General features: G+C 32.1%; 5 protein-coding genes, 1 long non-coding RNA gene and 1 pseudogene across 15 annotated transcripts; 2 read left to right on the top strand and 5 right to left on the bottom strand.

Moving 5' to 3' along the window:
• Nucleotides 1-3,688: 3,688 nt before the first annotated feature.
• On the bottom strand, nucleotides 3,689-7,325 carry LOC115695762 (uncharacterized). 6 transcript variants are annotated; one of them, XM_061117565.1, is made up of 5 exons: nucleotides 5,805-7,325; nucleotides 5,507-5,666; nucleotides 5,079-5,123; nucleotides 4,458-4,597; nucleotides 3,689-3,977 (listed from the first exon to the last, which is right to left on the bottom strand). In XM_061117565.1, the coding sequence occupies exon 1, from the start codon at nucleotides 7,247-7,249 to the stop codon at nucleotides 6,326-6,328; it is 924 nt and encodes a 307-aa protein (XP_060973548.1). In that variant the 5' UTR covers nucleotides 7,250-7,325; the 3' UTR covers nucleotides 3,689-3,977; nucleotides 4,458-4,597; nucleotides 5,079-5,123; nucleotides 5,507-5,666; nucleotides 5,805-6,325. The 6 variants fall into 6 exon arrangements, with proteins under 6 accessions (XP_060973548.1, XP_060973552.1, XP_060973550.1 ...); XM_061117569.1 differs by having other exon boundaries at nucleotides 3,690-3,977; nucleotides 4,458-4,543; XM_061117567.1 differs by lacking the exon at nucleotides 4,458-4,597 and having other exon boundaries at nucleotides 3,691-3,977.
• Nucleotides 7,326-9,739: 2,414 nt separating this feature from the next.
• On the bottom strand, nucleotides 9,740-10,672 carry LOC115696270 (uncharacterized; annotated as a pseudogene).
• Nucleotides 10,673-27,188: 16,516 nt separating this feature from the next.
• LOC133039394 (uncharacterized) lies at nucleotides 27,189-32,596 on the top strand. Its single transcript, XM_061118283.1, has 2 exons — nucleotides 27,189-28,464; nucleotides 28,656-32,596. Exons 1-2 carry the CDS (start codon nucleotides 27,189-27,191, stop codon nucleotides 32,594-32,596), a joined length of 5,217 nt encoding a protein of 1,738 aa, XP_060974266.1.
• A 21,655-nt stretch (nucleotides 32,597-54,251) lies between these two features.
• LOC133039393 (uncharacterized) lies at nucleotides 54,252-55,296 on the top strand. Its single transcript, XM_061118282.1, has 2 exons — nucleotides 54,252-54,886; nucleotides 54,963-55,296. The coding sequence occupies exons 1-2, from the start codon at nucleotides 54,300-54,302 to the stop codon at nucleotides 55,294-55,296; spliced, it is 921 nt and encodes a 306-aa protein (XP_060974265.1). The 5' UTR covers nucleotides 54,252-54,299.
• A 16,354-nt stretch (nucleotides 55,297-71,650) lies between these two features.
• LOC133038917 (uncharacterized) lies at nucleotides 71,651-74,352 on the bottom strand. 2 transcript variants are annotated; one of them, XR_009688510.1, is made up of 3 exons: nucleotides 74,231-74,352; nucleotides 72,055-72,359; nucleotides 71,651-71,964 (listed from the first exon to the last, which is right to left on the bottom strand). XR_009688510.1 is itself a non-coding variant. In XM_061117563.1 (2 exons), the coding sequence occupies exons 1-2, from the start codon at nucleotides 72,196-72,198 to the stop codon at nucleotides 71,701-71,703; spliced, it is 408 nt and encodes a 135-aa protein (XP_060973546.1). In that variant the 5' UTR covers nucleotides 72,199-72,968; the 3' UTR covers nucleotides 71,651-71,700. The 2 variants fall into 2 exon arrangements, 1 of the variants encoding a protein (XP_060973546.1); XM_061117563.1 differs by lacking the exon at nucleotides 74,231-74,352 and having other exon boundaries at nucleotides 72,055-72,968.
• A 5,946-nt stretch (nucleotides 74,353-80,298) lies between these two features.
• On the bottom strand, nucleotides 80,299-83,316 carry LOC133038916 (uncharacterized). 4 transcript variants are annotated; one of them, XR_009688509.1, is made up of 3 exons: nucleotides 83,116-83,309; nucleotides 80,849-82,135; nucleotides 80,299-80,753 (listed from the first exon to the last, which is right to left on the bottom strand). It is a non-coding gene; the product is annotated as an uncharacterized LOC133038916 (long non-coding RNA). The 4 variants fall into 4 exon arrangements; XR_009688508.1 differs by having other exon boundaries at nucleotides 80,849-82,126; nucleotides 83,116-83,308; XR_009688507.1 differs by having other exon boundaries at nucleotides 80,299-80,757; nucleotides 80,849-83,316.
• A 29,792-nt stretch (nucleotides 83,317-113,108) lies between these two features.
• LOC115695757 (uncharacterized) lies at nucleotides 113,109-139,352 on the bottom strand. The gene is made up of 3 exons (XM_061118419.1): nucleotides 138,114-139,352; nucleotides 122,320-122,474; nucleotides 113,109-114,236 (listed from the first exon to the last, which is right to left on the bottom strand). The coding sequence occupies exon 3, from the start codon at nucleotides 114,206-114,208 to the stop codon at nucleotides 113,264-113,266; it is 945 nt and encodes a 314-aa protein (XP_060974402.1). The 5' UTR covers nucleotides 114,209-114,236; nucleotides 122,320-122,474; nucleotides 138,114-139,352; the 3' UTR covers nucleotides 113,109-113,263.
• Nucleotides 139,353-144,179: the final 4,827 nt, after the last annotated feature.

The following is a 144,179-nucleotide window of genomic DNA, read 5'->3' as shown; positions in this document are numbered from 1 at the left end:
CCGGGTTCAGGTTTCGATCCGGGTCCGGGTTCGAGTTCGGGTCCGGGTCCGGGTCCAAGTCCGGGTCCGAGTTCGAGTCCGGGTTTGGGTTCGGGTCTAGTCCGAGTCCAGGTCCGGGTTCGGGTCCCGGGTCCGGGTCCCTCCAGGTCTCAGGTTCGGGTCTGGGTCCCGGGTCTGGGACCAAGTCCCGGGTTCGGGTCTGGGTCTGGGTCGCGTCCCAGTTTCGGGTCTCGGGTTTCGGGTCCGGGTCCTAGTCCAGGTTTGGGTCTGGGTCCCGAGTTTGGGTCTGGGTCCCGAATCTGGGTTTGGGTTTCGGGTTCCAGGACTAGGGTCCGGGTCCGGGTCTAGGTCCCGGGTCTCGGGTTCGGGTCCTGGGTCCGGGTTCGGGTCCCGGTTCTGGGTCCCGGTCCGGGTCTAGGTCTGGGCCCGGGTCTTGAGTCCCGGATCCAGGTTCCGGGTCTCGGTTCTCGGTCCGGGGCTGGGTCTGAGTCCCGGTTTAGGCTGGGTCTGAGTCCAAGTCCCAAGGGATCCGAGTATGGGGTCTGAGCTTGAATTAAGTTTTTTTTTTTAAATAAATTGAAATCGGGTCGGATCAAATCCGATCGAGAAAAAAATTAGGCGGGGCGGAGCGGATCTGATCCAAGATCCAATAAGTATCCGAATATTTCGGATCAGATGTGATCCGTCGAATCGGAGCTCCAACCCACTCCAACTAAATGGATCTTTTTGACATACCTATTTGACAACTACCCCGCGTTGTTAACAGTCCACTCATTGCCTCAGGTGGGTAGGAAACCACTTCGGTACTTTAAAATGTTGAATGATGCGCCTGATTTTACTGAATTAGTTAAAAAGAGCTGGGAAGAATCAGTGTCAAGGACTTCTATGTACTATCTTGTTACAAAATTAAAAAGATTGAAACTTGTCCTTGAAGAACTGAACAGGGCTGGTTTTAATGAATTGCACTCGAAAAGTGTAAAGGCCTTGCATCAATTGAAGGAGTGTATGGAGGAACTCAAAAAGGATTTACTTAATGTGGAATAAATTCAGAAAGAAGCAGTAGCTAGGGGAATATATGTTAAAGCAAGTAGATTATACAAGTCTTTTCTTTTCCAAGTATCTAAAGTATAATGGTTTCAAGAAGGAGATAAAAACACAACTTTTTTTCCTTGCTAGCATTTGAGATAGGCAGCTTCAAAACAGAACAGAATATATTCAGTTAAAACAGAAAATGGGCAGTGGAAAAAAGCCCAGGTCCAGATGAAATGAAAAAAGTTGTTTTTGCTATCCCGAGAAGCACCTATTTTCTAGAGTGTCCCGTATACATCGGCCGACCAATGTGGCTAGTTGCATATAGATTAGTTGTGCATACTACTCGAATGAATAAACAACTTATTTGATAGGAGACTACCTATTTTTTTATTATTTGAAATAAATGTATAGTTAATTATGAATGATATTAATTAGTCATTGCTTGAAAAAAAAAAAAAAGAAAGGTGATATCATAACTATAAAATTACGGTTTTTAGAAAGAAAAAGGCCCTCATGACTTGCATGCGCCTGGTTAGTTTCCCCTAAGTTACTTTGAAGCTTCAGTAAAGTTGCTGATAATGGAGGCCTTCCCTGCCAAAGCTTATACTAGAGAATGAAATTCTCTGATCGAGTAGAACACGATCCACACCCAGAGATTTGTTTCGAAGCACTTGTCGCAGGTGTTTGGGTTTCTCGGCCCCGCGATCTCGCTTTGTGGAAGAAGGTCACTGCCTTCCATTGAACTCCTCATAGAGTAGACTTCAAACCCAATGTGAATCTAAGTGGTAAAGCTCCCATACACATACACTTATATTTGTTCTTTTTTTAAAACATAAAAATAAAAAACTGTATATGTAAGTTTGTTGGATTGCACTCTTGGTTTGAATCTGTTTTTGAGTTTTGTGACATAGTTTTTTTGATTTACGACCAATATATTATTGTTCATTATCTATTTTCTGTGTTAATTATTTTTCAGTTATATCAATGATATTGATTATTGATAATTAATTTTTTTTATCTTAATGATTTTGATCCTACTTCTATTTGCACCCATGACATTGGTTATTGAGAATAATGAAAATTGATTATTATATGCTAAAGCATACGTTATTAATTGATCACGATCACATTATTATCTTTTTATTTGCCATGATATTATAATCTTCACTATGCCAAGCATCCTCATTTTGTTTGGAAAATTTGGTTTAATATGCTTAAATGTAAAATATATTGTTGTAATATACCACCAAATTAGAAATAGTATATATATACTTTTAATATTTTTTTCTTCCAAAAATATCCTTACATTTCAAAAAATTTTATCTCTCTCACTCTAGCGTTAACCCCGACCCAAAACCCCTACCGTCGAACACACAAACCCAGAACCCCGGTTGCAAGGTCTCAACGTCATCTTCTCTCATGGCCTCTCTCGTGTTTTGCATTTTTTCTTCTAGTTTACTAGTTTTTTTACGATATTTTGCGATATTTAGCAATGTATTTGCAATGATAGAACAAATATGAGGTTAGGGATGAAGTTTAGCGATGATTTGCGATATTTATCGATGTGTTTCGTGATGTGTTTCGTGATGTTGTGGATTTGAGACATTTAGCATGTTTCATGATTTCGTGATGTTTTACGACATTTAGCGATATTTTGCGACATCGTCAAAAATCAGAAAAAAATTGCAGAAAACAAGCGAGTTGAGAACTCATAGATTTTGGGGCTTTGAGTTTCATGATTTCTCTTTGTAGTTTCGCGATATCCTCTTCAATTTTGTCTGTTTCATCTTCGAAGTGGGTTTTGCCAGAGGTGGTGCGGTGATCGTGAGTTTGGTCTGGGTCTGGTTCGGTATGGTTTTGTGGTCGTGGGTATTGATTGAGTTTGGTGAGAGTTAGAGAGGGAGAGAGGGCCAAGAGAAAGAGAGAAGGTAAGAAGAGGGTATTTTGAGATTTAATTAATTTTAGAGTATTAAATTTTTATGTATTTTAATGTTGCATATTAAAAGACCATGTACAATTTTTAAACAAAAATTGTCAAATTTCCTTTTTGTTTTATTATTTGAAGGCATTATTTGAAAATATCATCTTCAACTCATTTAATGTGAGATTTGAGAGTTGTTTAACTGCATTACAAGCATTTAGATTATGCTGATTGTAAATTAAAATTAAGAAATCGGAATACTTCTTTTGAAGAAATAAAAGAAATGATAGAAACTGATTGTATATGGACATGTATTTGTTACACAATTTTTGTAAATGTATTACTTGTAAATTTTATTGTAATGTTAATTTTTTAAATTAAGTATTTAAAACTTTATTTAATCATAATGTCTATATAAGTTACATTTCCTTGTAAAAAAAAAATAAAAAAATATATAATTCCACTTTTTAGAAATATTTTTTTCTCGTTTAAAAAAATAAGAATTATATTAAAATAATTATTTAATTTAGGGTGTGTTTGGAAAGCCACAATGTAATTGAATTTGTGTATAATTAGAGGTAATTACACAATTTGGCATGTTTGTCTGACTATGTAATTACACTCTAACTGTGTAATTGGAAGTAATTGAGGGGTTCCAATTACACTCTCTAATGACCATGAGAATTGGATGTAATTACACTATGTAATTACTAAAAACTTTCCATATTAAACATTAGCTACAAAAAAATATTTCCCATGTAATTCCACTCGGCACCGTCGAATCACTAAGGCCGACTTTCGTCCCTGCTCGACGGGTGGGTCTTGCAGTCAAGCTCCCTTCTGCCTTTGCACTCGAGGGCCAATCTCCGTCTGGCCCGAGGAAACCTTTGCACGCCTCCGTTACCTTTTGGGAGGCCTACGCCCCATAGAAACTGTCTACCTGAGACTGTCCCTCCGTAAGTCCTGACACAAGGTTAGAATTCTAGCTCTTCCAGAGTGGTATCTCACTGATGGCTCGGTCTAACTATTTTGCCAAACAAGATATTAGGAATTCATATGTAATTACCATCTCATATCCAAACACACCTTGCATTTTAAGATATAGTGTAATTACTAAACTGTGTAATTATCACCCTAGTAATTACCCTACCTAGTAATTACACACTTACTTTCAAACACACTTTTAAAAAAAAATTAATTTATATTAATTATTATTATTATAAAATTAATATTAATTAAAAACAGTATTTAATTATTTTTGGTGACATTTTTCCAAATGATACAAAAAAGTACTTGGAGACATTTGTAGTTTTTACTCACATGGTATATTTTACATTTTTTTTTACAAATGTTACTAAAGCAAATATAAATGCAACTAAAAGTACCTAAAAGTGATATTTTCAAATAAATCCATGTACCTAAAAATGTCATAAATTCTTATTACAAATCATCAAACAGGTGACGTGCATAATTATCAGAGTGAAGGAAGACAAAACGGAAGTACCAATCGATGAAAATAGGTTGAGAAATTTCTATTGCATGACCTAGAATCTGCTCTCAAGTCCCTCCTTGAAATTTTCTTCCAGTCTCCTAAATTACATGATTACCAATTGATTAATGATGATGATGCTTATGATGATGTACCTGATCCCAACAAATCTATATCAGACCATTGATAAAATTCAATGTTACCCAATCAAAATATGTAATTTTTTGAATTATAATTAACTCTACAAACCTCAAATTCCATTTGACTTTAAATTAAGTTTAAGTTTCATCAACATTTATTACTCAACTCTATATTTCTCTCTTTCTCTCTCCCACACCCACACACAAACACAAATTATATCCAAATATAGAAACTGTGAATAAAGTGAGATGATTTGGTGGTTGGTTGGTTGGTTGAATTAGTATTAAAAATTGTATTAACTAATCAAATTGAATCACTAATTAACTAAGCAAACAGATATCAAAAGTAAAAAAAAAAAAAATTGAGTCTTTATTCAAAAGAAAATCTCAAAATTATCACCGAAATCCTAAAATTAACCAACAGAATTTTAAAAACAAAAACGAAATCAACCACTTCCATTAATTTCCAAATAAAGAGACAAAAACAAGAACTGACCTGTTGGTTTCATGGGAAGAAAAGGGCAATACAGTAATTCCAAGTCTGAGTCAGATGAAAAAAGTTCAGGAAGGAACGATAGTACAATGAAATCAATAATGAAATTAAGCCAATAATGTTATCAGATTCATACCAACCAACGAATAGAACAATAATAGATTTGATTAACAAATTGACTACAAATATTTTTTCAATTAATTATAAAGAAAAATGAGGAAATAAGAAAAGGTTAAGAATTCAAAATAAGATGAAATTAGAATTTGAATTAATCAACAACAACAAGAAGAAGACAATATACCTGTGTAGAAGAAGAAGAAGAAGAAGAAGAAGAAAAAGGGATTAGAAAAAAAAAAGTGCAGAACGATTATGACAATACAGAGATATGAGAGATAGAGATAGATCTAGCTAGATCTAGAAATAGAACTTACCGGAGCTCGATCGCCGGAGAGGCCGTCGGTCATGTGCTCGGACGGAGGGTGGAGGTGCTGGGTTGGAGATAAGAGAGAGTGACTTGTGGCTGTGAGTCTAAAATAGAGGGCCGGTTTTGTGTTTTATTTTCTTTATTTACAGTATTAGGCACGACAGTATCTGGAACAAATATTGAAAAATCTCTCTCTTCAAACGGTTAAATTTCGCGCCAGATTAGAGTATAGACATTCTAAATAATTATTTAATTATTTTTAAGATAAAATAAATTTTTTCCGGAACGACTTTGATAAATCGTACCTGATACTATTACTATCAAGAACGAAATTTTTGTTGTTCTTGTTGCTGTCGTGCCTGAAACCCGTATTTGTTGTAATTGTAATCTTGCCTTAATGCCTCATTAAATGTATAAGTGAAATTTTAGTTGAGGTGGCAAAATTTCATTGGCTGAAATTTTATGTTGTTACGCTAGTTTATCCTTAGTTATTCCTATCTTTCTTTTTCCATTTTTCTGTTATCGTGGTGTAGTGCTTTGTTTTCTACTGCAATCATTGGATTTGGAGCCGTTATGCTTCTCTGTCCTATAAATGAAATGCCTGCCCTTTGTTCTAATTGAGCTGAGTAGTATCTGCCATTGTCTTTCTTCACTTACCCTACACTTTACAATATCATATATTACGAAAAATGAAAGAAAGGAAATTTAACGCACAATAACACTAGCTAGAATGCTTTAATATAATTCCTCATCACATATAAATTATTCATATATATATATACCTATATAGGACAGATACTAGCTAGCTAGCTAGGGAGTAGAGTAGTTAAAATTTGAAAAATTTAAAAGTATCATGTGCAACTGAAACCACAAAGGTCACAACAGGAGCTATAAAAAGATTAGGATCATGCCATAGAAAAATAGCAATGATACCATAAAAGGCTCCAAAAATAAAAGAATGACCAATATTCCGAATTATCAAAATAGGATACGGTAATGGGAGGCTCCCAAGAAGAATCGCAATCCATAGAGCTGCGAAAGACATGCCTATAAACATAATAAGAGGCTTTGTTTTTTTCAAGTCATAGATTTCAGGATGACTAAAATGTAACATCATAAGACCAATCAAAAGTGTAACAGCAATGCCTAACATAAACTTAGGCCATTCTTGATTTATAAAACTTGCCCTAGTTGCTGCTTCTTCTTCCTCCTTCTTTCCATTTCCATCTAAATCTTTTGCCATTGTGCAACTGTGATGATCACAATTAAAGTTCTTTATACCTGTTGTATCTGAAAAAATACAAGGAGAAGAAGAAGAGGAAGAAGTTGAAGGTTGGCCCATTTCGGAGTCGACGGAAGAAACACTCGATTCGCCATCAAAGATCTTTAACCTGTTGGAGAAAGGACGGAAGTAGGGTATATAATTTGATAAAGACCTTAAGAAAGACCTTGACGATGAGGATGTGGTGGCTGGCTCGGTCTCCGGCGGCGGCGGTGGATAAGTAGTTGATTGGACAGAGGAGGGAATTACTCCGAGCTCATGAATGGCAATTACCTGATCTGCTGGATTACGATCATTATAATGAACAACGTTTTGTTGTTGCTCCGGCGTTGACTCTAAGGTCTGGTTGACTTTGCGCTGTCTGTTGATGAAGGTGCCGGATAAAAACAACCAGATTGGTTCGATAACTTTGGCATACAAATTAGGATTTGTTGTGTTAATATTATTATTATCGTACTCCGCCTCCATAGTCGCCGCCTGTTCCCTCAGCTGATCTCCTCTCTTTGATCTTTGCCAAAATCCTACAATGAAGAACCAAAACCAGTCTTTGATTATATATATGATATCTATATGGGAGGACCGATTAAGTGTGCCAAATATAAATAAGAGATGAAGAAATCAACCAATGTTTGACCGAACAGTCGTGTTGCAATTGTTTTTGTTTTTATTTTTTTATTTTTTTATTTTTTTTTTACAAGAAAATGTAACTTATTATTATTTTCTCATACATTTTTATATACTAGTAAAAAACTACGTGCGAGGCACGTATACTAAATTTTATGTTAGGTATTTTTTATTTTATTTAAAATTGATACAATTAAAAATTAAAGAAAAATATTATTAGTTATTAAGTGAGATTATTATTATGTATATTTAAATAATATAATCTATAATTTTGACAATTAAAAGTAAATACTGGATGCAATATATTAGTGTTTAAGAAAACTTGATAATTTAATGTTCAAAAACTTAAGGAAACACAAATTAAATGTGTGTAAGATAAAAAAAAATTAAAAATCAATCTCTAAATTGTTGATAATTGAAGATAACATCTGTCTAAAAATTGTAGATAAGAAAAATAATCATACTCATGGGTGGATTCTAATCTTCCTTTGTTTCGACAGAGATAATAGAGTAATTTTTGTTTAATAGCCACAAGTATATATATCAACAGATCTTCTAATGTCTCTCTCTCAAATTGTTTAATAGCCACAAGTATATATATATATATATATAAATATATATATATATATATATATAAACTATGCTACATTAATAAGAAACAAAGAAAAAGAACCAAGGGGGATTCAAACAACATAGTAGATCAACTTGACGGAGGTGGTGGTGGAAGGTTATTATGAGGGGGAGGAATTAATCCCTGAGGCATATGAGGAGGGCTTTGTTGGGGCGGTGGCGGTAGCTGCCAATTCGGCTGTTGGCCTCCCATGGGATGGAGCTGTTGTTGGACCCAAGCTTTCTAGCACGATCCGTGAGTGAATATATGCCAATACATTTTTTGCAAGGTCGAATCGATCGAATAATTACATTGCACTGCCGAACCACGCTAGTATATATATAAATATATAAACATCCTCCAGAACAAGATTGCTCACTAATCAAAAACTCAAAACTGATTACCCACAATAGAGACCAAGTAGAATTCATTAATAGAGGTAGATCACTAATCTAAACTTTAAAGTGTAAGATAATAAACAAAAATTGTATGATTAGTTTTCCAACAATGTATGATTAGTTTCCCAACTAAAAATAGTAATGAAAAATGTAAAGGCTTTCGACAATATGATAAAACAAAAGCAATTCTTTGTACAAGTAGGAAGTTATAGATGTGACAGATTGTTGGGTTCTAAACAGGGTATCAGTATAAGCTTAATAAGCAATTTCAAACTAACTTATGCTTTATTTTGTGATTGTTAAATAAACCCTATTAAGTGTAAGAAAATTAAATACCATATTGAGCGTACACAAAGTATACTGTCCCTCAGCATTCATACCTCCTTTGAAGAGCCTGCGCCTTTGAAATCGGTACAACAGTCAAAGATTCCAGTCCTTGCTTTGGATCATACGATCGTGCTTTCACCAAACCTGGATCTATAATATACTTAATTCCAGGAATAGTTACGGACGTCTTAGCAATATTCGTAGCAAGTATCACCTAAGACAAATGAATAGGTATAATGTCATCTATCATCAACCCTAACAATTACTCGAAAAAATAAGGTATAGATTTATTATTTTAGAAGTATAGTAAGCCATATGTGATTGGGTTGCACAAAAGTGAATTTCAGCAAACATCAGTAGATTTAAGATGCCAACATAAAATTTTGCAAAAATCAAATTGACATGAAGATTTTCCAGTCACTCTTCTATGTATAAATTTAAGGATATCAGAGTTTCAGAGTGAATACAACCACAGTGAGGTTCATCTTTGTATTAAGTACCTTGCGATATTCGGTTGGAGTTGTTGCGAAAACTCGCATCTGCTGTTCTGATGGAAGAATTCGAGAATTTTTCATTGCAAGTGCATCAAACGACAATCCAATCGCTGCGAGTCGGTAACACCACTGAACTCAGTGTCAATGATAGAGCTTTGAATCTTGAAGGCCAAGGTTGCAGATGATCAGATTACCTTCTCTTCTCATCATGGAAAGCCTAATTCCTAAGCATAACATATACCACAAATGATAGCATACTCTCTGAGTTGAAAAATCCATTAATTCAACAACTACCAAATACTTCTAGCGAAGGAACATAGGAAAATGAGATTGTCCTGATTACAGATACTATCCACTGAAAGTTTTCTAAAGGAACTGATGAGATCTTCATCAACACTCCAATCATAGTTGTCTAATCCCAACGAACCAACCCATTAAGCTTGCTATCAAAAGATTCATTCAACATTTGAAATTTAAGTTTTTCTTTTCCTTACCAAAATGACAGAATGCAACTCATGAAAAAGAAGAATTGTATATACATATCTGTATGACTATATATATATTATATATATAGAAACAGAGAAACACACAAAAAGATTCAATTTTAACATTTTCAATATCAATTAGAACTGACCCAAAATTTCATCTCTATCAATAAATCGTTTGAGCATTTCCTTCTCTCCCAAAACCAAACAATCATTCTCCTTCCCAAACCATTCATACCTTCATTTCGCAACATAATCATACACAGAATCCCTAATTGTAGTCGGAAAAACCCTAAAACCACTCAAAGCAGAGTAAGGAAAAGGCAAGTAAGAAACCACTCTAAGAGCAGCATTAGAGCCTTGATGAAACACACCAGGACCTTCCACGAAGAGAAATCGACGAAGAACATCGTCTCGATTGAGTCCACATAGGCTCAAATAGGGCTGGGCTGTCTCAGATTGAAGGCAACAAAACTTGATTTTTCTGTGTTTGTCTAATTTGATTACCCATTTCACTCCTTGATGGCAGAGGTGGCAGACTCCGTCGTAAACCACCACACGAGGTTGAAGGAGAATTGGGTTGACGATCGAAGAAGGAGAAGAAGGAGAAATAATGGGTTGGTTGTAATGGGATTTTGAAGAAAATGAAGAAGTGGGTTTTGATGGGTTTCTTGGAATAAGCCATTTGGGGAAGAATTTGGTTTGGATCATCGTTTTCTAATCTGATGGGAGGTCTATCGGAAGAACACAAGGAAAGAAGAAATGGTGAATTTGACACTTTACAATTTTCTTAGGGTTTTTATTGATTGGTTATATTTTTCTTTTTCTTAGGGTTAACGGATGAGTATCAAATCCCTGGTTGTTTTCTTTTTAAATGGGTTGTGATTCTCGAATATTTAGCATCAAATATCAGTTCAAATATTAATGAGATTTGTTTTATTATTATTTTATTATATATAAATAATATTTTATTATTTTATTAAATAAAAATAAAAAGTCATCCATCAATTTCTCATAAACCAAGAATTTCAGTTATATAGATACACTTTATATAGAATAGATAATTAATTTTTTTTTTCAATTTTTTTTATAATATATATGATAATAATTATTGATTATTATATATAGTGATATTGGCTATTTTTATTTTTATGTTTACAATTATAATAAACATACCAATAATATAAAATATTTTATATATGTGTTTATTTTATTTTCTATTAATTTTTTTTTTTGAAATTTTCACTGCTATTATAGATTATAATCGTTTACAATAACAGAGAAAATGAGACTGGGAATAACACCCGTCCAACAGACATTTTCATCCAACTCCAAAGCATATTTTGCCAAGCCATGAGCAGCATGGTTAGTATTTCTCTTGACATGAGAAACAATAACTCCGGAGAAAGAGGATAAAAGACAACGAACATCTATAATTAAGTCACTAAAACTTGATAAATCTATAGATGTAGAGTTTAGAGCTGAAGAAACTCTAAGAGCATCGGTTTCAATATGTGTGATTGGAATTAGCTGTAGTTGTATAGCCCAATTAATGCTGTGAAAAAGTGTTTTAGCCTCCATTTCATCTGATCGAAAACATCCTTGAACCAGCTTTGATAAAGCAGCTATAACTTTTCCTTGATGATTTCGCACAATTGCACCTATTCCCAATACTTTATTCACTGAATTTACAGCTGCATCAACATTTAATTTCATTCCTAATAGGTCTGGTGGTCTCCATGTTGCACCAAAATTATGTTGTGCAGGCAGTGAAGCATTTGCAGTGTGCTGATTATTTGCATTGGATGAACTGATTTGAAGAGAAGGATGCTTGTTACCATCTGTAGCTCGCTTGTATTTGTCCAGGTAGTTGCTGGCAAATGTTAGAGTTAGTAGACCATCTCTTTTTTTTTCCACCATGTAGGACCTTATTTCTTTCACTCCAAATGGCCCACATTATGCAAATTATCAACTCAAAATCTAGTTTAGGATATAGATTGGATAAGTGGATAAGGTAGTCACCATTATACATGTTTTGGGCATTGTGATACTCTACGGGACGTAAACAAAGCATGTCCAATAGATTCCCAAGCATTAGTACACATAGAACAAGAAGCTGAAGTTGTCACTTTCCTCTTATGCAGTGCAACAGCCACTGGTAATGCATTTTGCATCACTTTCCATGCGAAAATTTTTATCTTGGATGGCAAGTTGAGTTGCCAAATTTTTTTCCACCAAGCTGAGTGTGTGTTAGAGACTGATGTTGTCATGCTTTCCTCAATATTACATGCTAAATGGAAACCAGAATTTACAGTATAAATGCCGGTAGCTGTATGGTGCCAGATCAGTCGGTCTCGAGTTGAAAAAAACCTCAGAGGAATTGAAACTATTTTCTCAATATTAATAGACTTGAAATACTGATGTAGAAGTGTGAGATTCCACTCCCTTGTTTCTGTGATGAGACCTGCAACCGAGAGTGATGGGGTCCATTATATGATATTGGCTTGAAGCTATAATGGCCAAGAATCCATTTATCTATACCAGCTAGAACATTGTGGCCATTTCTAATTTTAAATCGAAGCCCTTTAAGCAGTAGCTCTCTACCCCAATGTATACCTTGCCAAGTCATGGAAGGTGAGTGTCCAAGGCTAGCTTCTAAAAAAGAATTATTGGAGAAGTAACGATGCTTCAACAACCTGCTTAGTAGCGAGTTAGGCATCTCATAAATTCTCCATGCCTGTTTAGCAAGTAGTGCCTGATTGAAATGGACAAAAGAACGAAAGCCCATGCCACCTTCAAACTTCGATTTACAAAGCAATTTCTATCTTTTCCAATGAATCTTTGAACCATCCTTATTTGCCCCCCACCAAAAATTTGCCATCATAGACTCCAATTGGTTGCAAAAAGTAATCGGTAATCGGAAACAACTCATAGCATATGTGGGTATTGATTGGACAACTGCCTTCAAGAGCACCTCTTTTCCTCCAATTGAAAATAGCTTCTCATTCCAAGCATGGAGTTTTTGCCATATTCTCTCTTTAACCTCACTAAACATCTCTTTTTTGTCGCGACCCACATAAGCTGGAAGGCCAAGGTAACGTTCATGACATTCGGCAATAGGCATTCCCAAAACATTCGGCAATTGGTTTATTTTATCACTCTATGTGTGTTATGTTTATTTTTTAGTAATTTTTTTAGAAAATAAATAATATATATATATAAAAAAAATGTTTATCTTTATCTTTTTCTTTGTTTATTGTGTCATGTTTATTTTTTCTAATTAAACAATTCTTGGAATTTATAAAGTTATGTTTGTTTATTTATTTTTTGATGTAAGAATTGTACTTCAATAGAAAATTCGTTCACTAACTCACTTAAAAATAATCAATATATAGAAACAATAGAAAGAAAACGAGTAAGAACATCCTTCCGTGTGGTGATCGCCTTCGCTCTGTGTTCGGGAACAATTCCATGTGTGTCTTTTGCAAAGGTAACAATGATTCCTTGACGCATCTATTCTTTCATTGCTCTTTGGCGAGAGCTTGTTGGTTCTCTAGTCACTATGCTCTTCGTAGTGACTTACTCTGCTTCGGCTCTGACTTTGAGATTGTTCCTTCGATTTTCTCCACGACGTCCAGTCCCATTCCGACTTCGAGCAACACCGAATTCCCCCACTTTGCGGCTTATCTGTGCTTCTCTCTTTGGCATGCTAGAAACCAACTCTTCCACCAAGTTAAGGTATTGCCCCCTCTCCTTCGGCTATTATTGAGAAGGTTTTGGCTGCTATTATTGACTATAACAGGGAGTTTGAGAGAAGTTGGGCCTCTGATGGAGACCCTCTATTGGAGTCTTCGAGAAAGGCCCAACCTGCGCCTAAAATGGTGAATTTTTTTTGTGGATGCGGCTGTTCAAGGTGATCTTGCATTCATTGTGGTGGTTGCTCTGAATGGGGAGGGGGACTTTGTTGATGCGGTGACTGTCAAGGTCAAGTGTGCATCTCCTTTTGAGGCCGAGTGCTGGGCCTTGTGCCATGCTTTCTCTCTGTGTTTGCGGATGAATTGTGTGGACGCCAACTTCTTCTCGGATTGCCTCTCCCTTGTCTCTGCTGTCCATGGCTCTACCATCCCCTCTTGGAAGCTCACTAATCTGTTTCTGCATTTATTTTCTTGTCTGAATGTTGATGCTAAATGTTGTGTGTTTTGGATTCCTCGTAAGGACAATTCACTGGCCCACAATGTGGCTGCTTGGGCTACGTCCCATAACATTGTTGTGTCTCTTTGTGTTGTGTATGTAGCACCCCTTGTTGCTACACTTGACTGACTTTCTGGTTTTTTTTCCTTGGTTTATTGAAGTTTTTGGTTCAGCAAAAAAAATAGAAAGAAAATATACTTATTTTAATATAGTTAAATTGGTTATGTCTATTTTATAATTATAATAAACATACTAATAACATAAAATACTTTGTATATATATGTTTATTTTTTTTTTCTATTTATTAAACATACTAATTTAATAAACAAAATAATAATATTCACATATGTTTATTATATCACTCTATGTGTTATGTTTATTTTTAGTAATTTCAAGTATTTATTTATATTAATATACATTAATGTTTATAATTTTGATATTGTATTTTATTAAAAAAAAATCGTATTAAATTATAATAATTTATACTAAAATAGATAATAAACATTTATTTTTGAATAAAAAATATTTAACTTGTTTATTTTTATAAAACTGTTTAATTAATTTTATGAAATTGTTTATTTTGAGTTTTAATAAACATATTTTATTATTTAATGATTAAAATGTATAGTTTCATGTAATAAGTTTTCAAAATGTATAAGTTTTTAAAATAACTTTTTTGGGATTATTTCACAAAAACATAAAAACAACAAATAAATTACAGAAATACGGTTTGATGGAATTTTAAATATTTTTACAATTTTTTTTTATTTTATTTACAGAAAATACAGTCTTTTTATGTTGTAATCTTATTAATTTATTGTTGATTTTTTGTTATCTGTATGTTATTTTTTTGTTGTTATTTTGATTTTATTTTTATGTTACTTTTATGTAATTTTCTTGTTGATTTTATGTTGTTTTGGTGTTATTTTTTGAAAAACCGTAAAAATGTAAAAAAAAAAAATATTCTTTGAACGTAAAAATGTAAATATTTTTCAAAAAATGGTGCCTTATGTAATTATTTCATTTTTTTTTTTGCACATTTTTTGTAATTATGTTGTTTTTATTGTACATTTATGAAAAAAAACCCAAAAAGATTCTACGATCATGACAAAAATCTATAAAGTTTTGATCATCCTAATTTATAATATACAGTTATTTTGGAATGGCCTTCGACAGTTTTGATCATGAGCGTGGTTCTAATAATGGCGCGTTTACTAAACTGTAATTGGAATCAGAGTAATCAATATGAGAAATGTATCGGTTTAAAATAGAAAATAATCGGAAACAATATTTTATTATGATGTTTACTAAACTGTTTGGAAAGAAAACCAGAATCATATTATTTTGTTTACATAACTATGAAAGGTAATCAGAATGCTTTAATTTGACAAAATTGCCATTATTAGAAAATGTAATTATTTTCTGTTTATAGATTTTTAAGGGGTATATTTGTCTTTTTTATTTTTAATTAATAAAATTAAAATTAAAATAAATTAAGTAAGGAAAGGGAAAGGCATTCCCTATAAAAATTGGGGGAGAGCCTTTCCCTTTGTTTTCTCCCTAATTTGTGTGGGTCCCACTAGTTTCCCCCTTTCCAAAATTTAGTAAGCAATTGTATGGGAATTAATACCATACCATTCATTCTCATTCCCTTTAAGTAAACATGCCATTATAGTTTTGGAATGACCTTTTACAGTTTTGATCATCAGCGTGTTGGAATAGAACTTACGTGCAAGTCATGAGCGTGGTTCTAATTTTATAGTTTTGGAATGGCCTTCTAGAGAGTTTTAAAATTCCTTGAGCTAGAAATGAATATATTTAGGGGAATAGATTGTGCTGCTGCGATTTTGAAAGCAGATTTATCTGATTACGATCATAATGAACAATGTATTGTTGTTGCTCCGACGTTGACTCTAAGGCCTGGTTGACTTTGCCCTGTCTGTTGATGAAGGTGCCGGATAAAAATAAGGGGCTTTTTCATTTTTACACTTCAAAACAATTTTTTTTTTTTTTACATTTTTACGGAATTCTACATAGAAACTCCTATTACAACTAGTGTTGCAACCAAAATTGCAACAAAAAATCGTACAGAAACCCTTATTGCAACTAGCGCTGCAACCACTTTAGAAACCCAAACCGTAAATTTGAAAAAAAAAAGTTAAAAAATAATATATGTGGTAATTCCCCTAAAAACAACCAGATTGATCTGATAACTTTGGCATACAAAAGATTTTTTGTATTAATATTTTCGTATTCGGCCTCCATAGGGTTTTTTTTTTTTAATTTGTTGCCATATAGGGTTTTTTTTTTTTTTTTGTAAATGGAAAAAATATACATTTATTTATTATGGGGATGACTTTTTTAATTTGTTGCCATATAGGGTTTTTTTTTTTTTGAAAAGTATATAGGGTTTGAATATAAATATTAAACTTTGAAAGAATTATTATAATTTAAAAGAGAAATAAAATGAGAAGGATGTAGTTGGCGAATTATTTGGGTAGTTTTAAATTTCACTAAAAAAAATTATGGTACCGTTTGGTAATATTTTTGTTTTTTAATTTTTTAATCACAAAATGAAAGTAAAATTTTTGTTTTTAAAAAATTTATTTTTAAAAAATAAAAATGCGTTCTGTAACCACTTTTGTTTTTTAATTTTAAAAACAGAAATTAAAAGTGTGTTCTGTAAAGTTCATTTTTATTTTTATTTTTTTATTTTATTTAAGTCAGGTCAAGATTCGAGGTTGGATTCGGGTTCGGGTCAGAAACCGGGTTCAGCGCCAAGGCCGTGAGCAGGGATTTTGGTCTAGGTCTGGTTGTAATCCAAAAGATTGATTAAGAAAAAAAAACTGTTTAAAAAAATATTGAAAGTGATTTTTTTTTTTTTGTTTTTAAAATTTTGATTTCTAATTATAAAATTGAAAAAGTAAAAACAGTTTTATAGAAAATGTTTTTGAAAAATATTTTCACTTTTTCATTTTTAAAAACAGAAAATTGATTAAAAAAAATGTTACCAAACACCACTTATATAAATGAGAAGGAGATAGTTTGACATATTCATACTTGTGTTTGTGTGGCTACCGACAAGGGAAGAAAGAAAGAAAGTGGAAGAGGAATCTTTTCTTTTGAGTCTATTGTGGTAGATTTTATAAATCTAATGTGGGATAAATTATGAGTATTTTTTTTTAATTATTATTATTATTATTTATGGGTTTGAGAATGGGTGGTGTTTCTTTTGGGAAATTTTTGACCTTTTCAAGTCCCACATAACGAATTTCAATTTTGATAATTTTGTCATCATCTAATTTTTCAAATGAGTCCTTTGATAAAAGAATAAATTATTTGTCAATATTGGAGCATGCACAAAAGTGGGTCCCAATACCTAAGAAAAAAAGAAAGTACAAGGAAGAAAGAAAGAAAGTACAAGAGTGTTTTCTATTAACTCTGTTGTGTGAGAGTAATTTTTATTTTATTAATTGTAGAAGCTTCTCATTCATTTCTTATTTGCAGGTTTCCCTTTCATTTGGTTCGTAAGCATAGTATTGTTTTTATATTTTTTTTCTGTCCATGTGTATTTAATTTTATGGGTTTTTATTAATAATTTGATTCCTAAAAGATTTTACAAAGCTTCTATAATCAATCAATATATCTTACAAAATAATTAAGAAATAAATTTTACTATTTTTTTTTTATACGATACTAAGGTCACTCAATTTTTTTTTTTTTATGAAACAACAAAATGAAGAAGAACTTGAAGAAAAAAATTGCTTTTTGTACGAGACAAAATTGAAAAATAGAAAATGAAGAGATTTTTTATTTTTTATTTTATTTTTTGAGGAAGAATATATTAGTAAAAATAATCTATGTTTAATCTCATAAAAATTGAATGCCATCGTTTCCATTCAATTTCTTTTTTCTTAGAAAAAAAATGATTTCTATTCCTTAGTTTTTTTCTAAAAAATTAAATATTTTCTTTTCTTATTTTATTTATTTAGGTGGACCAATTAAATAGTAATTTAAAGTATACATGAGTGCACTCTATTATTTGACCCAATCAAACTAAATTTTAATTGGATGCACCAAGGCTAATAATATTTTTTAAGCAATTTTCTACCATCACCAATTAAATTGAATTATAAGGGAAGTATTGATGTGTCTAGAGGGTCTATTAAATTTTTCTTGGGTGATTCTACAATGCACCTCCTTAAAATAGATGTACTGATACACTCTCTACTTGTTTCGGTATCCAAAATAATTTCTTAGTCTATTTTTTTTCATATTCATGTACGTTATACCCAGGGCCGACCCTGAAATTTAGTGGGTCATAGGGGAAAAAAATATTTTTGGGCCCTCATTTAGAAAAATATATGATATTTTTTCAAAATTGATAAAAAAATGTGTAATTTTAATTTAAAGGGGATAAATTTTTTTTGGGACCCTGAGCTAGGTGGGCCCTAGGCACAGGCCTAGCCCGCCTATGCTTAGGGCCGACCCTGGTTATACCTACAAAATTTTAAAAAATTTAGAATAATTTACAATATAGAAAACAATGTTTAATCAATACTGTTTTATACGCGTATAAAATAAAATAGTCACACGTGCATGCAACACACTGTTTAAACGCAGTTTTTACCGTGTTAAATTTTTTTGAATTTTTTAAAATTTTGCAGGATGTCTTAAATAACTATAATTTTCTATATATAAATATATAATTTAAAATATTATAATTAATTAAATAAATATGATATTAAATATATATATATATATATTTAAATTATGCTTCAAAAACGCATGAAGCGCGACTTTGTTTTCTAGTATATATATATATACTAGTAAAAAGTTACGTGCGAGGCACGTATACTAAATTTTATGCTAATTTTTTTCTATGTTATTTGAAAGTGATATAATTAAAAATTAAAGAAAAAATATTATTATTTATTAGGTGAGATTATTATTATCTGTATCTAAATATTATAGTTTATAATGTTGTCAATTAAAAGTGTACACCGAATGCAATATATTAGTGTTTAAGAAAGTTTGATGATTTAAATATGTTCTTAAGTTAATCCAAAAATAAATTAAAAATTGATATTCCAATACTTAAAGAAACATTACTTCAATGGGTGTAAGATAAAAAGAAAATTAAAAATCAATCTCTAAATTGTTGATAATTGAAGATAGCATGTGTCTAAAAATTGTAGATAAGAAAACTAATGATAGTCATATATGGATTTCAATCTTCATTTGCTTCGATAAAGACAATAGTGTAATTTTTGTATTTTGTACTTTTCATTCTAGCCGGGTCCGCATATATCTGGATTGTCCACTTTTTCGTTGATAAATTGAATATGGTAGTGTCGACAAAAAAGTAAAAATTTCATATTTTATAACAAAATACTATTAAATTATTTTAAAATATTATATTTTATTAAAATAAAACTCTATACGATTAAAATTTCATATTTATCTTTATTCAAAAAGAAAAAAAATGAAAAGTTTTTATTATTATCTCTACTGCCTTTCTAGTTTTTAGATGTGAATAATAGTCTCTTCTTTCTTCCATATTCTTCTTTATTTTAATAAAAAGTTACCTATGAATTTTTTATAAACTAAGAATTCGGTTATATAGACACACTTTATATAGAATAGATATAAAGGAATGTTTTAGAGAATTTATGTGGCATGCCTAAAATTCTTATTATCTTCAATACCTATTTTTCTCTTTTTCTAATATTTTAATAATTTTGTATCTCTCTACATGTAGACCAAAAGTCATATATGTATCATACCAATACTATATGCTTATTGCTAATAATTTTTATTTTTACAACAATAATAAATCCCTTCATATATCATCTTCAATGTTATTTATTATATCAATCATAATATATAGATAAAAAAATAAACTTTCTATTTTTTATTTCTTTTTTATACTAAAAAATTACAAAAATTGACCTATAACATTCTAAAATCAAAATCTATCATTTCTATCATTTATATATATTCACTAATCAATATCAATATATATCTATCTATCTATATAATTCTCTTGCTAAGCAAGATGACATGGCATCCTAATTGAGTTTTATTTGTAATTTTTTCACATTTTTTTTTTCAAATCTAACAGCCTATTATTGATAAAAACCTTACATTTATGTTTTAATTAACAATGTCAATAAACTTTAAAATAAATGTAAACTCAAAACTTAGGTGCCAATTAGAAAACAAAAGTAAAATTTTTATTTTTAAAAATTTTGTTTTTGAAAAATAAAAATGCGTTCTGCAACCACTTTTATTTTTCAATTATAAAAACAGAAAACAAAATAGTGTGTTCTGTAAAATTTATTTTCATTTTTATTTTTTGATTATTTACGTCGGGTCTAAGTTCAGGGTCGAATTCGGGTTCAAATCAGATGTCGGGTTCAGCGCCAGGATCGTGGGGGAGATTTGGGTCCGGGTCTGATTGAAGTTTAAGATATTAATTAAGAAAAAAAAAAAACTGTTTAAAAAAAATATTGAAAGTGTTTTTTTGTTTTTAAAATTTTGATTCTCAATTAAAAAATTGAAAAGTAAAAACAGTTTTACAGAACATGTTTTTGAAAAATATATTCACTTTTTCAATTTTAAAAACACAAAACTGATTAAATAAGTGTTACCAAACTGCACCTTACTTTGCAATTATTCATATTTTTCTGTCCATTGAGCTCCTAAAACTTTCAACGTACCAATTACCTAATTTTCAATTCATATTTAATATTAATAATATTAAATAATATAATTAATCAATACTTTTTCAACTTCTAACATATAAAGTTGTATTTATATAAATGAAGAAGATAGGATCAATATTATTAGCCACTCAACAATATTTCAATCTTAATAAACAATGTTATTTTATATTATAACTAGGGAACTAAGCTGCATCTTGCGCGGGTTCGACCCCATTTTTATAATTTTTTTTTATTATTTTAATGTAATTAATTTTTTAATTATCAATCACACAAATATTTTTATGATTATTTATTTTTTAATGTAAGGATTTGTTGTGTTAATATTATCGTACTCGTCTTAGGATTGACTTTGGCATCTTATTTCAACTGAAATGAAATACTTATTAGAAAGGAGAGAGAGGAGAGCGTCGTCCGTTTACGACCGACCCATATTCATATTTGTCACTATTGGCCAGGGCCTCAAAAGTAGGTCCCAATCCCTACCAGGGAAGAAAGATAGAAAGTACAAGAGTATTTTCTTTTAACTGTGTTGTGGTAGGGTTTATGAATCTAATTTGGTATAAATTATGAGTAATTTTATTATTATTATTATTATTATTATTATTATTATTATTATTATTATTACTTCACATGTTATTTTTTTTAATTTTTTTTTCTTTTCAAATTTACGGTTTGGGTTTCTAAAGTAGTTGCAGCGCTAGTTGCAATAAAGATTTCTATACAATTTTTTGTTGCAATTTAAGTTGCAGTGCTAGTTGCAATAGGGGTTTCTATGTATAATTTCGTAAAAATAAAAAAAAAAAAACTATTTTAAAGTGTAAAAATAAAAAAAAAACCCTTATAATTATTGATGGGTTTGAGAATGGGTGGTGTTTCTTTTGGGAAATTTTGGACCGTTTTCAGCCCCACTTTGGCTAATGGTATTTAATTACATATTTAATTATTATTTTTGAGTGTAGAGTAATGGTATTTTACAATCATTTAATAGTTTAATAGCTTCAAGGTTCGAACCATGACCTCTCCCTTTTTCCATCCCTCCCTCACCACTAAACTAGCCTTAGTGGCTTAATTACATATTTAATTAAGGTCAATGAGTTTAGACGTTTTCTAATTTGCAAGTAATAAATAACATTTTCATTATACTTTACTTTTTCTTTTTTAACAATGTAATTTCATTACTAAAGAATATTTACATGTATGAAGAAAATATTTATTCCATATTGTGGCCGATTAGTATTTTTCTTAATTATAATTGATTTAAAATATATACATTCTATTTTTTTTTCATCTATTATTTTCCATAAAAATCAAATTTTAAAGATCATCAGCATAATATGTTATATTATTTTATAATATAATAAGTGTAGATTAAAATGTAGTAATATATATTATTATGTGAATAATATGTATTAGGTATTTGGTAAATAAATTGTGTAACATATAATTTATTTAACCTAAAATTGTAACCTACACTTTATAACATGGAGAAGAGTTACAAAGTTAATTGCTTTTGTAACTTTTTTTGGTTGATCATAATATTGTGTAATAAAAGAGATGTTACACAATTTGATGATAGGATTCAAATGGTTTGAAATATAGTTGTTACAAACTATATTAATGCTCATTATATGAGAGAAATGAGATGGTGAGTTTGAATTCTAAGTGTGATCACCTAAACACTATATAAAAGAGTCTAATGTGCTCATTTGTAAGAGATGAAGTTTTCTATCAAGAAAGCACTTTGCTAGAAAACCCTAAAAGGCTTGATAATTCCCAAAGCTATTTCCTAGAGAGTTCCCTTAGTGCTTAGAGTTAGGGGGAAATAAGCTTTTGGACAAAGGTGTGATACCTTGTTCAAGTCATGGTGATCCCTACTAATCTACACTCAAGGTTGTGAGTGAGTGTATATATATTATTCTCTTGTTATATATGTACATATTTTATATTACATGTGTTCTTATCTTCTTCTACATTTCTTATATATAATATATAGTGTATATATATTGTATATTATGTTGTTGTAACATTTATTTAATCTCTTTGTTGGTCCTTGTATTGTATTACAATAGAGTTGTAATATCTTGATTTTCTTCCATTGTTATAAAATCTCTAACAATCAAAAGCTTATCCCTTTTCAATGGAAGAGGAGATAAATCAAGATTGTGAGAACACAAGGATAAGAGATTTTATGTGAAAGCCATTCATGGGTGAGCATGATGGTGAATATTATGTGATTTACTTTTTTATATGATAGTAATATATATGATATATATGAGCTATATATATGTGACATATATGTGATCATGTGTTTGTATCATATTGTTATATATAGTAATATAGAATATGATATTTAAATTTATAACATGTTTATATGTGTATATATATGTGAGATATATAATATATAACATGTATATATGAGTAATATATATTATATATATGTAGAGCATGTGATATAATATATATTAGTGAGATTAAATATGTAGAAATAATTATTTCTATGTATTTATTTGAGACATGCATATATAATATATGTTATATATGTGTATATAATATATATCATGTATATTAATGTGTATATATATGTTATATATGTGTGAGGTATGTAACATATATAGTTGTGTAATAAATATATATATTATGTGTATATGATATGTATATTATAGTATATATGTTATATATATATGAGATATGTAACATATATATTTGTGAATTTAATATTGACATTATGTGTATGTTACATATAAGATGTTGATTAGTAACATACATATTATATGAATTATTATATGAATGTATGAGTTATATAGTATGATAATAATGTTGATAGTAATATAATAGTGTTTATTACTATTGATGTGAAAATTATTATCATCTATTTTGTGAATAAAGAATAGATTTGAATTCTTATTCAATTTGGTGGTGAACATCTCACTTTATGAGATAATAAAAGATGGATTTTGAGAAGTTACATCTTTTATTGGATTATAAGAGATAATCATCTCATATTATGAGATAAGGAAAAGTGGACTATGAGAGTTACACTTTTATTGGACTTGCATTGTGATCATAAGCAAGAACAATTAAGATCATAGTGGATCCAAACTTGTGAAATGAGTCATAAATTGAAAGAGCAATTTTAGACTCAAAGTAAATGAATCATTGTGGATTCAAAAATAGTGAAAAGATAACAAAATTGGAGAAGCAATTTTGAATCTTAAATGATCAAAGTTGTAAACAAAATTGATGAGAATTTTGTTAACTTTGGTATAATTTTGAGCTAATCTCAATGAGGAGATAACTTTAAAATTATGGTAAAAATAATCACATTATTAATTTTATGAGTAGTAATGTGAGTTTGACATTTTAGTTTTGTTGAGAAAACTAAAAATATCAAATGGTATTTTTTAAGGTGACCTTAAAGAGTCATTTTAAGAGGAAATACACAAAAGTGATATTTTATATACACTTTATGCTAAAAATGTGGGGGTGAATCACAAAGTTAATCAAAATGTGTTTAGACATTGTTGATTAATTTATTTGATTTTGAATTCAAATTCTAAATCAAGTTGGCTATGTGCATAAGTGAAAATATTGACATACTTTTGTGTCAAATTTTGGTGAAAATAATTTCAAGAAGGAAATTAAATTTAAGAAAAATTATAGAGACAAAGTGATCTTCTATATTTTTAAAATCAAGATATTATCTTGATAGTGAAATTTGAAAGTGTGAGGGTAATACTCCAATGTGAAAAGTTTAAGACATGCTTGGTGTCTTAAAATAAAGCGTAATTTAGACATGTTTGGTGTCTAAATTAGTGTTTAATTTTGATATGCTTGGTATCAAAATTATTGAGAATTTGAGTTGTGTGAAAATTAATCTTTTATGATTGAATTTTCAAAGCTTAAGTACTTAAGGAGAAAAGTGGTCACAAAGTGAACACTATATTTTTGGCATGCATGATTCACATGGAATCAATAGTGAGAGGTTATAACAAATCGCTTAATCTCCGTACAAGATTAAAGCATGAATTTTTGAGGGATGGGACCTAAACTCCCTTAGCGTTTTGCTCATTGATGGTAACCTATCTTAACACTAGTAAAAATCTAGTCTTAAGTTCAATAGGTAATAACAAGTCAATAGAGTGAATGTGGTACTCAATTGTCCCATCTATGGATGAGTACATGTTGTAAAATTGAGGGTTAAAACCAAAAGGTTTTTTAATGGAGCTTAAGCTTAAGAAAACTCACTTAAGCTTAAGAAGTGTCTAACGAGTGGTGAGACACTAAAACTCCACCTATATGGACTAGAGGTGGTGCCGCCTCTTATGAGAATTGGGAGTATTCTCTAGAGAGTCTATGAATTGGAATTTTGCACATGGCCATTAACGGTGCAAGAGCGAGACAAGCGGTCTCAAGTGAGCATTAGCGAGGGTGTGTGTGTTATCACCGGTTTGTACTAAAGAAATAGTGGTTCAATGCTACGGCAACCAAAATTTCATCAAACTTTGTGGTAACTACACTAAGGTAAAATTCAAGTCGAAAGACATTTTACCTAATGCACCTAAGCAAGACTTCTTTAAAAGTGTGTATTTATTCAATCAAAGTGGGGGAATGTTATATTTTGATATAATATTTTGATTGATTAAATAAATGTTACAAGTGTGTTACACATTTTAATCTAGTGGGGGATTGTTATATTATTTTATAATATAATAAGTGTAGATTAAAATGTAGTAATATATATTATTATGTGAATAATATGTATTAGGTATTTGGTAAATAAATTGTGTAACATATAATTTATTTAACCTAAAATTGTAACCTACACTTTATAACATGGAGAAGAGTTACAAAGTTAATTGCTTTTGTAACTTTTTTTGGTTGATCATAATATTGTGTAATAAAAGAGATGTTACACAATTTGATGATAGGATTCAAATGGTTTGAAATATAGTTGTTACAAACTATATTAATGCTCATTATATGAGAGAAATGAGATGGTGAGTTTGAATTCTAAGTGTGATCACCTAAACACTATATAAAAGAGTCTAATGTGCTCATTTGTAAGAGATGAAGTTTTCTATCAAGAAAGCACTTTGCTAGAAAACCCTAAAAGGCTTGATAATTCCCAAAGCTATTTCCTAGAGAGTTCCCTTAGTGCTTAGAGTTAGGGGGAAATAAGCTTTTGGACAAAGGTGTGATACCTTGTTCAAGTCATGGTGATCCCTACTAATCTACACTCAAGGTTGTGAGTGAGTGTATATATATTATTCTCTTGTTATATATGTACATATTTTATATTACATGTGTTCTTATCTTCTTCTACATTTCTTATATATAATATATAGTGTATATATATTGTATATTATGTTGTTGTAACATTTATTTAATCTCTTTGTTGGTCCTTGTATTGTATTACAATAGAGTTGTAATATCTTGATTTTCTTCCATTGTTATAAAATCTCTAACATAATATTATTTCCTTTTGTGTACTGTTCTCATCTGTATTTTTCAAATTCCATATATAATTTTCTCAAACAAGAAAGTAGCGTGACGTCATGAAAATAAGAGTTATAATTTTTTATTTATATGATATCTATTAGGGTTAAGTTAGAATATAAATATGGAATATTAATAGGAGCACGAGGAACATTCAAACTCTCTAGAAGGCTAAAAATGATAATAAATTAAATATCTAAAATCAATTTCAAATTTAAATTCAAAACCTTACGACATTCATAAATAATTACTCGTTTACGTACGTACGTGCAAGGCCATTAAAATGTTTGAATTAATAATGTAAGTTCCTCGTGCTTTGCTTTTGATCGATCACATGACTTGCACGTGAGTTCTATTCCAATACAAGGCCATTCCAATGCCAAAGTAGTCGGAATCTTGTTGTTTTTATCCTACCTAACAAATGGAATCTTAACTATCAAATCATTGACTGAGGATATATGGTCACCTTAATTATTAATTAATTGGGTCAACTCAACATAGTCAAGATTTATTAATTTTTTTTAACTTTCACATCCATTAACAATTACTCAGTTCTATCTCTCATTAATTAATACTATAATTTAGATAGTTTTCCATCTTATTTTTTCCATGTACTTAACTCTTATTTTTATCAATAAAATATTAATTGTTCAAAAAAAAAAACTTTATATTTATAATAAATATATACTTTGATATTTTTTTTTTCTCCGGAAATTCATTGAATATAATAAGATTTTCATCCATCATACTTAATAATTATTCAGTCAGTAGTTATTTTGACTTTTCATGATTAATTATAACAATTAGCTTTTCACATATGTTTGAAGAAGGTTTCGTGGCCTCTGATAATAAAAATTCTAGTCAACAAAGATAAACGTGTCTGTCTTCTATAAACTAAGTAAGAGAAGAAGAATAGAGTCTTGTCTTTTGACATGGTAGTGTTGTTCTTATGTGGGTCTGTTTAAAGTTTTCTGTCCTTGATTCTGTTATCCTAGTTTGTTTTTCTAGTTTGGTTTCGTTTCTGTGGTGTGTACTCTGATTGGTTGTTTGTATCATGGAGCCTGTGAATCGCTTCCCCTCCTTAATAGCAGAACAATACGAGAGTTTGAATATAGAAGACGAAGAAGAAACGGGAATTCTGTATGAAGGTGGAGATGAGGAACTGTCAGATATTGATGATAGATGGGTACTAGTTGGTCGCTTTCTTACGAAAAGATCCATCGATTTTCAAGCAATGCAAAACAAGATGGCGGTCTTATGGCAACCGGGTCGAGGTATGTATGTCAAGGAATTGGAACATAATCTCTATTTGTTTCAATTTTATCATGAAGTGGATATCGAGAGAGTAATGGAGGGAAGCCCGTGGACCTTTGATCGTGTCCCATTGATATTTGAACGCCTTAAGCAAGGTGAAAACCCACGGACAGTCATGCTCAATAAACTGGAATTCTGGATTCAAATTCACAATTTGACTACGGGATTCATGTCCGATCGAGTGATTCGCGACTTAGGCAATTATTTGGGTAGCTTTGTTAAATCAGACCCGAACAACTTTATTGGTGTTTGGAGAGATTTTTTCAGAGTTAGAGTGAAGATTAACATTGACAAACCTCTCAAAAGGAAGAAGAAGCTTGAAAGAATAGGTGGGATTGTTTGCTATGCTCAATTCAAATATGAAGACCTATCTACCTTTTGTTTCATTTGTGGTATTCTAGGCCACTCTGAAAGATTTTGTGAAAAACTATTTGACACCCCCCTGGATGAAATAGAAAAACCTTATAATTTGGAATTGAAAGCGGCACCAAGAAGGAAAAACCATACGATCGGAGCAAGATGGTTACGGCCTGGGTCAGTTAATAACAGCGGTGGTTTCTCTGCAACTGGAGGAACGTCGACGACTTCTGAGTTCTCGGCTGGCCGTGGTGTTGGTCGGGCTGGCAAGGCTTCGATTGGGGGATCAGGATCGAAGAATCAGGGATCCTCATTCACTAAGCCGATTATTGTGGAGGGAGAGGAGGCGGTTTACAAGGAAGTCCATGCTGATTTAGTGGGAGGGTCAATCGATCAGCATCCTAAAGATATAAGGGGAAAGTCGCATAGTCAACATACAGATGAAGTCATTATGGAATATAATGGAGAGGATTCTTTAGTGATTTTGGAAAATAAAAGAAGAAGAAAAGGCCAAGTATCTCTACAAGGAAACTTGGACAATGTTGGGTTGGGCCTTTCTAATCTTGGCCCAGCAGATAATTCAAAATTACTTGGGGATGGTGGTATTATGGACTTTGAGGAGGAAAGTCATGACAACACAAAAAACTTGTCTGGGGCGGGTTCTGTTTTGCAGGCCCGCCGGGAATTATGAATGTTCTAAGTTGGAATTGCCGGGGGCTTGGGAACCAACGGGCGGTTCAATTCCTAAAAGAGTTGGTAACTCAAAAGAGACCCGATTTTATTTTTCTCTGTGAGACAAAAAGTGGTAAAAATAAAATTGAGAGATTGGGCCGGTCACTTGAATTTGAAGGAGTTTTTGTTGTTGAAGCCCAAGGTAGTGCTGGAGGGCTTGCTTTTCTTTGGAAAAATCAAGATTATGGTAGTATTGTTGGGTTTTCCAAAAACCACATTGACTTTGTGGTAGAGTCGACTGAGAAAGGGAGGTGGCGTTTAACGGGAATCTATGGTGAACCCGTTCGTGCTCAGCGTAAAGACACTTGGGATCTGCTCCGTTTCTTGGCGAGGGATTCATCTCTTCCGTGGTGCATTCTTGGGGATTTAAATAACATAGCTCATCATGAGGAGAAAAGGGGCGGTCGAAGGTATCCTCAACAGCTTATTGATGGTTTCTGTGAAGCTATGGAAGACTGCGGGTTGGAAGACATGGATTTGGTTGGGCATCCGTTCACTTGGGAGAAGGGTAGAGGTACAGATAATTGGATAGAGAGCCGCCTAGACCGTGCTTTGGTGAATTCTCTTTGGACCCAGGTTTTTTCTCTTGCATCTCTTTTCAATCTTGAATTTTCTTCTTCTGATCATTGTCCATTATGGTTGGAAACTGAGGTTAAGCAAGTGTTTCATCCGAATAAGAAATTTAAGTTTGAAAATGCCTGGTTAAAGGAACCTATGTGCTATGAAATTGTCAAAAACAGTTGGAACTTGGGGGCTGCTAATCTTATTTCAGAAAAACTCAACCAGTGTGCTATTAGTTTGGGCGAATGGGGGAAGGAAGTTACTGGGAATTTCAAACTCAGAATTCGAAAATGCAAGAAAGAATTAAAAGCTCTAAAGAATTTGAGGGACCCCGTGGCTGTGCAGAGATATAGTGAGGTGAAAAAAAATCTTTTTTTGGTTCTGGATCAAAGAGAGGCTTTTTGGAAACAACGTGCGAAGCAACTGTGGTTGAAAGAGGGAGATCACAATAGTAGTTATTTTCACAAAATGGCTTCGTCTCGGAAACGGCATAACCAAATTCAGAAATTGAAGAATGATAATGGGGAGTGGGTGAATTGGGACAATGGGCTTCCTACTGTTGTGACCAATTATTTTAATGGCTTGTTTCATGCTTCGGGTAGTGCCTGCCAGGAAATCGTTGATAGTGTTGATACTCGGGTCTCATCTTTTGTCAACATTGAGCTACAGCAACATATTTCGGAAGAAGAAGTGAAGAAGGCCGTGTTTCAAATGCACCCAGATAAGAGTCCTGGACCAGACGGAATGACACCGGCTTTTTACCAAAAGTGTTGGTCAATAGTTGGGAGTGATGTTGTTGAGACAGTCAGAAGTTTCTTTCGCTCTGGGGATTTTGAACAGAATTGTGGTGATGCTAACATAGTGCTTATCCCGAAAACAAAGAATCCTTCGGATATGACTCAACTTCGCCCAATAGCTTTATGTAATGTGCTGTATAAAATCATTACTAAAGTTATGGTAAATCGTATGAAGCCTTTCATGGATGAAATTATCACTGAGAACCAAAGCGCTTTTATCCCGGGTCGTCTTATTTCGGATAACATTCTTGTCTCCTTTGAAGTCCTTCATTACCTAAAAAGGAAGCGAAAAGGTAAAGAGGGATTCATGGCTCTCAAGTTAGATATGAGCAAGGCTTATGACAGGATCGAGTGGCCTTTTTTGGAGGCTATGCTTCGGAAATTGGGCTTTGTTGATTGGTGGGTTCGGTTATTGTTGAAATGTGTTTCTTCAGCCCGCTATACGGTGGTTCATGGTAACCATGAGATGGGTCCTATTCTTCCATCAAGAGGGATTCGTCAAGGCGATCCATTGTCTCCTAACCTGTTTATTCTTTGCGCTGAGGGACTCTCGGCCATCCTTCGTAAGTTTGAGAGCAGAGGCTTGATTCATGGTTGTAAAGTGGCTAATGGTGCTCCAAGAATTACTCATATGCTCTTCGCAGACGATAGTTATCTCTATTGTAAAGCAACTACAGTGGAAGCAACAAGAATTCAAGAGGTGTTGAGTAAGTTCGAAGCGGCCTCGGGACAGAAAGTCAACTTATCAAAGTCCTCTATCTTCTTCAGCTCAAACACGGGTTCGGCCACACAACATAACATTAGTAATCAACTTGGGATGAATATTGCTGATGAAAAAAGCTTGTATCTCGGTCTCCCCAGTACAATGAGCAGAAACAAGTCGGCGGTGTTGGGTTTCCTCAAAGAAAGAGTTCGTAAACGTATTCAAGGATGGGAATCAAAGTTTCTTTCCAGAGCGGGTAAAGAGGTGCTAATCAAGACAGTTGCTCAATCTCTACCAAGCTATGCCATGAGCGTTTTCTTACTTCCTTTGGAAATTACCAGAGACATGGAAAAGGTAATGACCAAATTTTGGTGGCAATCCTCAAATAAGAATGGCAAAGGAATACATTGGCTCTCATGGGACCGCCTTTGTACGCATAAGGATAAAGGAGGCATGGGGTTTAGACACCTTCGGGACTTCAATTTGGCCATGCTAGGCAAGCAAGGATGGAGATTAGTTGTTCGCCCTCACTCTTTGGTGGCAAAAATTTTCAAAGCTAGATATTTCCCCAATGGCAATTATCTCTCGGCTTCTTTAGGGAATAATCCAAGTTTTGTTTGGAGGAGTGTTTGGGAAGCTCAACAACTAGTGCGAAAAGGTGTTCAATGGTGCATTGGAGATGGAAGCCAAATAAGCGTTTTGAATGAACCATGGCTCCCATGTCATGAAAATCCATTTGTTACTTCATCACATCCGGCCCTTGGGAATGCTTTGTTACAAAATCTCATGGGAAATGATGGGAGTTGGGATCAAGAAGTGCTGGCTGATTTGTTTAACGCACGGGACAGAGAATTAATCCTCAAAATTCCATTATTTTCGTCTGTGGAGGATCGGTTTGTCTGGCAGCATGAATCTTCAGGAATCTACTCTGTCAAAAGTGCGTATAACTTGCAACAAGTTGACCATGGAAGATGGCATGACAACCCAGATGCAGAAGCGAAGTTTTGGTCTTCATTCTGGCGCCTTAAACTGCCCCCCAAGATTAAAAATCTGGTTTGGAGAGCATGCAGAAACTGCCTTCCTACTCTTTGTCAGCTTCGCACAAAAAGAGTTAATATTTTTTCTTCTTGTCCAGTCTGCCAGGGAGATGAAGAAACCATTCTTCATGCTTTGGTTACATGTCCAAAGGTGCAGATTGTGTGGAACCGAGTGGGTATTGGCACCAGGAATGGTTCTTCGAATGGAAGCCTCTCAACCGACGACATGAACAGTTTTTATGACTGGTTTGTGCATATTTTTTCTGGGGAAAACACGGCCAACAGGTTACTAATGTGTGCTCTATGTTGGGCCATTTGGGATAGGCGAAATGAAATGGTTTGGAAGAAAAAAGAGTCGGGTTTGGATAGCATAGTAATGTCTGCGAAAGGTTATCTTGATCATTGGACGAGTGCTCAAAATTCTCTCATTGAGACATCATGGACTGGTCTACAGTCGGGTGATGGTGCCGAGCTTTGGTGTCCTCCAACTGAAAATAGTATCAAGATCAACGTGGATGCTGCTATGTTTGATGGTGGAAACTCTTATGGTATTGGTTTGGTGGCAAGAGACAGATACAGCCCTTTGGTGGAAGCAAAAATGGAGTGTTTTTTGGGGCGGGTTAACCCAGAAGTAGCCGAGGCTATTAGAGTAAGGGAGGCTTTAAGTTGGATCAAGAATCGCAACTGGCCGAGAGTTGTTGTGGAAACTGACTGCCTCACGGTTGTTCAAGCTCTACGAAGCTCTGTTCATATGATTTCTTTATTTGGACAAATAATAAATGAATGTAAACAACTCATGTTGGAGTTGAGTCATGTTAGTGTCTTTTTCGTTAAACGATCAGCAAATGTTGTAGCTCATAGCTTCGCTAGAGCTTCTCATTTTCATTCTGGTTGTATCTTCGATTTGGAGAATGTTCCAATCGAGTTGTTACCTTGTTTGGTAACGGAGTTTGATGGTTAATAAAACTTAATTTTCCATTCAAAAAAAAAAAAAAATTCTAGTCAACAACTGAAGTCAACAGTCAGGGCACTTGTTGGTGCTCATTTCGGAGGCTGCCATGTGGCGTGGTTGTCTTAGTGGGGAAGGAATATGATTGGGCCTCTATCTTGGGCTTCTTCAGTGTTTCAAAATTATCAATTTTCTAGGAGTAAGTTTAAAAATACCACTTTTATTAATCGATTAATTAAATTTACTTCTAATTTTATATTTAATTGAAATATACCTCTTTTTATATGTATTGTACCCAAAATACTCTGAAGAGAGTCACATGGAGAGTATCTTGAAGTGACAGGGGCAAAACTGGTACAATGTTTAAAAAAAGAGGTAAAAATGATAGATTTTAAAAAAGAGAATAAAAATAAAAGAGGACAATATAAAAATGAATAATTACATAAGGCACAATTTTTCGTAAAATATTTACATTTTTACGTTCAAAAAATGTTTTTTTTACATTTTTACGGTTTTCCAAAAAATAACATGAAAACAACATAAAATCAACAAGAAAACTACATGAAAGTAACAACATCAAAATAACATCAAAGTAATAACAAAAAATAACATACATATAACAAAAAATCAACAAGATTACAACATAAAAAATACCGTATTTTATGTAAATAAAATCAAAAAAATCGTAAAAATGTTTAAAATTCCGTGAAACCATATTTTTATAATTTTTTTGTTGTTTTTATGTTTTTGTGAAATAATCCCAATATAAAAAGGGTGTAAAGTGTAATTTCCTCAATTTTCTATGTGCTTGGGCCACAATTTTTTTTTTATTTTTTTTTATTTTCATAAATGCTATTTTTTTAATCAAACACATAAATTAAATAAAAAATAAAATATTTTCAACACAAAAATGTATCATATTAATTTTAATAAAAATATTTATTTAAAATATAATTAATTTGTACATTTTTTTAATAAAAATAATGCATTTTCTTAATTTTTTTATTTCATTTTTCTCAATTATACTATAAATACTAATTATTATTTATAAATAAAAATAAAATTAAATTTAAAGAAAATATTTTCAACAAACAAATATATAACATTAATTTTATGAAAATATTATTAAAATTTAATTAATTTTATACAGTTACACTATAAAATATGTAATATTTTGGCATTTAATATCAACTAGGGATGTTGAATAAACCGACAAAAAATACAACCCGAAATAATACAATAAAAATCCAAACCGCCCAATGAATATAATGAGTGGTTTACAAATTATTCTAAACCGCCCAATTAACCCGAATAAACCGAATTAAACCGATTTATATATTTTTTTTAATAAAAATGTATATCTTATATTATATAAATTACATTTAATAGTTAAACTATTTTGTATTAAAAGTTTGAACATTTTAATTTTTAACTTAAAACTTAGATTTTATAGTTAATAAGCTTTAGTGTATTTGGATATTGAAGTTAAAGTTTAAAATCTATACCAATCACCATATTAAAGGTCCATGGACTTCCATCAATCACCATCTGTATATCAATCTCATGATAAAATTGGAAAAGGTATAGGTTCGCTTCCAATTCCTTAACATACACACCTTTACCAGGCTGCCATAGAGATGCCATTAAGTGTCTCATGGCGTCGAAATCAATAGATCTTCCCGTGAGAAACTTCCCTACAAGACACCATCTATCATCGAAAGTCTGTTCATCACCATCAACCTCCCCTTCAATAAGAACACCCTCTTCTTCATCATCAATCTGAAAGTTCTCATATTGTTCAGCAAGATCACCCATTACGTGACTACTAGAAGCCATAACGAGCACAACCAAAATACTACAGATAGCCAAACACCACAACAACCTTAAAATCTGTCAGTATCGAGACACACCACTCACAATCGAACAAGAAAATTGGGACAGGAAAAACACTCACAACCACACTTTGCATACGTACAAACACACTCAAAAGAGAGAGACTTCCAACTTTTTTATACTCCTCAAATTTTAATATTTACCAAATCATGTTCTTCGAACTTTGATACGTACTAAATTATGCGTTTAATTACTTTTATCCATGTTACACTTTTCTTACTAAAATTAGACAAACTCTTTAAATCTAATAATCTCAATATATAATTTAGCGAGAATTTTTAACCATTATAATTATTATCAAAGAATAAAGTTTTAGGCTAATTAGGATTTTTTTCCCTTCGAATTTTGGTATGTACCAAATTATGCCCCTGAATTTTTTTGGCCGTTAAAAATTTCCCTACTGAAGTATTGAGATTGTTAGATTTAAGGGCTTTTTTGTCTAATTTTGTAAAAATATTCTAATATGGATGAAAGTTCCAGGGGCATAATTTAGTACATATCAAAGTTTGAGGGGTGTGATTTGGTAGATATCAAAGTCTGGGGAGCATAGTTTAGTACATAAACAATCAATGAAACAGTAAAATTGAATAAAATTAGACCAAAGTCCTTAAATCTAACAATCTCAATAGTTTAAGAGAAATTTTTAACGACAAAAAAAGTTCAAGAGACATATATATATATTTTGAATAAAAATCATAAGATCTATTAATTAATAAATTCGTTCAGAACAATAGAACACACTTTAGAAGAATAGTTCTTCAAGTGAAGCACAGGACCAGTAGAGAAATAAAAGTTTCTTGCCAAGCAATGAGCTAACTTATTTGCAGATCGTTTTACAAAATACAAATTGTAAAGGCATAAAATACCGCTCTGAATCGCTTGCACACACACCAAAATTCAAGAAAAAAATGGCCAAGTGTTATAATAAATGGTTGGACACGTATTCTACGCTACTTGGTAGAGAGAGAATATATAGCACAAACAATTAGGCCAGGTCAGAGATGAGATCATGCATATGACATTTTATTTCGGCGGTCAACTTAATTGGGTCACATAATCCAGTCGATGGTGGATTAATTATATAGTAGAACCTTTATCTAAGAATACACTTGGGACCAAGTAAATTATATTTTAATTGGGAGGTTATAACTAAATAGAGTTACACTAGAAAAAAAAAATTAAAAAACTAAAAAATATCAATGTAATAATAACAACAATAAATAATCATTAATACTATATCGTAATAGAAATATTTTAAAGTAAATATAATTTCATACATGTATTATAATTTAAAATAAAATTATTAATTTTACATAAATAAATTTACAAAATACATGTATATATTTTATTAAGATGTAATTATTCTTATATAGAGGTATACTTTGTTAATACGGGACTTAGAAAATGTATAACTAATTACAATTTAGAGGTTATTCTTATTTATAACTGGTCCAAATCGGGACTTGATTTTTTTTATAACAAATTAGAGGTTATTCTTGAATAGAGTATTCTTAAATAGAGGTTCACTGTATGTATATCTTTATATATTAAAAGTGCCTATCTAACGGCATTTCTTGGTTTAACAGAATATACCTTAAAAATAAAAGAATATTCTGTTAAATTTAACGATGTTAATAGGTTTAATCTCTCGTTAACAAATAAACCCAATAATTAAACCAAAAAATTAAACAATTTTTTTTTTAAAATTAAAAAAAATTATCTTACCCACATATCTCTCTAACAAACATTATATCCCAAGTTATCAAATCCAATTCTCTTGCTTTGGTTTACGATCAACCAAACGCAGCTATCCAAATGTGATATTCCAAACAAAAACAACAATTCAAAACCAAAAATGGTCGAAGAACAATGTCTCAACAACAATCTTGAAACTCAAGGAATTGATCACCCAGAATTTAAATCGTTGTCGCCCAAAAAGATAATCTACTAAAAGTGGCAGCGAATCCAATTCTCGTTGCAACGATTCAGATAAAACTTCTTCCGTCCCTCATGTACTTTGTTAGAATTCATTGATTCCATTCTACAATCTTTCAGTACAAACATTCAGATTTTAGTCGTAAGTATATCGACATTCGAATGAGATCAGGGAATTAAGTCATTTACGGTCATCACTGTTGTCGTTACCCGATCGAGCTTCGATGATTCTAACTCCATCAAATTGGCCTCTGATGATCTCTGCGACTTCGAGTATCAAGTCCTCAACATCGTCGTAACACCCGTCGTGCTCTCTCTTTCACTTGCTTTGCCAAGTGGTAAGTATATAATAGATTAAGTTAAGAGTGAGTATTCTTTAACTGAAATGGTATTTTGATTATTATCTTTTATTTCTTCACAAAAAGGTTTTATCGTATTTGGATCATGGAGTGATAAAATCAAATTAAGCATACAGAGGTATGTGAAGATACCCAAGTGGGTTTATTTTCATATCCTTATTTGTAGACTTTGCCAATTCAATTAAACACATTGGCTATAATTTTTGTCGGGAATGTTTTTTGCCACTTTGACAAAGTCATATTTGAAAATGTTTATTTTCATTAATACTTGTATTTGATATATTATATTTTGGTTGTGCAGCTTCTTTTGTCTCTCGGTGAGTTCATTAAGATATGAGAAAAATGAGGTGAACACAATAATACCGAAGGCAGAGGCTAAGATTCTTTGTGAAAAGGTCACGTATAAGACCTGTATTGATGATGATTTTATCAGGATTCTCTGTAACATGACTAAGGCACAACTCCATGCAACTCTCAACCACTACAACAATTCATATGGCAACTCCATGAATAAAATAATCCAACTAAGCTTTAGCCAATTTTATATAATGTTGTTCTTCTTAAAATGGTATCTATTCTTTGAATTTTATTCATTTTTTGAAGTATACGTTTAATCCAACTAAGCTTTAGCCACGACACTCGATGTTTAGTTGGTGTTATCTCTTTTATTTCTCTATGAGACATGCTTGTGTACAATTCTTTTATCAAATTAAATTTAAGACTTTAGTGATCTTGTACACCAATATTAATTAATTTGCTACAGAACCAGTTTATGTGATTCAATTAGATTTAGTGACTTTATGATTTCAATAATATGGAATGCCACTTTTATTTATTTAAAGTAGAAACTAGATGAATTTTGTAGAAAAGAAGACATGTCCAGCCATCTAAAAATCAAGGCCACTACGGATCTTACTGTGCATTCAGGTGAGTTTGAACTTAGATTTGAAAATTCTTAGTATCTAAAAAAACTGAATATGAGCATTTCTATTGTTTAAATAGAGGTTGTTTTGCTCAATAATTATCGGACTTGCTCGAAGAGCTTCAGGTACTCTTTTAATTTTCTTGTTATTATTCTTAATTTCAAATTTAGCTTCATATGTTGTTCAATTATTGAAGCTTACGTGTTTGTTAATCTACTTTTTTCTTATTGTTGGGTGGATTTGATTAATTTCGATTTTGTAGTTTGGGTTTTCAAGTGGCTTTGTAACGATCCTATGAAGTTCTACATTAGCATATAGGATGAATTATGTCGACAAATATATAGTTTTTGCGAAAATTTGAGCCACCATAGACTTGATAATTTATTTAGTTTATTTGTATATTTATGCGATTTTTTTTTTGATGAATTACTCTTTTTAAAAATAAATATGTTTATATAAATTTAAATTTAAACTCTATATAAAATAATACATTTTTTTTTTCTAAAAACATAAAGCTACAGACTAATTTTATTAACAATCATCAATATAAAATTTAAACTCTATATTAAAAAATACCTTTTACAGACTAATTTCATTAACAATCATCAATATAAATATTCGAGTATGAATAAATCAGAACAATTCAAAAGCAGAACAATTCAAAATCAGAACAAATAAATATTCAAGTATTTCAATAAATTCATAAACAAATAAATCAGAACAATTAAAAATCTCAAATCAAGAAAATTAAAAGTTTTAGATTTATAATATTTACAAATATGAAAAACTTAAATAGATCTATCTACCATTGTTGTTGTCGTTGCTTAGTTATTGAATTTTTAAACAAAAACCACTAGAACTTATATAAAACTAATATTTACGTGGCTCGCCACGTAACTCTCATCTAGTATATATATATATAAGGGTGATTAGTTAACAACTGATAGTGAAATTATGTGGTTACATAACCATTGGATCATATAACCTTTGTTAATTGTTAAAACTAATTATTAAAAGTCAAAGTAAATCAAAGGTGCTCCTACGACGTCGTACGTATGTGTTATATTAATAATAATTTAATATAAACATCCATACGAAGAACGATCATATAGTATAAACCAGAACTTTTATGATACAGAAAGCATAGATTCCATTCAAACAAAAAAGGGATAATGCTAAAGATGCAAATATATACTTGAGAAAATTGGAATACTACTACAGAAAAGAAAAGAAGTTTTTTTTTTTTTTTTTTAAGTCTCTCGTATTGGTAATATGTAAAAATTAAATATCATACATAAAATACACGAGTTATTTTTCTCATTACTAATTAATTTTATGATGAAACTCTACACACCTTATAATACACTCACATAATCTTACATCTAAACCACATTTTCATATTCTAACATCTTCGGTTAGAATAGTTTAACACACACACACTCTCTCTCTCTTTGCTAGCAAGAATAAGAATTCACAAACACCACCTCTCAACCCTTAAGCGGCACTGCCTCATTTGGCCGTCGTTAGCTCGAGATCGCGAGTATCGATATCTCTCGTAACAATATAATCGTGTATATTTAAAAGTAACTAATTAATTCAACTAAAGTAACCAATTACCCTAACTTTTTTCTCCATATTTTTTTGGCTATTTTTTTTTTCTAAAATATTCCCGTAAAATAACTTCTTTAATAAAAAAAAAATAGAACATTTTCATAATCTTGAGCCTTAAAAATTATGAAATAAAAATAATATATTATGTCTCTGCAACATACAAAATTTAATTCCCACAATCTAATATAATTTACTAAAACACACAAGATTTAAATCTTATATTATCAGCACAACATATATTTAATTTTATAATTATTTACTTTACTATATATAAATAAACATTTAACATATTTAAAATATTGCTAAACAAAAAATTCTTTTCTCCATCTATATAGACATAGTTTGAACAAATTATTAGATGTGGAATAAGGATAGTAACCAATATAGCTTTTTTGTTTTTTTTTCCTTAGAGAGAGAGAATAAAGGAAAATATATGCAAATACGACCACTGATCCTAATCAATATTAAAGCCATTAGTCAAACAACCGAAATTAAGCTCAGAGCTAGAGCTCTAACATACGCAAATAGACCGATGAAGAAAATAATTAATAATGGTTCCCGGAGATGTTCGATCGATCTGTAATGCATTGCAATAATATCGATAAAAAAAGAAATAATTCACTAACAATATACAATACACTTCACAACATCATATATATTATGAAAATGAAAGAGAGGAAAATTAACACACAATAACACCCTTCATATATATAACATTCATCAAGAAATCACACAAGATACATACATTGATAGATTCAAAGGAATAAGAAGCCTTACATGCTTTAATACAATTCCTTAATAAATTATATATATACCTATATAGGACACAGTTACTAGCTAAGGACTAGAATCATTAAAGTCCTTGACAAATTTAAAAGTATCTAGTGCAACTGAAACTACAAAGGTCACAACAGGAACTATAAAAAGATTAGGATCATGCCATAGAAAAATAGCAATGATACCATAAAATGCTCCTAAAATAAGAGAATGACCAATATTCCGAATTATCAAAAGAGAATAAAGTAATGGGAGGCCCCCAAGAACAACCGCAATCCAAAGAGCTGCGAAAGCAATGACTATAAACATACAAAGATATTTTGTCTTTTTCATGTCATAGATTTCAGGATGACTAAAGTGTAACATCATAAGACCAATTAAAAGTGTAGCAGCAATGCCTAACATAAACTTAGGTAACTCTTGATTTAAAAACGTTGCCCTAGCTGCTTCTTCTTCCTCCTTCTTTGTATTTCCATCTGAATTTTTTGCCATTGTGTAACTGTGATGATTAGAGTTCTTTCTACTTGTTGTACCTGAAAAAATAGAACGAGAAGAAGAAGAAGGAGAAGAAGTTGAAGTTGAAGGTTGGCTCATGATTTCGGAGTCGACCGAAACAACACTTGATTCGCCATCAAAGCTGTTTAATCTGTTGGAGAAAGGAAAGTAGGGTATATAATTTGATGAAGACCCTAACAGAGACCTTGATGATGATGAGGATGTGGTGGCTGGCTCGGTCTCCGGAGAGGGCGGCGGCGGAGAAGTACTTGATTGGACAGAGGAGGGAAACCCTAGCTCGATGGTAACCTGATCTGGATTATCATCATTAACTACAGTTAGACGTTGCTCCGACGTTGACTCTAAGGTGTGGTTGATTTTGGGCTGCAGTCTGTTGTAAATGCCGGATAAAAACAACCAGATTGATCCCATAACTTTGGCATACGAAAGATTTGTTGTGTTAATATTATTGTCTTCGGCCTCCATAGTGACACAATGAAGGACAGAGAGAAGAGAGAATATTTTAAATATAGATTTTTGCCATTTAGGGTGTCAAATGTCAATATAAAGAACTATTGTAATTGGTCAGCGAAAAAAAAAATGGATTTAGGATTGACTTTTGCATCTTACTTGAAACACGTGAGAGGAGAGAGGAGAGAGGAGAGAGAGGAGAGAGGAAAGAGAGAGGAGAGAGGAAAGAGAAAAGCGCTTTTTATTAAACCGTGTAAAAAAGGGCTTCTCTCTCTCCTCTCTCTCTCCTAAACCCATATTCATATTTGTCCTACTTGGATAAAACTAAAAGATGAGAAAATTTTTAGAAAAGGCTTTTTTATAAAAAACACGCAATCTTGTTTTTTTTTTTTTTTTTTTTTTTTTTTAAGTTAAATGAATTTTTTATAATACCTAATTTACTCTTTTTTTTTTTTTTTTCTAAAAGAAAATAATTAAATGTTTAGATTTTTTTAATTTTTTTTGCTTTATTGTTATGTTCGAGGTTTTTTTTTTTTTTTGAAAAACATTAAAATCTTGTTTGTTAATTAATTAACAAACAAATACTCTCTTGCAAAAATAATGGTGATGACATTATTAACTTGGAGTTAATCCATCGAGACTCACCAAATTATCTCCATTCTATTCTTCTTCATAAACTTATTGGCACACTTATATATTTTTATTTTATATTTTTTAAACAAGAAAAGAATTATATTACTTTTATTATTAACAAATTTGATATATATTATTTGTAAGAGCTTTTATATTTTACTACCAAATACTTATAAAAGTTCTTCAAATGGAGAAGAAGTTCTTTTAAAATTAAAATCCAAACACTAAATGAAAAGCTCAAACTTTTACTTATCTTTTTCTACTGTCTAAAAGTAAAAGTATAAGTTATGCCAAACAAGCCCTTTGTGTGGAGATTTTTTTTTTAATTATTATTATTATTTAATTGTAATTTTTGTTCCGTGTTGTGTCACGTAATGTAGAGCATGGTATACAACTTGATGGCCGAACTGGAAGATCGGTAGGAACATTTCTTAGCTGAAGATCACAGAACCTTAAAGAACATTGACAGCAAAAAGTTCTGAGACCCAACGCAAGGCCTGAAATAACAAAAATTCAATTCTTTATCACAATTTCGGGTGCCATATAAATTGTGTTTGAGTACTTTGAATTTTCATAATAAAATTGATTCTTTAAACTCAATTAAAATTCTATACCATTAATTATAAAATGTGTATGATTAAACTTACTAGAATAGTATGTTCCATCTAATTAAATTAATACTACTTCTAAAAATACTATCATATTATATAATTTAAATCAACAAAATATCATCGACAGAATACAGTAAAAATCATATAATATAATAAACACCATAATAATTAATAGCATAACTTACATAAAAAAGCATGACTGAGCTTATATAAAAGATACTATTTAAAAGAATAGAAATTTAATATAACAAATATAAAGATGAAAAACAAAGAAAATCAATATATTAGAAAAATAAAAATTGTATGAATTCACACTTGAGTTTTGCCAAAAAAATTAACCTTGAAAAGACACTGTCTTTACACCAAAATTAATAAAATAAAATAAAGAAAATAAAAAAAGAAAGATAAAATAATAAGTATAATAACACTAAATAAAATCTAATGCTTTTTACATTGGATTTGAGTCCTATTTATAGTAAAAATATTGCTCTCAAAATTAATATTTTCGTACTCCAAGTAGTGAGATAATTAACACAAAAAGCTGATTACTACCCACACGTATGCCAAAAAGCTGATCATTTGCTAATTTTATTTTATTTGATATCAAAATAGAGATTATTGAGGTTTTCAGCTATGGAAAACACACTATGATCAAAAAGTAATGCTCATTAATTGTATATTTCAAAAAAATCCAAATTTACATGAATGTCCCTAATAAGATATAAACAATAAAGTTGTAAATTTTTATAATTTTATTTATTATTAATTCATGGAAAAATATCTTCAAATTATCCTATTTAATAATACTTCTTTTCCTTTTTTTTTTTTTTACGATCTTTTATAAATTTATTATAAATAAATAATAATTAAATAAAAAAATAACTAAATCCTTAAACCGTGGGCATTGTTATATATTTAAATTAATTTCATTTGATTTTTCGTTTGATCTCTTTTAATTTATTTTACTAATATTTATTGGGAAATTTTATTTACACCCAAAAAATTTTTAAAAACACCATATTTTTAATAATTTTTATTTTATATAAAATTTATATTTTTAATTATACTATGTTCTTTTAACTTTTTTCTTCTAATTCATATTCTTTAAAAATATACCTATCAAATAAAAATAAATTATATTTTAAATATTATGAAAAATATTATATGAAATTTTCATAGAAAAAAATATAAAAAATATATATGAGTTCGAATAAATTATGAAAATGAAATCAAAATAAGTATTGAAATTAACATAAAATAATGTGAGGAAAAAAATTTAAAAAATATTAAGAGTAATTTTTAAAAATTATTTAAGTTTATATATTTTTTTTAATAATATTATTCGAACTCCCCATATTTATTTTCTCTCTCTTTTTGTTGAATAATATTTTCTTATTATATATCTTTTGTTTATGTAGTATATGATGTTGGTAGTTTTTTTATCTGTTATTAAATTTAATATTACTATGCTGAATTTTATTTGCTATTTGACCATATTTTAATGTGATCAAGATTTTTCTTCTTATTCAGGTGACAACCTTTCAATTTACTATCTAAATTATAGATGCTGACATGGTGTTAAAGTTTTTTTTTTCTTATTTTTTTAGGTATTCAGATAACAATTTCTCTCTTTCCAATTCACTCTCTAGATTATATTACGTATGTTTTTATAAATATTTCTATCAATTAAATATTATTTGTACACAATTTTTTTTTATTCTCTATCTATATATAATTTTACATGTATTTATGTTATTTGGCTTTTTTTAATCATATTGTTCAAATCTTCAAAAGAAATATACACAGTTTTTTGAGTTAGTTTTGGTACTTAATATTTTTTGTTCCATGTATTATGATATTTTGAGATTCTACACTTAGTTTGTTTTTTTTTTTTTTGAATAATTATTATTTTTAAATCTTTGGCATATGTCGGTTAGAGATAAACTTTGAAGAAGACTTAAATGGAATTTTAATAATTATACACTATATTATGATATCTAAGAAAAATATAAGAAAATATAGTCGACAATAACCATCATCTTTAAATATTATGAATAATTAGTCTTCAAATCACGTTTTATTGAATAATGTAGATGCATCATTTCAATATGTACATTTGTAAATTAATATATAGTTTTATTTTGAACTCCACTGAAATTATAATAAAGATTATATTTTTTCTTGAATAAATACAATTTATAACTATACCATAAAGAGTTTTAAATTATATATTTTTTATTTGATGAACACTCCTCAATCTAATTATCAAGATCGAGATTATTAATATACTCTTACTTATTGTTTTTTATTGGATTTTTTTTATTAATATTGCAAGTAGAGATTTTAGACCATTGCGAACCACGAATTGTTTTCTAGTTTGTATATATTGACAAGCTTTGAACATCCATAAAATTCACGCAACTTTACTACTATAACTTGACATATAATATAAATTAGGGGTGGTAATTAGATTCAATCTAGCTAATATTTTCTCCTTATCAAATCCAATCTAATTAGCAATTGGATTTAGAAAATTATTATCCGATTAAATTCAATTAGACCTCAAAATCTAATTCAATTCAATTATTGGATCGATTTTTAATAGAATATCTAATTACACACTTAAATTTTAATATTAACATACAAATATGAAGAAAAATACGTAAAAATTAAATATCACCCTTTAAATAAGTTTAATACTCCATAAACATACTATTTTTTTTTTGAATGGCTCCATAAACATACTATAGTTACAATGTAATGCATGTAAAAGTTTCAAATAATTAAAATAATAATATTTCTAAGTTATAAAATAGAACAAAATATCATAAAAAAATCCATGAAAAATTTTAAAAAATATAGGATAGTATATATACTAGCTATATATATATAAGGAACACTTATGAATGGTTACCAAACAAATTTAACTATAAATATTAATTTTAAAAATATCAAACCATCGAATTTTGATCTAATAACGAATAATGAAACCACAAATTTGAATTTTTATGCTTAATTTAACTACTTAATTATAAAAAGTATAAAAAAAAAAAATCTCTTTTTACACTATATCAAAAATAAGTTCATACAAAAATATTTAACTCAAACTTAACTTTTTTTTTTCTTATTTTTCTCGCTAAATTTTTTTTTTTTTTTACTGATGGAAATGATATAAAGAGAGATTTTTTTTTTAATTAGATAAAAAATTAAACATAAAAACTCGAAATTTTCTAATTTTACCTATTTATAAGTAATACCCATTAAAATACACCCATATATATAGCTACGAGTAGAGTCAAAATCCTTGAAAAATTTAAACCACAAAGGTGACAAGAAGCTGAAATTCAGATTTGTCTGATTACAATCATAACAACGTTTTGTTGTTGTTGCTCCGTCATTGACTCTAAGGTGTGGTTGACTTTTGCATACAAAATTTTTTTTGTATTAATATTGTCGTATTCGGCCTCCATAGTGTGTTAGAATGGAACTTACGTGAATAAGACACGTACGCGGATATTAAGACACGTGTCGTATTAAGAAAAAATTTACAAAACTTAATCAACAAGAAACAATTTCACTAACGGAGAAGTCTTAACTATCAAATCATTGACTCAGGATATATGGTCAGCTTATTAATTGGGTCAACTTATCCACCAATATCTCTTCATCAACATAGTCAACATTTATTCCTTCAAAAAAAAAAAAAAAACATAGTCAACATTTATTAATTCTTTTTTAACTTTAACATCCATTACCTATTGAGTAATTTGCGGCATAAATACCTAAGTTTTATGTCGAGTAGCAGATAAATACTTAAGTCGTATTTTTGGCGGTAAAAATACCTTCCGTCACTAGTGTGGAACTTCCGTAGGTACCTGGCCGTTATGTGCCAGGTTATTATCTACGTGTCACTATGTGATTAGTCCAGATCATTTTATTTTTATTTTTTATTTGTAAATCAAATTAAAATGTTAAAAATAAACAAAAAATAGTTTAAATTAAAATAAAATAATAAATATTTAATATTTATATTTTCATTAAATTAAAATAAAATAAATTATTAATTAAAACCCTAAAACTAAAACATCTCTTCCTCATCCTCCTCTTCTTCTTCCTTCTCTTCTTGCTGAAAACTATTCATGAACCCTAATCAGAGACCCTCGCGTTCTTCACTCTCTCTCCATCTCTTTCTCGACTTCTATCTTCTCAGAGCCAAATGGAGGTTCGCAACCCTTGAAAACCTAGATCTGGATCTGCTTTGATGGTGAGGAGGAAGAAGGCGTCGATGAGGAGGAGGTTCTCAAAGAATCCAATCGCCCAGTTTTTAGAAACAGCCGGAGAAGAAGAAGAGACATTGAAATTGGTGAGCAAAACGGAGTCGACTGATATTTTAGGGAGGCGGGGACGGAGTACGAGTCAGATGATGAAGATTAGAGGCAGAAACGATAAAGAAGGCTAACATCAAAGCAAAGATACGACAGATGAAGGTAGTGTGTGTTGGATTGTAACAGTAGGGATACGCATTAGGGTTATTAGGCGGTGGTTGCTGGTGATGGTAAGGCGGCGGATAAGGATAACCATTGGGGTTAGCAGCGTTGGGTTGAGGCTAGTGGAAGCAGGGTAACCCGTTATGGGTCTTGAGGTATCTGCCATGGAAGAAAAGCTTGGATTTAGAGTGTGTGATGCTAGTGATGAGAGAAGGCTAATTTAAAAGGAAAGAAAAGGAGAAAGAGAAAGATGGGTTGTAAAATATGCTAAGGTCTGCTATGTGGATCAACCTGTCAACGCAGAAGAGAGAAGAACATGATTTTAGGGATTAGGAATTTTATGTTCTCAGATTTTTTAAGTTTTGAATTTAATTTTGTACTTAATTTAATTTTAAGTTTTATGTTTAACAAAACCAATCCTCTTTTGTTGGATTCTTTTTATTAACATAGGATTAAATTTTAAGTTTATGTGTTTGATAATTTTGTAATTTTTTATGTTAAAAATAATTTTTATTTAATTTTTAAATATATAAGAATTTATGATAAAAAAAATTTGATTATATTTATTTTTTGTTTATTTTTTATATTTTAAAAATCATTTTTAAATATTTAAATAATAAATTAAAAAAAAATAATGACATGAACTAATGAACGAGTGACACGTGGACACTAACCTAGCACTTAACGGAGAGGTACCTACGGAAGTTTCAGAGTAGTGACGGAAGGTATTTTTACCGCCAAAATTAGGATTTAGGTATTTATCTGCTACTCGGCATAAAACTTAGGTATTTATGCCGCAAATTACTCTTAACAATTATTAAATTCTATCTCTCACTAATTAATTAATACTATAATTTAGATACATATATAGTTTTCCATCTTATTTTTTCCATCTACTTAACTCTAATTTTTATCAATAAAATATTAATTGTTCAAACAAAAAAACTTTATATTTTTTTTAGCAAACTTAATTTATATTTTTAATTTAACATTAATATCTCAAAATAACAAAATTAATACGATATTTATAAGCTGCGGCCCTGCGCTTCTAGAAACTTTTAAAAGTTTTTATCTTTGTAGGAAGGATTTATAATAAATATATACTTTGATATTTTTTTTTTCTCCGGAAATTCATTGAATATAATAAGATTTTTATCCATCATACTTAACAATGAGAGATGCCTCAGTAGTTATTTTGACTTTCCATGATTAATTATAACAATTAGGTTAACTTTTCACAAATATTTGTTTTAAGAAATATATTGATTTTTTGATATTTATTCTTAAAATAATATATTTTATTTTATTTAGAAAATAAACTAGTTTATATTTATTTCAATACGATTAATTATTATTAAAAAATTGCAACCAGAAAAATATTATTTTAAAAATAGTTTATTTTAATTTTTTTTATAGCCATTCAGATACTATTATAATATTTTATATGGACGTATCTAATTTTTTTTTTTGTTATGATGTTTTTATATTTGTTGATATTTTTTTAAGTGAGGTGAAATTGTTTAATTTGGAAATTTTAAATTATTTTGATTTTGATAAAAAAAAAACTTCAATATTTTAATATGATATGTAGTGGTGTGTATGCATTTATTATTATTTATTTATTTCGAAACGAAATTCATTAATGACAAGTAAATATAAAAAACACTAACTAAATTGCAAAAAAGAAGGTTCGTGGCCTCTGATAATAAAAATTCTAGTCAACAACTGAAGTCAACAGTCAGGGCACTTGTTGGTGCTCATTTCGGAGGCTGCCATGTGGCGTGGTTGTCTTAGTGGAGAAGGAATATGATTGGGCCTCTATCTTGGGCTTCTTCAGTGTTTCAAAATTATCAATTTTCTAGGAGTAAGTTTAAAAATACTACTTTTATTAATCGATTAATCAAATTTACTTCTAATTTTATATGTATTGTACCCAAAATACTCTGAAGAGAGTCACATGGAGAGTATCTTGAAGTGACAGGGACAAAATTGGTACAATGTTTAAAAAAAGAGGTAAAAATGATAGATTTTAAAAAAGAGAATAAAAATAAAAGAGGACAATATAAAAAGAATAATTACATAAGACACTATTTTTTTTTTTTAAATATTTATATTTTTACGTTCAAAAAATGTTTTTTTTATAATTTTACAGTTTTTCAAAAAATAACACGAAAACAACATAAAATCAACAAGAAAACTACATAAAAGTAACATATCAAAGTAACAACAAAAAATAACATACATATAACAAAAAATTAACAAGATTACAACATAAAAAAGACCGTATTTTATGTAAATAAAATCAAAAAAATCGTAAAAATGTTTAAAATTCCGTGAAACCGTATTTTTGTAATTTTTTTGTTGTTTTTATGTTTTTGTGAAATAATCCCAATATAAAAATGGTGTAAAGTGTAATTTCCTTAATTTTCTATGTGCTCGGGCCACAATTTTTTTTATTTTTTTTTAATTTTCATAAATGCTATTTTTTTAATCAAACACATAAATTTAAATAAAAAATAAAATATTTTCAACACAAAAATGTATCATATTAATTTTAATAAAAATATTTATTTAAAATATAATTAATTTGTACATTTTTTTTAATAAAAATAATGCATTTTCTTAATTTTTTATTTCATTTTTCTCAATTATACTATAAATACTAATTATTATTTATAAATAAAAATAAAATTAAATTTAAAGAAAATATTTTCAACAAACAAATATATAACATTAATTTTATAAAAATATTATTAAAATTTAATTAACTTTATAAATTTACACTATAAAATATGTAATATTTTGACATTTAATATCAACTAGGGATGTTCAATAAACCGACAAAAAATACAACCCAAAATAATATAATGAAAATTCAAACCGCCCAATGAATATAATGGGTGGTTTACAAATTATTCTAAACCGCCAAATTAACCCGAATAAACCGAATTAAACTGATTTATATATTTTTTTTAATAAAAGTGTATATCTTATATTATATAAATTACATTTATTAGTTAAACTATTTTGTATTTAAAGTTTGAACATTTTAATTTTTAACTTAAAACTTAGATTTTATAGTTAATAAGTTTTAGTGTATTTGGATATTGAAGTTAAAGTTTAAAATCTATACCATATTATCACTTTTTTTTTTTAATTATTTTATTCAATTATTTTATGTTTACTCAATTATATTTATCTTATATTAAAGTTCTTAAAATTAATTTAAACTATAGCATTCTTTAGCTTGAAATATAAATAATATAATTTTTTTTTTTTAAATTTAATTACTTGAATTCTAGAAACTAACAATAACAATTATAAAAAAAAAAAAAAGAAGAAGAACGGTTTGGACGGGTTAACCCGACCAAACCGACAAAATCATTGGGCGGGTTGAACTTTTTCAAAATTTTCATTGGGCGGGTTACGATTAAATATTTGCAACCCGATATTTATATTGGGTTAATAAAAATATGCTATAACCCGATTAAACCGACCGATGTATACTGCCCTAATATCAACCCCTAAGCAGCTGCCTCATTCGTCATCGTTAATCCGAGATTGCGAGTATCGATATCTCTATAGTAACCAATTACCCTAACTTTTTTCTCCATTTTTTTTGGCTTTATTTTTTTAAAAAAGAAATCCCCTAAATATAATAACTTCTTTAATAAAAAAAAGTGCGACATTTTCATAATCTTAGGCCTTAAAAACTATGAAAATGAAAATTTCTCATAATAAATATGTTATATCTTTGCAATATTTTAATATAATTTTCAGAGATGATATATAATTTACTAAAACAGACCAGTTTTGAATCTTATATTATGATCGCAACATATATTTATTTTATTATGAAAAAATATTTAAGATATTAAAATTTTCCTAATATTTAAAAAATATTACTAGAATATTTTTTTTCTCCATCCATATCACCACGAGCCTCCGCAGGTTGAATCAAACAAGATAAGGCCTCTCCACAAAACAGAATAAGAAAAGGGGATAAAAGATCTCCTTACCGTAGACCTCTCGACTCGGAATAACACTACCCTTAACTTCCCCATTGATAAGGAAGGAAAATGATACAGCAGTAACACAATTTATTATCTTAGCAACTCACCGTTCATCATACACTACTACAATACTAGCCTTTAGAGGCAGTTTTTTCAACCCTATTTATAAAAAGGGAAGCTAAAGGGTGTGAAAATACCCGGTATGTTCGAAATTGACATTTAGAGGCGGTTTTTTGATAAAAACCGTAGGTATAAAATTGCATTATACCATTTAGAGGCGGTTGGAAATTATTTTTGTTTTTTTTTTCGAATTACCCTATGCGTCGGTTCCTTCCATAGGAACCGACGGCATAGGGTACACGAGATCATGACACGTGTACCACATGCCGTCGGTTCCTATGAAGGAGCACGGCATGTGGTCGATCAGTATATACTCTTCGACCCTTCTTCTTCCTTCCCACTTCACTCAGCCAAACCAGAGAGCTTCGACCAACAAACCCAGAAAAACCCTCGCCGCAGCCCCCTTCTCCCCACCCTATCTCCCCCATTTCTTAACCTTTTTAGCCCATTTTTTTTTTAAAATCCTCCATTTTCGATACTTAATAACATACACCTAAAAAGTTTTAATTTTTTAGCCTCTTTAAGTGTCATCCGAACCCAAATAGTAAACTTTGGGTGTGAAATCCGGCCACCCATTTTTGTTGAGAAATTGTTCAATCTCAACCTCGTTTAAGGTATAAATATTGCTTCTATTCTTATTGTATTATGTATATTGTTTTATTTTATGTTTTTGTAAATTATTATTTGAGTTTTTTTATTTTATTAGTAATATTATTGTGTTTTATGTGTATAGTGTCGGGATTTTTTACGGTGGTCGTCGGATTGCGGTTATTAGGTAATAATTTATACCACAATGTATAGTATATATATGTATTTGTATATTTTATTGAATATTTGTATATAATGTGTGTATATATTGTGTGTGTATATAGTGTGTGTATATTTTTTATGAAAATAAATTTTGTAATTGTATTTTATATATTTTTTGCAATGTATATTTATTGTGAATAAAATGACATTGGAGGGATTTTATTAGTTTCAAAAAAAAAATTAGTTTAGAAATAAAAATTTTAAAATGGAATTAGTGTGTGATATAATTTTATTTTTTTGAGATAATAGTGTGAGATATAATTGATTATATATATGTATGTATAATTTAGTAACTAAGTAACTTGTTACAATTTTTTATAACTAGTTATAAGTTATGAAATAATTAATTTTGTAATTTCGTTGTATTTCTTTATATTATAGGGGTTCGGCATAATTTTGTGTGTAGCGTATTTGGGCTTGCAATTATAGGTATATACTTTTACTAACTTTTTCTTAATATATAATTAATTATCAATGCATGTTAGTTGAGTTTGAATATCTTAAATATTCATCCGTAGTGAAGTAGGTTCTGCGAATACATGTACTGCGGTCGGATGGGTGGATTAATTTTGTATTGTTTATACGTTTTGTTTGTTATTTTAGGCACTTGTAAAAATTTTGGGAACGTCCAATTACGGTAGTTATGCTGCCCAAATTTCGGTAGAATTAGGATAAATCTTACTAAAACCATTCATAATATAGTTAATTATAACATAGTAATAAGAAGTTAGGTCACATAAAAAATAATAATATTCACATTTATGAAAACTTTTTAATTTTACCAACATTATAATCAACTAAACAACCTAATAACATGAACTAATGTAAAACGAAAATTTGAGTAATTTTTAGATTAATATGAATAAATTGTGTGAGAGACTTAGTTAGTTACATTGTGTAATTAGTAACTAGATATAATTAGTTACTAAATAAATTAACAAAATAAACATATAAAATCCTTCTTTTTTATTTTTTTTTTCTTTCATTTGAGAGGTTCAATGTGGATTTTTATTTTTCAAAGAAAATAAAGAGCAAAAGTTAATTAAAAGGGGAAAATATTAGTTAATACCTTTATTGCTTTACCAAAAATTTTTCCCCTCAATTTTATTTATTAGAAATATTTAACATTTTAATAACATTCTAATCAACAAAACAACCTAATAATATGAACTAATCTAAAACGAGAATTTAAGTAATTTATAAATTAATATGAATAAATTGTGAGAAACTTAGTTAGTTACATTGTGTAATTAGTAACTAGCTATAAGTAGTTACTAAATACTGAATTTTTTTGGATAGGATTTTTGTTATGGATAAATCATGGATGCGTGAGGAGAGAGACACACTGCGATTTCAAGTAGGGTTCGATGCATTTTTAGAGTTTGCCTTAAAGAATTCTACAAATCACGATCGTATTCATTGTCCGTGTGTAGATTGTTGTAATGTATCTAAAGGGAATATTACAATGATTAAGGACCATGTGTATTTACGAGGTTTCAATAGAAGTTATACTAATTGGTATTACCATGGCGAACATTTACCTAATGATCCATATCCATTAGGAAAGCGGGGGGTAGATGATATCGAGGGTAATGATTTGGATGATTATCCATTGGACTTGCTTAAAGATATCTTACCATTTGCCAACTGCTTTCCGGAATCTACTTATGAAGTGAAAAAAACGTTAAATTCTATAGGATTGAAGTATGAAAAAATTCATGCATGTCCGAACGATTGCATTTTATATCGTAAGGAATATGCAGACATGAATTATTGCCCGACTTGCGGTTTATCCCGCCATAAAGTAAACAAGAGTAAGGAGAATAGGAAACTTATCCCCCAAAAAGTGATGTGGTACATGCCTTTGATTCCGCGACTGAAACGATTATATCGTAGTGCAGAACATTCTGAAAATTTGATTTGGCATGAGACCAAGAGAGTGAAAGATGGAAAACTTAGACATCCTGCAGATTCCCAAGCTTGGAAAAAAGTGAACTACATAAACCCTGAATTCAAATCTGAACCAAGACACATTCGTCTCGGTACGTACGCGGATGGAGTAAATCCACATAGATCTCTAAGTAGTCGTCATAGTTCATGGCCTGTCTTCCTAGTTATGTACAATCTTCCTCCCTGGTTAGTGATGAAGAGGAAATTTAACATGCTTTCTTTAATGATATCAGGCCCGCAACAACCTGGACATAATATCGATGTATATTTGGAACCATTGATTGACGATTTAATAGAATTGTATGAGAACGGGGTTCAGGTCTATGATGGTTTTAAAAAAGAATTTTTTAATCTGAAAGCTGTGTTGTTGTGGACTGTCAGTGATTTCCCTGCTTGATATTCCCGGCAAAACTAAGGACGGTCTAAATAGTCGTTTAGATCTCGTTGAAATGGGTATACGACAATCTCTGGCACCTGAGAAGAAAGGTGAACGTTTATATTTGCCTCCTGCTTGTTTCACTTTATCCAAAAAAGAGAAACAAACAGTTTGCAAATCACTTGCAAATATGAACCGATGGTTACTCGTCTAACATCAAAAACTTGGTGAATGAGACTGAATTGAAACTAATGGGTCTGAAATCACATGATTGTCATGCGTTAATGCAACATCTACTTCCAATTGCCATTAGATCAGTCTTGCCAAAAAATGTTCGAGAGTGTTTGACACATGTTTGCATTTTCTTTAATAGGCTGTGCGGGAAGGAATTAGAATTGGATAAGTTAGATGCATTACATGAACATGTAGTCAAAACATTGTGCAACCTGGAAAAGTTTTTTCCGCCATCTTTTTTCGACATCATGATCCATTTAATGGTTCATCTAGTGAGAGAAGCAAGGCTGTGTGGGCCGGTGTGGGCGAGATGGATGTATCCATTTGAAAGAAATATGAAGGTACTTAAAAGTTATGTGCGTAACCACTATCGGCCAGAAGCATGTATGGTTGAGTGCTACATATCTGAAGAGGCTGTGGAATTTTGTTCAGAGTACATGGCTGGAGTTGAGGCAATAGGAATTAGCAAACCAAGAACTGACCCAGATGATGTTGATAGAGGATTAAGGGGCAAAGGGACAATGGTGACAGTGTCCAAGCTTGAACTAGATCAAGCTCAATTAGTCGTGATGAACAATAACGCAGAGGTTCAACCATATATAACGTAAGTACCTTTTGTTTGATTAACATTACTTAAGTCACGATGAACAATAACTTGATTTATCTTACTTGTTTTACAGTGACCATATGGAGCTGTTACAATCAATGGTTCCAAGAAATCAAAAAAATAAACAAAAATGGGTTGCAGACCAACATCGTCAAACTTTCATTGGGTGGTTAAGGAATACCATTATAGCAAAGTTGAACGAACCGAATCATGGAGTATACGATGTGTTGAGTCGTATTGCCCTTGGACCAACTTTTGCGGTTGCAAAGCATGAAGCGTACATTGTAAGGGGTAAACGTTTTCATACAAAGTCAAGAGATGATGCTCGAGAGGTTCAAAATAGTGGTATACGTATCGTCGCGAAACTATGCACTTTGCAAGTGCAAAAGATAGAAACCCCGTTTTAGGTACTATGACGTATGACGGGGTCATTGAAGAAATATGGGAGCTCAATTATTTTGCGTTCCGAATTCCACTTTTTAAGTGTTCTTGGGTTGACAACAACGTTGGAGTAAAACCTGACGAGCTTGGTTTTACTTTGGTTGATTTAAGTAAGAGAGGAAGCAAGAATGATCCATTCATCATGGCTAGCCAAGCGGCTCAAGTTTTTTACATTTACGATCCGGCTAATGATAAATGGTCTATTGTTTTATCGACACCGAGAGGAGGTTCTTAGAGGCGAAGAGGATGAGGAGAATGCCGACTTATGTTACGATGACTTCATTGTTGGACAACCAATTCATGAGCAACTCATGGGAATTGATCGTAACATTGAGGAAGACGACGCCGAATACATTAGAAACGATATCAATGAGGGAATATGGGTCAATTGTGATTCGGGCAAACATAAACAAAAAAAGAAAAGAAAACGTGTCTAATTGGTAACTTGATATATAGCTTACTTTATATTGTGGTTGTGAATGGTCCTGAATACTTAACAATTTGTTTATGCTTTTAATATTTCATATACACTACTTGTTATATATGTAGCTAACTTTGAAGTTTGTTTGTTAATGGTGTAGACATGGCGAACTCGGAATCGGGATACGATTCGGGAGCGAGAAAATGAGTGTCCAACCACAATACCTACACGAGGGCCGACGCAAATGAATGAAATATCCAAACTAATGGATCGGGGCAAAAGAGTGGCCCTCGAAGTTAATGATAAAGGTCAATATTGTGGAAAAAGCTACGCGAAGCTCGTATCCACTGCGGGAGTCGGATGTCGGCAGACAATAGGGTTGGCTTATAAAAATTGGAAAGAAGTCAACCGACTGCGAAAAATAAAGTTTGGAAAGACATTCGGGTAAGCTATTATTTGTTAGAATTTTGATTTGTTTTTCTATTACTCCAAATGTTGACTCTAACCGTGTTTGTTTTCCTTCAAAATAGACGGGGTTCATTGTGCGGACACCTTCAAACATGATTGTCTCATCCTAGCCGGGAAGTTAATGAAAGACTTCAAGAATAGGATGACAAAAGACATCATAATGCCGCGTTGAAAGAGAATGATGCGGGACGACCGGCACAAGTCCCCGAAAAGCACCGGAGATCGACGCCGCCGATTGGTGCAAATTTGTTGAAAGTAGACTAACTCCCGAATTTACGGTACGCTAATTATATTAACACTAAGATAAACTCTTAAATACAAGTACATGTATCTAATGTATTTTTGGCATTGTAGGAATTGAGTAAGGTGCAACGTGAACGTTCCTCAAAAATTCAATCCAGACATCGAAGTGGTCGGAGTGGGATGGTGAACGTACGGGAAGCTGTGGTAAGTAATACTAAAAATTTAATGTGCTATAATGTGCTATACAATTTAATTGGTACTCATTTCATTGTTATAACGTTATGTAGAAAAAGGACCTCGAAGTTGCGAGATCCTCCCGCCACCGTGTTTGGATTAAATCTCGCACCAAGAGTAGAAAACTTGTCACTGATTACGACAAGGAAATTGCCGAGAAGATTGTAAGTATATATTAATTCATATACTAATTGCTTGAATATATAATTCAATTAGAGTTAGTGTATATAATTCATATACTAATTGCTTGAATATATGCGTGCATTAGGCTCAATTAGAGGAGAAGCTTAGTCGGGGACAAATTCAGTGTCCGGGGCCAAAACGATATCCTCACGCGGGCGCTCGGGACACCGGAGCATCCCGGACGTGTCGGGGCTGCCGGGTATGCTATTACTTCAAATGTTATTTATTTAGTTACACAAATGAAATCGTTGCTAATTTGCATTTTATGATTTGTAGGTTCACGACCGGGGCATCTCAAGCTGTTCGGCGGGAAGAAAAGGGAAGTGTACGATGTTGTGGCTCGGCAAGCGAAGGAGATTGAACAATTAAAAGCCGAAGTCCAATCCCTTAAGCAGCAGAGGAACGCTGCCGAACAAGAGGAAGAAGGAGAGGTGGCTGGTGAGGCGTATGTTCCACAACCATACGCTCCTCAGGATGAGGTACAACCAACAATTTATGCTGAGGAGTTCATTTCCCTCAACGACCAAGGTATCCTATACAATTTTGATGACCAAGCGGCCCTTACTCAGCAAGTACATCTCTGCTCTGACAACATCGACAATATTGTGGCCCGAGCGTATTTGTACGAGCATGTGGGTGTGATCAAAGTTCACTGCCAGGATTACGATGATTCACATGCTCGGATCATGGTTTCGGAAATCCTGCAAGAGGACGCTGAAATCCCAGTCCCACTTGAAGAGTTCAGATATGTTAGGGACGTGTACCAGATGTTCCTTCCTTGGCCTAAACACTTAATTTTAACAACCGAGGTAACTTCTCAACTCGAAATTAATTATTAATGATTAGTGGAGTTTGAATATCTTCAATATTCATCCGTAGTGAAGTAGGTTCGCGAATATATGTCTTTGCGGTGGGATGGATGAACAAACTACTGTTATATATGTGTTATTTGTCGTTATACAGCCATGTTCAAAATTTTTGGGATCATTCAATTACAACCGTTATGCTGCCGAAATTTCGGTAGAAATTAGATAAAATTTGATATATATATATATTATGTTCTGTTTTGTTTAGGGTCCACTCGCTCAACCGCCCTCAAGACGTGATGCGTCAAAGGGGAAAGCTCCGATGCTTTCTCCACAAAGCCGTGGTGCACGGGAAGATGAGTTGTTCACGGAAGAGAAGATGGCGTTGATCCCTAATTCGCTGAAATGGATGATTCATGAATTCCTAAGGCTCAAAGATAAACGTGATATAATCACAATTCCTGTCCCCGAGGATTCATTGCACCGCGTACCCGGATCACGTTATACGGAGAGGATTTGCGACGAGTTGCTACGTGTGACTACATCGGCAACCAGGGAATGTTGTTTGGAATGATGTATACTCTTCTTTAATCTAATTAACCTTATCTCAAATTATAGTTAAATTATTATAAGACACTAACACTTTTTTTGGCAGGCACATATGGGAGAGCATCAACGGTCTGAGAAAAATTTTCAAGTTTTACGACCCGAGCTTCTCACGGTGCATGGGATCGGCGATGAAGAACGAGTCGATCTTTTGACGATGCGGCAAGACGATTGGCTAATTGGTTATCATTAATGAACAACAACCACCAAATGTTCTTTATTCCTTGGAATATCGGGTAAACTTTATTAAATTCTTTAGTGCTAATTGTTCATTTCTATATTATGTCTTCAAATTATTTTTATACTATCTTACTTATATTCCAATATAATTTTCTAGGATGCATTGGACGCTAGTGGTGGTTGCGCCAAACAAAATTATCCATTTAAACCCTCTAAAAGGCCGCCCAAGTCCCGAAGAAATAGAACAAATGATCGGAAGGTAATTATTTAATGACTTCTTATGTAACGAATTTAAATTAACTAACGAATTGAAATGCTAATATAATTTTTCCAAACAGGGCATTCATGTATATAGGGGACGCACATCAGTATCTTGGCCCGTGGCAAGGAATTGCACAAGCAAATTGTCCAAGACAACCTAAAAGCCAAGAATGCGGTTTTTATGTTTTGAAATATATGACTGACATCGTCGCACGTGCCAACCCCAACCGTTACATAGAAGATCAAAAAGCTGTAAGTTTTAATTATTGATCATAGTATATAAATTTTATAATAACAAATATATAATATACATATACATAAACTAATATAAATTTTTAATTTTTTTAACAGTTTGGGGGTAAGAAGCAATACGATCCAAAAACAGAAATTTTACCACTACAGCAAAAGTGGATCGAACAATTGATGGCGGTGATTCACGGTGACGATTGAGGTTCAAAGGTCGAAGAATTTTTCTTCATTATGTAATTTTTATAGATTAACTTGTAATTAGATTTATTAACTTATTAATATTTTTAACTAATTTTACATGTTTGTGTAATATTTAATTATTTTTATGAAATCAAATTATGTTTTTACCCAAATTTAATTACTATTTAATTTAAAATGTAATTAATATATAATTAAATTAAATAAATATGTAATTAAAATTAAATAAATATGTATATAAATTAATAAATATAAAATTAAAATAATATAATTAAATTAAAAAAAAATGAAAAAAGCTGAAATCTGAGGAGTTTTGGCGTCGGTTCCTACGCCACATATGGCGTCGGTTATTGGCTAGGAACCGACGCCATATGTACCCCTATGGCGTCGGTTCCTAGCTAATAACCGACGCCATAGGGGCACATATGGCGTCGGTTCAAATCAAACCCTTTAGCGTCGCCCTGATAGGCGTCGGTAGCGAATTTCGCGAAAACCGACGCCTAAAGGGCTTAAAAACCGCCTCTAAAGGGTGTTTTTGTAGTAGTGATATCCCAACCTTTTCATCATCACTTCAACAAATTTCCACTCTACCTGTTCATACACCTTTGACATATCCAACTTTGAAGCCACCTTCTTCCCATTTCCAAATCAATCCTTATGCATACAATGTATTCCTTCAAACCCAATGATAGTGTTGTCATGAATTAACCTCTCACTCACAAAAGCACTTTGAGTCCCCGAGATAGTATCGTGCAAGCTTAACTTTAATCTTTCCGTCAAACACTTGGAAACAATTTTATAAACAACATTACACAAACTTATTGGACAAAATTCTTCAATCTTAAGAGGCTTCGTAGTCTTTGAAATAAGAGCAACCAAAGTTTCATTAAGATGTTGCAGCGGAATATCATTATTAAGCACCTTAAGATAAACTCTACAAACATATCTCCACGAGTGATCTCCCAGCATTTTTGGTAAAACGAAGCAGGCAAACCCATCCTTTCCCAGAGCTTTAATTGGATTCATACTTTTCACTGCCCGAACCACATCCTCCTCCTTAATTAAAAGGCTCTAACAGCATCACATTCATAACATCCGAGACCTGCAAATGGACAACCTGGACCACCTCCTCAATCTTTTCAAAAGTTGGTTGTATAGTAGTGAAATGGGAATTATAATACCTTTGAACAACCTTAGAATCCCCTCCCTGCCACGATGTTCTCTTCCATGTTCATGAATAAGGTACTCAATATGATTTTTTTTTCTCTGCAAAGCCTTATGGTGAAAGTATTTAGTATTACGATCCCCACACTTCATCCAAACCGCCCTAGCTACTACGTTGTCTCCAGTACAATTCCTTCTTCCCTAAGATCCTGTTTAATTGTTTGTCTTCCTTTTTTAACAGCTGCCAAGTGGTTGGATTAACATCTCGAGATAACTCTAAAATTCTATATATGTTGACACACAACAATTCAATTAACCAACTCCTTCCTTCTAGCCCTTTATCACAACTCAAATTTTTTGCCTTTAACATAGTAGGAGTCACAACAAAATTTGTGACTAAAGATAAAAATGTTGTGGCTAATTACAAATTAACATTATTGTGTTGTGACTAAAAGGTTCGTAGCTAAAAGTATTAGTCACAAAAATTACAATTTGTTGTGAGTAAATGTATTTTTAGTCACAATATTTGTTGTGACTAAAACCAAATTAGTGACAACTTATAACTAAATACTATGTTTTAGTCAGAAGTAACATTTTGTTGTGACTAAAAGTCACATTTAGTCACAAAAAAATTATGCCGTGACTAAAAAATTATCACTAAAAGTAGCAGTTTTTTGTAGTGACGGTCTGGCAGTTTATGTTTTCAAGTACCACAATAAGGTGACATATATTGCTATTAGTGTAAATTAATATTGGTTCGAATACATATTTTGATTTAATAATAAATAGAGCATTGCTATTAGGCACCACTGGTGCCTAGCACCTTCTCGATATGTCGCGTTGCGATTAGTTAGCGATACTCCCTAAAAGCTATTATATTAAATATATGAGACCCAATACTTAATTGGACCAATAGCGATATTGACACATAAGAATGTACTAGGCACCACTGGTGCTCTTTAACCTTTTTTATATAAATAATATAAAAAATCCTAAACTAAGTGTTATATGGATATGGTATTGGGCACAATAAGATATTTAATTATAGCATTGCTGATTAGACAATTATGAAAACTACGTGACAACTATAAAGCTTTATACCTCATTAATTCCTTAATTAGGTAATAGGTAATGTGAATGTGAGAGTATGATAAAAATATTACATACAATATTGGAGATAATATTATACTAATGCATGCTTTTCTTAAGAAAAAATCAGAATTAGTATATTCACAACAAAAATAAGTACAACTTAAAAGAAATAGCCTAACAAAATTACTTACAAACTGTTAAGAGCTCCCTCACCCAATCTATATCTTTCCTATATATTGAATTTACTCAAGCTCATGAATTGAAACTGTAATCATGTTATCAATATTTTTTACAAGAACAATAATCAAATGAAACTTTTGTTTCCATAAAATTAAGTTTAAACTATGCCAAATTTTGTAAACAGCTACTGAAATTAATGATACTGATAAACATCCTCCTTCTTCCTTTTGAAATTCCTCTTTTTCTACCGCCAATGAATCAACTTCTTAATCTCTGTTCCTTTATAAGAAAGACTACACCAAATGACAATTTCCTCCAAAAATTTCCTGCTATATATAGCAGCAGTTAATTAAAGAAGAAGTGATTGTGCCTATTCATTATCTAAACCACACAAAAGACAAGTGTAATTAATCTTGAATTCTACCAAACATGAATAACTGATCCCTTGTAGGGAGTCTTTCTGAATGGACTAATCACCCACTTAATCACCCTATGTTTAGGCACAATAAACCTGTCCCAAATCAGATTATATTACTTCTCCATATTAGTTTGTTGCATTTTGTCACATAAACATGAAATTAAACTTTTGAAACACATTTTTTAGAGAAAAAAGCTTTAATTTTTTCTTTTGTTTACACTATTTTTCTTCAATACGAACTAGCATCAAGTGGAACTTCATAGTCCCACCATTTCTCTTCTTTTAAATACACCGAGTTAATTCACTTAACCGACAAGTTATCTTTCTTCTTAGTGATAGCCTAAACATGCTTGCCTAGCTATGTCACATAGATTCCATAACGCAATATCTTAATAATTAATTAATGCATGTTTGTACGTAGGTAGGTAAATAAATTTTTCCCTATGTTTTTGCTACTATATGAATATCTAAAAAGAGGCCCTTATTTTTTCTATAAATCTTGTTTTTGATTTTGTTTTTTGTTTTTTTTTTTTCAATAAAAAGTGATCACACTCTGCAACACGTAGAAAAGAATTATATAAAAACCCTTTGTTATATATAAATTAAAGGCCAGAAAACAAAAGTAAGATCACACGAAACCAAACAAGATCAAACTCATAATTATACAAATAAAACAAAGCTTAAACAGGCGCCACCAAATGTCCCAAAGCGCATGCATAGCATGCACTTTTGAGATTATTATTATTGCTTAAACAAACAACACACCATGATTACTTGTTATATAGTTTGTGATGATGAGGTGTTGTGTTGAGCATCTAAGGCCAATCCAGGGTTACATGTGCCTTCTGAGTGAGCTGAGCACCGCATGGGGTAGCAACAAGGATATGAAAGCAAAGCGCAATGGTGACCAGGTGCTATACAGTTTTCATCATGGACACATCTTCGATTCTCACCCCATCCCCAATCACCTTCACAATGCAGTCCTGAGCAGCATTGCTTGTCTTGTGCCCAATGACAATATTCACCAGGTGCCATACACCGCCACTTAGGTACCAAATTCAGATGAATATCCGGTTGTAGTCGCCCAAAGCACCCCACAACCATCACACCAGCTACCAAATAAAAGGTAGAAAGTGTGGAGTTGAAATCGTTGGAGAGAGGATCCATTCGTCTGATATGGCAGGGAAGGGTAGAAATATAAGAACAGAGGGTAGACTACCGTGGTCAGTGGTGGTTATCGGGAAGAGGCGGCTGAAGAAGGTGGGCGGGAGTAGTTATGTAAGCAGAAATTCAAAAAACTGGGCAATATAAGGAAGTTGAATGCGTCCAAGGTTGAACACGAATGACAGTTAAAGCACATAACGGCAACAGATACAAAAAGGGCACATATTATTGTATTAGTTGTAATTTTTTATCAATAAATTGTTGGATTAAAAATCTTTTGTGGGCACATATGTATAATGTATATGCTATTATAAAGTGTGATACAAAATTAAGTGACCAATTATGTTATGGGTATCAAAAGGGTATTAAAGTGTCATGGAATTTATGTGTAGATACCATAAATTAATTTATAATTTGTTGAGGGGCCAAATTATAAATACCCAAGAGTTATTCTAAGATGACTCTATAAATAGGTAGTGGTCCCCAAGAAACACTAGGGTTCTGTATTCTCTCCTTCCCCATCAGAGAAAATACTCTAGAAAATAGTGTATTCTTGGAAGATCAAAACCTTCTCTGTAATCTCCAACAATGGCTTCAGGTTAGTGCTTCCGCTCATATTTTATCATCTTCTTTAATTTAGCAAAGGATGATTTATGATTTAGGGTTTTCTATATTAAAGCACTTTTAGGAATATGTTTGGATCTGTGATTTATATATTTCATAAGTGTTTTATAAATACTAACAAGTGGTACCAGAGCCTCCTTTGTTGAATTAATTGAAGATCTGATGATTTGGTTTATGAAATTTGGGGATTTTAAAAATTAAGGTTTTGATTTTCTTTGAATTGTACTGCTGCCGTAATATTTTGGGTTTAGTATATGTGTATCAATTATTTTTTTTGGTTGCTGGTAATGCCCGATTATATATATATATATATATGCATATGCGTGTTATTGATATATATATGCCCGATTATATGTATAAGAGCAATTGTTCTCTTTTTTTGTTGGGGAGCGTGTTGTCTATGACTTCGGCTTCTGTATTGGCTTCAGTTTTGCTTTGCAAAGTTGATTATTAGGTTTTGTTTTATCTTCTTTCACTGTTTTTTGAGAAGCCCAATCCAGAAAATTTTTGTTTTATCTAAATGATATATTCGGCTTTAGTAATTTAGTTTTATCTGTTTATTAATATATTATGCGATCCTATCGATATATGGGTTCATGTGCGTGAGTGTCTCTCATAGTATATATATGATTAATTTATTGATGTCAGCGTAAACAATTTCATATATTACAATTTAGTTTATTTTATGACTTCTTTGTATATATATATATATATATATATATATATCTTATTAAAGTTTTATACATATTTATAAATAATATGCTTCAGTACTATGTTATATATATATAGTACAGTATAGTTTGGTAATTATATATTTTGGTGCAAACAATTTAATTCAAATTTTGGTGTTGGTTTAGGACTAATATTTTGAATAAATTAATTAAAACAATACGTCGCCAAAGTGACCTCTTTTGTGTAGATTAATTTATTTAAATATTAGGTTGGTTGTGTGTTTGTAATTGATGCTTATATTGACTAGCCCAAAGGTAAGTGAATATTTTGCTAGATTTCAAACATACCTGTGGCGATAAATGTGTGACAATTATAAGGTATTTTGTGTGAGCAATACGTTAGTCCAAAGATTAATCTATTGTTTGACACAGTTTTATTGTCAATATTTGATTGCTACACCAAGAGTACCGCTTACAGTTAATATTACTGTCCAAAGACTTGATATTAATGTGTGTTTGGTATCTTGAGATGGGATTAACCAAATTTTGAATTTATTGTTTAATTATGCATATTAATGTGAGCTTGTTTTATTTGTTCTATATTCAGCTAGTTCATCTTCTGCTGCTTCAATATCTGCTAACATTAATTCTATTCCTATGCTTAATGGGACCAATTTCAAGGATTGGAAAAGGAACCTACTTATAGTTCTGGGATGTATGGATTTGGACCATGCACTAAGGAATGAACAACCTGCACCTCTCACTAAGGAAAGTTCCCATGATGATAAAAGGGAATTTGAGAGGTGGGATCGTTCAAATCGCATGAGTCTAATGATTATGAAACACAGCATTCCAGAAGCCTTTTGGGGCACAGAATCCGAAGGGGTTACTATGGCTAAGAATTTCCTTGAACAAATTGAGGAACGTTTTGCTAAAAAACGATAAGGTTGAAATGACAACACTTCTTGGTTCTTTGATGAACATGAAGTATAAGGGTCAAGGAAATGTAAGGGAGTACATTATAAAAATGCATCATATTGTCTCAAGATTAAGGACACTTAAGATTGAGCTTTCAGATGATGTACTTGTACTCATAGTTTTGTTAACGCTTCCTCCACAGTTTAACCAATTTAAAATTAGTTACAACTGTCAAAAGGAGAAATGGACTCTCAACGAGCTTATTTCTCATTGTGTGCAAGAGGAAGAAAGGTTGGAAAAGGACAAAACCGAAAGTGCTCATTTGGCCACTACCCCTAAGGATAAGGGCAAGAAAAGGAAATTTGAGAATGAAGCTGCTAAGGGTCCAGTTCAAAAGAAACAACAACAGGATTCTAAGGGTTGTTTCTTTTGTGACCAACCTGGACATGTGAAGAAGGATTGTGCCAAATATCACGCATGGCGTGTAAAGAAAGGTATTAATCTTGCTTTGGTCTGTTCTGAGGTTAATTTAGTTTCAGTACCTAGAAACACTTGGTGGATAGATTCTGGTGCTACTACTCACATAAGTGTTTCTATGCAGGGTTGCCTGAGCTACCGAAAGCCAAGTGATGGTGAAAGATACATCTTTGTGGGCGATGGTCAATCGGTGGAAGTGGAAGCAATTGGGCATTTCAGATTGTTATTAGGAACTGGTTCTTATTTGGATTTGAAAGACACTTTTGTTGTGCCGTCTTTTAGGCGGAATTTAGTTTCTGTTTCTTTGTTGGACAAATTTGGATATTGTTGTTCATTTGGAAACAATCAGTTTACTTTGTCTTTAAATTCAAATATTATTGGAACTGGTTATTTGAATACTTATGACAATCTTTATTTGTTAGAAACAATTGCATCCTATAATGAAACCTTGCATGTGGAATCACGAGGTACTAAACGCAAATTAAATAAAGAAAATTCAGCGTCATTATGGCATAAACGCTTAGGTCATATCTCAAGAGGTAGAATTGAGCGTCTTGTGTACGATGACATTTTAGAGTCTCTTGACTTCATAGATTTTAATGTATGTGTAGATTGTATCAAGGGAAAACAGACCAAAACTAAGAGATTAGGTGCCAATAGAGCTTCAGAAGTCTTAGAATTGATTCACACAGATATTTGTGGGCCATTCCCTACGGCATCTTGGAATGGTCAACAATATTTTATATCATTCATAGACGATTACTCACGTTATGGGTACCTATATCTCATTCATGAAAAATCTCAGTCTGTGGACGTGTTCAAAGCTTACAAAGGCGAAGTTGAGAATCAACTCAACAAAAGGATTAAGAACGTCAAATGCGATCGTGGTGGTGAGTACTACGGTAGATATGATGGCTCGGGTGAACAACGTCCGGGACCATTTGCTAAATTTCTAGAGGAATGTGGTATTGTCCCACGGTACACCATGCCGGGATCACCTAGCATGAATGGTGTTGCCGAGAGACGAAATAGGACTCTTAAGGATATGGTAAGGAGCATGATCGCTCATTCTACCTTACCGAGTCCCTACGGGGAGAAGCATTAAAGACGGCGGCTTACATTACGAATAGAGTACCAAGTAAAGCGATTGCAAAAACACCTTATGAGCTTTGGACGTGTCGAAAGCCTAGTCTAAAGCATTTTCACATTTGGGGATGTCAGTGAGGCAAGGCCTTATAGGCCACATGAAAATAAATTGGACTCCAAAACGGTTAGCGGCTACTTTATTGGTTATTACGAGCGATCTAGGGGCTATAAGTTTTATGATCCCACCGTCGAAATATTATTGAGACGGGAGCGCAACATTTTTGAGGATATTGAATTTGGGGGGAGAAATAAGGTTAGAGACATTGTTTTTGAGGAGGAATTGAATTCAAACTCGGTTCCTACTATCATTTTAGACAATGTTCGAGGCTTCCACACTGTCATTGATCAAGAAATGAATCTGGAACCTCAACAAGACAATGTTGAACAACTCCCAAATCAAAATGAGGCTATTGTTCCAGAAGAACAAATTCAACACCCTCAAGAACAAGAGCCATTAAGGAGGTCCACAAGAGAGAGAAGAAATGCTATTTCAGATGACTATTTTGTATTTCTTCAAGAACATGAGGATGAAATTGGAATGATGGAAGATGATCCAATCAACTTGCATCAGGCCATGAAAAGTTCTAACTCTCAAAAGTGGATTGATGCCATGGATGAAGAGAATAAGTCTATGCAAGACAATAAAGTTTGGGAAGTTGTCCCATTACCAGAAGGTGTAAAACCAATTGGTTGTAAGTGGATACTTAAAACCAAGAAGGATGAATATGGTAATGTGGTGAGATTTAAGGCACGTCTTGTAGCAAAAGGCTATACTCGAAACAAGGCATTGATTATACGAGAGACTTTCTCTCGGTTTCATCGAAAGACTCTTTTAGGATAATATTGGCACTTGTTGCTCATTTTGACCTTGAGTTACATCGGATGGATGTTAAAACGGCGTTTCTCAATGGCGACATTGATGAGACAATTTATATGGAGCAACCGAAAACTTTGTGGTTGGTGACCCAAAGAATATGGTTTGCAAATTAAAGAAATCTATCTATGGACTCAAGCAAGCTTCTCGTCAATGGTATCACAAGTTTCATCAAGTAATTATCTCATTTGGTTTTGAGATGAATATTATTGATGATTGTGTATATCACAAGTTCAGTGGGAGTAAATACATATTTATGGTTCTATATGTCGATGACATATTGCTTGCCACTAATGATATAGGCTTATTGCACGAAACCAAGAGATTTTTATCTAAGCAATTTGAGATGAAAGATCTTGGTGACGCCTCTTTTGTATTAGGAATTCAAATACGTCGAGATCGTTCTCGGGGTATTCTTGGATTATCACAAAAGAGCTATATCGATAAAGTACTCAAAAGATTTGGCATGCAAGATTGTAGACCAGGTGATACCCCTGTTGCTAAAGGAGACAAATTCGGTCTTAGACAATGCCCTAAAAGCGACCTTGAAATTCGGGAAATGAAAAAGATTCCCTATGCATCAGTTGTAGGGAGTCTAATGTATCTTCAGGTATGTACGCCGTCCAGATATTGCGTACATTGTTGGGATGTTAGGCGGATATTTAAGCAACCACTGGTATGGACCATTGGATAGCGGCCAAGAGGGTTATGAGGTATCTTCGGAGAACAAAAGATTACATGCTCACATACGGGAAATCGGATCATTTGGAGGTCGTAGGGTATTCGAATCGATTTATTTGGATGCCAAGATAACGAAGGTCTACATCGGGCTACATTTTCTTGTTATTTGGAGGAGCTATATCCTGGAAAAGTGTCAAACAGACACTTGTAGCTTCTTCCACTATGGCAGCTGAATTCGTAGCGTGTTATGAGGCATCAAATCAGGGAATATGGCTAAGAAACTTTGTCACTAGGCTGCGTATTTTGGAGAATGTTGAAAGACCACTTAAGATATTCTGTGACAATAAATCAGCAGTGCTGTATTCCAATAACAATAGGAGCTCATCCAAGTCAAAGCATATTGACATAAAGTTCCTAGTTGTGAAAGAAAGAGTGCGAGTGGACGATTTCCATAGAGCATATTGGGACAAACTCCATGATAGCGGATCCGCTCACAAAAGGATTACCACCCAAGGTCTTTCATGAGCACACTGCTCATATGGGTGTAGTATTACTTGAGGATATCATGATTTAGTGGGAGTTTGTATTTTCTTTGCTTTATGTTTGTTTAAGACATTTATGTATTTGGTTATTTTCTGATCAGAAATAAAGTTTTCAGTTTATTCACTCTGTTTTGTTATGTTTAAGTTTGACCTCACTTTGGTTTAAGGAGGACCAGTTGGAAATAGGCATGTTCGGTTCACATTGCATGTAATTTCCATGCTACACATCCATGATTGATCTATGTCATTTGGCTATATTTGTATATGTGACCATTGATGGGTTTAGTCATGATTGATATGACGAAAATCGCTTTGATCCTATATGGGTATAGTTGATGGACGAGATTGTTGTAAATACCTTTACATAATAGCAAATTTTGAGCTCATAAGGTTATACATTTATCAGGTAACATATGTTGCCCAAGTGGGAGATTGTTGGATTAAAAATCTTTTGTGGGCACATATGTATAATGTATATGCTATTATAAAGTGTGATACAAAATTAAGTGACCAATTATGTTATGGGTATCAAAAGGGTATTAAAGTGTCATGGAATTTATGTGTAGATACCATAAGTTAATTTATAATTTGTTGAGGGGCCAAATTATAAATACCCAAGAGTTATTCTAAGATGACTCTATAAATAGGTAGTGGTCCCCAAGAAACACTAGGGTTCTGTATTCTCTCCTTCCCCATCAGAGAAAATACTCTAGAAAATAGTGTATTCTTGGAAGATCAAAACCTTCTCTGTAATCTCCAACAATGGCTTCAGGTTAGTGCTTCCGCTCATATTTTATCATCTTCTTTAATTTAGCAAAGGATGATTTATGATTTAGGGTTTTCTATATTAAAGCACTTTTAGGAATATGTTTGGATCTGTGATTTATATATTTCATAAGTGTTTTATAAATACTAACATAAATAATATCTATGTGTTGCAAATTTATAATAATAATAATGTATCATCAAATAAAATTTGAATTTATATAAATATATATATGTGTGTGCCTTTTGCATCAAGTTAATGAAAGAGTAATGCATGACATTTTTTCCTTATAATTAATAATCAACCGCCGTTGTTCTAAACTAATTAATTAAATAAATAGAACGACAAGAAAAAATAAAAAGGCTTGTACAGAACGTTATCTAATTTATGTATATATATATAAACATTGCCCAACTCACAAATATGTATCTATTGCTATTTTGATTTTTGAAATAGAAAAAAATAAATAAAAAATGAAGGGTGATGATGATAAGCTGTACTACTCTTATTATCGGCCAGAAAATGTGATACTATGGGGAACAGTGGCAACAACATTAGCACTAGTCCAATTACCATATGAGAAGATCATAGATGGAAATGGTGTTACAGTAGTGATGATCCCAACTATCATATTTAGGAATAATAATTATAATAATAGTAATAATATTATTACCTTATTCTATGCTTTTGTATTGTCACTCAATTTCTCCTTCTTTGGTTCTTTTGCAACAATTACATTACGCCAAAGATATCCCAAGCTGGCCCAGTGTACCCTTTTGCTGGCTATCATTTCTGTCACTCTTGGAATTTCTATTCTCACATACAACCTCTCCTATGGTTTAATTTATATCATCAATAATGTTCCAAATTAAATGTGCTTTTGTTCTTGATCATCACGTGTATGTATTTAAACAATAATATTATATAGTATTGTAATTATATATACATGAATATTTAGTTTTGTTTATATACAATTCTTCTTCTTCCTTTTTTTTTTGGTAATCAAATAAGATTGTATTGCACTCTCAACAACTTTTTACAAACAAAGAGCTGAAGCTTAATTACAAATTGCTAGGGTATTGGTATAGAGCATTTTCTCTTTTTTCAAATGAGAAAATCTAGTAAGTACACAAATGTGTGTATATTTTTGTTTTTAAATTTCATCTAACAATATATATATATATGCCTATAACTTTTTTTTAAAAAATAGGTATATCCTCTATGAATATGTTTAATATATCTTGCTTATGAATTTTTGAATTAAGGTGGCAAATAGCATAAAACAACTACAATATAATGACCTGAAATGAAAACGATACATATAGGTGAGCAATATTTTAGCTTTATAGCTAAGCCCAATTTTTTTTTTTTTATTTAAATCACTAGTTTGTAATTACTTAAGGTTATCAATCACTCATTATAATTTTTCTCTTATCATTAATTATAACAAAAAGTTATTTGTACAATTTACCTAAAACATCTCCAAAAACTATATATATTTGTTCATTCATATATCCACATTGTTTCATTATAGATCAAATTAAAGTTCACTACATATTAATAATTTGGAAACTTTTTTATATATTCAAAAGAGAAAAAACCAAAAATAATAATAACTACTTCTAATCATGGTTAAAGGATCATCACATCCATCAAAATTATTACACAAAACAAGAAATTATAATTGTGAACTCGATCTACTGATCCCAATTGCAAATTCACACTTACTATATCTAAATATATAGGACTCATTCATTAATGTAGAGATCGATAGCTAAAGGTTATATTAATTTCTGAAAAAGCTCTAATATAAAAGTAGAGCTACAGAAGATACAAACGTAAAAACTGGAAATCCTAACAGAATTTTTTTCTCCCACAGAAAACTAAAAATGATTCCATGAAAGCCTCCTAAAATAAACAAATACCCTAATATCATCATCAAAATCGGGTATTTGCTTATCTTATAGTACTCGTCGTCAGATAAAACAAACATGTGAAGATTCATCTGATCAACATCGTCACGATCATGATCAAACTCGGCCAGCAGATCAGTTGGTGAAAAGTCTGACTTGGGGGACAAATGTTTATTTCAATCAGTAACTTGTGAAGATAATAATAAAAGGAATAAGCAAAAGGAATAAGAAAAATCATCTCTTACCTTAGTAAAGAAGGAATTAATGTTGTTAGCAGCCCTTGAAAAAATGCCTTTAACTGACTTAAAAACTTTGGTAACCAAAATATTGGGATTACCAATCCCAACCTTCTCCACCATCTTCATCTCTTTTGCCGTTTCATACATCATGATTTTTAGACTTTTAGTGGTATATTTTTTTTTTGTTGTTTTAGAATTTAAAGAGTATATATACGTGGTTTGATTACCTTGTTTGGGATCAGTATTGAGTTTCCGGTGCCATCAAATTTACCTTCAGCCCCTCAATATTTCTTTTTCTCTATTTACATTTTCTACATTAATTAATTAAATTAGTCATACAGAGAATTATATTATTTTATTTTTAATTAGTACAGCAAGCTAAATTATCTTATATTATCATTACAATTATATCTTATATATATATATATATATGAAGAGTATCCTTTCACTTTAGAATATATTAATGTCAACTATCCTTTCACTTTCAATTTCATTTCATCTATATACATGTTTATCTTTGATGATGTACATTATTATATATAATTATATGGCAGTAAATTTTTTTAATTATTCCCTTTGTCAACCCTTATTTCGTATTCTCTTACGTACTATGAATATGGAATTGATCAACGTCCTGTTATTGTATACAAAGAATAATATTCATTATTTGTTATATAAATTAATTTAATAAGTAAGTTAGCATCATGCGTGATGCACAACTTTTTTTTTTTGGAAATATAAACTCCAAAAACCACATTAACTATATTATATTTTAGGACAATACAAATACTTCATGAACAAATGATCAATAGAAGTAAATAAAATATCATTAATAATATAAGTTTTAAACAAGAATCAAACATTAGAAGCTTTCATGAACTTGAGCACCACACTCAACATTCAATTTGATCTTCTTCTTCTTTTTTTTTTTTTTTTTTTTTTTTTTTAATTTTTTGAGTATATATTTTGACTTGAAATAAATATAAGGATTTTTAATTATGAATAACACAATTATATACACTACAAAAAAAGAAATTAATATTAATATGATGTTTAATAATTTTGTTATCATTATTTTTTGAGTAAATACTAGTTTAGATCTTACATATTTTTGTAAAAATTACTGATTGAACATTTTATTTTGTTAAATATCAATTCAAATTTTATAATTTTCTAAAAGGTACAAATTAAATATATAGCCTTAATCTCAATTTTTATGGAGGTGGTATGATGCCTCCGCTTCAAGTTTCCATAGGTCAGCTTCCTGTGAATTTTTTTTAAGAGGTTAGACATCTTCTAGGTCAAACACGCTTAACTTTGTGGTTCTTAAGTGATGAACTATTAAAAATGGAAAACTATTATTTAGACAAATTTATACATTTTCCAATTATTATTTTTCTAGCAAGTATCTTATATTAATTCACTTAGATTTTGCTTGAAATGGAAAATTATTATAACATATATATTTTAAATATTTTGTAAAATTTTAAAAAATTCAAAATAATTTACAGTGACAAAAATAAAATTCCAATACACATTAGCATGCCTACTTAATTTATTTAAGAGTAAAATAAATTATTTGAACTCTTCTTTCTATAATAAATATTATTTTAAACTTTTTAAAAATTTATGGCTGATCTTTAAATACAATAAACACTATTTTGTCAAAGAAAAAAAATAAAATAAAATCAATGAAAACAATTTTGATAGAAACACTTATTTATTCTGTTAAGTGTATATGTGTCATTTTAATTGAAAAGTTCAAATATACATAATTTAGACAAACGTTTTAAAATTTTATTTTATTAACTTTTTTTATTCTATAATTAAAAAATTGTCGTTAAAGGTAGTTTTTTTTTTTTTTTGGGTAGTGGCTCCTAATAGGAATTTATAGGTTTGACAGAAAATTATAAAGATTAATGAAGTAGAAAATACAAACTTTATTTTTCTCTAAATAAAATTTACAACTTTTTACAATACAATGGTTAGAAACTGAAATCTACAAATACACAACTAAACTAAGTTTATATTCATAATATAATGTATGGTTAGAATTTGGTAAACATTTTGCAGAAATTATTATTATTATTTGTTCAGTGTATATATATTTATAACTTCACTCGTATGTAAAGTCATGCTGTATTATATATATATATATATATATATATATATGATCTCAAACCTGATGATGATCAAGCAATGTTAATCCCAGAATCTATTTGTCAAGAACTCAAATGTGTCGCCTTTGGAGATGATGAAGGATATTACGTCTTTGTATAGGCCACATATAAATGTATGTATATAGAGAATATATATAGTGATCTTATGTAACAGCTGCCATATTATATAAAATAAATGTAATATTTAATTAGCTAGTTAGGCAAAATTAATTCAACTACAATGTATATTATATACGTACAAATTAAATTGTTGACCAGATCGAATCAATTTCACACAATTGGTCAGTTGCTCAAACACTTTTGAAATTTGAAAAACATATATATACTTTTTTTTTATTTCATTTTTTTGTCAGAAACAAACAAAGAAACTTAAATACAAGAAAAATATTACGTAAAGAATAAAATATATATTTTAAATATTTGACAAAAAATTATATTAAAATTTACACGCTTAAATAAATTAAAATATTCATTATTTTCTATAATATTGTAAAAACAAAACAAAATAAAATACATAAAATTAATAACGTAAAAAAAATTGAAAAAGTGTAAAGAATAACTTTTGAAAAGATAAATTAAATTAGTTTAATAATATTTCAATGATGAGGTGCAAGTATAATCACCCTAACCTTATGTATTTTATCTTGAAATTTACATTTACTAGCTAATATGTTCTTAACCTATATATATATAATCCTTAAGCTAATACTAACTATCAGTCTACCTATATATATATATATATATATATATATATGGAAGAGGTTTCAATGGTTACATTTTTATTGTAACTATCATGGTTACATTTTTTTAAACCATTGGATTACTATTAAATGGTTGTGATTAATTTGGAAATTAAATAAAAATAAATAATAAATAACTTGTAACCTGAAAGTGACCTAATCATTTATTTCCTTATAAAACTTTAATTAAGATTAATTATATTTTAAAATTAAATTAATTATAATTATTAATTAATTTTTTGCAATTTATTACTATATAAGGATCTTTTAGCAATTTATTTTTTATACTTAAATTATTTAAAATTTTATAGCAAAACTTTTTATAATTTAAAATTATACACATATAATTTCATAATTTAAATTTTATTATACTTGTAATCTTAATTTTAAATTATTACATTTAATTATTTAATTTTTTTTTATTTAAATACTTAAAAAGTAAAAAATGAAATAAGTTGAAGGATTTTTTAGAAAAAAAAATGGCTGCACTTGTTATCGATTGATTAGCTTGAGGCCTCATACTTAGTTCATATAATTGTAACAAAATAATTAAATATCATTTAAAAATAATTAATTGTTTGAAAATTTATTATCAGAAGAGAATTTTAATTTGTGTCAAAAGAAGTTTAATTTTTGTAAAAAAAAATAAATTTTATTGTAAATATTATAATTAAATGGCTTAATTATTAAAATAATTCAAGTAAGGATTTAAATATAAATATTAATTGCTAAAAGAGGTCTTGTTGAATATTTAATTAATTATTTTAAGAAAATAGTTAATTATAATTAATTAATTCTAAAAAAAAGAATGTCTACTATTTAATTAATTATTTTAAGAAAATAGTTAATTATAATTAATTAATTTTAAAAAAGGAAAGTCTACCTATTAGTAACCTGCTATTACAGGTCAAAGAAAAATGTAACCATATGGTTACAATAAAAATGTAACCATTGAATAGTCACCCATATATATATATATCATAAACTAACCAATTAATATTAATTATGATCTTATTAATTTTTCGTAATAATAAAATAAATCACTTGATAAATAGATGTAGTACTACACTTATTGCTGAAATGAAAGGCCCAAAGTCAGTCCAATTAGAAAATGAAATCAAGGGTGCTGACTAGGCTGATTCTTTACCGTTATCAATCATTGAAAAATTGATTCTCTCAATCTTCATATCATTGTGTGGGCCATAGAGAATATAATTTTGTTATTGTATCAACCAATAGGAAGATAGCTTCTAGTATATTCCAATTGTATATAAAAGGAAACTTTTCCTATTGTATTTAGTGCAATAAAAAGGGTCATTAAACCAGCAATATACAGAGTATTATCAGTCCTTTATTTCTTCTGTTATTTCCTTCAATTTAGCTTGGTATCAGAGCAAGAAATTCATTGTCCTATCTATGGAGAACCTTACCACAACTGAAATGTCTTCAACTTCAAATCCAGCTGATGTTGCGCCCACTGCCGAGCCTGTCAACACACCAGTCATTTCCCCTGCTCCAGCCATACCATCTTCACCTTTCCAAAGTCTGGCCTTTCTTACCATTAAACTCGAAGGAACAAATCACCCCTACTGGAGATCACAGGCTCTTCCCGCACTTCGTGCACATGAACTCGAAGGATATATATGTGCTGGGAACCAAACCATGTCCACCTCAATTTGTGGATAATACAGTCGGAGGCTCGAAACCTGGCGAGTCTCGTCAACTCAACCTTGGATACGCCATGTGGAGGCGCATAGATCAGTCCATACTGCCATGTGGAGGTGCATAGATCAGTCCAAACTCAGCTGGCTTCTCGACTCTATCTCTGAATCCATGTTTGGACATGTGATGAGTTGTCTTACCTCGTGTGACCTGTGGGTCACTCTTGAACGTCTCTACACTACTAGCTCTAAGGCTAGAATATTGCAGCTGAGATTTTAGTTGCAGTCTCTGAAAAAGGGCAGTCTTACTATAAATGATCTTATCTTATACATTTTGGGAGGACTTGGTCATGAATATGAAGCTGTTGTTGTGAACCTAACCTCAAGGCATGATCAAGTCAATCTTCAAGAGGTGCAATCATGCTGCAGAGTTAAGAAATCCGTCTTGAACAACTCAACTCAACTCCAGGAGACTCCTCCATGCCTGCTGCCCACTTGGCCACACAGATGCGCAGATCTCTCAACATTGGAAATCATGGACACATCCCAAATCAGTCCTCTGGTGGCTGCTCTTACAACTTTAGAGGCCGTGGACGAGGCAGAGATCGATCCAACAAGAGCAGACAGATATGCCAACTTTGCAGCAGACCTGGGCATATAGCTTCTAAGTGTTATCACCGGTTTGACATCTCATTTCAAGCTCCTATAGTTCCAGTCAACCATCGGCTTCCCAAAACACCAACAACAGTCACTCAAACAATGATCAACAAGCCTATTTCACTAGCACAAACGCTCATGTCGACAACTCTTGGTACATTGACAGTGGTGCCACCAATCACACCACCTCTGAACCATCCAACATACAGTACCAAACTGACATGAAAGGTACTACACAACTACTTGTTGGTAATGAATTTCCCTTGGCCGTGACTAGATCTGGCTCAAGTAAGATCCATAACACAACTGGCTATTTAGTGCTGAATGATATACTTTGTGTACCTGAAATATCTAAAAATGTCTTGTCAATATCTTAGCTAACCAAAGATAACAAAGTGTATGTGGAATTTTATGCTGATTTTTGTGTTGTGAAGGATCTAATCACGAAGGAGGAGGTGCATCGGGGAGTGCTTTTAACAATGGGCTATATCAATTGAAACTCACTGCATCATCATCATCCAATGTCCCTGTCAACACTAGTTCAAGTTTTATTGTTTCCTCCAAGAGCAGAAATACTGCCAATCCTCCACAGTTAGTAGATAAATCGAGTCAATCCCGTAGGTGTCTGTCTTTGTTTGCCTAGTCTAGTTTCAATTCGGATGCCAATGTGTAGCACATGCGTCTTGGCCATCCCAATATTAATGTACTAAAATACATGTTGGTTAATGAAAAGGTCTCTTTCAAAAATTCTACACCATTCTGCAATGCATGTCACATAGGTAAATCAAAATACAAACATTACAACACCTCACACACTAAATCTCACTCACCAATTGAGCTAATACACACCGATGTATGGGGTCCCTCACCCATACTATCTAAAGAAGGATATCGATACTATGTGCACTTCATAGATGACTATAGCAACTACACTTGGATATTTCCTCTCAAATTAAAATCTGATGTTAAAAACACATTTCTCAACTTCCAAAAGTTTGTAGAAAGAAAATTTGATGCCAAAATCAAGACTCTCCAATCGGATTGGGGAGGTGAATATCGAAATTTGACACCATTCTTGGAATCAATTGGATTACACTTTCGACACCCTTGTCCACACACACACACACCCAAAATGGAAAGTCCGAGAGGAAACACCAACACATCATTGAAATGGGTCTCACCTTGCTATCTCAAGCCTCCATGCCCTTGAGATATTGGTGGGATGCATTCAGCACAGCCACTTATCTGATAAACCACCTATCCACACCAACTTTAGCACATAAATCTCCCATAGAAAAATTGTTCAAAGTCACTCCAAATCTGAAATTTCTCAAGGTCTTCGGAAGTGCTTGCTTCCCTCATCTACGTGCTTATAACAATCACAAGTTAGACTTTAGATCTACCAAGTGTGTCTTCCTTGGATATAGTCCAAACCATAAAGGATAGAAGTGCCTTCATCCAAGTGGTCGTTTATATATAGCACATAGTGTCTCGTTCAATGAGCTAGAGTTCCCATTTTCTACTGGTTTTGGACAGCCCACAGATCACCCCACTCCCTCACCTCCAATCATCCAATACAGTCATTGGCTCCCTTTCATTTCTTCCCCCAATTTTCAGGATGATGATGTTGATGAGGCCACTGATTTTTCAACTGATATGGCTCCTTGTGTTGCAGGTCCCACGACACCTCCTACTTCCCCATTGTCCGAATGTGCTTCCACAAAATCATAGCATGAAAGTTCTTCCATATCTAAATCATACTCGACCATCCCACTTGCCATACATCTCCCCATTTAACCATTGACACCAGCATCATCTAGCAACCCCCTTCCAGTACCACACCAGAAAACACCTCAGACACCAGAAAACACATCACTGCCCTGTCCCATTCCCGAACTTACACTTCCCTAACATCCCATGGTTACACGCTCTAAAGCCGGCATCTTCAAACCCCGAACCTTTCTCACCTCCCTTCTACACAATCCTCACCTCCCAGCCCTTTCCCTCTCCACATCGGCCACACTTGAAATTGCCTTAACTATTCCTGCTTGGAAACACGCCATGTATGATGAGTATTTTGCACTCAAAAAGAACAAGATTTGGTACCTTGTTCCCAGGTTACCCCATATGCATGTTGTCGATTTTCGTCACAAATTCAACTCCGATGGCTCTCATTAACGCTGTAAAGCATATCTTGTGGCCAAGGGCTTTCAACAACAACCGGGTGTGGACTTCTTTCATACTTTTAGTCCCATTGTTAAGCCATCCACCATTCGTGTCATCTTCTCTCTTGCTGTCACCAATGACTGAGATGTCCAACAAATTGACATCAACAATGCCTTCCTTTTTTTTTTTTGGTAATCAAATAAGATTGTATTGCACTCTCAACAACTTTTTACAAACAAAGAGCTGAAGCTTAATTACAAATTGCTAGGGTATTGGTATAGAGCATTTTCTCTTTTTTCAAATGAGAAAATCTAGTAAGTACACAAATGTGTGTATATTTTTGTTTTTAAATTTCATCTAACAATATATATATATATGCCTATAACTTTTTAAAAAAATAGTATATCCTCTATGAATATGTTTAATATATCTTGCTTATGAATTTTTGAATTAAGAGGTGACAAATAGCTAGAATAAAACAACTACAATTTTGACCTGAAATGGAAACGCATAGGTGAGCAATCGAAGGATATTTTAGCTATATATATATAGCTAGCAAGCCTTAAATTTTCTATTTAATCACTAGTAATTTGTAATTACTTAAGGTTATCAATCACTCATTATTATAACAAGTGATTTGTACAATTCATCTAAAAGCATCTCTAATAGGGTAATAAGTAATACTCCAAAATACACAAATCATCTTAAATTTTTTTTTTTCTCTCTCTCATCCACATAAAATTTGACACATTTATCATGTCTCATTATATAGATAAGTTAAAGATTGTATAGTTCACTACTATTAATAATTTTGAACATTTTTATGTATTCAAAAGAGAAAAGACGAAAAATAATAACTACTTCTATATATTAATAACATATGGATCACATCCATCAAAATTATTACACGAAACAAGAAACTATGATTGTGAACTCGATCTACTGATCCCAATTGCAAATTCTCACTTATCTAAATATATAGGACTCATTCATTAATGTAGAGATCGATAGCTAAAGGTTATATTAATTTCTGAAAAAGCTATAATATAAAAGTAGAGCTACAGAGGACACAAACGTAAAAATTGAAAATCCTAAAAGAATTTTTTTCTCCCACAGAAAACTAAAAATAATTCCATGAAAGCCTCCTAAAATAAACAAATACCCTAATATCATCATCAAAATCGGGTATTTGCTTATCTTATAGTACTCGTCGTCAGATAAAACAAACATGTGAAGATTCATCTGATCAACATCATCACGATCATGATCAAACTCGGCCAGCAGATCAGTTGGTGAAAAGTCTGACTTGGGGGACAAATGTTTATTTCAATGAGTAACTTGTGATGATAATAATAAAAAGGAATAAGCAAAAGGAGTAAGCAAAATCATCTCTTACCTTAGTAAAGAAGGAGTTGATATTGTTAGCAGCCCTTAAAAAAATGCCTTTAACTGACTTAAAACCTTTGGTAACCAAAATATTGGGATTACCAATCCCAACCTTCTCCACCATCTTCATCTCTTTTGCCGTTTCATACATCATGATTTTTAGACTTTTAGTGTTATATTTTTTTTTTGTTGTTTTAGAATTTAAAGAGTATATATATATGTGGTTTGATTACCTTGTTTGGGATCAGTATTGAGTTTCCGGTGCCATCAAATTTACCTTCAGCCCCTCAATATTTCTTTTTCTCTATTTACATTTTCTACATTAATTAATTAAATTAGTCATACAGAGAATTATATTATTTTATTATGTTTAATTATTACAGCAAGCTAAATTATCTTATATTATCATTACAATTATATCTTATATATATATATATATATATATGAAGAGTATCCTTTCACTTTAGAATATATTAATGTCAACTATCCTTTCACTTTCAATTTCATTTCATCTATATACATGTTTATCTTTGATTATGTACATTATTATATATAATTATATATGTGGGGTGGCATGTAAATTTTTTTAATTATTCCCTTTGTCAACCCTTATTTCGTATTCTCTTACGTACTATGAATATGGAATTGATCAACGTCCTAAATTATAATGCAATACAAAGAAGATAATATTCATTATTTGTTATATAAATTAATTTAATAAGTAAGTTAGCATCATGCATGATGCACAACTTTTTTTTTTTTTTTGGAAATATAAACTCCAAAAACCACATTAACTATATTATATTTTAGGACAATACAACAAATGATCAATAGAAGTAAATAAAATATCATTAATAATATAAGTTTAAAACAAGAATCAAACATTAGAAGCTTTCATGAACTTGAGCACCACACTCGACATTCAGTTTTGATCTTTTTTTTTTCTCTTTTTTTTTTTAATTTTTAATTTTTTGAGTATTATATTTTGAATTGAAATAAATATAAGGGTTTTTAATTATGAATAACACAATTATATACACTACAAAAACAGAAAAATATTAATATGATGTTCAATAATTTTGTTATCATTATTTTTTGAGTAAATACTAGTTTAGATCTTACATATTTTGTAAAAATTACCGATTGAACATTTTATTTTGTTAAATATCAATTCAAATTTTATAATTTTCTAAAAGATACAAATTAAATATATATATATATATATATATATATAGCCTTAATCTCAATGGTATGATGCCTCTGCTTCAAGTTTCCATGGGCGAGCTTCCTGTGAAAACTTTTGAAGAGGTTAGACATCTTCTAGGTTAAATACGCTTAACTTTGTAGTTATTAAGTGATGGGCTACTGAAAATAGAAAACTATTATTTAGACAAAATTATACATTTTCCAATTATTATTTTTCTAGCAAGTATCTTATATTAATTCACTTAGATTTTGCTTGAAATGGAAAATTATTATAACTAACATATATATTTTAAACATTTTGTAAAGTTTTAAAAAATTTAAAATAATTTACGGTGACAAAAATAAAATTCCAATAGACATTAGCATGCGTACTTCTTTCTATAATAAAAATTATTTTAAACTTTTTAAAAATTTATGGCTGATTTTAAATACAATAAACACTATTTTGTCAAAAAAAAATAAAATAAAATCAATGAAAACAATTTTGATAGAAACACTTATTTTAGGGAATGTATTCTAGAAACATCTATATCATAGATATGTAAAAATTTAAAATGTAAGAGAGGCAGCGTATTAACGATGATGTTAAGTGATTCTACGGTAATATTCTGTTTATTCTCTTAAGTGTATATGTGTCATTTTAATTGAAAAGTTCAAATATACATAATTTAGACAAACGTTTTAAAATTTTATTTTATTAACTTTTTTTATTCTATAATTAAAAAATTGTCGTTAAAGGTAGTTTTTTTTTTTTTTTGGGTAGCTCCTAATAGGAATTTATAGGTTTGACAGAAAATTATAAAGATTAATGAAGTAGAAAATACAAACTTTATTTTTCTCTAAATAAAATTTACAACTTTTTACAATACAATGGTTAGAAACTGAAATCTACAAATACACAACTAAACTAAGTTTATATTCATACTATAATATATGGTTAGAATTTGGTAAACATTTTGCAGAAATTATTATTATTATTTGTTCAGTGCATATATATTTATAACTTCACTCGTATGTAAAGTCATGCTATATTATATATATATACAGATATATATATATATGATCTCAAACCTGATGATGATCAAGCAATGTTAATCCCAGAATCTATTTGTCAAGAACTCAAATGTGTCGCCTTTGGAGATGATGAAGGATATTACGTCTTTGTATAGGCCACATATAAATGTATGTATATAGAGAATATATATAGTGATCTTATGTAACAGCTGCCATATTATATAAAATAAATGTAATATTTAATTAGCTAGTTAGGCAAAATTAATTCAACTACAATGTATATTATATACGTACAAATTAAATTGTTGACCAGATCGAATCAATTTCACACAATTGGTCAGTTGCTCAAACACTTTTGAAATTTGAAAAACACACACATATATATATAGATATACTTTTTTTATTTCATTTTTTTGTCAGAAACAAACAAAGAAACTTAAATACAAGAAAAATATGAAATTAAATATACTTGAAAGAAAATAATGGATTAATTGTAAAATGAAATAAAATAGTCGAGAGACTCTCAGTTCTATGGTCGTTGGGACCCTGTTACAATGTTTGATATACTACAAAAAAAAGGATATTCAGCTACAAAAAATTTGGTAGCAAATAATGCCTATTTGGTAGCTATTAAACTTTTTGCTACTAACTTTTTTTGGTGGCTACTTCGTAGCTAATACTCCGTAGCTGAAAGTTTTTTGCTACCAAGACAATTTGTAGCAAATTTGCTACTAATATTTTTGTAGCAAAAAATATCTAATCTAGTAGCAAAATAATTAATTTGAAAAACTACTAAAACTTTTTTGCTACTACATTTTGGTAGCAAATCACTTTAAAATTGGTAACAAATACAATTTTAGTACTTAAAAATATAATAATTTTGCTACTGAAATTTTGTTGCAAAATAAATTTAAATTAAATTATATGTGATTTTCCAACCAAATTTATATTTAATATTTAATTTTAATTATTCCATTAATGCAGAATTTCTAATTATATATTTATAGAATAATTAAAATAGCAAAACTCATTTTAATAGAATTAATAGCTTATATATATATATATACAATTCAACTAGTAAATTGTTGATAATACAAAATCTCTAACATAATTTAAAATATATAACACACACAAATCTATAAAAATCTAATCAATCTTGGATGTTGGCTTATATCCGATCGACCAATCTATTAGTACTTCCCCAAACATTTTATATTTGCTATACAATAGATTGAGCCCTCTTGTGATGCGTGGACTCTCACAACACCAATTGACCAGATCATGAAGGGTATACGGCTGCAGGGTTGTCGGGTTGTGAAGGTAAACACCTAAACCAGATATCAAGTAAATCCTTCCAAATAGCAACTTCTAGATAGCAAGTAAACAAGTAAATCCTTCGAGATAGCAACTTCTAAAATTACTACACCAGATAAGAGCACCTGAATAAAATGAACCACAAAACATGTCACAAAAAACAGCTGACTGGCAATAGGCTGATAAAAGACACCTAAAATAGCTGACTAGTCTATTAAAAGACACCAGGTAATGTATAACATACTATATGTCTAATCTAGATCATCAAATGCATTTAACAAAGCAACAGTTCTAGAATATTAAAGAGTCTCCATGGATTGCAGATTCAATGGCAAGTGTTGCACTAGTGCTTCTAAGAGCATTAGCAAACACCACCCTTTTTTTTAAATAGGGAAACCTCAAAGTTCCAGCATTTAAAATAGGAAAAGAATGAGATATAATGAAAACTAACATAAAATTAGACTCATTGGTTAATTAGATTAATAACAGAACAAAAAAAAATAAACAGTGAGGTTTTAATATTATAGGAGGAGACCATCCATATATGGGAGTTAACAACAGTTTGGAGAAAACCAACAAAAGTAGAGTTTTCAATGGACTATAAACCACAACATGAGATAACCTAAGCCATTTTACAGAATTAAGAAGTGAAAAATATAAGCCACAAACTTAAAACTTATCTCCAAAATTGATTAGTAATGAAATCGGCTAATTTATCGAAACTTGTTTACAAACAAATAAGACTACTAGGGATAAATGATGACAAAATATTTAAACTGCTACATCAGTAACCTTATTTCATACTCAAACTACCCTCAGTTTTAGTATTATACTGTTATTAACCACCAACACAATGGTAAAGTCAAGACAACTGATAGATAGAGAAGATAAATCGGAATATGAAAAATAGACTATCAGAAATATCATTGTGAAGTTAAGTTGACCAACTATAACTACTGTACCGTCAAAGGGATGACTTGGTTGAAAATGAACTTGCAAAATTGCCACACATAAGACAAGTAACAACTCTATGTTAATTGTCAAACTTGAATCATATACATTTCATACATCTCTGGATTCACCCAGGGAAAGAAAAAATATAACCCCAACTGAACCACCAGACCTAAGCTTTATACCTACCATGTTTCCACATACGCTAATTTTGATGCACAAATCAAAATAGTATCCTCTGAACTATTTCATCAATAATGTCAAGATATATCTCTATATTCAGTTCTATATTTAATTTTGTATGTCAGCAATCGTTTTTAGTAGTAGCATCGCAGTAAACTAATGTGTGCAACAGTAAAACTATCAACAAGAATATGGACCATTTGCTTTTCGATGACATCAATTAAATAACAATGTTTAGAAAAATTCTTCCACATTTGGCTATATTGATTTTAAATTAGGATTTTAATGTTTTCAATACCCCATGCTACTCAATCATGAGTCAATAAGGTGGTAATTTGATAATAAACTATTCTTTCTTCATTAGATGTTTCTTCACATGATATCTTTTTTTTTAATCTAACCACATCTTACTAGCCCTGCGGAATTGAAAATCATATGAAAGGAGTTAAATCGTGGTCCAATGATATTAAGCTCCAGGAACAACAGAAGAACTACAGGACAGGAAAATATCATCCCCAATTTCTTCTTTGGCTATTGAATTATTCCTATTGATGCACACTGGTATTGTGAAACAATTCCAAACAGAGCAATCTTCAACAAATATAAGCAGGAACATGTATTCGTAGAAACAAATATTAATGAATTTCATTGTTCAAAAAATAAAAAATATAAAAAAGACATGTCATAATCATATCATGAAATTGAAACTTATCATCTTTCGTAAAAAAAAGCCCAATTAAAAAAATTTGCGGAGAATATATTTAAAAATCTATTAATCTTTTTTTAAATTAAAAATTATACCTAAAAATAATTAAACCACAAATGTAGAACATTTTAGTTATAAAATTTACCAAAAATTTGAAGAATATTGAATTTAGTTTATCCAAAACTAAAAAATTAAAAAAAAAACATATATACAACAAACAATCCGTATACACAGTAATTTAAATTTAAATTTCCAAAATGATAAGTATTCCACAAAACAAGGTTTAGAAATAACAAAATTACAAATAAGTATTTCAAAAATTAAAATTTGAATTTGATTTTAAATATATACCGTGTATATACATTAATTTTTATCATCATTTTTTTCATTACTCTATTCACAGTACTGTATTTTTTTTCTCTCAAAAGAAACTTAATTTGCCTCAACAGTCTCAACAAATCTGAAGAGCAATTCAGTGCCATAGTTGTTAAGGTATGAACTAAATGATATTTGATATATATCATGATTGACATTATAATCTTGCGTTGATTAGATTGTTAATTAAAAAATCCCTTCAGGTGTTTCAACTGGTGAGGTGTTTCAAAGAATTTCAAAAAGGATACAAGGAGTCAGTACACACAAACAGGTTTGAATAAATTTCTATACTATTTCACTAAAACAATATGCATTGAAACCAACTAGGAAATATACAATTGACATGGATTAATTATCTTCGTTTTCGAATCTGTATAGTTGTTCTTTCTTGGGCTAATGAATTTACAATCTTCTAAATTAGAAATAACATGAACAGAGATAAAAATAAATATTTAAATCTGAATCATATATTTAAACAAAACATGCCTCAATAAACAATTAACAATCATCATGAACCTTGGAAATTTTTCATCAATCAAGATACTAAAAATATACCTCAATAAAAATCTACTAGCTGCAACATAGTCGCTGCAATCCAAAGCCACAATCGAGCGACATTGTACCAAAATCTACAACTGCCAAAGCCATTCCACAACTATAAAGGCCAAAGAACCAGATTTTGGATGAATTCCCCTGCCCCCACTACTTAGTGCTTAACATAAAATTACCCTCAATTTTTTTAGGGCATTAGGCATTTAGTTTTACATCAAATTTCAATTAAATTCTCAAAAAGGGTATAAGTCTACCAACTCATAATGATATATTTCTATAAGCATCCTCCATATGTGGTGTTTCCCTTACTAAATATTACCCGGCCCATCCCCTCCATAAAACCTAGTAACTAGTTATATCATAACATACATTTCTTTGACATCAAATCAACTAACGAAGATCTTCATGTAGAATTTCCATTGTTAATTATATACATAATAATGAAACTTATAAAAATTACCTTCTTCCATTAGTAGAGAACTTTCTTAGAATCAACCACAATCCAAAATTCTTAGCCAGCCAAAAAAAAAAAAAAAACACCAGAACACAAATGAGATGATTAAATAAAGCAAAGCGAGAGAAGAGTAGTAGTAAATAATGAGAAAACCGAAACAGAAGACAAATATTTTTATATGAAATTTAGAAAGAGCCCTCCCTTTGAGAGAGATTAAAACAAGAAAGACAAAGAAAGAAGTGGAACCAACCCTAAATAGAGATTGGTGGTTGAACTCAACAACCAAAGCATAGAACGATCAAAGTTAAACCAAATAAATAATATTCTTGAATTACCTGCGGAGCGAGGCAGGTGTCAGCTTTTCGAACATCATTCTTGCTTGTTTTGTTTGAGTTTTGTTGGATTAGGATATTTTTTGGTATCTTGTTTTGTTCCAAATATTTCGAACAGAGCAGAACGAGCACTACCTGAGCTGTCGTTCTTCGCCGAAGTCGAACAGAGCAGAACGAGAGGGAGAGACTGAGATCGATTTTAGGTTTAGGGTTGATACATGAGAGGCAGATTTAGGCTGTTTAGAGTTTAATTAGGCAAAAGAATGAGAGAGCTAGAGCAGTTGTCGACTAGGTTGCGAGTATATATGTCGAGCAGTTTAGGGATACAGCTGCTATCGTTGATACAGCTGTATATACTCTTTATTATTATTATTATTATTATTATTATTATTATTATTATTATTATTAGCCTACCAAAATGTAGTCTATTTTAAAAAATATTTTTTTAACAAAAAATAAATTGAGTGACATTATTTAAAAAAAATATAATATGCTCTTTATTTTTAAATGAAAAATGTAATTAATTACTAAAAAAATTAGAGTATCATAACTTTTAATTTTTAAAAATAGTAGCAATTAAGTATATATATCTGAAATAAAAATTAGTATTATATTCTTTATACTTAATTGTGTAGTACTTATTTTTGAGTTGAAACTATAAACTATAAATTATCAATTATAAATATAAATATAAATTTATTTGTACACTTCAACAATAAATAAGAAATATTAGATCGTCACTTTAGTTGTGCCAATAAAATTTATACACTATGGTGCCGTTTGGTAGCAATTATGTTTTCTAATTTTTAAATTACAAAAATGAGGTAGAATTTTTGTTTTTAAAATTTTGTTTTTGAAAAACAAAAATGTGTTCTATAACCACTTTTGTTTTTTAATTTTAAAAGCTGAAAACAAAATTGTGTTCTGTAAAATTTATTTTTATTTTGTTTTTTGATTTTATTTAAGTCGGGTCTGGGTCCGGGTCCGGATCGGGTGCTAGGTTCGGTACCAGGGCTAGGTCCGAGTTTGGGTCTGAGTCGGAGTTTAAAACATTGATTAAAAAAATTGTTTAAAAAAATAGTAAAAGTGATTTTTTTGTTTTTAAAATTTTAATTTTCAATTAAAAAAATTGAAAAGTAAAAATAGTTTTATAGAATATGTTTTTGAAAAATATTTTGACTTTTCTAATTTTAAAAATTGAAAAGTGATTAAAAAAGTGTTACCAAACGGCACCTATAATTATTAATAACTAAAGAATATTTGATAGGATTTTTTTAATTTTACACTTGAAAATAATTTTTTTTTTTTGTATCTTCACATTATTTCACATAGAAACCCTCATAGTAATTGAACAACCTAAATCGCAACAAAAATTCACATATAAACTACCAGAGCAACCCAAACAAAAAAATCATATTATTTATTATTATATTATTTTATATACTTTTTCAAACACAATATAATATTTATCAAAATTATTAATATTAAATATTTTTTCTTGTAGTATAATTCATCGTGTTTATCGGAAGATAAAATAAAAAATGATAGATAAGAACTGGATTTTCTAAAAGGATAGATTATCGGAGGAGTTTTTCAATGGACTTAAAAATTTTCTCAAATTATCATCCTTTCACTTGAATGATGAAAATAAGATTCGATGTCCATGTGTTTCATGTATGAACTTATACTATTATGACTTGGAGACGATTGAGCGCCATATATTTGTAAGAGGATTTTATACAAAATATATGTTATGGGAGTTCCACGGGGAAGATATCACAGAAATACACGAGGATGAAGAGAATGCAGAATCAATCGTTGAGGAAGACAACACATTATATGATAGTGATGATGAAGATGATGACGATATGATACCAGCATTAGAGGATTTAGCTAATCAATCTCATAGAAATAGTGATTTTGTGAACCTTGGAGATTCAAATGGCGACAACAATGCAAGGAATTCATTACCTAACTTATTTGCTGAAGCTGAAAAGGAGTTGTACCCCGGATGCACAGTATTCTCGAGCTTAACATTTATTGTTAATCTAATGCACATTAAAGTGATGTGTGATTGGAGTAACAAATCCTTTGATCTGTTGTTGGACTTACTTTGGAAAGCATTTCCCAAAGACAATAAAATTCCACGGTCATATTACGAGGCTAAGAAGATGTTGCGTGATCTTGGTTTAAGATATGAAACCATTCATGTATGTAAGGACAATTGTGCTTTATTTTGGAAAGAGAATGAAAATGCTGAAAGATGTCCTGTATGTGATCATGAACGATACAAATTTCAAGGAACTAAAGGCAAGAAGATCCCATACAAAAAGATGCAATATTTTCCCATAACTCCACGTCTACAACGACTTTTTATGTCTCGCCATACATCAACTGATATGAGGTGGCATAAGGAAGAACGTGTTGATATTGATGGTGAACTTAGACACCCAGCTGATGCAGAAGTCTGGAAGGATTTCGATCGACAATATCCTAATTTTGCAAAAGAAACTAGAAATGTTAGGTTGGGATTTGCAACAGATGGATTCAATCCATTCGGTGATTTATCAAACGCACATAGTATGTGGCCAGTGTTGCTAATGCCATATAACATGCCTCCATGGAAATGTATGAAACGAGAATTCGTAATGATGGCATTACTAATTCCAGGACCCAGTGCTCCAGGAAAAGACATAGATGTCTTTTTACGACCTCTAATTGATGAACTCAAGGAATTATGGGAAAATGGGGTGCGTACTTTTGATATTGTTGACCAAGAATATTTTACAATGCGTGCTGCAGTATTATGGACGATTAATGATTTTCCAGCATATGGTACTGTGTCTGGGTATAGCACTCAAGGGTATAAGGCTTGTCCTGTTTGTGAGGAAGACACATCTTCATTTCGAGTAAGAGGAAAAACATGTTTCATGGGTCATCGTCGATATTTGAGTCTGAACCACCAATGGCGCAATGATAAAGAGTACAATGGCACAATTGAAAGACGTTCGGCTCCAAGAATTTTAACAGGAGATGAAATCTTCGACAAAGTAAAAGGTTTATGGAAATGTAGGCCAGGGAAAAATGATAAGATCATTAAGGAAGATAAGCAACAAATGAAGGATGCATCTTATGAAAACAAAACAAACTGGAGGCGAAAAAGTATTTTTTGGGAGTTAGAATACTGGCCTAAGTTAAAACTAAGACATAATTTGGATGTGATGCATATTGAAAAAAATATATGTGAGAGTGTGGTTGGTACAATATTTAGTATCGATGGGAAGTCTAAGGATACTGAAAAGGCAAGACTTGATTTACAAGACTTAAATATTCGGAAGCAGCTACACATGAAAAAGAAAGGGAATAAATGGCTGAAACCAGTAGCATGTTATACACTATCGGCAAAGGAACGACAAGAATTTTGTACGTTCATAAAATCTGTAAAATTTCCTGATGGATATGCAGGAAATATTTCTCGAAATGTTAACATGAAAGATGGAAAATTATTTGGGTTGAAAAGCCATGATTGTCATATCTTACTGCAAAGGTTGTTACCAATTGGTTTAAGGCCATATTTGAATAAAAAGGTGATGGATGCAATTGCTGAGTTATCATTGTTCTTTAGAAAACTATGTGCGAGGACATTAAATGTGAAAGACTTAGATGAATTGGAAGAGGGCATTGTACTTACCTTATGTAAATTGAAAGTATTTTTCCTCCTGCTTTCTTTGATGTGATGATTCATCTTGCGGTGCATTTGCCATTAGAAGCTAAGTTGGGAGGTCCAGTACAAATGCGATGGATGTATTCAATCGAAAGGTATCATAAATTGTATTTTAGTTAAATTTGTATTATTCGATAATTGTTGAGTACAATATTTTAAAATTATACATTGAAAACATAATAAATTTCAGGGAATTAGGTCATTTAAAGAAATATGTAAAGAACAAAGCTCGACCTGAAGGTTGTATTGCTCAAGGATACATTATTACCGAGGCATTAAATTTTTGTTCCATGTATCTTCGTGGAATAGAGACACGATTTAATCGCCTTGATCGTAATTCTGAAAACCTTGGCGTCAGAAAAGAATCTACCTTGTCTATATTCAACATGCCTACAAGACCATTTGGCAAACAATCATCTTTCACACTAACTCAAGAGGAACGAAACCAAGTTCAATGGCACATTTTGAATAATTGTCCTGAGTTAGACACATACTTAACGTAAGTTAATTTGTTTTTTCTTCCCAACTATTATAATATTTATGTTTTAGCATAAAATTAATATTTCATAGTACTTGTTATGAAAACAGAGAACATAGATTATTCTTACAATCTCAAGGATTTTCCGACATTGACCAAGTACAAAAAAATGAATTTTCAAGATGGTTTGAAAATAAAGTAAGTATAAAATATAAATTAAAATATCTTATAACATAAATTTGTGTTTGCATCATAAAATGACAATATGAAATTTGAAATATTCACAGATAAAAAAAATTAACGAAACAACTTCTGGTCAAGCAGTAGAAGATTTGTATGCAATTGCAGTGCAACCTGATTTGTTGGTTTGTTCATATGATGGTTGTATGGTTAATGGAGTTCGATATCATACAAAAAGTCGAGATGAAAAACGTACAACTCAAAATCATGGTGTTTTGGTTGAAGCAGAATATGAAGGAAAAATGTGTAATTTTTACGGCGTCATTGATGAAATTTGGGAAGTACACTACCTCTATTGGAATACAGTTGTATTGTTCAAATGTTCTTGGTACAATACCAATGGGAATAAAATGTATACTGAGTATCATTTTACTAGTATAAACATTAGCTCAAAATGGTTTGAAGATGAACCATTTGTTCTTGCTAATCAAGTATGTTCAGTCTTTTATTTAGATGATATTAAAAAAAATAAAGATTGGAAAGTAGTGCAGAAAGTGAATCATCGCCACATTTGGGATATACCACCAAAGCCAGATCATGGTGAAGATGATGATGAAGATCCCACTATCATCGGTTCTGAAGCATATCAAGAAGAATTTTCGAATAATATTGATTTAAATTTTGATTCAACAATAAGTAATATCAATCTTATTCGGGATGATATCGAAGATATAGAATGTGATGATGGAGTATTTAGTGATATTCCAATAAATCACAATGATGATACAGAAGAAGAACCGTAACTTGATGATTCTGAAGATATAATATTGAGTGATAAAACTAATTAAGTATAAAGTGCGTCAATTTTTTGTTTTTTTAATTTTTCAATATAAAAATTTGTTACATGCAATACTAATTAATTTTGTATTTTTCAGCTTTACAGTCATGTCAAATAAGAAGTCACGTGATCTACCATTAAGCCGTACAAGGTCATTTGGTCCAAAGAAGACATATAATAATGATTCAACATCTACAAAATCTCCACCTCCTGTGCCTTGTTCTCCAAATGAAGATTCAACAACACCATCTGATGATGAAATTCAAGAATTGTTAGGTACAACCGTTCATACATGCATGACTTAATTAAGATAATATATACATAAATATAGTTATATCACAAATTATATTGTAATTATGGACAGAGTCAAAGAAGAACACCCGTGGCCCTACTCGTGGGGATGGAGTTAGGCGTTCATCAAAAAATGATACAAGTAAGAAAATAATTTCTTATAGGAAAGGTGAACTTAGAGTGTATGGGCCAAATGCAACTATATTTGGAAACACTGTTGGTGTAAAAGTACGTCATCATGCTCCACTTCAGTATAGTGGTTGGGCCAAAATTCCTCCAGAAGATAAGAAAGCTGTATATGCTCGCATCATGGTATACATATTTATAATACAATTTTTATGTACATAAAGCTATAATTTTATAATTCATTTAATAATTATCTTTTTTTTAGGACATCTTTGACATAGATTTTAAAAAAGATCCATACCTCGAAACTATTTTCAATCACTATTGTCAAGAGAGATATAAGGGCTACCGTAACAAATGCCACAGTAAATACAAATCTCTTATCGAGGAAGGTAAAAATCCATTAGAAAATCGACCTAAAAAGTTGGTGCTAACAGACGAAGACTGGAAATGGATGTGTAAAAACTGTTTTTCTAATGAAGAATGGAAGGTATCATAATATTTCTTCAATTTGTACACATTTAATACTTTTAAATTCTTAATACTGACATGAAATATGTTATGTAGAAAAAGTCACCGTGTGTTCTAAAAATAGAGCAAAAGTTTCTTTTATGCATTCTGGTGGAACAAAATCCTTTATTCAATACTTACATGAAGAGGTAGTATTTTTTTTTCGTATAATAGCATTAAAATATTATTATATTTTAATCTTATTTATTATTTAAATGTATTACAGAAATCAAAACAAAGCATAGGTGATGAAGTACAACAACAAACTATGAAGTGTGGAGAGATCGAAATGTTTCGAAAAACTCATTATACGATTGAGAATGGATGGATCAACGAAATAGCCAAGGAAAAATATGTATGTTAACTTTAAAAGTTAGTAATTTTATTTAATCGTTTTTGTAAAAGTAATAATTCATTATTTTATTGTTATTGTAGAATGAAATGGTTGAGTTGCGACGAGACAAACTTATTCAATTTGAAGATGGCTTGCTACTAGTAGTTGATGAGGCTGCTATATATAGGCAGGTGTTAGGTGAAGGAAAATACGGTTGGTTACGAGGTTTAGGTCCTACACCTGGAAAAAAGATCTCAGTGGAATTATCATCCAAACATAAAGAGATTGAAGAAAAACGTTTGGACAAATTAGAGAAAATCATTGAAGATCTAAGGAAGGATCAAGATAATAATGTTGCAAGAATCGTTCAAGAGAATATGAAAATATTCTATGAATCACAACAAGGCAGATTATTAGAGGAACGATCATCAGAGTCACCAATCAGAATTCCATCAATGGTTTTATTAGAACATAAATTTACTCTCACATATTTTTTTTTCATGTCTTTAAAATAAATTATAACAATTTTTTTTTTTGATTCAGGATAAACAAAATAGTTTTTTCACGCAACTGGAGCCAAGTAAAGAAAAAGATCAACCCTCATCTTCACAAAAACCCACTAAATCGTCCTCAAATTTAGAAGAAGTGCGAGATTCTCCAATTAAATTTGAGATTCCTAAGGACACTCCAAAGGGTGTAAAAGCTGCATTACTAGCTGTTCGATTTATAAAAGCTTCACACACTTTTTCCATGGTCATAGACCCAGAAATTTTGGATAATGATGAATATTTACATATTTCACCTATTGATGTAATTCATCTAGGCACTATGAAACGGATTGGAGCTGCTTGCATAGTATTTTACATTAGGTAAAAAATTTATCTTTAAATTACACTTAATGCACTAAATAATATTTTTTCCTTATTAATCTAATTGTAATATTTAGGATCTTACATGAAAAGTTGGTGAAGGCAAATCGAGCACAATATTTTCGTTTCTTTCATCCAATTTTAGCTTTGGATTCATGTCAAGCACAAAATGCAATGACAATGGCAGATCACATGGAAGGAACAGAAGCGGGACAATTTTGGTTGCTTTCTGTTAATACTGGGTAAGAATTATTTAGTTAACTATTTATGTTATCAATATATTTGACTTACATATAATATCTTACTTTGGTGGTCAACAGAGACCATTGGATGCTAGCAATTATTGATGTATTGCGTGAAACATGTTATTGGCTTGACTCAATTGGATTACCCCCGCCTAATAAAATTAAATCTCTAATGGCAATGTAAGTTAAATAATATTATGGTTTAGTCTAATTTAATTTTTATTTTTTAAATTATTTTAATATTTCTTTTGTTTATTAGGACTTTTGATTACTACAATGCTTCCAGTAATAGGCAGCCAAAAAAGTCTGGCATTACATGGAAATCTATAAAAGTAAGTTGTAAAATAAAATTACATTAATATAACAATATAGTAATTATTCTATAAATTTTAAAATATTTATGTGTTTTTATTTCATAAATATGTGCAGTGTCCTCAACAAATATCGGATTTTGAGTGTGGATATTATGTAATGAGATACATGCGTGAATTTTGCATGAATTGTAGACCTATCAATTGGCTAACCACTCAAGTAAGTTATATATATATATATTTGGGGTATATACACTATGATAAAATATTTTTCTATTTTATTATAAATACTACTATATGAACTAATACTTACCTTACTCATTGCAGTGGAAAAAACTTATACAAAACAAGAAATTGATGAAATTCGTTTGGAATGGGCTGACCAATTTTTAGAAGAAATTACAGAAGATGGAGTGCTTTAATTGAGTGATCACAATAAAAGAAACATTGTTATTGTGTTATGCAAACCTTTGAGTTTATTAATTTGTTTTAAGGTAGTAAGTGCTTTTTTTTTTTCCCTAAGATACTTTTGTCTATGTTGGTTTCTTTGAAATTTTTACTGAAGCTTATTAGAGGGTCCATCTAGTATCTTTGTTTCAACAAAGTTATATATATCCTATATGACTTATGTAGTTGTTTATTACATTATTTTTCTTTCAATTTTTTGTGGCGTTTATAATTTTTTAAATTTAGTTTATCTTATTCATTTATTATAAATTTAATTATTTCTTTTTACCTTTCTTTAATATTACAACAAAATATAATTTATATACATATTGTTTTTTAAGAAAATATAGATTAATTTTTTTAATTTGGAGCACAAGTACAGATTTAATTATGTTTTTATGTTTACTATTCTTACATATATATTATATTATATTCTACATTTATTAATTAGTAATACATAAAACACTTTAACTAGAAATATTTATTTGCTAGTGTAAAAATATGATATAATTTAGTAGCAATAAATTTATAATTGCAATAAATTCTAATATACACAAAATGCATCAACTTTATATTTTACGCCAATATAAAATTTTAGCTACAAAAAATACTAGTAGCTAAAAGTATTCATATGCCACCAAAATTTTTAGTAACAAGCATATTTAGTGTCATTTTGATTAAAACTCATTTTGCTACTAAAATTTAGTAGCAAATTTTTATTTAGTGCTCAAAATGTTAGCTACCAAAGATAATTGTAGCTAAAAATATAAATTTGCTACTAAAATATTTGGTAGGAAACTCATATAGTATTTTTTTATTAGAACTTGCTACAAAATCATTTTGCTACGAAAATTTAGTAACTAATATTAATTAACTGCTACCAACTACATTTGGTAGCTAAACTTTTGTTGCTAAAAAGTTGGTTTCTTGTATATGTTTCTTGTGTTGTTATTGATGATGAGTGGTACTACGAACGATGCAGTGGAGGAAATTGTGAATATGGCAAGCCAACTAGCGGTGGAAACTGAAGATGACTGGGAAGTAAATGAGGAGGAGGCGAAGGTTTTCTTGGAGAAGACGGTTGTGGGAAAAGTGATATCAAGGAAACCAATGAACGGTAAGTTTTTTCATTCTATTTTCTCAAGGATGTGGAGGAATATTGGGGAATGGAGGGTTAAAGTTATTGAGGAAGCAAATATGGCTACTTATGTCCGAATTTCCTTTGATTTGAAAGAGGATGCCCGGTTAATTCTCGAGAAACAGCCATGGTTGTTCAATGGGGGAATTTTGCTGCTGGAAGAATGGCCATTGTCTGATCGATGGCAAGACGCGAGATTGAACAGGGTAGTTTGTTGGGTGAAAATGAAGGGCTTTGTTCTTAAGTCTTTTACAGTGAATAATGTTAAACGCTTGGCACAACTCGCTGGTGATGTTCTGGAAATTAAATGGAGTGATCCACAACAGGCGTTTATGAATGGTTATGTTAGAGTGAAGATCGGCTTCCCCCTTAACAAAAGTGTATTTGTGGGATGCTTTGTCCCCACAGGGACGTCTAAGAGATGGGTCCAGTTGAAATTTGAACGATTGCCAATGTTATGTTTTAATTGTGGATTTTGGGGACATGACCAGGCTGATTGTAAGGAGTTACCAGCTATGGAGGACATTGGGGAAGGACAAAAGGTACTGAAATATGGATGTTGGCTCAAAGATGAACACCCAACACCTAATTGCATTGTTGCTCATAAACAAAATGCCATTAAGGTGATATCTGAAGCTGGAAAGAACAGTGGGGCGGATTATGGTTTGAAGGAGAAGGCGGCTGCCACCGTCATTCAGGCGGAGATCGGACAGACCAGGGGTACGGTGATGGTGTCTCACGAATAGGGGAGTGAGGTGGGGAGAGTTAGTGGGGTTGTTGCTCCCGCCTTTGGTGGGAAAGAAGTTGGAAATTTAAATGATGGACAAAACACAACTGTGCCAGATACTTCATTAGGCCCAATGGATTGTCCAATAGTGCCATGTGATGCTTTGGGGGCCCAAGCTTCAAAAATTAACACACATATGAATAATAGTGGCCCAACCACTTATGGCCGAACAGCTGGCGGTGAAGTGTCAAATGAGATATATCATTCTGCATCTCGTAAAGAAGTCAGGGGGAATGGTAGTGAGGATGAGGGCGAAGGGGATCAGAAAAAACGAAAAGGGGGTGCTGGGTTGGTAGTGACTGATTCTAATGAGGGGAATGGGAAGAAAAATAAAGGCAAAGAAATTCTTAGTTGCCCTTCAACTTCGAATTTGGATGACAAAGTCCCATTGTTACCTTCTCTCGTTACCGAAGAACATAAAGGAAGGAAGGGTGTCTCTTATGGGCAGAGGAGGAAAATTTCTATCAAGAATCGGGCACGCCATGTTCATAGAGAAAAGGCTGAGATGGGGCACTCTTCCTCAGAGCAAATGGTGGAAGGGATTAATGGTTTTACGGTGGCGGGATGCTCCCAGGATGGCACTTTTGTATTTGGAGCAGCTACAGAGACAAACAACGAGGCACAAGACACTACTATTACATCTCCAGAGGTGAGTATTTCTACAGAAATTGATTTCTCATCTCATGATACTGAAATTGAAGCGGCGAGTCTTGCTATGCAAGGCCGCCGAACACAATGAAACTCTTAAGTTGGAATGTCCAAGGAATTGGGAACCCTTGGACATTACGTGCTCTGCAATCCCACATTCGGGATCATGACCCGAGTATTATCTTTTTAGCGGAGAGTAAGTTAACTAGAGTTCAAGCAAAAAGACTTTGTTCGGTCTTGCGGGTAGGAGAGAATTTTTGGTCTGTTGACAGAATTGGTCTTAGTGGTGGGTTATTATTGTTATGGAAGGATGATATTAATATTCGGATTGATTCAAGTTCCCCTGGTCATATTCTTGTGGAAGTTGCGGGGAAGGATTTTTTGCCCTGGACGTTAACTTGTTTCTATGGACATCCGGAGGCAAGCCAGAGGAAGTTTTCGTGGGAGCTTTTACGGAATCTCAAGGCTGGAATACATGGTGCGTGGTTATGTATTGGTGATTTTAATGAAATTGTTAGTCTTGCCGAGAAAATAGGTGGAAGGACGAGAAGTGCTACGACGATGGAAGATTTTAAGGAAGTCATTGATGATTGTGGATTGATAGACTTTTGCTCGATGAAATCGGAACTTACTTGGTGTAATGAGCATGAATCTAATCAAGTTATGGAAAGATTAGATAGGGGTTTATGCAATGAGGAATGGTTGAGTTGTTTTGAGGGAGCGGATATTCGGGTTTTGGATTGGTGGGAATCGGATCATAGGCCGCTCTTAGTTGCTTTACCTGTAGCTGTGGAGCGTGAACAATGTGGGTAGACCAAAAGGAAAACTAGATTTCATTTTGAGGAAGCATGGTGTGATGATGATGAATGTAAAGACATAGTCCTTAATGAATAGCATGATGGTACTTTTGGAGGCCATTCTAGGGGTTTTAAAAGGAAAACACTTCAACTTGGGAGAACTTTGAAAGAATGGAATAAGAAGAAAAAGATGTTGCTGAATGAGAAGATTGGGAAGCTTAAAAAAACTCTTGCTGAATTGTCATCTCGGCAGGAGTTGGGTACATGGGCTGAGGTCAAAACTGTGGAAAAATAATTGAATGGGGCTTTAGAAAAAGATGAGCAGTATTGGCGACAAAGGAGTAGGGCCTTATGGTTAAAATTGGGGGACTCCAACACGAAATATTTTCATCATAAGGCGTCTAGGAGGAAGAAAAAGAATGAAATAAAGGGTTTGTTGGACAATATGGGGGTGTGGCAAAGTGACATTACTTTGGTTGTGCAAGTGGTGGAGGAATACTTTTCTACTCTCTTTCAAGCTGCTCCGGTTAATGATGATAGTACTGCTCTTGTGTTGGCAGCAGTGCAACCGAAAGTCACCAATGAGATGAATGATTTATTATTGGCTGAATTTGAGGAGGAGGACATTGTGCGAGCTGTCAAAGAAATGAACCCGACAAAAGCTTCGGGGGGTGATGGATTGCCGGCACTTTTTTATCAAGAATTCTGGAATACTCTTAAGGATGAGATTGTTACGATGTGCCTCCGGTGTCTTAATGAAGGGGCTGATTTTAGTTGTCTCAATGATACTATTATTGCCATGATTCCAAAAGTTGATAAACCTTAACGAGTAGCGGAGTTTAGACCAATTAGTCTTTACAATGTTGTCTATAAGATAATTTCAAAATGCTTAACTAATCAGTTACGAGTTTCCTTGGATGGGGTGATTTCAGATTCACAAAGTGCTTTTGTTAAAGGAAGATTGATCCATGATAACGCTATTATTGGGTATGAAGGCTTAGATTGTATGAGGAAAAATCGGTTTCAAAATGGAAGGAAGTTGGCGCTTAAACTGGATATGGCAAAAGCATATGATCGGGTGGAGTGGCGATTTTTAGAGATGATGATGATTCGGCTGGGGTACCACAGACAATGGGTGGAAAAAAATATGAAATGTGTTACATCAGTCAACTTTTCGTTTCTTATTAATGGAGAAGTAAGGGGGAGAGTGAGACCTGAACGGGGATTACACCAAGGAGATCCTTTATCTCCATTCCTGTTTCTGTATTGTGCTGAGGCTTTCTCTAGCTTAATCCAAGCCGAGGAAGGTCAGGGAAGGATCCAAGGTATTCGGTTTGGAAGAAATGATCTCTTTATATCGCATTTGTTCTTCGCGGATGATAGCTTGGTTTTCTTTGATGCTACAAGGGTTGTCAACGGTTCAAGGACTTGCTAGATCACTATATGATTGCTTCGGGCCAACTTGTTAATTATGGTAAGTCTGAGATTTGTTTTGGCAAGAATTTTGATGAGGAGGAACGAAGTCAGTTGGCTGATTTTTTGGGGGTTCGACAGGTTGTTTCTCATGGGAAATACTTGGGTCTTCCATCTTTTGTGGGCCGAAATAAAAAAGAGCTGAGTGATATGATTAAGAATAAGGTGTGGGCAAAGATGAAGGGGTGGAAAGCATCTATGTTCTCTATGGCGGGTAAGGAAGTTCTTATAAAGGCGATTGTTCAGGCGATACCGACTTACACAATGAGTTTTTTCAAGCTAACTAAAGGGACAATCTCTAACCTTCATAGGATGGTTGCAAGGTTTTTGTGGGGGTCCTCTGAAAAAGATAAGAAGATTCATTGGTGTAAATGGGAACAATTATGCAAGCCTAAGGACAAAGGAGGAATGGGCTTTCGGGATTTGGGAATGTTCAATCAAGCGTTGTTGGCAAAGCAAATATGGCGATGTATTCAGTATCCTGATGCTCTTTGTAGTCGTGTCCTTAAAGCTTCATATTTTCCTCATAGTTCGGTTTTGGAGGCTAAATGTGGCACACATGCTTCATTTGTTTGGTGAAGTTTAGTATGGGGCAAGAAATTAATTCTAAAGGGTTATAGATGGAGGGTTGGCGATGGGAGTAACATTCGCATTTTGGAGGATCCATGGCTGCCTAGGCCGGTCACCTTCAAGATATATGATAAGCCGCCCTTACCGGAGCAACTTAGGGTGGTAGATTTGAAATTGGGGGATGGTACTTGGGATGAAGATTTCATTAAAGCTGTGTTTAATCAAGAGGATGCAGAAATGATTCTTACACTTCCAAATACAGGGTGGGATACGGAAGACAAAATCCTATGACATTACACTAAAAATGGTGAGTACTCCGTCAAGAGTGGTTATCGAATGGCAAGTGATTTGAAACAAGAACGGCAACAATCAGATGATCACCTTGCTGTCCAATGGTGGCAGAAACTGTGGCGGTTGAAAATTCCACCAAAAATTAAGGTGTTCGTGTGGAAATTGGCTCATGCTTGGCTGCCCACTTATGCCATTTTATCCCAACGTCATGTTTCCAATAGTGATCGGTGTATGAGATGCTCTCAACAGCTGCCTGAAACTTTATTCCATGCTCTATGGGACTGCAAGATGAGTAGAATTTGTTGGAAACTTTGTGATTTCCATCAAGAAATCAAACGCCAAGGAAGTGAGGATGTGCTTGCTTTTTTAATGCGGCTAGGTACTGTTCTGAGTAAGGAAAAGTTTGAATTTGTTCTTGTTATTACTTGGAATATGTGGAATAGTCGGAATGCGGTTGTTCATGGTGGTTTTGTACCACAACCGGTTGAAATGGTGGAGTGGAGCCACAAGTTTCTTGCTGATTTTCAAGGTGAAAAATGCAGCAGAAATGATGCTGCAAGACGGGAACACAGCTGCTGGAAAGTGCCGAGTTCTGGTGTGGTGACAGTGAACGTAGATGCTGGTGTGAAGAGTCGTGTTGGCTGTTCTGGTTTGGGATGTGTAATGCGCGATGAGAGTGGCCAAGTTCTCTATGCCTCGGCCACGGTTTTGCCCAGGGAGCAGTCTCCTTTACACCTTGAGCTCTTGGCTATTTTGAGGGGGATACAAGCTGGAATGCAGAGGCGTATACCGAGGTTTAGCATTGAATCGGTCTGTTTGGAAGCTATTAAACTAATCCAAAAAAAGGAAGATGGCTGCCGAGATGTTGATTGCTTGCTAGATCAAATTAGAGGTTTGTTGTCTCATGATTGTGTGATTGGTATCTCCTTTGTATTTCGTGAGGCCAATAAAGTTGCTCATGTATTAGCCAATTATGCTTTGGTTCACAAAGCTAGTGCCATGTGGATTGGGGTGACTCCTCCTTGTGCTCATCAAGCTATCTTGCTTGATTTGCCTAATCCTGTTTAGTGTTGTTTAATGTAACTCCTTTCAAAAAAAAAAAAAAAAAATACAAGAAAAATATTACGTAAAGAATAAAATATATATTTTAAATATTTGACAAAAAAATTATATTAAAATTTACATGCTTAAATAAATTAAAATATTTATTATTTTCTATAATATTGTAAAAACGAAACAAAATAAAATACATAAAATTAATAACGTAAAAAAAATTAAAAAAGTGTAAAGAATAACTTTTGAAAAGATAAATTAAATTAGTTTAATAATATTTCAATGATGAGGTGCAAGTATAATCACCCTAACCTTATGTATTTTATCTTGAAATTTACATTTACTGGCTAATATGTTCTTAACCTATATATATAATCCTTAAGCTAATACTAACTATCAGTCTAGATATATATATCTATCATAAACTAACCAATTAATATTAATTGTGATCTTATTAATTTTTCGTAATAATAAAATAAATCATCTGATAAATAGATGTAGTACTACACTTATTGCTGAAATGAAAGGCCCAAAGTCAGCCCAATTAGAAGATGAAATCAAGGATGCTGACTAGGCTGATTCTTTACCGTTATCAATCATTGGAAAATTGATTCCCTCAATCTTCATATCATTGTGTGGGCCATAGAGAATATAATTTTGTTATTGTATCAACCAATAGGAAGATAGCTTCTAGTATATTCCAATTGTATATAAAAGGGAACTTTTCCTATTGTATTTAGTGCAATAAAAAGGGTCATTAAACTAGCAATATACAGAGTATTATAAGTCCTTTATTTCCTCTGTTATTTCCTTCAATTTAGCTTGGTATCAGAGTGAGAAATTCACTGTCCTATCTATGGATAATCCTACCACAGCCGAAATGTCTTCAACTTCAAATCCAGCTGATGTTGCGCCCACTGCCGAGCCTGTCAACACACCAGTCATTTCCCCTACTCCAGCCATACCATCTTCACCTTTCCAAAGTTTGGCCTTTCTTACCATTAAACTCGAAGGAACAAATTACCCCTACTGGAGATCACAGGCTCTACCCGCACTTCGTGCACATGAACTCGAAGGATATGTGCTGGGAACCAAACCATGTCCACCTCAATTTGTGGATAATACAGTCGGAGGCTCGAAACCTGGCGAGTCTCGTCAACTCAACCTTGGATACGCCATGTGGAGGCGCATAGATCAGTCCATACTGCCATGTGGAGGTGCATAGATCAGTCCAAACTCAGCTAGCTTCTCGACTCTATCTCTGAATCCATGTTTGGACATGTGATGAGTTGTCTTACCTCGTGTGACCTGTGGGTCACTCTTGAACGTCTCTACACTACTAGCTCTAAGGCTAGAATATTGCAGCTGAGATTTCAGTTGCAGTCTCTGAAAAAGGGCAGTCTTATTTCACATGATTATATTTTGAAAATGAAAAATATAGCTGATGGTTTATCTGCTGCAAGGCAATTACTTTCAAATGATGATCTTATCTTATACATTTTGGGAGGACTTGGTCATGAATATGAAGCTGTTGTTGTGAACCTAACCTCAAGGCATGATCAAGTCACTCTTCAAGAGGTGGAATACATGCTGCAGAGTCAAGAAGTCCATCTTGAACAACTCAACTCAACTCCAAGAGACTCCTCCATGCCTGCTGCCCACTTGGCCACACAGATGCGCAGATCTCGCAACATTGGAAATCATGGACACATCCCAAATTAGTCCTCTGGTGGCTACTCTTACAACTTTAGAGGCCGTGGACGAGGCAGAGGTCGATCCAACAACAGCAGACAGATATGCCAACTTTGCAGCAGACCTGAGCATATAGCTTCTAAGTGTTATCACCGGTTTGACATCTCATTTCAAGCTCCTAGTTCCAGTCAACCATCGGCTTCCCAAAACACCAACAGCAGTCACTCAAACAATGATCAACAAGCCTATTTCACTAGCACAGACGCTCATGTCGACAACTCTTGGTACATTGACAATGGTGCCACCAATCACACTACCTCTGAACCATCCAACATACAGTACCAAACTGACATGAAAGGTACTCTACAACTACTTGTTGGTAATGAATTTCCCTTGGCCGTGACTAGATCTGGCTCAAGTAAGATCCATAACACAACTGGCTATTTAGTGCTGAATGATATACTTTGTGTACCTGAAATCTCTAAAAATCTCTTGTTAATATCTTAGCTAACCAAAGATAACAAAGAGTATGTGGAATTTTATGCTGATTTTTGTGTTGTGAAGGATCTAATCACGAAGGAGGAGGTGCATCGGGGAGTGCTTTTAACAATGGGCTATATCAATTGAAACTCACTGCATCATAATCATCAAATGTCCCTGTCAACACTAGTTCAAGTTTTATTGTTTCCTCCAAGAGTAGAAATACTGCCAAACCTCCACAGTTAGTAGATAAATCGAGTCAATCCCGTAAGTGTCTATCTTTGTTTGCCTAGTCTAGTTTCAATTCGGATGCCAATGTGTAGCACATGCATCTTGGTCATCCCAATATTAATGTACTAAAATACATGTTGGTTAATGAAAAAGTCTCTTTCAAAAATTCTACACCATTCTGCAATACATGTCACATAGGTAAATCAAAATACAAACATTACAACACCTCACACACTAAATCTCACTCAACAATTGAACAAATACACACCGATGTATGGGGTCCCTCACCCATACTATCTAAAGAAGGATATCGATACTATGTGCACTTCACTGATGTTAAAAACACATTTCTCAACTTCCAAAAGTTTGTAGAAAGAAAATTTGATGCCAAAATCAAGACTCTCCAATCGGATTGGGGAGGTGAATATCGAAATTTGACACCATTCTTGGAATCAATTGGATTACACTTTTGACACCCTTGTCCACGCACACACACACACCCAAAATGGAAAGTCCGAGAGAAAACACCAACATATCATCGAAATGGGTCTCACCTTGCTATCTCAAGCCTCCATGCCCTTGAGATATTGGTGGGATGCATTCAGCACAGCCACTTATCTCATAAACCACCTATCCACACCAACTTTAGCACATAAATCTCCCATAGAAAAATTGTTCAAAGTCACTCCAAATCTGAAATTTCTCAAGGTCTTCGGAAGTGCTTGCTTCCCTCATCTACGTGCCTATAACAATCACAAGTTAGACTTTAGATCTACCAAGTGTGTCTTCCTTGGATATAGTCCAAACCATAAAGGATACAAGTGCCTTCATCCAAGTGGTCATTTATACATAGCACATAGTGTCTCGTTCAATGAACTAGAGTTCCCATTTTCTACTGGTTTTGGACAGCCCACAGATCACCCCACTCCCTCACCTCCAATAATCCAATACAGTCATTGGCTCCCTTTCATTTCTTCCCCCAATTTTCACGATGATGATGTTGATGAGGCCACTGATTTTTCAACTGATATGGCTCCTTGTGTTGCAGGTCCCACGACACCTCCTACTTCCCCATTGTCCGAATGTGCTTCCACAAAATCTTAGCATGAAAGTTCTTCCCTATCTAAATCATACTCAACCATCCCACTTGCCATACATCTCCCCATTCAACCATTGATACCAGCATCATCTAGCAACCCCCCTTCCAGTACCACACCAGAAAACACCTCAGACACCAGAAAACACATCACTGCCCTGTCCCATTCCCGAACTTACACTTCCCTCACATCCCATGGTTACACGCTCTAAAGCCGGCATCTTCAAACCCCGAACCTTTCTCACCTCCCTTCTACAAAATCCTCACCTCCCAGCCCTTTCCCTCTCCACACTGGCCACACTTGAAATTGCCTTAACTATCCCTGCTTGGAAGCACACCATGTATGATGAGTATTTTGCACTCAAAAAGAACAAGATTTGGTACCTTGTTCCCAGGTTACCCCATATGCATGTTGTCGATTTTCGTCACAAATTCAACTCCGATGGCTCTCATTAACGCTGTAAAGTGCATCTTGTGGCCAAGGGCTTTCAACAACAACCGGGTGTGGACTTCTTTCATACTTTTAGTCCCATTGTTAAGCCATCCACCATTCGTGTCACCCTCTCTCTTGCTGTCACCAATGACTGAGATGTCCAACAAATTGACATCAACAATGCCTTCCTCAATGGCACTTTGGAAGAAGAAGTCTACATGTCACAGCCGACTGACTATGTTGATCCTGAGTTTCCTACAGCTGTGTGCAAGCTCAACCGAGCCATTTACGACCTTAAACAAGCCCCGAGGGCCTGGTTCGACACACTTCGAACAACTCTTTTACGCCTTGGCTTGAAAAACTCAGTCTTGGATACTTCACTTTTCTATTTAGCTGAAGGTGATGCTCGACTCTATGTTCTCGTGTATGTTGACGATATTTTACTCACTGGAAACAGCTCCACCAGTGTCCTACATATCATCTCTCAGTTGCACCATCAATTTTCTCTCAAGACTCTTGGCTATGTAACTTACTTTCTTGGTTTTGAGACAAGTAGGGCGCAAGATGGTCTTCAATGATCTCAAACCAAGTAGTCTCTTGATCTTCTCAAAAGAACACATATGTTGGAAGGCAAACCGAGTCCCACTCCTATGATTCAAAGCAACAAACTCTACCTACAAGACAACCCACCGTTTGAAGATATCACTCAATGTAGGAGCGTCATTAGGGCGCTGCAATACTTGACCTTGAGCAGACATGACATTGCCTTCTCTGTCAACAAACTGAGCCAATTTCTTCAAGCTCCAACCCAAATCATTGGCTTGCCTGCAAGCGCATACTGAGATATATTGCAGGGAGTGTTGGCAAAGGCATTCAATTCACCAAAGCAACTAATCCCGTCATTGAAAGCTTTTGTGATTCAGACTGGGCTAGTTCCATTGATGATCGAAAATCCACTTCAGGCATATTTCTTTACTTTGGAGGAGAGATAATCAGCTGGAGCTCAAGAAACAAAAATCTGTTGCTCGATTGAGCACAGAAGCCGAATACAGATCTCTAGCTTAAGCATGCACAAAAGTCACTTGGTTGCAGTCACTCTTCACTGAAATTGGAATAAAATACAATCACACTTCTATAATTTGGTGTGACAACTCTAGAGCACGTCAACTCGCTTCCAATCCAGTGTTTCACTCAAGAACCAAGTATATCGAAATTGATGTCCACTTCATATACGAGACAAAGTGATGAACAAATCGATTGAAGTCAGATACATACCATCCGAGGAACAAATAGTTGATATATTGACAAAGTCTCTGCCTATCACAACCTTTCATTACCTCAAAGACAAGCTTACTGTTTGTCACTCACCACAGCACAGCTTGAGGGGGCATGCTGAAATGAAACGCCCAAAGTCAGTCCAATTAGAAGATGAAATCAAGGATGCCGACTAGGCTGATTCTTTACCGTTATCAATCATTGGGAAATTAATTCCCTCAATGTTCATATCATTGTGTGGGCCATAGAGAATATAATTCTGTTATTGTATCAACCAATAGGATGTGATAGCTTCTAGTATATTCCAATTGTATATAAAAGGGAACTTTCCCTATTGTATTCAGTGCAGTAAAAAGGGTCATTAAACTAGCAATATATAGAGTATTATCAGTCCTTTATTTCCTCTGTTATTTCCTTCAATTTAGCTCTTATAATTTATTTACCCTAACGATTAACAATCACTTAAAGGTGTTAATAGTAACATAATTTTATAAATCTTATGGTCACTACTCCGAAATACCACGTCATAATAAGTTGCCCAAAAAATAAAATTGTAGAACAGCAATACTCTTTTGTATAATAGTTGATCTAAGAACACTCTTGTTAGGACCGTTGGGTACTGATTTGATTTTGGGTACACTTTCCCAAAACTTTCGTTCCAATAGAGATAGTCTTCATTCTTATATACCTAAGATTCTTTCTATTTTTAGTATAATGTGGAGTTTAATTTTATCCACAACTCTAAAAATAAGTAAATTGTTGAATTAAATATACTATGGTTGGTTGAAACTACAATTTCTACATTATTATATAATAATATATATGTTGATCTTTTGTTGAAAATTATTGTGTAAATATTAAACCAATAAGATTATAATTCTAAGAAAAATAATATAAAAGATAAAAATATTATTTAAATGATGTTACAACATTAAACAAAATATACACATAAAATAAAAAATATAAAGATGAAGAGAAGAATTATAACTCAAAGCAATAAATTAATACACATAAAATACAATATATAAAAGAGATGGGAGAGCAATCTCAATGTATACCACATACATCACAAGTGTATAATAAGCGAATCACCAAATTAACTTGAATAAGATCTTACACCTTTGTCTAAAAACTTATTTCTCTCTATGCCACAAACACTAAGGAAAAAGAGAAAATTTATAGAAAAAACTTTCTAGATTTATCAAGCTTAATAAAGGGTTTCTAGCAATGTGTGCTCTCTTGATAGAGAGTTGTTTACATTGAAGTGTTTCGTTACCAATACTCCAAATAGAACATATATGTTCCTTTCAGCGCGTTGATAACCGCCTTAGAATCACTCTCGATCAATACAAAAGGATACTTTCAATAGACCGCTAATTTCATAACTAAAAGACAGGCCGGTGATTCTAATAGACCACTTTTATGTTACAAATCATGTATATTATTAAACTATATATTATATAATTTAATCAATAAGCACATGATATATAATCTTATATTTAATATATAACATGTCTCTTCTTGATATTTTAATCTATATTCTTGAATCTTGCCGAACAATCTAACGTTAATTAGGTGAAGAAAAAAAAAACTGGGTGAGTTTGTAAAAGATTATTCTCTGGTGTGTTTGATCGATTGAGAGAACTTATAAGTGTAACTGTGTAAGATGTTGTGTAAAGAGCAACTGTGAAGAGGACTTCGATCCTAACTTTGTAACTCTATTATGGCAATCCAAATAATAAATTTTAGCCATTAAAAGTTATTTTCTCCCGTAGATTAAGCTGCAAGACCAAACTGAACTTCGTTGCTCATCTCTTTGACTGATGATTTTGCTGCCCAACCAAGTAAATCCATTGTGTGTTCTTAGTATTTTTAGTTTGCACACCACAGAATATATAAATATGTATAGAAAAATTTGTATATAATTTCTTTTTATTTTCCTTCTAAATTAATTTTCTTATAATTTTCCCTCCAAATTTTAACTTTCTATTCCTTCGACATATAAGATTGCCACCAATTATAGCGAGGCCTTGAAAAATCATCTTTTGCTTAGCTTGTTGATGATACATCTAGCTAGAACCAAATGATACTATAATATACGTACGTAGTGGATTATTATTGTTGGTGATGCTTATAGTAACTTAGCTAAATAACTCCCCATGCATAATAGTAATAACAAACCCTAAACACTAATGAAACAATAAGAGAACTGTCAATTATATGACAAGAAATTCAAGAGTAGTACATAACAACAAATGGTGTTGATGGTGTGGTATGGAGTATAACAAAAATGGTGTTTATACATATATACACTCAATATCTCAATTCTATATACAAGATAAAAATCACAGAAAATATAAATAAGGAGAAATGTATATATCTATTCTATATAAAGTGTGCCTATATAACTGAATTCTTGTGTTTATGAGAAATTCATGAATAATTTTTTTTTTTAAAAATAATTTTCTATTCAAAAATAATATATTTTTTTTATTAAGATGTATTTTAATATTAATTTTTAAATAAATTAATATTACTTTTAAATTTTAATCGGGTTTATGAGAAATTTATGGGTAACTTTTTTTTAAAATAATTTTCTTTTCAAAAATAATAATTTTTTTATGAAGATGTATTTTAATATTAATTTTCAAATACATTAATATTACTTTTAAATTTTAATCGTATAAACCTAACCGGAAACACAATCTCTGAAAATTCTCAATAAAATAACTAACCCCAAAAGGATGAGCAACCAATCGTGATTATTTAGGATAATCATTTATAATTTCTTTTTCTAAATATCAAACCCTCAAACCCTATATTGCTATTGAATTATTGCCTCATCTTCTATGTCGTGATTCATGGCCTCTCTGCTGCGATTCCTCACTTTTTGTTTATTTGGGTGTAATATTCAGTGTTCTATTAGCGAGTTATCCTTTGTTGCTCAAGTAATTATTTATTTGAGTAAATCTTCTATTCCCTTGCTATATTGCTTTACTTTTAAACAGCTTTGAGATATGCAAAATATAATGTCATCTGTTAGAGAGTTTGTTGGGCACACTAAAAGTAACAAGATATCCTTTTCAATTTATAATCCTTGAATTTTTGATGACGCTCATTTTGAAAGGCTAGGTGTAATTGTAATGTCGGAGTAGCTAAATTTTTCCCAGAAGATAAAACTCACATCAGCACCGCCATTGCTGGCACCCATTCTAACGAATACTATTCTTCTAAGCTCATATATCTAACACACAATCCTATGGGAACAACATAAAATTGGGTTGAACCAAGATGAGATAAACATTTTTAAGGGTATTACTTTTTAATATAATAAAAAATACCTAGCATAAAATTTAGTATACGTGCCTCGCACGTAACTTTTTACTAGTATTATATATATGGAGCTAAAAAATATGTTTTCGCCAGGACCATCTGTACTTACAGTGCATTGCAATTATATCGCCTAGGCCAAGATTGGATCTTCCCTTATATATTCTAGGTTTAAGGATTTGATCTCACTTTTATGGCCAAGAAAAAATTGAGTTCGATCGTCTTGCCTAGGTAAATATTGATGAGCTTGTATTTATTTTCTAGGCTAAGAAAGATTGGCCCTCAGTTTTTCTAGACTTAAGATAATTGTCTATATATGCCAAGGAGATCAATCCCGTATGTCCTAGGACAAGGAAGGATTTGGGCTCACCTTGCTAAGCCAATTAGGAAAAATGGAGCTTGTGTTGCCGAGGGCAAAGAAGAGGAGCTCGTCTATTGCATAGGCCAATAAGGAGCACGTATTTTCTAGGGTAACGAAAAGGATTAATGGACCTTGTTAGATTATATAAAACAGTTATTTCTGTTACTGTTTAAAATAAAAAATCAGTTAGAATCGGTTAGAGGTTGTTAGTGACTGTTAAGGTCTCTTTCTTGAGTTGTTATTGTATCCAGATCGAAACAGTAGAAATAATAGAGCTACTCAATTATTCAAGATTGAGCATTCATTCCACATTTTCTACTCTCTTTTTTCTCTGCTCAAACTTTGTTTTTCAGAGTTCATTTAGACCTCACCTTTTTCTAGGTCAATATAAGAAAAAATGGAGCTCCTACGTCTTGCTAATAGGCCAAGGATGAACTCATAAATTCTAGGATAAGGGAAGATTTGATCAAACTCACATTTCCTAAGCCAAGAAAAAATGGAGCTCGTCTTGCCTATAGGTGAAAGAGGAGCTTATTATCATATGTTCTACGTCAAAGGAGGATTAGAATTCACCTTATGTAAACCTAGCTAGTATATATACATTGGAGAGATGCTAAAGTCACACCTTGGTGCCAAGCACATACCGCTATTGATGTAATTAATATCGGTTTTATACATTTTGATTTAATAAATAATAATATAGAAAATCGCAAACCCCTCGTAACACACCAATTGGTGTTTGGCTTCATAAGTTGTTGAGCTGTTTAATTCTCCTAGGAGATTATATATTCACTTGACAGCGTTTCCATGTAGATAGCAATTTGTTATATAGCTTTTTTCTTTTGTTTTTTGCTTAATCACATTGAAGAGAGAGAACGGAATTTTTACAAGAGCGATCGACACTGAGCCTAACCAAAGAAAATAAACGAAAATATCCAAATACGTACCACCACTGACCCTAATCAATATTAATGCCATTAATCAAACAACCGAAAACTCCAGACCTAGAGCTCTAATATATGCAAATATAGATTGAAGAAAATAATTAATAATGGTTTCCCGGAGATGCTTGATCTGTATCTGTAATGCATTACAATTATATAGATATAAAAAAAAAATTGTACACTACACTACACAATATCATATATTATGAAAAATGAAAGAGAGGAAAATTAACACACAACAAACCCTGTATATAACATTCATCGTGAAATCACACAACATACATACTTGGATAGATTCAAAGGAATAAGAAGCCTTACATGCTTTAATACAATTCCTCAACACATATAAATTATATATATACCTATATAGGACAGTTACTAGCTACCTAAGGACTAGAGTTAAAGTCCTTGACAAATTTAAAAGTATCTAATGCAACTGAAACCACAAAGGTCACAACAGGAACTATAAAAAGATTAGGGTCATGCCATAGAAAAATAGCAATGATACCATAAAATGCTCCTAAAATAAGAGAATGACCAATATTCCGAATTATCAAAAGAGGATAAGGTAATGGGAGACCCCCAAGAATAATCGCAATCCAAAGAGCTGCGAAAGCAATGGCTATAAACAGACAAAGATGCTTTGTCTTTTTCATGTCATAGATTTCAGGATGACTAAAGTGTAACATCATAAGACCAATCAAAAGTGTAACAGCAATGCCTAACATAAACTTAGGTAACTCTTGATTTAAAAATGTTGCCCTAGCTGATTCTTCTTCTTCCTCCTCCTTCTTTCCATTTCCATTTGAATCTTTTGCCATTGTGTAACTGTGATGATTAGAGTTCTTTCTACCTGTTGTACCTGAAAAAATAGAACGAGAAGAAGAAGAAGGAGAAGAAGTTGAAGTTGAAGGTTGGGTCATGATTTCGGAGTCGACTGAAACAACACTTGATTCGCCATCAAAGCTGTTTAATCTGTTGGAGAAAGGAAAGTAGGGTATATAATTTGATGAAGACCCTAACAGAGACCTTGATGATGAGGATGTGGTGGCTGGCTCGGTCTCCGGAGACGGCGGAGGTGGCGGCGGCGACGGCGGTGGTGGAGAAGTACTTGATTGAACAGAGGAGGGAAACCCTAGCTCGATGGTAACCTGATCTGGATTATCATCATTAACTACAGTTTGACGTTGCTCCGGCGTTGACTGTATGGTGTGGTTGACTTTGTGCTGTCTATTGAAGTTGCCGGATAAAAACAACCAGATTCCGACAACTTTGGCATACAAAAGATTTGTTGTATTAATATTTTTTTCTTCGGCCGCCTGTTCACTCATCTCCTCTTGATCTTTGTCGAAACCCTAGCTAGAAATGAATCAATATAAGATAGTCAATGTTTTTTTGAAGATATATATATATATATATATATATACATGTATATATTACCATCAGCGCGTGGAATGGCCTTCTAGAGTTTTGATTATTTAAGATTATCTTTGTAATAGGGTCTATATGGGACTTAGGTATCGATCTTTGCAGCATCTAATTATTACTGTTGTATGTCTTCGCACTTTTGCTGTCTAGAATATATGGTAAAATTTTAATCAATTAATTTTTCATTTCCATTTTTTTTTAAGATTATATAATATATATGATGTAGTGTTATTTTGTAAAAATAAATTAATAATGCTTTATAAATCGTAGTTGATAATTTTTTTTTTTTTTTAACTATAATACTACTTTTTATTTTACTAAAAAAAAAAAAAAAAACTAATACTACTTTTTGTTTTTATTTTCTCATAATCTGCATTATTATTATTTATGAATTTGAAAATATTTATTATTTTTAGTGTGATTCAAAAAAAAATCTATAAAAGATGTATATATGGTGGGATACTGTATGTGGGATCGCGCGTGCAGACTACACAATACTAATTTATTATTATTATTATTTGGTTCATTGATTCAGTCTATAAATATAAATATTTTTGTTTTGGGGATTGATGTTTGTTTATAATAATCAATATATATAAGTATATTACTATTTACATTAATTTATATGATATTACAGTAGAACCTCTATTTAAGAATTCTCTAGTCAAGAATAACCTCTAATTTGTTATAAAAAAAATTAAGTCCCAATTTGGGCCAGTTATAAATAAGAATAACCTCTAAATTGTAATTAGTTATACATTTTTTAAGTTCCGTATTAACAAAGTATACCTCTATATAAGAATAATTACATCTTAATAAAATATATACATATGTTTTGTAAATTTATTTACATAAAATTAATAATTTTATTCTAAATTGTAATATATGTATTAACATTATATTTACTCTAAAATAATTCTATTATAATATAGTATTAATAATTATTTATTGTTATTATTATTACATTGATATTTTTTGGTATTTTAATTTTTTTTTCTAGTGTAACTCCATTTAGTTATAACCTCTCAAGTAGAATATAATTTGCTTGGTCCCAAATGTATTCTTGAATAGAGGTTCTACTGTATTAACTTCCTTCTATTTTATAATAATTATACAAAACTACAATTATATTAATTTATAAATATAGCTAAACTATAATTTTTAATTTAATTAGATAATTAAGTAATAAAACATAGGCCTTTATGGTCTTAAAAAAACGCTACATAAATAATGATTTGGATTGTTTCAAATAAATAAATAAATAAATAAATAAATAAATAATGATTTGGAAAAGGAAAATTAAGACTTAATTATACATGCATATTGTTTTTTTATAAGCAAATGTAATATACAAATAAATTGAGTGTTATAAGAATTTATTTTTCTTTCGAAATATATAAACATTATTTACATATTTTCTTTTTATAAAAATATGATCACGTTCTGAAAACTCTAATATAATAACCTACATATCATTTTATTGGTAGGTTTTAGTGAAGGAATAATAATTAGGATTGTCTATTAAATTTTGACATATATCAAATACTAATTATATGCTCTTAGAATTTTTCTAGCCTTTAAATTTTTTTCCTAAACCATTAAAACTGTTAGATTTGAATATTTTTATCCAATTGCATTTAATTTTACAAATTTAATGATTGTTTATGTACTAAATTATAAATTTTAATATCTACCAAATCATATTCCTCAAACTTTAATATGTATTAAATTATACGTCTAAACTTTTATCTATGTTACACTTTTTTTTATTAAAATTATACCAAAATTTTTAAATTTAATAATTTTAGTGTATAGTGTAACAAATTTTTTAACCATTATCATTATTATCAAAGTATAATAGTGGTTGGACACGTATTCTACGCTACTCGGTCAGAGATGAGATCATATAACATTTTATTTCGGCGGTCAACTTAATTGGGTCCCATAATCCAATCGATGGTGGATTAATTATATATATATATGAGGGTGGTTAGTTAACAACTGATAGTGAAATTATGTGGTTCCATAACCATTGCATCATATAACCTTTGTTAATTAATTGTTAAAACTAATTATTAAAAGTCAAAGTAAATTCAAGGTGCTCCTACGACGTCGTACGTATATGTATATATATATATTAATAATTTAATATAAACATTGATAGAAAACGATCATATATATATATAGTATAATAAATCTGAACTTTTATAATACATAAAGCATAGATCCCATTCAAACAAAAAAGGGATAATGCTAAAGATGCAAATATACTTGAGAAAAATGGATTACTATACAAAGAAGGAGTTTTACATTTTTTTTTTGTTAGAGTGTCTCGTAATATGTAAAAATTAAATATCATACATAAGATGTATGTACTACTTTTCTCATTACCAATTAATTTTAATTAAGATAGAATTCTATACACACTTTATCATACACTCACATAATCCTACATCTAAACCACACATTTTCATATTCTATAACATCTTCGGTTAGAATAGTTTAACTCTCTCTCTCTCAAACACCACCTCCCAACCCTTAAGTGGCACTGCCTCATTCGCTGTCGTTAATTATATAGCTCGAGACCGCGAGTATCGATATCTCTAGTAACAATATAATCGTGTATAGTTAAAAGTAACTAGTTAATTCCCCTAAAGTAACCAAACCAATTACCCTAACTTTTTTCTCCATATTTTTTTGGCTATTTTTTTTTTCTAGAATAATCCCGTTAAATAACTTCTTTAATAAAAAAAAATACAACATTTTCATAATCTTGAGCCTTAAAAACTATGAAATAAAAATTCTTTAAATATGTTATATCTATGCAACATACAAATTTAATTCCCACAACCTAATATAATTTACTAAAATAGACAAGATTTAAATCTTATGTTATCACCACAACATATATTCAATTTTATAATTATTTACTTTACTATAAATAAACATTTAAAATATTTAAATTTTTCTAGCATTTGAAAAATATTGCTAAACAAAAAATTCTTTTCTCCATCCATATAGAAATATAGAAATATTGCTAAAAGTGAAACAGAAACTCAAAACAGTGTATAGGAAATGAAAAACAAAGAGAGATGAAAGATAAACCTCAGAACTAAGAATGTTTGCTTGAACATTCTGAGCAGAAAAATGTTTTATTTATAAGGTTTTTACAATCAAAATACAGTTAAGAATTCTGTTACAATAGAATTCGTTACAAGTCATAACACACAAGAAAAGGCTAAACAATAACACTAACTATACTTTTATTGGCTATGATCTCCCCTCAAACGAAAAGGGGTACAAATCACTTTGAGTTTGCTCTTGAGATAATGAAAATGTTCCTTTGGTAGAGGCTTTGTAAGGATGTCAGTAACCTGGTCAATGCTGGGTATATGTCTGACAATGATTTCATTCCTCAGAATTTGATCTCTTACAAAATGTAGATCGATCTCAATATGTTTACAGCGTGCATGAAAAATGGGATTGGCAGCTTAAGAGCAGCTGCACCTTGATTATTGACTCAAATAATTGGAGTGTCTTAGAGTTGAAAATGGAGCTCAGAAAGCAGTGAGAGTATCCACTTGATCTCTGCTGCAACATTGGTCAGGGCTCTAAATTCTGACTCAGTAGAGGATCGAGCAACAACTTGTTATTTTTTTGCTGACTATTTGAGCCTAGAAAGACTGCATGTCCACCTATAGATCATCTATCAACTAGGCAACTTGCCCAATCAATATCAAAATAGACCTGAAGAGATAGTTTAAGAGCTGGTTTAAGCAATAATCCTTCATGTAAAGTGTCTTTCAAGTACCTTAGGAGTCATTTGCAGGCTTCCCAGTGCACACTTGTAGGAGCATGAATAAACTGAGAAAGTTTATTAATAATATAGGCAACATCAGGCCTTGTAAGTGTGAGATATTATAATGCACTTAAGGTACTTCTATACAGGGTTTAATCCTCAAATGGTGTCCCTTCATGCAGTGAAAGCTTGTGAGCAGTGCTAGTAGGATTGGAACAAGGCTTAGCTCCCTCAAGATGGACATTGACAAGCAAGTCTGTTATGTATTTACTTTGAGACAAATAAACTCTTTCTGAGGTTCTGTGAACTTCAACTCCAAGAAAATAATGAATTCCACCAAGGTCTTTTAAATCAAAAGAGTGGTTGACATCAATGATTAATTTGGTGATGAGATAAGTATTTGGACCTGTGATAAGAATATCAATTCCATACACCAATAAAATAATCAAATTCAGTGAGGAATCAACTTTTGATGCATTGAGTCCCCAATTAACTAAAGTGGTTTTAATTTTGTCATTCCAAGCTCGGGGAGCTTGTTTTAGACCATATATTGCTTTGTGTAAATGACAAACATGATCTGGTTTAGTGGAATCTTCAAAGCATTTAGGTTGCACCATGTATACAGTCTCTTGAAGAACACCATTTAGAAAGGAATTTATGACATTCAATTGAAAGTGACACCTAAAGTGAGCACCATCCTCACTGAGACAGATTTAACCACAAGGCTGAATTTCTCAGCATAATCAATACCAGGAGCTTGAAGAAATCTCTTAGCAACTAGTCTTGATTTGAATCGATCAACACAGCCATCAGAGTTAAGTTTAATTCTATTTACCCATTTATTGTCTATAAGATGCATATGAGGCTCATAGGGTACAAGTGTCCATGTACCATTTGTTTTGAGAGCTATAAATTCTTTATTCATGGCTGCATTCCAAGAAGGATCACTAAGGGCAACCTTTATAGACTTAGGCTCTCTAGGGAGAAGAAATTCAGGAAGTCTATATTTTATGGCAATATAGGCCTTGGGTTTATAGATACCATGTTGAGATCTTGTAGTCATTATATGTGTCCTTTGAGGTGCAGCAGCTTGAGGAATCTCAGATGTTGAAGCTACAGCAGGATTGTTATTGGCAGTATGAATAGATGTTGATGTAGCACTATCATGAGGAGATTGAATTGTTGGAGACATAGTAGGTGTGGTGCTGGGAGCATCTGAAGGGGACAAAGGCTGAGATGGTGCTATATTAAGGTTGTTGTAGTGTGAGTTTGAGTTTGATGAATTAGCAGGTGATTGGACAGAATCATGGGACTTGGGAACAATAGGAGGAGGTACATTAGTAGAAGCATAATTTGGACTAAACTGAGTAAAAAATTGAGCAGTTAGAACAGAAGTTGAATCTTGAGAATGTACCTGTGATTAGTTGTTGTTGTTGGTTATGGTAGGGAAATGAGATTCATTGAACACCACATCTCGAGACACAAAGATTTTGACATTATGATTTTCACACAAATAACCCTTGTGTTTGGGAGAATAACCAAGAAAGAGGCATTCCTCAGAGATATATATTCCATCTTGTGATGAGAGTAGGGCCTCAAATGAGGGAAACATGCATACCCAAAGGGCTTTGAATCTTGTAATCAGGTTGTTGGTGAAATAGGCATTCATTAGGACTAATATTGCCAATAACTAGAGTTGGCATTTTATTTATAGAATAGACAACACATTGAAAAGCATGCCACCAATAGCTCATGTTAAGACCTGAATGAGCAAGCAATGTTAATCCAATTTCTGTAACATGTCTATGTCTCCTTTACATTCTTCCATTTTGCTCATGAGTGTGTGGACAAGATAGCTAAAATTTGATTCCTTTATCAGTTAGAAAATTTTCAAATTCATCTCCTTCATCAGCTTGCACTCCCTTAATTGGTAGGTTAAATTGCTTCTCAACTAGACTTTTAAATCTTATGAAAACTTCAAAAGCTTGAGATTTTAGTGTTAGGGGAAAAATTCAAGAGAATCTGAAATCATCAAGAAATAAAATGTAATATTTGTAGTTGTCTTTAGACACAACATGGGAAGGTCCCCAAAGATTAGTGTGGATAAGCTCTAGTGGTTGAGAGGCTCTCTTGGAGGATAAGGAAAAAGAAAGTTTGTGATTTTTCCCTAGTTGACAAGAGTTACAGAACTTGAGGTTTTTAAGAGAGTGTGCTATGATTGATGTGGATAGTATTTTGCTTAAGGTTGCAGGTGCTGGATGTCCTAACTTACAGTGCCACAGATATATATTATTATGCAAAGTTTTGCTATAGACAGTAGGAGACAAAGAAGAAAAATCATCTTTATTGACAGAAAAATGGTTACAATTTGAGATTGCAGTAGAAGTTGAGTTACAACATGTAGTGTAATATTTGTTTTATTACAGATTGTATTGCATGAGTCTATACCAAAAGTGGAAAGATTACATTCGAGAGAGTGGCTAGACAATTTGGAGTGGTCATCACCTAACAAGTACACATCATTCATGAGGATCCCTTTGAGTAGGACAACACCCGATTGTTTGTCCTTGACATAACAACAAGATTTGTGAAACTCAAGAAAAACATCATCATCTCTAGATAATTTGGAAACACTAACCAGATTTTTAGTAATGGATGGAACATGTAAGATAAATTGAAGTTTTTGAATTTAAAGAAGGGAGAGTAGTTTTACCAATGTGAGAGATAAGTAATTTCTTACCATCTCCTATAGCCACAGATTCCTGTCCAGTATAGGGAGTGGTTGAATCTAGATTTTCCATGGTGAATGCAACATGATTAGTTGCTTCAGTGTCCACATACCAGCAAGCATCATCACTAAAGTTTGTGAGGGTTTGAGTGACATGGACTTGTTGATCAAGGCCACTACTTTGTTTTGTCAGATTGACTTGAGGTTGAAATGAGGGTTTCTTTGGAGTTACCTATTCTTCTTAAATCTGTAATGACAGAGTGGTGCAATGTGCCCATATTTCATGCACAATTGGCACAGAGGTCTGTTAGTTGAAGAAGGTTTACCATAGTTTTGAGGAGGCAATCTTGATAGATTCTCATTATTATTCATTCTCCTAAAATGGATGTCTATAAGGGTCATTTCTTGAGCCAAATTAAGGTGAGATTGGCAGTCATTTTAATGAAAAGATCCATCATGAATGTGTGTCTTTCAAGGCGAGTCTCATGAGACATGAGAAGGGCTTGGACTTCTTCAAGTGTAAGGGCGTCACTTCGAGAGGTGATACTAGAAACAACAAGATCAAGCTTCGATCCCAGGCCATTGAGCAAATGAAGAATGAGAGCAAGATCAGTAATGGAGTGACCAACAATATCTAAAGAACCACAAATTGACTTGCTCTTGTCAACATAGTCAGAGATGTTGAGGTTACCTTTATGAATGTTGGATAACTGTCCTTTTGAGCTGAAATAACCTAGCTTTGGATTGACTGGAAAACTTTTGCGCAAGAGAAGTCCAAACAACATGGGAGGAGTTGTAGTTGGCGGCAGTTCCAAGAATCACTTAAGTCATCGAGGATCGAAGCCAAGAAAGTAACAACTGATCTTTCTTTTGCTATTGAAGATACATAGGATTGGGATCACCACTGATGAGTTTCTGTGGAGGACTGATACTGCTGAACAATATCTCATCGAGGTCATGTCTAATGATCGTGGAACAATTTGAGATTTCCAAGCAAGAAAATTGACTCGATTGAGCTTGATTGTAAGGGAAGAAGTCAAAGAATTTGAGAAAGGATTCCATTAAGGAGCAACAACATGGGGTGGCGCCTGAGGTCGAGGAGTAGTGACACCAATTGGAAACGAGTTGTCGCCCATGGATGTGAGTCAGAGGTGCTCTGATACCATGAAATAGAAACTCAAAACAGAGTATGGTAAATGAAAAACTGAGAGAGATGAAAGAAAAGCCTCTGAACTAAGAATGCTTGCTTGGACATTCTAAGGAGGAAACATTTTATTTTATAAGGATTTGTACAGTCAAATACAGTTAAGAATTCAGTTACAACAGAATTCGTTACAAGTCATAACACATAGGAAAATGCTAACCAATAAAACTAACTATTCTTTTATTGGCTATAAAAAAGGAACAACATTCAATTATAATTCAACTAATTGTTAATAACTTATCAAAAAATAAAGTTGGTAATAAAAGTGGAATTAAAAGAGAACCTTTTATGCCGATAAGGAATTTGCACCCATTTTGAAAGTTCATTTGCTTGTAGTTTTCCCTTGGCAATCTCTTTGAAGAGGGAATGCCAAGGGATGGTCTGTTGTTTCTCCTTATTACTCTTCCAAAAATAATTCAATTCCATCTTTTTTCTTTTCTGAAATGCACAAATATTACATTAATAATTTAATAATAAGAGGTACTATGGTATAAATCTCTATACTAGAAAAAGTACCTTTAGTCAAAAATGTCAAAATAATAAATTATTTTGTATTAAGTACCTCTCGGAAAGTTTATAGTACATCATTTAAATGGGAATTTGGTAGACATTCTTTCGGCATTTATGAGAGTTTTTTAGTTTATTTCTTTTTTATAATCGTGTATGTTATAATTATCTAAGATTACTTATAAATTTTTAAAAAATTTGAAATAATTTACCGTACGTGTTGAAAAAAAGATTAAATGTTTTGTTGCGCGTGTGATTTTTTTTTACGCATAATAAACAATGTTTGAGCTATAATTTTGGTATTGTAACTATTTAGAATTATTTGAAATTAAATTCACGAGTAATTTTAAATAATTGTACCGGATCATAAAAAAATTAATTAAAATACTCTCTCCATGTTGTACTAGAAAGGGTGCTATCAAATACCTCTTTTATGTAATTTACAATAAAATATCAATTGTGATAAAAAAAAAAAAAAAACTTATTTAATCACAAACAAACACAAATATAGTTTATGTTACGATACTTATTTTTTTTTAGTAATAAAGTTCTTTGTAGTTGAAAATGCATTTACTTACAATAAAGTGTTATTTTGTGACAAATACTTCTATTGGATAATACAAAAAAGGTCCCATTTGGTTTAAGAAATTTTGAAAAGGACCATTTGTTATTAAAATAGTAATGGTTCCCAAACAAAATTTTAATCTTGATTAACAATTTCTTATTATTATTTTTTTGAAACATTCATCTTCATTAATAAATAGAACAATCACACAACAAAACAAACAATAAATCATACAAAATAGAATCTTCTATAATCATACGATCAATAAGCCATTGAAAGATTCAAACTTTTCCTATGGAAAGTTGCACATGATTGTCTAATGTTTGGAGCTAGATTGAGCAGAATTTTTGGGAATGTTATTGGTAAGTGCTACTTATGTAATGAGGAATGTGAAGATTCGACTTCTCACTTTTTCTCTCGGTGCTCTATTACCAGAAGTCTTTGGCTTCAAAGCAAATGGAATGTTAGGGTGGATATGATTCCTCTCTCTAGTGGGGCAGAGGTTGTTTCTTGGATTCTGAATCCAAATGTGGAGGGTGATATTATCTCTCTTGATTGTAAAGAATTCTCTTTGTATGCAACTGTTCTTTATCACTCTCTATGGTTTTTCAGAAATGATGCTTTCCATAACAATGTCCAGTGGACATTGACTGAGATGAAGAAGCGGATTGAGAATCACTTTGTGGGGTTTTGGAAAGTGCTGGTGAGACCTGATGCTGGTGGGGAGGAAAGAGCCACTGTCGTGCCCAGATGGACTCTTCCTAGGCTGGGACGAATACGGATTAATGTGGACTTCGCCACTAAAGATAACATCGATGCTGTGGGAGTGGTGGCTCGTGACGAGAGTGGTTCGATACTTGCTCTGTTTGCTTCCAAAGTTCATGCTTCTTCTCCAATCCACGGGGAGCTCTTGGCGATGTCCTGGGGCCTAAAGGTGGGGCGGCATCTCGGGGCTACGGCGGCGGACATTCTTTCTGATTGTCAAGTTCTAGTGTCGGCCATGTCTTCCTCTACATTGCCCCATTGGAAGCTTTGGTCTCTGTTTGGTAGTGTCATGAGGTTGTATTCCTCTTATGATGTTGTTTCTTATTGGATACCTAGAGAGTCTAACAAAGCCGCCCATTTCCTTGCCAAATGGGGGCTTAGTCATGACTGTGAAGGTTACTTGAACTTTTGGGAGGTGAGTCCCCATGTACTCACCAACATCATGTTGTTTGATAAATAAATGGTTCTCCTTTTCAGTAGCAAAAAAAATAAGCCATTGAAAATTTCTGGCAATATGATGTGTATCTCACTAACAAAAAATAGAGCAACATTACATAATGATCCCAACAAAGTTTTTCCAAATAGCCTCCACTATCACACTACAAAAAATTCTATTTTTAGTCACAAAAAAATTGGTGACTAAAAATAAAAAAATTGTGACTAATTACAAATTATCATTCCTACGTTGTGACTAAAACGTTTGTGGCTAAAACTATTAGTCACAACAATCTTCATTTGTTGTGACCAAATATGATTTTGGTCATAACACTGATTGTGACTAAAACTATATTAGTGACAACTTGTATCTAAATACTATGTTTTAGTCACAAGTAGTATTTTGTTGTAACTAAAAATCACATTTAATCACAAAAAATATGTTGTGACTAAAAGGTTGTCATTAAAGATAACCTTTTTTTGCACCATCGGTGCAATATGATACGTCTTCAACCAGCTCCATGCCTCTTTGATACCCAAAGCCTCTGCCACTTTCAGGGTTACTCGACCATAGAAACACCTTGCCTGAGCTGCCACAAAATAACCAACCACGTCACGTATGACAAAATTTAATCAATCCCAAGCTTTCCATCATCATCTAACAAAGACGCATCTACGTTAATCTTAATGCCTGAAACTTGTTTAGAACACAACTTGATCTTTTCCATCTTGGGACGCAATAGAGCAATATTTCCTCTTCCTTGAGCTTTCAACCATTATGAGCTTTCCATAAAGGCCAACATACCATAAACACACGACTCAACCTAAAAGAATTTGTGATCTTCATGACCTCCTCTAACCAAAATCGAACCGAACCCATATCCCTCCCTACCACCTCCATGCCTACCATCTTCCAACACTCCCAAGCAAAATCACAAGAGATAAGACAATGAGTATCCGATTTTGCAAAAATCTCACACACTGAGAAAACTACTTGTAATGGTACATGTTTATTACTAAAGCTTACTAGAGATGGAAGATAACCAACCACCACCATCCACATAAATTTTTTAACTTTTGGTGGGACTTTAAGCTTCCATAGAGTTTTTTCAAAAATCAAAATTTGCATCTGTTAGGAACGCACCTTTAAGAACTTGGAGACTTTGATAAGCACTATAGACGAAATAACGACCACTCTTCTCATGGAACCAATACCATGAGTCTTCAACGATATAGAATAAATCCTTAACCACTTCTACATCCTAAGCTCTCCTTCTGACTTCAAATAACCTCCAAACAAAAAAAGTTCTCGAGGCCAGGGACAATGAAATTAGGAATAAAAGAGCTTACCAAAGGCAGCCGCAGGTTGTTCCCAATCCGAATAGACTTTCTCGCCTCCACTCTTTGATGCAAACAATCTTTGAGATTCTGCATTGATGCAAAAGTGCTCCTTTAAATAAAACCAGGATTAGCACCCAGCTCAGAAGAAAGAAAGTCTCCTCGAGCATAGTAGCGAGCACGGAAGACTTTGCCAACCAAAGAATCAAGCCTTGTTGACAACCTCCACTCTTGCTTTCCCAACATAGTAAGATTAAAATCTCTCAATCTTTTGAAACTCAATCCTCCCACATGTTTATGTCTCGTCATACGGTCCCAACTCATCCAAGAGATACCATTCCCATTACCATCCTTTGAACCAGATTCTCACCAAAAATTTGCCATTAATTTCTCAATTTATAAATGCCAACAGGCAAGAAGAAAACACTCATGGCAAATGAAGGAAGAGCTTGAACAATGGTTTTGAGCAAAACTTCCTTGGCAGCATGAGGGAGAGAGAGAGAGAGATTTACTCTCCCAACTCTAAATATGCTTCATCATCCGCTCCTTTAAAAAATCCAACACCGCATTCTTATTTCTTTCCATAATGCTAGACAACCCTAAGTACAAATTATCTGCTTCCGCTTCCTGAACATTCAAGATCTAACATAATCTTGTCATCATAGCCAGTTGAGTATTAAAGCTGAAAAAAGTTGACGACTTTTGTAAGTTTACCTTTTGACCAGAGGTAATCTCAAAACGATGAAGCAAAGTAAAAACTCGAGTAGCCTCCTCCTCTATGGCTTGACAATACATATAACTATTATCCCCAAAAATCATATTAGAGACATATAACCATTTGATCATTGATGAGAAGCCTTTCGCGCAAATAATAAAGAGGTAAGGTGAAATTTGATCCCCTTGACAAATCCCGTGAGTAGGCACGGTAGGGCCAACATGGCAACATGATGCCCCCATGAACAATATGGTACTTAACTAAGTCCACACATCTCATCACCAAGCCAACTCATCTTTCTAAAAAAAAAAAAAAAAAAAAAAAACTCCATCTTCTATAACATAGCTTGCAAGATAGGTCATTCAACCTGATTATAGGATTTACTCATATCTAACTTCAAAGCCATATAATATTTTTTACCATTTGTTTCCCTCTTTAGGTAATACATGATTTCAAAGGACACCATTATATTATCTGAAATTAATCTACCTAGGATAAACATACTTTGACTTTTAAAAATCACTTGATGGAGCACCACCTTTACTTGATTACCAAGAACTTTTGAGGTAATCTTGTACATATTATTACAATAGGAAATAAGTCACTCATATAAGTTGGGTTTTTCTTTTTTGGAATAAGAAAAATATTAGTATCAGAAATCCTTGGAGGTAAGTCACTAGAAACAAAGCACTCCTTAACTAACTTGATCATGTCACTCTCGACAATTGACCAAAACTTCTAATAAAACTCACGATTCATACCATTCAGGCTTAAAGACTTGTTTGGATGCATTTGAAACATAGCTCTCTTGACTTCTATATCTTGAAATTTTTTAAATTACACTTCATTTTAGAGCAGAGAAATAGACTCTTGAATATCATCCAAAATAGTGTCCATCTCATGATCAGGGACATATAACAACGAATTAAAATAATTTATCATAACATGGGCCAGCTAGTATGCCAATCCACTCAATCTCCATTCACATCCACGAGCTGAGTGAAATTATTATTCCTCTGGTGAGAGTTTTCCAATGTATGAAAGTACTTACTATTTTTGTCACCCGGATTGAGCCAGAACTAGTTAGAGCTTTGTTCCCAAAATACCTCTTTCTTATAAGCTAGAGAACTAAGCATATCATCCTTAGCCTTGTTGATGAATTCTTATACAATTAGTATCCTATCCCCCATTTACTTTTTTGATTGTTTTTTATTTTTCATAATTCTATCCTTGAAGAACCCTATAATTTATGCCCCCAAACTGCTAACATCTTACCACACTTTATAATCTTATCTTGAATATCAATTTCACTCGAATTGTCTCAGAAACTCTCAACTAATTGACGACACATAGGTTCACGAATCCATGCATTCTTAAAATGAAAGGGAGCTCTACTCACTCCCATACTTTTAGACCCTGTAACCAACAAAAGTGGACAATGGTTAGATGTTGAAAATTCAAGGTAGAAAACCTTTAACTCAGGAAATAAATTAAGTCAAGACTCTGTGACAAACACCTTATCTAATCTTTCCTCAATCCATTGGTCTGAACCGTGAACCTTCTTCTAAGTGAACGAGTATCCTTGTAACTCCAAATCCATCAAGCCACATTCATTAAGAACTTCCTGAAAGCCATCTATCAACCACTTTGGATACCGCCACCCACCCTTCTTCTCATAATGACTACCCAAATTATTCATATTTCCTACTAAACACCATGACAACACAAATTGGGTTTTCAGGGTCTGAAAAAGATTCTAAGTTTCCTTTTTGAACTCTCTTTAAGGCTCCCCATAAACTCTAGTAAGACGCCATACATCCCTCATACACCACTACATCAATATGATCAAAAGAAAATCCTAGCAAAATAACATTATCCTCTTCCTTCCACATCAATGCAATTCCCCCACTATGCCCTTGGCCATCAACACAAAATCATCCTTCAAACCCCAACATCACTATCACCCTTTCCACCCATACTTACCCATAACATTTCACATATGATCAAAACATTATGTTTCTTTGTAGACAAAAGGTCGATCAGAAAATATTTAGCCCGTTGGTTCTCAAGCCCACAAAAATTCCAAAATAATAGATTCATGATGATGAGCGGGCTTGAACACTAAAACCAGCCAAAATACATTTTTTTTTTGAAACTGACACATTGTCATTCTCCATTTCTTCAATCTCTTACTCCTGAACTTGGGCCACTAACTCCACACCAAACCAGTCCATATCATTAACATTAACTCTCCCCATAACTTCAATACCAACCTGGTCCAAATCTCCATTACTAACACTGCCACCATGCCAACATTAACTTGGTCCACCATAGACAAATTCTTCCTTTTTTGAGTCAATTATGAAAACACAATTAGAATCAAAAAGACTTTTCTTATCACTAACTTCCAATAGTCTCCCACTATACTCTCTTCCTCCATTAAATTCCAAAAATCATTATCAGCCACCCATATAATTTCTTTCCCACGATTTTTGTCAATCACCCTCTCTAGTGGCTTACATGAGATATTCAGACTAACAACTCCCTTATAGGGATGTCATCAGTAGCTTGCTGTCGACCACCACCTTGTAGCTCCGTCTCCTTAAGCAGCCATGAGACCCTTATATTCTAAAAATTTCTTGGCAGGTCAACTCGCAACTCCAACCATATATCTTCGATATCAAATATAGTGGCGTCTCAAAGAGTCGATGGCAAAAAAATTCTGCATGTCCCATAACACCACAAATAAAACAGATTGCGGGCAGCTTTTCGTATTTAAAATTAAGGCAACTCGACAATTATTCATTATCCTCTTAATTGATTTAGTAACGGCAGTCATGACCCTTACACGCAAATAATCCCTCCATACCCCAAAAGAATTCTTCTAATCCAATTCGACAAACTTACCAATGTATAATCAGCTCCCGCCTTCACCACACTCTCCTTCTACTACAAAAAATTGCTACTTTTAGTGACAACGTTTTAGTCACAACATAATTTTTTTTGTGATTAAAATTTGACTTTTAGTCAAAACAAAATGTTACTTGTGACCAAAACATAGTATCTAGATACAAGTTGTCACTAATTTAGTTTTGGTCATAATAAATATTGTGACTCAAAATATATTTAGTCACAACAAATTAGAGTTTTTGTGACTAATACTTTTAGCCACAGACTTTTTAGTCACAACATAGGAATGATGAATATTAATAATTACTCACAACTTTTTTACTTTTTGTCACAAATTTTTTTGTGACTAAAAGTAAGATTTTTCATAGTGTTCATAAACCCCAATTCAATATCATGTAATTGTACTCACATATCAAGCCGATTTAGTGGTATTGTACGTGAATTAACTCCCACCATGACCCTTTCAATAATAAGTCCATGGGCTCCCGTTGATAGTACGTTGTATATCAATTTCATGATAAAATTGAAACAAATAATGATTGTCTTTAAGATCCTTCACATACATCCTTTTTTCGGGGTCCTAGAGATACACTATAATATTAACCACTTGGGGTTAGCTCAAGTGGTCATAGGTGGGTGTGTGAGTGTTGGAGGTCCTGGGTTCGAGTCCCAGGTAAAACATGTTGTAATATATAAACGCTTAAATCAAAGAAAAAAAAAAAAAAAAAAAGAGATGCACTATAATATTTAAAAAATATTGAAATGAGACACCCTTCCTGTTAAGAGTCTTCCCACTAGGTTATTAGCCTAGAGGAATATTGTCTTTAAGTTCATGATATTAGTACTTACACTAACATATGTTTTTCAGTATATATTTAATTTGGTTCAACAATTTTTATTTTTTTTTTAATTAAGCTTAAATTAGAGTTTAGGTGATTTGAAAAAACAATTATTACAAATAGACAATACTATTAGTCCTTTTGAAATAAAAAAAATCACCAAAAACAACTTTGGGAGACTAGCTATTTTTATTATTTTAATTATGAGAGGGTCCTTTTTATAATATTTTTAAAAGATGGTCAAAAATGAAATTTGACAATATAGAAGTGATTATTTTTTATAAATATTATCCCAGTTTTATTCACTAAAACTTAATTAGTGATTCTTACTCTTTTTTAGAGAGAAATGATGATATCCTTAAGATGATATTTTTCTAATCAGAAGTTTTATTGTGACAATAAGTAATATTTACATGAAGTGTTATTGGGTTTTGCTTAAACCCATTTATAAGTACATACTTCGTTACACTTAGAGGAAATTACACTTAGTATGGGATTTTAAAAGTTCTTATGATAAATATGGTACATTTAAGTTTGGCCAATTTATATGGTATTTTTTTATTTTTAGGTTTTTGTATGGTATTTGATATGCCATATATATGTAATTAGGTTTCTAAATCCCATATTTACTGTTTTTATTTGTTTAGGAAGTTTTATTTGTCATTGATGCCGGAAAAGTCACCGGAGTTTCTTTAGGTGCGGGAAAAGTCACGGAGTAGCGGTCGGTGCGGAAAAGTCGTCGGAGTTCTGCGGCGCGGAAAATTCGTCGGAATTGGCATTTTCGCCGGAAAAATCACTGAAAAATCACCAAGAAACCGATTTCTTAAAGTCTAAGAAACCGGTTTCTTGAAGTCTAAGAAACCGGTTTCTTGGTGATTTTTCCGTTGACAATGCCAATTTTGACGACTTTTCTGACGCTAGCAGCTACTCCGGCGACTTTTCCCAAGACCGACAAGAAACTTCGTAAAAGTCATTAGAATTGGCATAGTCGCCAGAAAAATTACCAAGAAATCGGTTCTGGTTTCTTGATGAAGAAACCGGTTTTTTGGTAATTTTTCCGGTAATTTTTCTGACGACAATGGCCTGACGAATTTTCTAGCGTGGGTAACAACTCGACGACTAATACACCGACATGACTACTCCGGTGACTTTTTCGGTACCAACAGTAAACTCTAGGAAATTCGTCAAAATTGTCATTGTCACCGGAAAAATTATCGGGCTAATCACCAAGAAACTGGTTTTTTTTCGGTTTCTTGGTAATTTTTTTATATTTTTTTTCTCTATTTGGTTGATTGATGAAACTGGTTTCAATTATTTTCAGTGTATATCATTTTTGTTTTGTTTTCATAATCTTTATTATTGTTGTGTAACAAAATTAGTTCCTTGATGAAGAAACCACTTTCTTGGTGAAGAAACCAGTTTCTTGACGAAAAAACCACTTTCTTGGTGATTTTTCTAATGATTTTGCTGGCGACAATGCCAGTTCTGACGACTTTTTTTACGCCGGCAATAACTCTGGCGATTTTTCCAACACCAGGAACTACTCCGGCAACTTTTTCGGCACCGACATCAAACTCCAGAATAGTCGTCGGACTTGGCATTGTCACTGGTAAAATTACCGAAAAATCACCAAGAAACCGGTTTCTAACATCAAGAAACCGGTTTCTTGGTGATTTTTCCAACGACAATGCTAATTCTGACGACTTTTTCTACGGCCAGAAGAACTCCGGCGACTTTTTCGGCACCGGCGGCTACTCCGACGACTTTTCCGGTGCCGACAGTAAACTCCGGTGACTTTTCCAGCACGAGTGACAACTTCGGCAATCACTATAGTTTTATTTGTTTTATTTTTTTTAAAAAAATAAATATGAAGGGAATTTTAATATTTTTTATAGTAATTTAATTAAGTTTTTATTTTTTATGAATTTTAAATTCAGATTTCCTTTTAATGTTTTGTATGGTTTTTTTTAGAAAAAAACCATATTTTTAGTTTGATTGGTTAGATAATGCCATATTTAGTGGTATTTACTTTTTATGCCATATTTATCGTAACCTTAATAATTTTTCCCATATTTTTTGAAAATAGCCCTTACACTTATACATATGTTTTGCTTAAATACCCACTTACAAACGTGTGTTTTCACATTTACCAAGTTGCAACTCTACTGTTTTTTCAAATAATTATTGGCAGTATTTATTTTCAATAACACGTATTAAAATGAATAATTTGATGAAATTAATTTCAAAACAATAATAATTAAAATTGAGGAAATTACAAATTTCATGGGTTTTTTACTATCTTTGCAAAAATATGTTTTTTTTTTTCAATATATATATTTTATGAGAAAAGTTTCAAAAAAAAAGAAAAGTTGAAAAATATTGGAAAATTTAAGTGACTAAGAGTAACCAGTTACCATATGTTTCTTTCATATATTTTTAATTTTTTTTTTTTAAAATTTTCCTACAAAATATTTTTTTTTTTTTTCAGAGAAAGTCATATTTTTGTAAACTTATGCTATAAAAACCATAAAAATTAAAATTACTAAAATACCCCTTAGTTTATTTCCATATTTACTTTTTTTTTTTTTTTCAAAAGTGTGAAACTAAATTAATTATGTAAGAGAGCTCATGTTTCTTAAAATTACTTTTTTTTTTTTGGAAGAATATAACATTTTCATTGATTAAGAGTAATAGATGGGAATCACAGGAGGATTTCCTTCCCCTTACAAGAAACTTCAAAATGGCTAGAAACTCTAACACTCTTAGCTAACCCATTTGCAAAAGAGTTCAAACCGCGATTAATATAGAAGAAGCTACAAACAGAAAAAAGTTTAATTAAGTCTAGAATAGATAAAAAAAATATTAAAAGACTTCCAATTTGGGGGACACTTTTTCTTCTCCAGAGCTTGTGTAATCAACTAGGAGTCAAAAAGAATGTGAATCTTTTCCCATCCATTCTCGAAAGCCCAAAAGAGAGCCATCTGGATAGCACAAAGTTCAGCCTCCATATAACTCACATAGCTGCAGTTCAAATGGACTTATAAGCCCATGGACTGCTTCTCTTGTTCACCATGAAAATAACGCAATCTACATCAGTACGTACCTTCTGGCTTACCCTCCACAGCCATCGATCTTTCGATACTACTACGACTTCACTGGTTCCCATTCCTCCAAGAAATCCTTACTCACCCTTCCTTAGATCTCCTCAAAGTTCAGCATTCAGCTCTTCAAACACCAACAATTCCTTTGATACCATATATGTTCAAACATGCACCCAACATAGGTAATCATCTCTGCTCTGCTGATTGTAGAGATTACAGTGATCAAATTCTTGAAAAAATAGATCATGTTTTCTCCTAGGAAGAGCTCGACTTTTACTGGGAATTGTCCAGAAAACCACAAAGCTCTTGCAAATTGACAGTCCCTAAAGAGATGTAAACAACTCTCGATAGCCTCACCACACAAAAGACAGTCTTTGTCTAAAACAAAGTTGAGTCTATGTTTTGTAGGAATTTCTTCGTTAAGAACTCTCCAAAGAAAAACAAAAATTCTGGGATGAATTTCCGACTGCCATATCCACTTCCACACATCTTTTTTTGAGTAAAATCTTATGCCTTGATCAACTCCATAAGCCCCCTTGACAGAGAAGGATCCATCTTGAGCAACTTTCCAAACAATTCTATCTTTATGGGAACTTGGTAATCTTGGTATGTCTAGAATTTGGTTACCCAACTCAGACCCAAAAATTGAAGTTACCATTTCCTTGTCCCAGTGATGACCCTGAGATATATCTGCTATAGTTTTGACTGTAAACCTCTTTAATCTCAGCAATGCCATTAGATTCCTGAATTCTGGAGTCTCCATCCAAGGGATCCAAGGTTGGTTCCCGAAATTAATTGAACTCTCATCAGCCACCATAGCCATAGACCCTTTCAAAAGAACACTTCTAACATCCATAAGGCATTTCCATAAGTAAGAGTCATTAGCTTTTTTTGGTACCTACCAAAAATTTTCATGATTGCAGTACTTGTGAAGCAAACAATTCACCCACGGTTTATCTTCATTGTTTGCAACACTCCAAGCCAACTTTGAAAGCAATGCCCTGTTCATGTCCTCAAACCTCCTAATACCCAACCCTCCCTGAAGACTTAGGTTGGCAGATACTATCCCATGACTTCAAGGCTAGATATCTGTCATTATCCATATTTCCACGCCACCAGTACTTTCGAATTATAGCATCCTAATCTCGGCAGATTGAGATTGGGACTTTCTTTGTTGACATTATCTAAATCGGCATTGAGGAAGCAACCGATTTTATTAGTGTGAGCCGACCTGCATACGACAACAAACTCATCTTCCATCCTTCAAGCTTTCGCATCATACTTTCCTTTAGCCTTTCGTAATTTTCCTTCTTTCGTTCTCTTGAAAAACCAGGTTTCCAAGGTGCCTTTCTTCTCCTTGAATTTCCTCTATAGCAAGAGCCTCTAAGATATCTCTTATCTTTTCATGAGGCAGGTTCCTTGAAAAGAGACCATTAGATTTTGCTTTGCTACAATGTTGCCCAGACCATGTTTCATAGATTCTAAGACGCTCAAGCAAGTTTTTTTCCTCTGTTTTGTTTACACGAGAAAATAGAACTGTGTCATCTGCGAACATTAAATGAGAAATGGGAGGGGCAGATCTTACTATCTGATGGCAATTATACCCGCGGGTTCGGGTACCCGCGGGTACCCGCCCCTAATGGGGCGGGTACAGGGGTAGACTTTCGGGGGCAGGGGCGGGTATGGGTTTAAAGATTCATACCCGAGTTGGAAATGGGGCGGGGGCGGGGGAATAGATACCCGCCCCGAACCTGCCTCGATATGATATATATATATTTAAATTTTAAAATCATAACTACTACAATTAAAATAACTTCATGCTTTAAGCTTTTTATTGATTATACATTTTTTTTTACTATACACATTATTCCACTTAAGTTTATTGTTTTACTAAGTTTTTTTGATTATTTTTTTTTTAATTCTCTTTAAGACATCATTTTTTTTCTTCAAAAATATATATGTAATGGGTACCTGATGGGGATCCTTCCCCCCGTCGGGTAATACCCGTCCCGCCCCCGCTTTAATTTAAACGGGTATTGGGACGGGTATGGGGTGAATTTAAGAAGCGGGTATGGGGGTGGGGGAGCGATCCACGCACCCGCCCCGCCCCGTTTACATCCCTAAGGCCTTTGCTTTCTCAATTCTGAATGATCTTGGAAAGACATTCTTGGCAAAGAAGAAAAAGAAAAGGGGAAAGAGGGTCCCCTTGTCTTAATCCTCTTTGTGGATGAATCTTTTTAAGTGGAGATCCATTTAAAAGCAATGAATTACGCTACACTTTTAACAGAAGACATGATCAATCTCTGACTTTTACTGTTGAAACTATTGGCCTCTAGAACCCTTTGAATGAAGCACCATTCTATTTTATCATCTGCCTTATGCATATTCAATTTGATTGCCATAAGACCCCCTTAAAATTACTTTATAATGCTAATTATTTACCGAAGTTGTTCTTTCACTTGTACATACAAGAAGAAGAGCGAAATGGACTTACCTTTTCAAGATAAATTTACAAAAAGCCTATGATCTATATTAGATTGGGATTTTCTCAAAGAAATTAATGCTAAATAAAATTAGGATTTAAACAACTCGTAGCACATGCGTATTTATTTTGAGTTTTATGTAATTGTGTAATAAATTATTGGAGAATTTTTAAAATTACTCTCTTTTTATGTTTTATTTACAATATTATAGCTTAAAATTTTTAATTACATAAATGCGCTAGTAAAATTTTAAAATTACAAAAATACACTTTGTTTAGCAAAAAGTAAAGAAATAATTAAAAAAACAACGAGAAATCAACCTCATGACACTTATAAATCAATTATCAATAAACTATAAAACAACTGAAAATAACTAGAAAAACAATCATGAGAACAATAATAACTACAAAAAATCTTACTTTTAGTCACAACAAAACTTGTAACTGAAAGTAAAAAAGTTGTGACTAATTATAAATCATAACCTTTATGTTGTGACACAAATCGAGTAGGACAGAGAGAGAAACAGGTCTAGGGTTTTATTCGTTTCAACCCAGCTGCCTGGACGATTGACGACGACAACGGCGGTGCATAGTCGTTCCCCTTCGCAGGCGACAGTGGAGTAAGTTTCTTCCCCATTTGCGGGCGCCGGCGGTGCTAGACCTTCCCAATCGCAAACGACGACAGAGACAGTTCTTCCCTCTCGCAGACGTTAACGACGGTGGTGCTAGGGCTTCATCCGTGTTCTTCAACGTGGTGGATGAATCGCAGTCGTTGTTGGTCAAAGATATTGTGTGATTGGTAAATCGGTTTTCGGCCAGGAGCGTTTGACAGTGAATGTGGACAGCATGCAGGTTCCGTCCAGGAGGTTTGACAGTGAACGAGTATAGCTTTCGGTTTCGATTGGTTATTAGTTGGTTTTTAGATCTTTTGTTTTAAATTATTAGCTTTCGTATCATTGAAAAATTACTCTTTAGTTTAAGTTTTTTTGTTCTTTTCATTGTTTATTTTATATTTATATTTTAGTTAGTTCCAATTAATATTTTTATGGGGTTAGAATTTTTAGTTTTATGTGTTGAAACTAATTAGGTTTTTCTCATTAGTCTTGTCTTTTGACATTGGTTTTTTTAGATAGTTTATTGTTTTCGTCTTGTCTTTTGACATGGTTCTATAGTTTCTCTCATTGGGTTTGGGTTTGGTTTATTGGTTTTTGGCGTTAGTTACTGGTTCTTGGTTCTGGGTTTGTTTGAGTGTCCATGGCATCGAGTATTTATCAGCGGACGGAGGCAGCGGAGATAATGGTAGGGATTTTTATGCCAAAATTGCAGGTGCAACCTGAAATAGATGAATTTGTTGGCATAAAAGAAGCTTTAAGCTGGATTGACCGTCATTTGTGGGGACAATTGATTTTGGAAACTGATAGCCAAATTACTTAATTTGTCATTCTCTTTTGGTCTATTAGTTCATGATGTTCGTACTCTTCTCTTATCTTTAAATAATGTTGAGTTGTATTTTGTCAAACGATCTGCAAACAAGCTGACTCATGTTTTAGCCAGGGATTCTTGTTTCTCTCCAGGTCGTGTGTGCTTCAATTGGAGAATTGTTCCAACGAAATGCGTTCTATTGTTATTAACAATTGCTAGTTAATAAAGTTGCTAAATTTATTAAAAAAAAACTAATAAGTGACAACTTGTATATCTAAATTATATGTTTTAGTCACAAGTAACTTTTTATTTTTTGTTGTGACCAAAAGTCACATTTAGTCACAAAAAATTTATGTTGTGACTAAAAGGTTGTCACTAAAGGTAATTTTTTATTTTGCAGTGAATACAACTATAAATAAATTATAAAGCAAAAAAAAAATAGTTTATTATTTTTACTGAAGAGGTATTTTTATAAATAAAAAAGTTCAAAGAGTAAAAATATTTTTTTATTTTCGTGTTTATGTAATTTTGTATTTTTTTTTTTTAAATTTTTGGTGTATTATATAAATTTTTCTAAATTATTCGAATATTAATTTTAACATACTAAATCAAATTAAATACTAATTACTTAAAGGCAACAATTATCACTAAACTAGAATTAAATACATATTTATATATTTATATATGAGTAAAAGACGTCCAAACTTCAAATCCTATGATCATACACAAAATGATGATGCATTTATGTACTATTAAGGAATTTTCAGTTAATGTAAAACTAAACGTTCATGCATCAGTCTTATTTATGGAGATGAAGATGTTTTATTAATTAATTTATTTAATATTATTGTAAATATGAAGATGTACGTTTGAACATGAAGTATATCATCCTATTCATCTTTAAGAGAAAAAGAAACTAGAACACTTGATAAAATTATTACATGATATATATATATATATAAATGATAAATTGTAGTATATATTAAATATATTCAAACCTGATCAGATATATATTAGCACTAATTATCCCCAGAACTTTGTTTATATTATCAGTCTCTGCCCAGGACTACCATATATATCCATATCGACTTCTCTTTATGTTAAATCCAAACGCATACAAGTGTGATTTTTCGTTATATATATTACTTTAATTTATATGCTACTTACATTAAGTTTAATTATGTTACGCCATCATTTGTCCTCCAACTTCATGCTTTTTTTGTCATTTATATATACATATTATATAAATATATATATATATATATATTATCTAGTTGGGTAATTATATTCACCAGCAGTGTTTCGTTGGACTATATATAAATAATATGTAGCATAATTCCGTTGACCCTAATTATATCTATTTCATATACGTAATATACACCCACAACTAAGTAATATATATAGTAAATACAATACACAATTAATACAATACTAACAACAAAAAGATGCCACTATATATAATATTATATCATGATAAATTAATGTATATAGTTAATTAGTTTGTTCAACAGATTCTTTTGCAATTAGATGATCTTTCACCAGACACTACGGCCAGCTACAAAGAAAAGAAAGAAGAAAGAATAATATGGCAATACCATAAATATCGTAAAAACATAAAAATTAAGGTTGCCCTAAACTGCGTAGACCGGTTCTCAATTGAAAAACTTATTCTGTGGGGTCTGCTTAGAAACCGGTAGACCGGTTCTACGTCTCTACAGTATCAAACTGAACCGGTCGATTAGTACAGTACAGTACCACAAAAATCCCCAAAAATACCTTAATTATATCCCAAATCACACGTAACTTTCCAGACCACCTATACTTATCAAAAATAACATAATCCATGCAAAAGAACTGAACAATAGTCTCAAAAACACAAAACACCATGAGATAGCAAAATTTGAGCAAATTTTGTTCACACACAACAACAAGCATCCAATTCAGCTTAAATTCACTTAATTAATCCAACATAAACCTTAGAAAACTCAAACAATCCAAAACAGTTCATACAACTCTAACCTCAAAATTAATCATAAAATCCCAACCTTCAAGCTTGAAATTCAAGAAACTAAGAGGGGGGAAGCTTAGCTGGATTAAAAACACTTAATTCTTGCTAAAATCCCCTTGAATTTGAAGAAAAACACCTGCTCACTCCTGGTTACCTAGCTGACCCAAAGCATGGAGATGGAAAAAGCCCAAACTCAATTTTTTTTTAGTAATTTCCTTCTTTTCTTCTAATGGCTTAGCTTATTATTATTTTTTTTAAAATAACTATTCCACTAAAAGTATAATGCCCAGCTGCCATAAGGAGAAAACACCACCTAACCAAAAATCCAAAAAGACCACAATGCCCCCATCAAAGTTAAAAACAAATGGCAAATTGGCTTAGAGGTAAAATGGTCCAAAACCATAATCCTGCCAAACCTCGACATTCTAAATGTCTAACTAAATTGCCTCGCTATTTCTAAAATTACTAAATCATAAGAAAAAGTGACTCTACTGGCCAAACGTCGCGTTCAACTATTACCGTGCATAAAATACGAAAAATATAAAATTTCATATATATCATAAATAACACACCCAAAATTCAAATATATCTCCATAATTCTATAAATCATAATTAAAAGTCTAATTCTGAATTAAACCCTAATTATCTGCTAATTCTCATACTAAAATTAAGCAGCCATTACAATTATATATGCCCGCGCTAAAAGGATTTTGTCCTCGAAATCTAACTTGAACAACTCTGAATATTGAGCCCTCATGTCAGACTCTAACTCTCAGGTGGCTTCCTCGACCTTACTGTTCCTCTAGAGTATACCTTGACCAAAGCTATGGTCTTGTTTCGAATGACTTGGATCTTTTCTGTCCAGAATCTGAAATGGTGCTCTTTGTTAGATAAATCTGACTGGAGTTTTAGGTTTTTATAACTCATACATGAGTGGGATCCAAAATTTATTTCCAAAGTAGAAACATGAAATACATGGACTGCTGAAAGTGTTGGAGGCAAGGCTAGACGGTAAGCTACTAATCCAACCTTTTCAAGGATCTCAAAAGGCCTTGTGAACCTAGGACATAACTTGTCCTTTTTCCTGAAACATTTAATTCCTTAATTTCATCGAAGACACTCATAGGAATACATGATCTCCTATAGGAATTCTATATTTTTGCATTTTAGATCTGCATAACTCTTTTGCCTACTCTGAGAGGCTAGCATTCTGGCCTTGATCTTTTCTATAGTCTCGTTGGTTTGTTGTACTGATTCAGGACCTAATTAATCTTTCTTTTTCACAATTTCCTCCAAGTGAATAAGAGATCTGCACTTCCTGCCATACAACATCTCATAAGGGGCCATCCCTATAGTATTCTGATAACTGTTGTTGTATGAAAATTCTATCATTGGTAAGAACTTGCTCCATGAGCCTTCAAAATCCATCACACAGGCTCGTAACATATCCCTAAGTATCTCAATTGTCCTCTCGGTCTGTTCGTCAGTCTAAGGATGGAAAGCTGTACTGAATTTCAACTTGGCACCCATGGCTCGCTGGAGACTTTGCCAAAACTTTGAGGTAAACTTCGGATCTCTGTCCGATATAATGGACTTTGGAGCCACATGTAACCTCAGCATACTGATCGACTGTAAATGTCGTTTTCACTGGTAGAAAATGTGTAGACTTAGTAAATCGATCTACCACAATCTAAATAGAATCAAACATTCTCGTGGTTCTAGGTAACCCAACTACAAAGTTCATGGTGACATCCTCCCATTTCCACTAAGGTTGCAACAACCCTGTAGGTCTAGTGTTCAAATAATAAAATAATCAAGAATATATTTTCTAGTGTAAATTTTAGTGTTGTGGTTGAGGAATTGGAAAAAAATTTAATATTGTATCCTTTTGGTGTTGATTTAACACTAAATTTGGGTTTCCGAGTTGCCCTTATAAATAGCTTTGTCTACAGTGTCCCACCAAATTTAGTGGGTACTGTAGACCACACTATTTTTTTCTTTTTAAGTTTTTAATAATTAAATAATACTTTTTAAGAGAAAAAATTAAATAATTAAATATATTTAGTATTAAAATATTTTTATTATATTAATAAAATAATAAAATAATAAATAATATAAAATTTGGTGTAATTTTTAGTGTTGTGATTGGAATAAAAAAAAATTAGTATTGAAATAATAGTTTTTTGGTGTTGATTTAACACTAAATTTAGGTTTATTTTACCATTGGAGATGGCCTAAGGGTAGTGCTACTCAATTCTAACTGATAGCAGTTTGTTCACTAAGGGCAGAGGAAAATTTTGATCGAGAACTTGTCAGAGGCACAAAACCAGCCGTCAAGTTAATTTGGGTATGAGCCTTTGTGGATATTTGTTCTATAAATCATTGAGTATCATGTGAAACTTTCTTATCCTTTGTCAGTTTTAGATGTGAGTACTTGGTTTCTAACAATTTTTATTTTTGAACACTATTTTGAATCTTACAATGTGTTCGGTTATTGCTTGAGTTTTATTGCCATGATGTTTTAGTGTGTAACCTGGCATTTTATATGGATATATAAACAAGAGATGACGAGATCTGTATGGATCGCTAAATATAGCTTCTTGCTTTTGATGTTACTCACATGGTATAACAAAGAACGATTGCTAGTGCTTCTTATTCTCATGTTTAAGCTAAAAGTTTGAAGACCCTTTGTTTTTTGGAAATAGTAATTTTTGGTTACTTGCTGTTTTTGTAGGAAGAGATGGTCTAATGCCCTAGTAAAAACTCTTCCAGTAACAAAATTTTACTATTGGAGATGCTCTAATGTGCTAGTAAAAAATTTCCCAGTCGAGTAATTGTAGACGCGTGAGGAAGAAATTTTTTACGTCTTTGAAACAATTGTAGGCGCATTAGAGAATTTTATAAATACGCCTGCAAAAACTTTAATTCTTGTAGTGTATTAAGTTATCTAATCAATTACTTGTTATTAATTTGTTATTAATTAAATGGAAGTGGATCACTTTGTCATAGATTTTTAAATATTATATAATCAAATACGTGTATATTTAAAATAAATATTCGGCGCGAAAGTTACCTTCCAACTACTTTCTTCAATTTAATAAATTCAAGTATATATATGAATTTAATATATTCAAGCATACATGAATTATTTTATGAATTTAGTATAAAAAATACCAAGACAGCCAAAAGCTTACGAAACCAACTTGTCTAGTAATATAGTTTTTTTTTTTTTTTTTTGATAATGGAATTTGTCTATATAGTATATAGTTATTCCGAGTTATATCTATATAATATATACAAATTAAAGTAAAAACATATGGTATATATGGCCATTAATTTACATATTATATATGTACAGATAAATAATATTCATTCGTCCACAAACAATTTTCTTCAGAAATGTATATATTATAGGCACTTTCATATTATTTTATTATTATTATTATTTTTCAAGGAAGTCTCCATATATATACGACTCAATCAATACGTTCACAATAAACTTACATATTATTAAATATAAGAATATTCCAATCAATTATTTAGGTATAAACACCAACGACCAGATTTTATTCAATTATTTCATTGAATATAATACATATTAGTATGACTTTTATTTATTATTTGCTTGCTGGTTAATTATAATACTGTACAGCGCACTGAATTTCACTTTCTTTTATGATCAATGTATATAAATTACATGGAAAATATTTTAACCAAAGTAAACTATAAAGTCATTATATATTACTATATATACAAACATAAAATAAAACAATAATTGGCCGGTCAAATGATTCTATCAAGTAATCAATATACAATACAAACCGCGTGGTAGGTTACACTCTAGGTCATGCCTATATTTATATGTGTATGTATAATATTTATGTAATATCGATTTATAATATTTTAAGTTCCATACTTCGTGTTCTGTAATCATATAAATACATAACATATGTAGTACATACATACATATCAAATTAAGAATATGTGACCATAAAATAAAATGTCAGAAAAGCCATACTGGTTATTACAACATGGGGTGCAAGATTTAATCTTAGGAGTAACAGTAGGAATTGCAGTTATACTAACACAACTCCCTAATGAGAAAGTAAATGGAGGATTAGTCCCAACAATTATATTTAAGGCTAATCCTCATTCCTTCCATGCCTTCATCTTAGCTCTCAATTTCGCCTTTTTCGGTTCGTTTGTAACGATCAATCTTCGCCAAAGGAATCCGAAAATCGCAAGGTTTTCTCTCCTGTTTTCTATCTTCTCTTTGTCTTTAGTATTTACAATACCTCTTTGTCTAGTTTTATTGCCTTCTCTTCATCATATACTTAGTGTATATTATTATTCCTATAGTCTGTAAAATTATATATACTAATAAAAGATATCATTATTATTATTGTGACAATTTTATAATTTTCTCTTAATTATTTTTATTATTATTACATTTTAAGTGTACTTGTAAAAGTGTTTAAACAAAAAAGTGTTGTAAAAGTGTGCATGATTACTGTCTTTGTTTTTCTGTCAGTTGTGATGTGGCTTTTGTCAAAAATAAAAATAAAAATACATGATGTGTTTATTTATTTTAAACATTTGGTTTGAGTTAATTATATATATAAATTATGTCTCTGATAATTTCTAATTTGCTTACAATTTCACCATTAGTATTGCAAGTGATCCCTCTACAACAGACTTCTGATCTAATTAAACATAATATATTTATGATATTTTTGTCAATATATATATAATAGAATTCTACCCTATATATGGACTGTCTCTATTTTTACATTTACATAAATTATATATATTCATATAACAATTTTGTATATTGTAATTATTTATAGTGTCTCCTACATGTTTTCCATAAACTTTATATGCAACGTCAAAAATAGGTTCTAAAACAACTTATTTAACGCACGGAAATAATTTTGATCCCTCTAATTTAGCTAAATTTCACTTTGAACTCTCCCTTCTCATAAATACTTAAAGTTAGCGAGGGAGATTAGACTTAGGTTTAATTTTTTTTTTTGATTGTACCGGGTGGAACACATTA

Source organism: Cannabis sativa, chromosome 6 (genome assembly GCF_029168945.1).
Source record: "Cannabis sativa cultivar Pink pepper isolate KNU-18-1 chromosome 6, ASM2916894v1, whole genome shotgun sequence".
NCBI classification, from domain to species: domain Eukaryota; kingdom Viridiplantae; phylum Streptophyta; class Magnoliopsida; order Rosales; family Cannabaceae; genus Cannabis; species Cannabis sativa.
Note: the sequence above shows the minus strand (reverse complement) of the source record. Positions and strands in the feature narration are given on the sequence as shown.

What these genes read in the sequence shown, in the direction of transcription:
- LOC133039394 (XM_061118283.1), top strand. Translation starts at nt 27,189, where the DNA reads ATGGAGCCTGTGAATCGCTTCCCCTCCTTAATAGCAGAACAATACGAG. An exon ending in AAAAAACTTGTCTGGGGCGG is followed by an intron (nt 28,465 to 28,655) that starts GTTCTGTTTTGC and finishes TTGAATTTGAAG; the next exon opens with GAGTTTTTGTTGTTGAAGCC.
- LOC115695757 (XM_061118419.1), bottom strand. Translation starts at nt 114,208, where the DNA reads ATGAGTGAACAGGCGGCCGAAGAAAAAAATATTAATACAACAAATCTT.
- LOC115695762 (XM_061117565.1), bottom strand. Translation starts at nt 7,249, where the DNA reads ATGGAGGCGGAGTACGATAATAATAATATTAACACAACAAATCCTAAT.
- LOC133039393 (XM_061118282.1), top strand. Translation starts at nt 54,300, where the DNA reads ATGGGTCTGAAATCACATGATTGTCATGCGTTAATGCAACATCTACTT. An exon ending in GAGGTTCAACCATATATAAC is followed by an intron (nt 54,887 to 54,962) that starts GTAAGTACCTTT and finishes CTTGTTTTACAG; the next exon opens with TGACCATATGGAGCTGTTAC.
- LOC133038917 (XM_061117563.1), bottom strand. Translation starts at nt 72,198, where the DNA reads ATGATGTATGAAACGGCAAAAGAGATGAAGATGGTGGAGAAGGTTGGG. An exon ending in TTAATTCCTTCTTTACTAAG is followed by an intron (nt 71,965 to 72,054) that starts GTAAGAGATGAT and finishes TTGTCCCCCAAG; the next exon opens with TCAGACTTTTCACCAACTGA.